The sequence below is a fragment of the Ovis canadensis genome, chromosome 7 (genome assembly GCF_042477335.2).
Source record: "Ovis canadensis isolate MfBH-ARS-UI-01 breed Bighorn chromosome 7, ARS-UI_OviCan_v2, whole genome shotgun sequence".
Taxonomy (NCBI): Eukaryota; Metazoa; Chordata; class Mammalia; order Artiodactyla; family Bovidae; genus Ovis; species Ovis canadensis.
The window spans coordinates 28089200-28233378 of record NC_091251.1 but is presented as its reverse complement, the minus strand read 5'-3'; the positions used below and the strand labels follow the sequence as shown (position 1 = coordinate 28233378).

General features: G+C 43.7%; 1 protein-coding gene, 2 long non-coding RNA genes and 1 pseudogene across 5 annotated transcripts; 1 reads left to right on the top strand and 3 right to left on the bottom strand.

Moving 5' to 3' along the window:
* Window positions 1-1536: 1536 nt before the first annotated feature.
* LOC138444038 (small ribosomal subunit protein uS11-like) lies at window positions 1537-2104 on the bottom strand (annotated as a pseudogene).
* Window positions 2105-54681: 52577 nt separating this feature from the next.
* Window positions 54682-106916, bottom strand: LOC138443339 (uncharacterized). Of its 2 annotated transcripts, none has more exons than XR_011258084.1 (3): window positions 106510-106916; window positions 57074-57245; window positions 54682-55252 (listed from the first exon to the last, which is right to left on the bottom strand). It is a non-coding gene; the product is annotated as an uncharacterized lncRNA (long non-coding RNA). The 2 variants fall into 2 exon arrangements; XR_011258083.1 differs by lacking the exon at window positions 106510-106916 and adding an exon at window positions 59006-59692.
* Window positions 98923-106061, bottom strand: LOC138443338 (uncharacterized). The gene is made up of 2 exons (XR_011258082.1): window positions 105598-106061; window positions 98923-103152 (listed from the first exon to the last, which is right to left on the bottom strand). It is a non-coding gene; the product is annotated as an uncharacterized lncRNA (long non-coding RNA).
* Window positions 102692-141210, top strand: ANP32A (acidic nuclear phosphoprotein 32 family member A). Of its 2 annotated transcripts, none has more exons than XM_069595520.1 (7): window positions 102692-103228; window positions 133165-133314; window positions 133547-133669; window positions 135962-136160; window positions 137551-137648; window positions 139731-139794; window positions 139994-141210. In XM_069595520.1, the coding sequence occupies exons 1-7, from the start codon at window positions 103175-103177 to the stop codon at window positions 140053-140055; spliced, it is 750 nt and encodes a 249-aa protein (XP_069451621.1). In that variant the 5' UTR covers window positions 102692-103174; the 3' UTR covers window positions 140056-141210. The 2 variants fall into 2 exon arrangements, with proteins under 2 accessions (XP_069451621.1, XP_069451622.1); XM_069595521.1 differs by lacking the exon at window positions 102692-103228 and adding an exon at window positions 105732-106568.
* Window positions 141211-144179: the final 2969 nt, after the last annotated feature.

Sequence of the window (144179 nt, the reverse complement as noted above, 5' to 3'; positions counted from 1 at the left end):
TTTTGACTGACCTTGCAGTTTAAGTCTCGCAGGTGTGGTACCTCACTGTGGTCTTGATTTGCATTTCTCTGATAATGAGTGATGTTGAGCATCTTTTCATGTGTTTGTTAGCCATCCGTATGTCTTCTTTGGAGAAATGCCTATTTAGTTATTTGGCCCATTTTTTGATTGGGTCATTTATTTTTCTAGAATTGAGCTGCATAAGTTGCTTGTATATTTTTGAGATTAGTTGTTTGTCAGTTGCTTCATTTGCTATTATTTTCTCCCATTCAGAAGGCTGTCTTTTCACCTTGCTTATATTTTCCTTTGTTGTGCAGAAGCTTTTAATTTTAATTAGATCCCATTTGTTTATTTTTGCTTTTATTTCCAGAATTCTGGGGGGTGGATCATAGAGGATCCTGCTGTGATTTATGTCGGAAGTGTTTTGCCTATGTTCTCCTCTAGGAGTTTTATAGTTTCTGGTCTTACATTTAGATCTTTAATCCATTTTGAGTTTATTTTTGTGTGTGGTGTTAGAAAGTGATCTAGTTTCATGCTTTTACAAGTGGTTGACCAGTTTTCCCAGCACCACCTGTTAAAGAGATTGTCTTTACTCCATTGCATATTCTTGCCTCCTTTGTCAAAGATAAGGTGTCCAAAACCACAATGAGGTACCACTTCACACCAGTCAGAATGTCTGCGATCCAAAAGTGTGCAAGCAATAAATGCTGGAGAGGGTGTGGAGAAAAGGGAACCCTCCTACACTGTTGGTGGGAATGCAAACTAGTACAGCCACTATGGAGAACAGTGTGGAGATTCCTTTAAAAATTGCAAATAGAACTGCCTGATGAACCAGCAATCCCACTGCTGGGCATACACACCGAGGAAACCAGAATTGAAAGAGACACGTGTACCCCAATGTTCATCACAGCACTGTTTATAATAGCCAGGACATGGAAACAACCTAGATGTCCATCAGCAGATGAATGGATAAGAAAGCTGTGGTACATATACACAATGGAGTATTACTCAGTCATTAAAAAGAATACATTTGAATCAGTTCTGATGAGATGGATGAAACTGGAGCTGATTATACAGAGTGAAGTAAGCCAGAAAGAAAAACACCAATACAGTATACTAACACATATATATGGAATTTAGAAAGATGGCAATGATGACCCTGTATGCGAGACAGCAAAAGAGACACAGATGTGTAGAGTGGACTTTTGGACTCTGAGGGAGAGGGAGAGGGTGGGATGATTTGGGAGAATGGCATTGAAACATGTATACTATCATGTAAGAAACGAATCGCCAGTCTATGTCCGATGCAGGATACAGCATGCTTGCGGCTGGTGCACGGGGATGACCCAGAGGGATGTTGTGGGGAGGGAGGTGGGAGGGGGGTTCATGTTTGGGAATGCATGTACACCCGTGGTGGATTCATGTCAATGTATGGCAAAACCAATACAGTATTATAAAGTAAAATAAAGTAAAAATTAAAATTAAAAAACAAACAAAAAAGTCTCGCAGGTGGGCAAAAGGCCAAATTTTAAGTGGTCAGTCGATGAAGTTTCTGTAACCTAGTTTTTTGTTTTTTTTTTTTGAGCTTACATCACAGCAATTTAACAGAAAACAATAATAATTTGAGGAGTCCTGTTCACAGATGGCAATCAAAGCAACCCCCTTCTGGTGAGTGCTGTCAGAGGGGATGGGTGTGACATCCTCAATCTGCCCAATCTTCGTTCCTGAGCAAACAGACTTCTGAGGGCTGATTGAGACCCCTGCCCAGGAGTCTTGGTCCTCTCTCCTCCTGTGGCCTGGAGTTTGATGTGGACAGCCATGATGCCCAGCTCTGTGTCCTCTGGGCTACATCCCAGGCAGCCAGCACAGCAGCATATGGAGATGGTTCATCTCAGCCAGTCTTCACCTTCATCCCACCAGTTACACAGGAGATGGCTTCCTTGCCAGAAGGGTCAGTGACATGGACAGACGTGTCACTGAAGGATGCACAGATGTGCAATACCACATACATGCTCTCTCCAGCCACCTGAGGGCCAAACCTGAAGGAGAAAATGGCCTGCTCTTCCTTCTTCCATTCCCCTTGTGAAGTATCATTTCTACACATCTTTTCCAGACTCTGCCACCAGAAAGCTGTAACCTATTCTTTAAACACTATCTTTCAGGCTTAGATGTCTTTTATTTTACTGTTTTGAAAATAAAAACAGGCAAAGGTGTTCATCAAACTTTCACAAATGACTTTATTTCAGTGCTTGAGTCCTGCCACAAATCAGTATTTATAGATCATGCTATTGGTTTGAGGGCAACGTATGATGCATGGAAAACACCATCATTCTCTTTTACAACTATCTGTTTCAGCACAGAATCACCAAAAGACAATAGCTTGGTTGTCAGTAACACTATGTATTGATTTTTTAGTTATTTTACTCACATGGGGTAAAGTTTTAGCAGGATAATATACTCTCCAAGCCTCTTGTTTCATTACATATTCAAGGGTTTGGATCCCCCAACTATCTTGGACACTTCAAATTTCAACTCTGGAACCTCAAATCTAGGGCTTTCTGATTTACATCACACAGGTGTGGCAGCAGCCTCGGGGATCTTCAGAAACCTAAGTCTCTGCTATGTTCTTTAAAAATTGCAAAATTTCTACATTCACCGTGTGTTTAGTTGTAAAACACTCTATGGTGACTTATATAAAGGACATTCCCTAATAGCATTTGCTGTTGTCATCAAATAAATGCTCTGTTTGAGTCAGAGAGAGGTGGTCAGTTTAGGGAGGAGAGGACATCGGTATAAAGAGGCAGCCATGCTTCTAGGCTGAAGCCTCCTAGTCTGAGAGCCTGTTTCAGCATCAAGAAGAAATGGCTGGCTTCTCCATCCCTCCAGAAAAGACTCGGCCAGTGAGAAACCAGTCTTCTATGAGATCGTGGTGTGCTGCTCTCCGAGGGGCTCAGGTAGGGTGGCTAACAATCTGGGCTTGCCTGAACTGTCCCAATTTTAGCACTGAAGGTCCTGTATCCTGGAAAGCCCCTTAGTCCCTGGAAAACTCATAGGATTGGTCACTTTAGCAGTGCTTACGGGCTCAATACACCTATTACTTTGTCATTTTGTAGAAATGACAAAACTTATTAAAAATTGTGGTATATTTTAATATTTACTTATATAACTTTTTTCAAAAGTTTTATTGGAGTATAGTTGATTTACAATGTGGTGTTACTTTCTGCTTTGGGTAGTACACCTATTTTAAATACCTCAAATGTACAATCCATTATGCTTGTGCTAATCACAAGAAATTTTCAGATTTTTAAACAAAATTAATGTACATGTAAATGTAATGCCACAGGACTGGAAAAGGTCAGTTTTCATTCCAATCCAAAAGAGAGGCAATGCCAAAGTATGCTCAAACTACCACACAATTGCACTCATCTCACACGCTAGTAAAGTAATGCTCAAAATTCTCCAGGCCAGACTTCAGCAATACGCGAACCATGAACTTCCAGATGTTCAAGCTGGTTTTACAAAAGGCAGAGGAACCAGAGATCGAATTGCCAACATCCGCTGAATTGTGGAAAAAGCAGAAGAGTTCCAGAAAAACATCTATTTCTGCTTTATTGACTATGCCAAAGCCTTTGACTGTGTGCATCACAATAAATTGTAGAAAATTCTGAAAGAGATGGGAATACCAGACCACCTGACCTGCCTCTTGAGAAATCTGTATGCAGGTCAGGAAGCAACAGTTAGAACTGGACATGGAACAACAGACTGGTTCCAAATAGGAAAAGGAGTATGTCAAGGCTGTATATTGTCACCCTGCTTATTTAACTTCTGTGCAGAGTACATCATGAGACACGCTGGGCTGGAAGAAGCACAAGCTGGAATCAAGATTGCTGGGAGAAATATCAATAACCTCAGATATGCAGAAGACACCACCCTTATGGCAGAAAGTGAAGAGGAATTAAAAAGCCTCTTGATGAAGTGAAAGAGGAGAGTGAAAAAGCTGGCTTAAAGCTCAACATTCAGAAAATGAAGATCATGGCATCTGGTCCCATCACTTCATGGCAAATAGATGGGGAAACAGTGGAAACAGTGTCAGACTTTATTTTGGGGGCTCCAAAATCACTGAAGATGGTGATTGCAGCCATGAAATTAAAAGACGCTTACTCCTTGGAAGAAAAGTTATGACCAACCTAGACAGCATATTCAAAAGCAGAGACATTACTTTGCCAACAAAGGTTCATCTAGTCAAGGCTATGGTTTTTCCAGGAGTCATGTATGGATGTGAGAGTTGGACTGTGAAGAAAGCTGAGAGGCAAAGAATTGATGCTTTTGAACTGTGGTGTCGGAGAAGACTCTTGAGAGTCCCTTGGACTGCAAAGAGATCCAACCAGTCCATTCTGAAGGAGACCAGCCCTGGGATTTCTTTGGAAGGACTGATGCTAAAGCTGAGGCTCCAGTACTTTGGCCACCTCATGCGAAGAGTTGACTCATTGGAAAAGACTCTGATGCTGGGAGGGATTGGGGGCAGGAGGAGAAGGGGAAGACAGAGGATGAGATGGCTGGATGGCATCACGGACTTGATGGACGTGAGTCTGAGTGAACTCCGGGAGATGGTGATGGACAGGGAGGCCTGGCGTGCTGAGATTCATGGGGTCGCAAAGAGTCGGACACGACTGAGCGACTAAACTGAACTGAATGTACATGTAGAGTCCAGGAATGAGACAAGTCAAAAATTGTAAGGTGAACATCTTCCTTCATTCTTGGTGGTCTGTCTCTGTGGCCTCAAGGGTAGCCTCATATGGATGGTACATCTAAATGTACAACTCTCTGTGAATATGAGGTCTGGGCCATGATAGGCTGGCTGAGGGGTGCGGGTGGGAATGAGTCAGTGGTTGTCTCATGTTTAAGTCACAAAATGCAAATAACTTGGGAGGGTGGATTACCAAGAGCAAAGGAAGCAGACAACAGAGAAACATTGAAGAGAATTTTAAAATAATAAAACTGACTAAAAGCTGATCTCCTTTTTGTTATCACTACTTCTGACAATTCTAAAAAATATCAATGATAAAATACTGTTCTCCAGGGGGAGAGAAGCATTGGGAGTTTAGGATTACCAGATTCAAACTATTATATTAATATCTAGGATGGATAAACAATAAGTTCCTACAGTGTAGCACAGGGAACTATATTTAGTATCCTGTGATAAACTAATGGAAAAGAATCTGATTTATATATATATAGTGGTGGTGATGGTGGTTTATTCACCAAGTCATTTCTGACTTGCAACCCCATGGACTGTAGCCCAACAGGCTCCTCTGTCCATGGGATTTCCCAGTCAAGAATACTGGAGTGGGTTGCCATTTCTTCTCCAGGGATCTTGCTGACCCAAGAAGACTCTGTGTGTGTGTGTGTGTGTGTGTGTGTGTGTGTGTGTGTGTATATGACTCAGATATATATATATATGACTCAGATAAATACTTCACTGTATAGCAGAAATGAATACAACATTGTAAATCAACTATACTTCAATAAAATTTAAAAAAAATACTCTTCCCTCCCCCCCCAAAAAAAAATGTTATTGGCCTACATTCTAAACAATAGTAGTTATTGTTGAATTTTAAGAACATACATGTAAGCTCTGAATTAGCACATTTGTTTATCTCATACTTTTCGTGGAGACTAATTTGAAGAACTCTCGGTTTTATAGCTGACCCCAACACTCACCTATGCACTTTTGTTTTGAGGTTCAGTTCAAACCACTCATGATTCTTCAAGTTCTCTTTGATGTTGTATGTGCCCACAAAGCTGTGATGTGATTTTAGGTGCATTTAGATGCATTTAGATGGTAAATTTTGCATAAGCAAAGATGACACAAGTTATAGAGATAAAGAAGCAGAGTCTGAGGTATTTCAGTTTCATCACTCTTCATGATCTCTTGGGAGTTTTTTCTTGTTGTTATTCAGTGGCTCCGTCATGTCTGACCCTTTGAGACCCCATGGACTGCAGTACTCCAGGCTTCCCTGTCCCTCACTATCTCCTGGAGTTCACTCAAACTCATGTCCATTGAGTCGGTGATGCCATCTAACCATCTCACCCTCTGTCATCGCCATGTCCTCCTGCCCTCAAACTTACCCAGCATCAGGGTCTTTTCCAAAGAGCTGGCTCTTCTCATCAGGTGGCTAAACTCATCAGGTGGAGATCTGGCTTCAGCATCAGTCCTTCCAATGAATGTTCAGGGTTGATTTCCTTTAGGATGGATTGGTTTGACTTGGAGTTTTCACTTGTGTTTAAAATTGAAAATTGAAATAGTGTGTCATTGAGAAATTTATTTTTTATTGTTAAGTGCAAATTTTACTTCACGTGTGAAATTCCTTTAAGATTTATATTGGCTGTTCTTTTTAAATAGTTGTTACAAAGCTAAAGAACAAATCAAGAAAATTATTATTACTGATTATTACAGAAAACAATCTTGTAAAGGTTATTTAGAGGATACAGGATGTTAAATACATTAGTGTATATCTGTTAATGTTTTCTTCTATTTTGTTTGTGTCTTTTATGGGTCAAGTGGCTTGCTCAAGATCACACAGTCAGAAATTAAACGAACAGAAATTTAAACTCTGTTCTTCTGACTCCGACGTCAGTACTTTCCACAACCTTGCAGACATCTTTCACCATCTGTTCTTGCTCGTTTTTCAAGCGTAATTCAAGGTCTAAAAAAATGTGGGTCTAGAAGTTCAGCAGCAAAAGAATCTATTGTTTACCAGGCAAAACATCTTTTTGTGCAGAATTTTATTTTGCACACGAGAGTAGCCATGGTTCTCCCAAATGTTTTCTCTTCCTTTTTTTCTAAATATAAATGACTCTCTGTGAGACCTTCCAGACAGCGTCTCTATAAACTGTGGGCCCCTCTGGAATGCTCTTCATTGAGTACATAGAGAGTTTGCTGGGAGCTAGACCAGAAGCAAGAATATTCAGGGGTTAGTGCCTCATCCCTGTCAGTTCATGGGCAAAGTGAGACCCACAAAGGGTCCCAGGAGTTAGTGGTTGAGGTTGGGGAGAGACCTATAGCATACACGTGAAGATGTTGCATTGTATCGCTCATCTGCATGGCCAATTCCACCTTGGTCCAATTTATAAACAGACCTTAGGCACTGTCACAGAGTGTTCCATTATGCTGTTAATGACATCAGGTAGAGATGTTTTACATGTCCAATGAAGGCAAAGGTTGTTCCAAAGCTTTCCGTTTTCTTCCCAGGCTACTCTTCAGTGATGAGTCACACAGATGTCTTTAATACTCTCTGCTTCTAAGGACAGACATTCATGGGTGTTTTTACCCCCTGTGGGGAGAGAACATAAAATACCATGTCAATACAAACACTTTATATTTATTATGGAAGCATGGTAAACCAAGGTGCATCTTTATTTAGACATTCTGGTCTAGCTGGGTGTGTGCCCTCAATGAACATTTTCTGCTTTTACCTTTGAAAAGTTTGTATAACTTAGCTTGAACAATTTGACTTGTTTGTTTACTAATGTGTAAAGGAATGCACTCAAAATGCCAGATTGTGAGGAGTGAAATATTTTAATAATGTATTAATAATTCAGGGGATAACACAGCTCCGCTATCTTCACTGGATGGTTTTTCTACTCGGTCCCTGTGCTCGACTCTGACACACAGGAATGGCTGTACAAGGTGTATGTAAACTTGGCACATGCTCCTTTTTTGGCATCATTTAGTGTATCTAAACCCAGTGGTATATCTGAGGCAGACAGCGTTTTCACCATGGGCTTTTAAATATATTAAAAGACGTCTTCCAGCAGCATACCAGAATGCAGCCCTGCTGGGTTCTCCCTGGATCTCCCAGCGACTCTGGAATGTCTGGGCAGCCTGCTCTGCTCTGGCACTGTCCCCAGACAGGCAGCCCTCTTCTCCCTTCCTCCCATGACAAAATTTACCTTCTCTTTATTTCATATGGTCCTTCAATTCAATAGACATGCTAGTGTTATTTATTCTCACTGTGAATTGATTTTTTTTTAAATGTCCCTTTAGGAGTATATTTTAAAGCCAGAATCAGTCAGGATTTCACCTTTAGAGATTTAAGAAACTGACTTTCCTAACTTTAGACTAGTGCATGCAAACAGAATCAAAATGTGATTGCTACCAGTAAAAGTTTAATGATATTAACTTAAAAAATGTGAAACAGGCAAAATATTCACTAAGATACAGTGCCAATGAGTTGATCTCCTTGTTTGTTACTCAGTAATATCAGTGAGGAAAAAGCTAGTCCCCATTTCCACCTTAAAGAAACAACAAAATAGAGCAAAATATATTCAGACAAAAGCCATTCAGATTTCGGCAAAACTGGTATTTCTAGATCTTATAACATTATAACTTCACTTACTAATAATTACATGAAAATAGGAATTATTCAATATAGTATTCAAGCCTCTGTTTTTTTATTTGGGGGGAAATAAGTTCTTTTCATACCTATTTCATACCTTATGGCAAAAAATGTGTAGGTAGATCAAGGAGTTAAATATATAAGCATCAAGCCATAAAGAGAAAAAAGAGTTGCATATCTAAAGAGCAATGTTAGAAATTCAAAGGAACGTAGCAACATATTTAACATTGAAATGTTTGAAATCTATATGAGACTATCAACAAAATTAAAAGACCAACTAGAAGCTAGAAAAAGATTGCAACAAATATGATGAATAACAAATGTCTTTACCAAATAAAGATCTCATGTAGAAATAAGAAAACCATCAAGGATCAAACAGATTAACAGGCAAAAAATGTAAATAGTTCAAAAAAAAAGAAAAAATAATTAATTAGCTAATTAATAGGTAAAAATATATTTCACCTCAACTGTATGCAAATTAATATAACAAATGCCATTTTGCTTAATTCAAATAGTATACATTATTAAAAATTAATTATAATAAGCAATTCTAGTCAAGGTGCAGTAAGATGAAGTCTTGTTGACTATGGTGAATTAACATGTTTTTTAATTTTCTGAAACTAGTTCAAATGTGTATACCAATTATCTGAAAGGTAGTGATATTCTTTAACATAAAAGTAGCTTTAGGCTGATTATGTCCTTGTGATGTTGTTTAGTGTTGTTGGAGCCACTGGTTGATTAGACTCAGGTTCAAGATTTTTTCTTTTTCAGGCAAGAGCACTGCTGATGTGCAGCTGTGCACTGCATTCTGCATCTCTTCAAGAGACACAGTACAACCGGCTGTCCCATTCTTAATAATGCCAAATGGCATAAACCACACAGCCTTAAATGTGGGATGTAACTCTATTTCTTTTTGATATATGAAAAATAATCAAAATCATATAAAAATTATCTTAGGAATTACAAATATAAGTTCTATATGTAAAATACGGAGGGGAGTGTTTTTTCTAATGTGCACTGTAAAAAATTGTTTTTTTAAATTTTATTTAAGTATAATTAATTTATAATGTTGTGTTAATTTCCACTGTACAGCAAAGCAATTCAGTTATACACATTCTTTTTCATTATAGCATAGATCCCTGTGCTGTACAGTAGGACCTTGTTATTCATCCATTCTATATGAGACAGTTTGTATCCGCTAATCCCAAACTCCCAACCCTTCCCTCCTCCTCCCTGCTCCCCCTTTGGCAACCACAAGTCTGTTCTCTATGTCTGAGTCTGTTTCCGTTTCGGAGATAGATTCACTTGTGTTTTAGATTTCACATATAAATGATATCATAAGGTATTTGCCTTTCTCTTTGTGACTTGCTTTGCTCAGTATGATAATCTCTAGGTCCATCCATGTTGCTGCAAATACATTATTTCATTCAGAAAAAATAAATTTTGATGTTAAGCATGTAGTTATATACCTTTTAAATAATTCAACTTATGAAGTGGTTAATTCAAATTTGGTACAATTAAAATGCCATCCAGAGAAGACTTTCAATGTTCTAGAACACATGGAACAATCATCACCAAGATGGGTGAAACCAGGACGCTTCTAAAAACAGAACTATACTGCATTGGATTCTGATCTGATGATCAGTCTAGGAATTTTCCAACACCAAATTCTACCACTCACACGAAGGAAGGACTCTGTGCATTTATTCCATTTATCTTCATTTACTCTCTATATTGGGAGTTCCAGCTCCTAGGTAACCCTCTCCAATCTTTTTTACTACATGAAATAAGCTGTTTGCCTCTGCTTAGAAGAGGGAACTGGTAGGGTTTTAATAGATTTCTCTTTTGGGAAAGGCACACTATCCTACATCACATTATAAGCTCCATGGTCCTAGGCATAATTTTAAAAGTGTTCTTAAAGATGTACATTCACCATCAAAGAGAGTACAATTATGAGACAATACCTTAAGGACTACCGGGCTACAAAAATTCCACATACCATATTGAATTAGAGCATTTGTGAGGGTCAACAAAACTCACCCTGCAGCGGGCTGGGATACAATGGATGGAATTTAGGGAGAATCAAACTATTTTATGGCACAAGATGGCTAAAATCTAGTTAGTAATGTTAGGTTGTCTGATACAAACCTATTTTGAAAATTTGAGGTTGTAATTTCACTCTTTAGTTTCCTCCCCAACACCTTCCATGCCCCCCTCCTCCCTCTTCCAACATCACACGTTTAAGGAGCAGAAAGTCTCATGAGCATCATCACTGACAATCCATGGGAAGAGTCTTAACCTTTTGTAAGGGTATAATGAAAACATCCTGAAAATATCCTTTCAGTTAATATTTTTCTTTTCCATTATGGTTTATTGCTTACAGTTAAATTTAAACAAAATATTTTTGACCTGAATAAAATTAACCTGAGTATAGGACTATTTATTTGAAAATAAAAGAACTTCTCTATTTGGTGTCATTAGGGTCTCATGGCTTTTTAAATAGACTTCAGTTCAGTTCAGTTCAGTTGCTCAGTTGTGCCCAACTCTTTGCGACCCCATGAGTAGCAGCATGCCAGGCCTCCTTGTCCATCACCATCTCCCGGAGCTTAATCAAACTAATGTCCATCGATCAGTAATGCCATCCAGCCATCTCATCCTCTGTTGTCCCCTTCTCCTCCTGCCCTCAATCCTTCCCAGCATCAGAGTCTTTTCCAATGAGTCAACTCTTCACATGAGGTGGCCAAAGTACTGGAGTTTCAGCTTTAGCATCATTCCTTCCAAAGAACAACCAGGACTGATCTCCTTTAGAATGGACTGGTTGGATCTCCTTGCAGTCCAAGGGACTCTCAAGAGTCTTCTCCAACACCACAGTTCAAAAGCATCAATTCTTTGGCGCTCAGCTTTCTTCATGGTCCAACTCTCACATCCATACATGACCACTGAAAAAACCGTAGCCTTGACTAGACGGACCTTTGTTGGCAAAGTAATGTCTCTGCTTTTTAATATGCTATCTGCTGCTTCTGCTGCTGCTGCTATGTCACTTTAGTCATGTCCAACTCTGTGCAACCCCATAGACAGCAGCCCACCAGGCTCCGCCATCCCTGGGATTCTCCAAACAAGAATACTGGAGTGGGTTGAGATTTCCTTCTCCAATGCATGAAATTGAAAATGAAAGTGAAGTCTTTCAGTCGTGTCCAACTCTTAGCAACCCCATGGACTGCAGCCTACCAGGCTCCTCCATCCATGGGATTTTCCAGGCAAGAGTAATGGAGTGGGGTGCCATTGCCTTCTCCGAATATGCTGTCTAGGTTGATCATAACTTTCCTTCCAAGGAGTAACCGTCTTTTAATTTCATGGCTGCAGTCACCATCTGCAGTGATTTTGGAGCCCCCAAAATAAAGTCTGACACTGTTTCCACTGTTTCCCCCTCTATTTCTCATGAGGTGATGGGACCAGATGCCATGATCTTCGTTTTCTGAATGTTGAGCTTTAAGCCAATTTTTTCACTCTCCTCTTTCACTTTCATCAAGAGGCTTTTTAGTTCCTCTTCACTTTCTGCCATAATGGTGGTGTCTTCTGCATATCTGAGGTTATTGATATTTCTCCCAGCAATTTGATTCCAGCTTGTGCTTCTTCCAGCCCAGCATTTCTCTTGAAGTACTCTGAATATATAAGTTAAATAAGCAGGGTGACAATATACAGTCTTGACGTATTCCTTTCCCTATCTGGAACCAGTCTGTTATTTCATGTCCAGTTCTAAATGTTGCTCCCTGACCTGCATATAGGTTTCTCAAGAGGCAGATCAGGTGGTCTGGTATTCCCATCTCTTTTAAAATTTTCGACAGTTTATTGTGATCCACTCAGTCAAAGGCTTTGGCATAGTCAAGAAAGCAGAAATAGATGTTTTTCTGGAACTCTCTTGCTTTTTCCATGATCCAGCGGATGTTGGCAATTTAACCTCTGGTTCCTCTGCCGTTTCTAAAACCAGCTTGAAATCTTGAAGTTCACAATTCACGTATTGCTGATGCTTGGCTTGCAGAATTTTGAGCATTACTTACTACCGTGTGAGATGAGTGCAATTGTGCGGTAGTTTGAGCATTCTTTGGCATTGCCTTTCTTTGGGATTGGAATGAAAACTGACCTTTTCCAGTCCTGTGGCCACTGCTGAGTTTTCCAAATTTGCTGGCATATGGAGTGCAGCACTTTCACAGCATTATCTTTCAGGATTTGAAATAGCTCAACTGGAATTCCATCACCTCCACTAGCTTTGTTCAGTGATGCTTTCTAAGGCCCACTTGACTTCACATTCCAGGATGTCTGGCTCTAGGTGAGTGATCACACCATCGTGATTATCTTGGTCATGAAGATCTTTTTTGTATAGTTCTTCTGTGTATTCTTGCCACCTCTTCTTAATATCTTCTGCCTCTGTTAGGTCCATGCCATTTCTGTCCTTTCAGTTCAGTTCAGTTCAGTTCCGTCACTCAGACGTGTCTGACTCTTTGCAACCCCATGAATCGCAGCACACCAGGCCTCCCTGTCTATCACCAACTTCCGGAGTTCACTCAAACTTACATCCATCGAGTCGGTGATGCCATCCAGCCATCTCATCCTCTGTCGTCCCTTTTCCCTACTGCCCCCAATCCCTCCCAGCATCAAAGTCTTTTCCAATGAGTCAACTCTTTGCATGACGTGGCCAAAGTACTGGAGTTTCAGCTTTAGCATCATTCCTTCCAAAGAACACCCAGGGGTGATCTCCTTTAGAATGAACTGGTTGGATCTCCTTGCAGTCCAAGGGACTCTCAAGAGTCTTCTCCAACACCATAGTTCAAAAGCATCAATTCTTCAGCGCTCAGCTTTCTTCACAGTCCAACTCTCACATCCATACGTGAGCCCTGGAAAAACCGTAGCCCTGACTAGATGGACCTTTATTGACAAAGTAATGTCTCTGCTTTTAAATATGCTATCTAGGTTGGTCATAACTTTCCTTCCAAAGAGTAAGCATCTTTTAATTTCATGGCTGCAGTCGAGCCCATCTTTGCATGAAATGTTCTCTTGGTATCTCTAATTTTCTTGAAGAGATCACTAGTCTTTCTCATCCTGTCATTTTCCTCTATTTCTTTGCACTGATCGCTGAGGAAGGCTTTCTTATCTCTCCTTGCTATTCTTTGGAACTCTGCATTCAGATGCTTATATCTTTCCTTTTCTCCTTTGCGTTTTGCTTCTCTTCTTTTCACAGCTATTTTTAAGTTCTCTGCAGACAGCCATTTTGCTTTTTTGCATTTCTCTCCCATGAAGAGAGTCTTGATCCCTGTCTCCTGTACAATGTCACGAACCTTAGCTTGTTTCAATAAATTACAATTTTTTCTGAAGCTTGAATTCTCACGTTAGAAATGGTGATTCAATGTGAGATCAAAAATCTTATTTGAATTGTTTATGAAACTTGATAAGCTCACTCAAAAACTCACCTGGAAAATCAAACGTACAAGAGTGTTCAGGGAATTTTTTTTAAGAGCAATGAGGAAAATTTTCACTTTCAACAGAGCAGAAGATACTATAAAGAGATCAAAACTCAAATCTCTGGGGTACCTTATTTTGTTTGTCTGTTTCTTCGTTTGTTCTGCTGTGTAGGGGCTTAGTTGTGGCACTCAGAATCTTTGTTGCATCATGCAGGATCTTTTGTTGTGGGGCAAAAACTCAAGTTTTGGTGAGTGGGCTCAGGAGTTACGGCATGCGGGCTTAGTTGCTCTGTGGCGTATGGGATCTTAGTTTCCCAAGCAGGGGTTGAACCCATGTTCCCTGCATTGCAAGGCAGAGTCTTAACCACTAGACCACCAGAGAAGCCCCTTTGGGTATGTTGGAGCAAATTCATAGAGACAGTAAGTAGAATGGTGGTTGCCAGGGGCTGGAGGAGTAGGCAATGGAAGTGATTATTGAAGGATACAGAGTTTTAGTTTTGCAAAATGAAAAAAAAAGTTTGGGGGCTGGATGGCTGCATAATGAGGTGAATGTAAATATAGCACTAAACTGTACACTTAAAATGGTTAATATGGTAAATTTCATGTCATCTATATTTTACATAATTAAAATTTTCTTAAAATATTAAGAATAACAACAAAAAACATGTCATAACAGCACAGAAAAGTTACAGTTATGGAAATATTCAGTTCAGTCAGTTCAGTCGTTCAGTCGTGTCCGACTCTTTGCGACCCCATGAATCACAGCACGCCAGGCCTCCCTGTCCATCACCAACTCCCAGAATTCACTCAGACTCACGTCCATCGAGTCAGTGATGCCATCCAGCCATCCTCATCTTCTGTCGTCCCCTTCTCCTCCTGCCCCCAATCCCTCCCAGCATCACAGTCTTTTCCAATGAGTCAACTCTTTGCATGACGTGGCCAAAGTACTGGAGTTTCAGCTTTAGCATCATTCCTTCCAAAGAAATCCCAGGGTTGATCTCCTTCAGAATGGACTGGTTGGATCTCCTTGCAGTCCAAGGGACTCTCAAGCGTCTTCTCCAACACCACAGTTCAAAAGCATCAATTCTTCGGCGCTCAGCCTTCTTCACAGTCCAACTCTCACATCCATACATGACCACTGGAAAAACCATAGCCTTGGCTAGATGGATCTTAGTCAGCAAAGTAATGTCTCTGCTTTTGAATATGCTATCTAGGTTGGTCATAACTTTCCTTCCAAGGAGTAAGCGTCTTTTAATTTCATGGCTGCAGTCACCATCTGCAGTGATTTTGGAGCCCCCAAAAATAAAGTCTGACACTGTTTCCACTGTTTCCCCATCTATTTCCTGTGAAGTGATGGAAATATTAGGCTATGTAAACAGTAGCCTTTATACTGCTCATCCTAAGCACCTCATAGCCCAGTTTTCCACAGACATTTGGAGCATCATTGAATATTCTGGGCCAGAAAGGCTGGGTGGCAGATTACTTTCCTTGCAGCCTGGTTAGCTTGAGAAGTGTTTCGTCTCTCTAGGCCTCTCTCAAAGTTGGCAAGCTTTTGCTTATCCAAAAACGCCCTATAAAGTATAGTATCTCAGCATGTACATGGCCATCCCAAACTCCCTAAGTATTCCTCATTGCTATTTTTTAAATGGATAACCAACAAGGTCAGACTTGGATAGCACAGGGAATTCTGTCCAATGTTATGTGGCAGCCTGGATGGGAAGGGACTTTGGGGGGAAAGGATACGTGTATATGTATGGCTTAATCCATTCGCTGTTCACCTGAAACTATCACAACATTGTTTAATTAGCTACATGTGAGTGCTCAGTTGCTCAGTCATGTCCCATTCTTTGTGACCTCATGGACTGTAGCCTGCAAGGCTCCTCTGTCCATGGAATTTTCCAGGCAAGAATACTGGAGTGGGTTTCCATTTCTTCCTCCAGGGGATCTTCCCAACCCAGGGATTGAACCCACATCTCCTGCATCTCCTGCACTGCAGGTGGATTCTTTACCGAGGAGCCACCTGGGAAGCCCCAGTTGGCTTTACCACAATACAAAGCAAAGTGTGTGTGGGTTTTTTTTGTGGTTGTTCGTTGGTTTGTTTTTAGAAGTATGGTATCTCTGTCAAGAGTGTAGAAGGGTACAAGATGAAGAGATTAGTCTTTCATTCTGGAGCAAGTATCCATCATGGCTTAGACTACTGGACTCCCTGAAACTTTACTGACATGGCAGCTTCCTGATTTTTCTTGGTATTTATCTGCCACCTTTGGCATGCCCGTGTCTTCCAAGGCAACCAGCAGACCTATTCCTTCCCACTCACCAGGCCCTCTTAGTGATGACATCTTTGTAGAGGACCAGGACTGTATCCTGTGGACTGGTGAGATGATCAAGGTTTGTAAATACAACCCTTTGCGACCCCATGGATTATACAGTCCATGGAATTCTCCAGGCCAGAATACTGGAGTGGGTGGCCTTTCCCTTCTCCAGGGGATCTTCCCAACCCAGGGATCAAACCCAGGTCTCCCGCATTGCAGGCGGATTCTTTACCAGCTGAGCCACAAGGGAAGCTCTCTAAATACAAAACTGAATCACAAAACCATGGAGCTGCTACAAGTCTAAGGCAAGATATTGAAAGTATTCTGTAGTCCCTGCCATGTGAAAGCAAGCTGCTTCTGGGATCACTGTTTTTTGAGATGGAGAAAGAAGCACTTGCCAAATTGATAATACATATCAGGGGCCATGAAAGAGACAGCAGCTATAAGAGCAGGTGCAGTCGAAGTCACTGTCATTACATTCTCCAAATTCTTCTAAACTGTGCATCAGCCACACTGTCAGGTAAATTGCAAGCTGGGAGAGAAATCATCATTTCTGCATCTTTCAAATTTTAGACAGTGGCACTAATTGCTACAGTTTTCCCAGGGATACCATATTACTCTTTGGCTTGGTGAAAAAAAAAGGGGGGGGGCAGTCTGGGTTTTCCAACTGTAATAGTTCTCACTCCATGGTTCAGGGATCCAGTGTGAAGATTCTGCTAATTTCTAAGTTTATCAATTTCAACTGTACACTCAGCAATTTAGGAAATAATTATTAAATAGGTTCAAAACATCTTACCTCAGAGGTTGTTTAATTCCAAGGTATAAGTAAAATAGATGTTTACCAGCTTCTTCCAGGTTCTTCTATGCATCAGTGAAGGTAATTCTAAGGGATAATTCCTAAAAGTGGGGATGCTGGGTCAAAGGGAAAATACCAATTTCCATCCCATAAACAATGTATTGAATTAACAATCAGCTTGGGGATCTTGTTTTAATCTTCATTTCCTTAATTTTTAGTGAGACAAAGAGCTCTATCTAGCTCTCCCTTCCCCAACCCAAACACTTAGAAATATCTTTGAAGTCAGCCTACTGTGAGATGGGATCAAATCAAGGCATCATTTATTCCCTTGCCCGCTAGGAGTCCCCATCCTCACTGGTGGACAACGATGGCAGATAAGCTCTTGGTGTTTCCCTTTCGTCAGTACTCTGTTACTTAGCCAATAGCCACTAGTCTCTTTGGAGATGGCTTGAAGTCAGATTCTCAGTTTACTCTCTTAGCGCCATCACTGGGTTCTTATTCAGGGGTCCCCAGCTTTCCCTCCTTCTTGGATCTGTGAATCAATTCAGATCTTGGGATCAACAATGACTCTCTAGAATGGTGGCATAAGACAAGGCTCCCTTTACTAAATCCAGACTAGGATTAGTTGTTGTTGTTGTATACATCAAGGAGAACCTGAATGGGTTGCTCACGTTATGGCTGATCAGATGGAAATACTTAAGTAACTAAGTCAGATGCGCCATACCACAGAGTACCAGTTTTAAAAAACAAGGTATATATAAATGGAACAACACGTAGAGTTCCCTAAATATATTGGAGTAAAAAAAACAGTTGATTAAAATGTTCAGAATATTGCCATTTCTATAAAACACAGAGACAAAAAAACTATATATATTTTTATATACACATAATTGTATGTAAATGCATAGATGGGAGGATCCACACCAAACTCAATGGTAGTTATATCTGCAGAGAGATGTGGCCTTGGAGGCAGTTGGAAATGATAAAGGGAGGTTCTGATTTTTTTTTGTTTTTTTTTTTTTTTACTTTTTATGCTTGAATTTTTTGCAAAAACGTTTTCAGATATAATTCATAAACATTAAGAAATAATGATACATTTTAACCCAAACCTGATGGTAACAATGTACTCTCATCTTGCCCTTTGCCCTCAGCAGGCTGTTTTCCACTATGCTGCAAATATTTAGGGCAATGGCTCTATCTCATTCCTGGGTCCTGCTGACAGTACAATTGTCACTGTGATTATACACTGTAATTTAACATCATACCTTTTTCTCCTTGTGATGTGTTTTGGCTCCTTTCATGGAGTCCTCCTACTTCTATATCCCACAGAGTATCTATACCATGTTCAGTATGAGCTCAGCAAACACTTACAAGTAAAAAAGGCCTCATGCAGTTCTTAAAGCAGAAGCTCCTTCCCCCCTCTACTACTCCTGTGGCAAATCTATCAAAATCCAATTAATTCTTCAAAATGTCATGTCTTCTGGGAATCATCCTCACTCACATTTCTTCAATTACAATTTATTGTGCTTTTCTTTTCATATAACACATGTAAACACACATTCTCATACCTAGGACTTCCCTGGTGGCTCAGACGGTAAAACGTCTGCCTACAACGTGGGAGAAATGGGTTCGATCCCTGGGTTGGGAAGATCCCCTGGAGAAGGATATGGCAACACACTCCTGTACTCTTGCCTGGAAAATCCCATGAACTGAGGAGCCTGGTAGGCTACAGTCCATGGGGTCTCAAAGAGTCAGACACAACTGGGCGACTAAACTTTGACTTTTCACTTTCTCATACCTATAATATACCAAGTGCTCTGTGCTCCGTCGTGTCCAGCTCTTTGCAACCCTTTGGACTGTAGCCTGCCAGGCTCCCATGTCCATGGGACTTTTCAGGTAAGAATACTGGAGTGGGTTGCCATTTCCCCCCTAGAGGATCTTCCCAATTCAGAGATCAAACCTGTGTCTCTTGCATCGCAGGCACTTATTAACCGCTGAGCCACCGGGAAAGCCCTGATTATTTTATTGTAATCACTGTATTGGATTTGTCACATGTCAGCCTTCCTTTGTAGACCATGTTTCTGGAGCACAGGAAGCCAGGTGTTACCCCTTCTCATTACAATACATTTCTTTATCCCTGCCAGAGCCTTGTATCAGCAGGTACTCAATAAGTGTGTTGAATTGAACTGAAACTAAAAGGATAGGAGAGATTGTTATATAGAAATGTTTCTGCACATGGATCTGCTTTTACATAATCCCACATGGAGCGATCAATGGTAATTCAGCCACTGAGACAACCTCCTACACAATACATACTTTTCCTCTCTCAAAAAGAAACCTCTCTCCCAGACCGGGCTACCATCCTATTATTTAAGCCCAGCCATGATCTCTTTCTCTGCTAGACTCTTCACATAGCGATGCCCATAATTCTGCAGGCTAATTTTCTGACAGTGAGTTTGCTGTGTCAGAGAGATTTTCCGTTCTCAGCGGCACTGTGCATTTATCTGCCTTTGCCAATGGGTTTCATGAAATACGGCATCTTTTTGTTTTAGGTTGCATTTCTTCATTTTCAGCGCTCCACCTTGTCTCCTTCCTGTACCTTCTTCGTCCACTTACTTATAGCTGTCCCTAGAGACAACGCTTTCCTACATTATTGTTTTCTTACGTTAACTCAATGAAATAAATATATAATTGTCTTCAACTATCCAGGGACATGATTGTCCACTTAGGGAGAGATCAGAGTCAGATCAAGAAAAGCCTGCCTCCTCCAACTTCATGGGCCATTTGCCCAAAAGGGCAAGGACACCTGAGGCAATTACCTAAGTAGTGCAGTTCATCACTCTTACCTGGTTAATTCCAACTCAACTTTCAGAACTCACTTCAAAAGTCAGTTTCTCAGGTAAACCTTTGCTAACCCCTAGATGAGTTCAGGCTGCCCTGTTCTTAAGATCTGTAATCTACGTGATGACAGGGGACTGGTCTTTTTTGGGCTCATCATCTCTTATCACAGTGCTTAGCACCTAGTGAGAGCTCAATAACAATATTTTGTGAAATAAATCAAAGAAAACTACCCATCAGTAATTAAAAATGAAATCCTCACACAGTGGTTCGCAGCCCTGGCTGCACATTAGAATCATCTGTGAAGTTTTTTTTAAACAAGATTAATGTCCCTCCCTACCAAGTTGTTCTTTAGCCACGAAGTCGTGTCTGACCCTTTTGTGATCCCATGGACTGTAGCCAGCCAGGCTCCTCTGTCCATGGGGTTCTCCAGGCAAGGATACTGGAATGGGTTGCCGTTTCCCTCTCCACGGGATCTTTTCGACCCAGGGGTTGAACCCATAACTCCTGCAATGTAGGCAGATTCTTTACCACTGAGCCATTTGGGAATGACCCACAAAGACTTTTAAAAAAATGACCATAGACTTAAAAAAAAAACAACTCTATATTTTCAAAATAGTTTCAGGTTTTCAGGGAAATTAAGAGGAAGGTACAGAGATTTTCCATAAACCATTTCACTTATATATAAGCATATATAAATTGAATATATATAAAATCATAATTGAATATATTTTGCCATTATTATTTTGAACAAACTATTAAACAATTAAGAAAAAGAAAATTATAATAGTATTATTTAATAAGTAATAAATGTTTAAAAATAAGGAAAATGATAGTTTTTGTTCTACCATTATTTAATCCTTCTTTGATGTTCTTCCTTTCTTAATGTCTATCATGTTTTCTGTCCTATATTATTTTCATTCTCTCTAAAGAATTTTTTAAACATTTTTTGAAGGAAAATCCACTGGCAGCAAATCCCCTCAGTTGTGTTGGTCCAAGAAAGCCTTTATCTATCCTTCACTTTTTTTTTTTTTAATATTTCTTTATTTGACTGAGCCAGGTCTTAGTTGCAGCATGTGGGATCTAGTTCCCTGACCAGGAACCGAACCCTGGTCCTCAGCATTAGGATCACGGAGTCTTAGCCACTGGACCACCAGGGAAGTCCCTATCCTTCACTTTTGAAGAATAATTTCACACGGTACAGAGTTCTAAGTTGGTGGGAGTTTTCACTCAACACTTTAAACGTTTCGCTCCACTCTCGTCTTGCTTTCCTGGGTTCTGAAGAGATAGTAGGCCTAATGCTTATCTTTCATCCTCTATAGATAAGATCACTCCCCCAGTTCCTTTGGGGATTTTTTCTTTATCTTTGATTTTTGTAATGAGAAAACCATGTGCCCAGGTGTAGGGTGTTTTGTTTACTAGTTACTTCTTTTTGTGTTTATTTTGCTGCTTCGACTCAGTCGCGGCACTCACGATCTTCCGTTGTGACGTGCTGGCTTCTCTCTAGATGTGGAGCGTGGGCTTAGCTGCCCTGCGGCATGTGGGATCTCAGCTCCCCAACTGGGGATGAAACCTGCAATCCTTCACTGGAAGGTGGATTCTTAACCCCTGGACCACCAGGGGAGGCCCTGTAGGGTGTTTTTTGGCATGTATCCTCTGTGGTTTGATGTCTGACATTAATTGGGGGAAATTCCCTGTCGCGGTTTGAAGTATTTCTTCTGTTCTTTGCTCCCTTTCCTCTCCTGCTGGTATTTCCATTAAGTGTGTTACATCTTTCAGAGTTGCCCCACGGCCTTTGAATATTCTGCTCTGTTTCTTAGTCTCTGTTTTCTTTGCTTTTCATCTCAGAGGATTCTACTGAGAGAGCCTCACACTCAGAGATCCTTTCCTCAGCTGTGTCCAGTCTACTAATGAGCCCATCAGAGACATTCTTCATCCCTGTAAAGTGTTTTCTTTCTCTAGCATTTCTTTTTGGTTCTTTCTTAGGATTTCCATCTCCCTGCTTACATTGCCCCTCTGTTTTTGCATGCTGATTACTTTATCCATTAGAGCCCCTAACATATTAATCATAGTTATTTTAAATTCCTGAACTGATAATGCCAACATTCCTGCCATGTCCAACTCTGATGCTTGGTCAGTCTCTTCAGATTTCTGCCTTTTGGGGTGGTTTGTAAGCTTTTTCTTGATAGCTGGAGATGATGCACCAGGTAGAAAGAACTGCTGGGCCTTCAGTGATATGAGGGGAAGTTGTGGGTATATGAGAACATTGCTTTAGTCCTGTAATTATGTCTCAGTCTCTTCGTGAGCCTCTGCCGCTGGAACTGTGAACTTCACAAGTGTTTCTCATTCCTGCTCCCCACCCTCTTAGGTGGAACAGGCTGCCTAGACTGGGCTGAAGTTGGGTTCTCCCATAACTGAGCAGGCTCAGCTATGCCCTGCTTAAGTAGTTTCTCCTGAGGACAGGTGTTAAGAAGCACAGAGTGTTCTGGTATATTTCAGAATGGTTCCTTTTCCTGTCCCTCTCCTGGAAGCCTGCGGGGATTTTTCTGTGCTATTTACTGTGGGAACCTGACCAAGCTCCTGGGGGCACATTTCAAAATACTGTTGCACTATGACTGGGTCCTCCATGCATCAGTTACAGTGCAGGGTCTCCTGAGCAGCACTGGTTCCTGTAGCTGTTTCGGCTGGTGAATGAATCTCTGCTCCATCAAGCTATTATTCTCTGTATTTGCCTGTTGGTCTCTGTAATCTGGGGAGCAGTGGTTTACTGTGTCCTCCCTCTCCTAGGGATCCCAAAAGCCTTGTTGGTTGTTCAATCTGTTCGGCTTTTTACATGTTGTCAGGACAGAGTAATGCTTATATGCAGAACTAGCAACTGGAAGTCCTGTGAGAATCTCAGGGCGATCCTTAACAGGTGGCCAGGCCTAGGAAAACTGATGACCAGTGCCAACAACCGCTCCAACAGGGAAGATCACTGGCCACCAGGGGGCACCCACACAACACCAATGGCTCCAAGAACATCGGGCTAGATTCTCCCAGATTAAGAAATTCATCTCTTTGGTGCAAAGTTTAGACACACACATTAGCGCTTTAAATGCAGATCCACCAAAGATCATGACAGTTATTTGAATAGTGATTCAAACATAAAAAATAATAAAGAATAGCTCTCACTCTGAGGTTTGCCTCAGTCCAGGATACCTAGAGTTTTTTCTGTTTGCCATTTTCTGATAAAGTTTCCTGCGCTAGGCTGAGGATGGGTCTTAGGCTTGAAACTGCTTTGTCATGTGGAAAAGCTGGAAGGGAGTCTTGGAGGCAGGATGTTCCCTTGTGGCTACTGCCTTGCCTGGATGAGGCAACATGAGGTTTTTTATTCTTCTCCAACAGACAGCAGAATGAGCTCTGTGGACTGCATTGTTTTGTCTGAACACAGTGGATGGTGGGAAATTTTTGGTTAGAAGCCTGTGGAATGGATAGGCCTGGGAGGCAATAGCCATCTTTCCTTTTGCCTACCACAAAATCAAGCCCATCCTTCAGTCTTAACTGCTTGGTCTCAAAGTTTGAGGCAAGCACTACTCAGTTTGTCACCTTCAAGACGTAGCTATATGCCCAAAGGTTTATGTCCCCAATACCAGCCATCATGTTGCTGGCAAAAGCATTATGCCAGAATGCCCAGCTTCATGCCTGATTATTTTACTATCGTATCTTCAGCGCCTTCAGTGGGCCAGGCCTATGTGAAAGATTTGAGTATGCCCACACATTAACTCCCTAGACTGTGAATACCAACCTGCAAAATAACTATTACTAGCCAATTTAACTGGAGAAGGCAATGGCAACCCACTCCAGTACTCTTGTCTGGAAAATCCCATGGGTGGAGGAGCCTGGTAGGCTGCAGTCCATGGGGTCGTGAAGAGTCGGACACGACTGAGCGACTTCACTTTCACTTTTCACTTTCATGCACTGGAGAAGGCAATGGCAACCCACTCCAGTGTTCTTGCCTGGAGAATCCCAGGGACAGGGGAGCCTGGTGGGCTGCTGTCTATGGGGTCGCACAGAGTCGGACACCACTGAAGCAACTTAGCAGCAGCAGCCCATTTTACAGATGAGGAAACTTAAGCATGCATCTTCTGATTCTGAGGCCATGGATATAACCAAGTCAGAGAGACCTGGGATCAAATCCCAGCCATGCTACTGACAGCCTGTATAAACCTGGCACACCTGTCATCTTCCTGAGGTTTCATTTCTTCATCTGTAGGATGGATTGTTATAGAAATCAAGACAACGTACAGGAAAGTAGCTAGTAAGGTACTCAAACATGGTAGGCACTTCATAAATTACCTGTTCATTTTCCCTTCCTCCCTTATTCTTTCCAGCTGGAATAAGGTAGGTGATCAGATGTGAGCTCAAAAAGGGAGTGAGGTCCACCATTCCAGCACCTTTGGCGTACTCTGAGCACTCAGTGCTACATGGTGACACTCCTTTCCTGACTGGACAATAAAGCCCTTTCTCACATGTGCCTTCTAGTAGATACAAAGGGAAGTGCCAGAATTTCCACATGGTGAACGTACTGAGCTACTGAAACAATTTTACCAAGGCAGGAAACTTCTTCCCAGGAAATCCATAGTTTTTCAAATGTCCGGCATGGTTTGAATGCCCAGAGGCAGGAGATGGACTAGGCCAGCGTGAGGTCAGGGTCTTCCATGGTGTTCTGCTTGCAAACCCCTAAAAGAACTGTACACTTTTAAAAAGTTGATCTCAAAAACTTTTGTTATTTCTTGCATATCACAGAAATTGACATTTTAACAAAAAACTTTCACATTCTTTTAAATACACACAATGGAAAATAAATACTATGCAATTTGATTCCCATTGTAGTGCATTTAAAACATGAATGAACTCATCTTTAACAGTCAAAAATTCCACATAATTTTTTTTCTTGAACTCAGAATTTTGCATAAAAATAGCTTTATATCTCAAAGTTTTAAAAACTGATTATCTTATCACCCTTATCTGCAACTAAGACATGGGAAAATTGATTTAAATTTTTTAGCTTCAAATGACCATGGAGCTCTAAATGTTAAAAAATAATTCTAGATTGAGTTATCATTGCCATTAATATTACTATGTGCTGTGCTGTGCTGTGCTTAGTTGCTCAATCATGTCTGACTCTTTGCAACCCCATGGACTGTAGCCTGCCAGGTTCTTTTGTCCATGGGGATTCTCTGCTGCTGCTGCTAAGTCGCTTCATTCGTGTCCGACTCTATGCAACCCCATAGACAGCAGCCCACCAGGCTCCCCCGTCCCTGGGATTCTCCAGGCAAGAACACTGGAGTGAGTTGCCATTTCCTTCTCCAGTGCATGAAAGTGAAAAGTGAAAGGGAAGTCGCTCAGTCGTGTCCAACTCTTGGCGACCCCATGGACTGCAGCCCACCAGGCTCCTCCGTCCATGGGATTTTCCAGGCAAGAGTACTGGAGTGGGGTGCCATTGCTCTAGGCAAGAATAATATTGGAGTGTGTTTCCTAAGCCCTCCTCAAGGGGAAATTCCCAACCCAGGAATCAAACTGGAGTCTCTCACATTGCAGGCAGATTCTTTACCAGCTGAGCCACCTGGGAAGCCCCTAATATTAGTAAGAGCCTGGCAGGCTATAGTCCATGGGGTTGCAAAGAGTCAGACATGACTGAGCAACTAAGCACAGCACAGCACATGCTAATAATAATGACAATGATAACTCAATCTAGAAATCAATCTCAAACTGTGGGAAAGAATCCCTTAGAAGAAATGGAGCAGCCTTCATAGTCAACAAAAGAGTCCAAAATGCAGTACTTGGGTGCAATCTCAAAAATGACAAAATGATCTCTGTTCATTTCCAAGGCAAACCATCCAATATCACAGTAATCCAAGTCTATGCCCCAGCTGGCTGGGGTATGTGCCAACCAGTAATGCCAAAGAAGCTGAAGCTGAATAGCTCTATGAAGATCTACAAGACCTTCTAGAACTAATGCCCCCAAAAGTTGTCCTTTTCATCATAGGGGACTGGAATTCCAAAGTAGGAAGTCAAGACATACCTGGAGTAACAGGCAAATTTGGCCTTGGAGTACAGAATGAAGCAGGACAAAGGCTAACAGAGTTTTGCCAAGAGAATGCACTGATTATAGCAAACACCCTCTTCCAACAACACAAGAGAAGACCCTACACATGGAGATCACCAGATGGTCAACACTGAAATCAGACTAACTATATCTTTGTAGCCAAAGATGGAGAAGCTCTATACAGTCAGCAAAAACAAGACCGGGAGCTGACCGTGGCTCAGATCATAAACTCCTTATTGCCAAATTCAGACTTAAATTGAGGAAACTGGGAAAAACCACTAGACCATTCAGGTATGACCTAAATAAAATCCGTTATGATTATACAGTGGAAATGACAAAGAGATTCAAGGGATTGGATCTGATAGAGTGCCTGAAGAACTATAGATGGAGGTTCATGACACTGTACAGGAGGCAGTGATCAAGACCATCACCAAGAAAAAGAAATGCAAAAAGGCAAATGGTTGTCTGAGGAGGCCTTACAAATAGCTGAGAAAAGAAGTGAGAGGCAAAGGAGAAAAGGAAAGATATACCCATTTGAATGTAGAGTTCCAAAGAATAGCAAGGAGAGATAAGAAAGCCTTCCTCAGTAATCAGTGCAAAGAAATAGAGGAAAAGAACAGAATGGGAAAGACTAGAGATCTCTTTAAGAAAATTAGAGATACCAAGGGAACATTTCATGCAAAAATGGGCACAATAAAGGACAGAAACGGTATGGACCTAACAAAAGCAGAAGATATTAAGAAGTGGCAAGAATACACAGAAGAACTATACAAAAAAGATCTTAATGACCCAGATGACGATGATGGTGTGATCACTCACCTAGAGCCAGACACCCTGGAATGCGAAGTCAAGCCTTAGGAAGCATCACTATGAACAAAGCTAGTAGAGGTGATGGAATTCCAGTTAAGCTATTTCAAATTCTAAAAGATGATGCTGTGAAAGTGCTGCACTCATTATGCGAGCAAATTTGGAAAACTCAGCAGTGGCCACAGGACTGGAAAAGGGCAGTTTTCATTCCAATCCCAAAGAAGGGCGATGCCAAAGAATGTTCATACTACCACACAATTGCATTCATCTCACACACTAGCAAAGTAATGCTCAAAATTCTCCAAGTCAGGCTTCAATAGTACATGAACCGTGAACTTTCAGATGTTCAAGCTGGATTTAGAAAAGGCAGAGGAACCAGACATCAAATTGCCAACATCTGTTGGATCACAGAAAAAGCAAGAGATTCTAGAAAAACATCTACTTCTGCTTTACTGATTACGCCAAAACTTTTGACTGTGTAGCTAACAACAAACTGGAAAATTCTTCAAGAGATGGGAATACCAGACCACCTGACCTGCCTTCTGCAAAAACTGTGTGCAGGTCAAGAAGTAACAGTTAGAACTGGACATGGAACAACAGACTGGTTCCAAATAGGGAAAGGAGTATGTCAAGGCTGTATATTGTCACCCTGCTTATTTAACTTAGATGCAGAGTACATCATGCGAAATGCCAGGCTGGATGAAACACAAGCTGGAATCAAGATTGCAGAGAGAAATATCAATAACCTCAGATATGCAGATGATACCACCCTTATGGAAGAAAGTGAAGAAGAACTAAAGAGCGTCTTGATGAAAGTGAAAGAGGAGTGTGAAAGAGTTGGCTTAAAACTCAACATTCAGAAAACTAAGATCATGGCAAATAGATGGGGAAACCATGGAAACAATGACAGATTTTCTTTTCTTGGGCTCCAAAATCACTGCATATGGTTGACTGCAGCCATGAAATAAAAGACATTTGCTTCTTGGAAGAAAAGTTATGACCAACCTAGACAGCATATTAAAAAGCAGAGACATTACTTTGCCAACAAAGGTCCATCTGATCAAAGCTGTGATTTTTCCAGTAGTTATGGATGGATGTGAGAGTTGGACTATAATGAAAGCTGAGCACCAAAGAATTGATGCTTTTGAACGGTGGTGTTGGAGAAGACTCTTGAGAGTCCCTGGGATAGCAAGGAGATCCAACCAGTCCATCCTAAAGGAGGTCAGTCCTGAATATTCATTGGAAGGACTGATGCTGAAGCTGAAACTCCAATCCTTTGGCCACCTGATGCAAAGAACAGACTAATTAGAAAAGACCCTGATGCTTGGAAAGATTGAAGGCAGGAGGAGAAGGGGACGACAGAGGATGAGATGGCTGGAGGGCATCACTGACTCGATGGACATGAATTTGAGCAAGCTCTGGGAGGTGGTGATGGACAGGGAAGCCTGGCATGCTGTAGTCCACAGGGTCACAAAGAGTTGGACATGACTGACAGACTGAATTGAACTGATTAGATTGAGACTAGGATCAACACAACTTCTGTTCCTCTTTCCATCTCTCTATATATAAATCATTAGAAAATATGTTTATATATATAACAGTGGGTGGAAATGGGAGAAATTTTACTACATAATGTCATGCAGCCTTTCAAACAGTCTTAAGTTATATATCAAAATCCCATCGTAATCTAATGCCATGGTGTGTCCCTAACACATATATGTCTAACTAATGAAAAACACAAAGCCTTGACTTCAATTTACGGGTTCTTGATTAATATTAATAACTAATACTTCAGAGCACCCTTTGGTGCTCTGGAGGCAAAGAACCATAGTAAGAAGGGAAAAGGGTGTATAAAGTCCCTTTCTTCTGTAAAGTGAGTGAGGCAGGATTATAAAGGAAGATGAAAGGAAAAGATTCATGATGCAGGGGCTGTGGCCACACTACAAGGCAGATATAGGGGCTCTGTTTTCCTGTTGACAATGAGCTGGACTAGGGACATGGACTTGTACTATGGAAAGTGAAACAGACTGAAACAGTCTTATGTCAAGCAAAAGTGGACAGAACTACAAGGATAAATAGACAAATCTTTTATTTCGATGGAATATTTTAGTATATTCATCTCAGTAATTAATAGGACAAGCAGACAAAAAAAAATCAACAAGGGATACAGATTTGAATAGCTCATGTAACACACTTGACATAATGCACATGTGTAGACCCACAACAACCATCTGAAAAATACACATTCTTCACATCACACCTGGAATATTTAGAAAAATTGCCTATACAGTAAGGCTATAAGTCAATTTCAAAAGGATTAGCTATAATGCCATTAAGATAGGAATCAGTAATAAAAACATAATGGAAAATCCATCCTCCCCTGTGACACATTGAGAGAAGAAGCACAGCTGGTGACCCCAGAGATGTCAAAGCTGTAACTTCTTCCCATGGGAACATATTAGAATGCATTTGAGTATCTGTCCACTCAGAGTCCCAGAATTCTTAAGTAATCCTCAATCCAAATCAAAAAGAAAACATAAACCCAGTAGGGAAGTGGGCAAGGCCTTGAGGAAGGAGTTGCTCAAATGAAGAAATCCAAAAGTCCAGTACACATAGGTTCAATGTGAGGAAAATGTAAAGTAACATCACAATTAGATATCACAGAACACTGGTCAGATTGGTAAAAATTCTAGTGACTATCAAGAAAACCCACTTCAGAATTCTTGCCTGGAAAATCCCATGGACAGAGGGGTCTGACGGGCTACAGTCCATGGGGTTGCAAGAGTCGGACATGACTTAGCAACTAAACCACCACCACCATCATCAAGCCAATGAGAGTAACTCCCTACAGTGCCGCTGTGGAGGAGAACTGGAGCTTAACTTCAAACACCAGTTTAGCATGATCTAGTAAACTTGAAGATGCCCACAGACAATGATTCAGCTGTTCCACTCCCTGAGAAACTTGTGCTCATGTGTCCTAGGAGACACACACAAGCATTGTTCACAAACGCCCCATACCAGAAAGAACCCAAAAGTCCATCACCAGGAGAAGAGACAAATAAATTGTATCGGAACATCCAATAAAATGCAATGCTACATTGAAATCTATGAATGCATATTACAAAGTCCAAATGAATCCAGTTTACTTTTCAGTAAACTCTACTGAACCTAACATACATACAGAAAGGTACACAAGTTATCATTGTACAGCTCAATGGATTTTCACAAAGTGAACATAGTCATGTAACCAACATCCCAGAAGCTATATATTACCCCATTAGATGATGAGTTTCTTCAGAGCAGAGATAACAGTCCCTTATATTTTCATTACCTTTTGACTTTACTAATACCTTTTGTATACTCTATCTCATTTAACCCTCATAATAATCCTAAATGTAGACCAAGCATGTATTATCAATACATATCTCTCTATTGTGGAAATTGACTCTCAAAAAAGCTCAAAGTCTTGGCCAGTCAGGTGGATACCAGATGGGCCAAGATGAGTATGCCCAGATCTCCTTGGCCTCAATACATGAGTCTTTCTCCTACATAATACTGATCTGGTCAACTGGAGTTATTAGCCTCCAAACAGCATCTTCCAGTTCCAAAAACCCATGATGTTTTGGGGTCATAGACTTCAAAAAGGAGTTAAATATGACCTATCTGGGACCAGAGTGAGGTAAATGCAACATGGTTTCCCTGCTGGCTCAGTAGTCAAGAATTCACCTTTCAATGCAGGAGATGCACATTTGACCCCTGGGTCAGGAAGATCCTCTGGAAAAGGAAATGGCAACTTACTCCAGTATTATTGCCTGGGAAACTCCATGAACAGGGAAGCCTGGCTGGCTGCAATCCATGGGGTTGCAGAGAGTTGAACAGAAGAAAACTGAGTACTGAAGAATTGATGCTTTTGAACTGTGGTGATGGAGAAGACTCTTGAGAGTCCCTTGGATGGCAAGGAGATCCAACCAGTCAATCCTAAAGCAAATCATTCCTGATTATTCATTGGAAGGATTGATGCTGAAGCTGAAGCTCCAATACTTTGGCCACCTGATGCAAAAAACTGACTCATTGGAAAAGACCCTGATGCTGGGAAAGAATGAGGGCAGGAGGAGAAGGGGATGACAGAGAACGAGATGGTTGGATGGCATCACTAACTCGATGAGTTTGCGTAAGCTCTGGGAGTTGGTGATGGACAGGGAAGCCTGGTGTGCTGCAGTCCAAAGAGTCACAAAGAATCGAACACAACTGAGCAACTGAACTGAACTGAACTAGCGACTAAACAACAACAACGCAGTGTACCAAGCAGTCCTTGATTAAACAATGTGCTCATGGGCTTGGGAAAAGCTCCTAGAATGCTCCGTTTTAGTGTCAATGTGCTATATTTTTTTCCCTTTTTAAAACTGAAATATAGTTGATGTACAATATTATGTTAGTTTTAGGTATATTACAGTGATCTTACATTTGCATATATTTACCACAACAAGTCTTGTAACCATCTATCCTCATACAATATTATTACATTATTGACCATATTGCTTATGCTATATATATTACATATTCATGACATTTATTTTATTACCAGAGATTTGTGCCTCTTAACCCTCTTCACATACTTTGCTCCCCCCCCACTTCCTCTCTTCTGGCAATCACCCATTTGTCCTCTGAGTCTGTTTTCATTTTGTTTCATTGGCTGGCTCATTTTGTTTTTTAGTTTCCACATATAAGTGAGCTCATATGATATTTATCTTCATCTGACTTGTTTCCTTAGCATAATACCCTCTAGGTTCATCCATGTGTCACAAATGGCAAGACCTGATTCTTTTCTATGGCTGAATAGTATTCCATTGTGTGTGTGTGTGTGTGTGTACATACTCATACACATCTTTTTATCTATTCATATGTTGATAGATACATAGGTTATTTCTGTATCTTGATTGTTGTGGATAATGCTGCAGTGAACATAAGGGAACATATGTCTTTTCAAATTAGTGTTTGGGGGAAGGGGGTTGAAAAATACCCAGAAGTGGAATTGCTGGACTGTATGGTACCTCTAATATTTTGAGGTATTTCCATACTGTTTTCCATAGCGGCTGTGCCAGTTTACATTCCCAACAGTGCATGAAGTTTCTCTTTTCTCCATATCCTTTCCAACATTTGTCATTTATTGTCTTTCTGATTATAGCCTTTCTGAAAGGTGTGGAATGATATCTCATTGTGGTGAACAAAATTCTTTTACATGTTATGTTTTGAGTAACAATTCATGAATAATATATAATTTATTATATATAAATTATACCTAAATTGATTTCCTAAAAAAAAATGATTCATACCACTGGTAGCCCCTTGGGTGGTTAGTGCAATCTGAACCTTTCTCCCTGGTTCAGTAGTGGCCACACGATGGTAGACTTGGAGTTCAGGGCAAGATCGATAACATGACAACTTTAACTGAGGCTCAAGAAAATACTTGAATAAATGTAAATTTACCACATGCATGAGAAGAATCAATCAATATGTCAAAGATGTCAATATTCTTTAATTAACATGGGTTTTTCATCTTGTATGTGTATAGACAGGCTAGTTCTAGTTTTTTTCATTTTATTTTTGTGGCTGCCCTAGTCTTCATTGCAGTTCACGGGCTTTCTCCGGCTGCAGCAAGCAGGGGCTGCTCTCTAGCTGCAGTGTGCAGTCCTCTCATTGCAGCGGCTTCCCTTGTTGCGGAGCATGGGCTGCGGGTGCGCAGTCTTCAGCAGCTGCGGCACAGGGGCTCGGCAGCTGTGGCTCACGGACTCTGGGGCATCGGGCTCAGCAGCTGCGGTGCACAAGTTTTGTTACCCAGCAGCATGTCGAGTCTTCACTGACCAGGGATCGAACCTGCGTCCCCTGCGCTGCAAGGTGGATTCTTAACCACTGGATCACCAGGGAAGCCCTTACTTTTTATCTTGAACAATAAGGCAATGAGTAAGCAATAATATTCAGAAGAATTCTGATAAAAATAACGAGGGACCAACATTCCTTTCCCTTATTTTAATATAGTAATTTAAAAGGTGGTACTGAAATCAATGGAAAATAATAGAAGATTCAGGAGATCTAAATAAAAACAAAAAATGTGGTAATAATTATAGTTTATAATTGTAAATATAAATATAAATAATTATAGATTATAGTTCTAATCAGTGGGGAAAAGATGAATTATTTAATAAATGGTATTGCAACATTGGGGTAGCCATGCAGCTCACACAACGACAAATGACAAATGGATCAAAATGTCTGCATAAAAATGGAAGAAACAATCAAAGTACTAGAATAAATAAAGATGAAAAAATTTCAGTGTCAGAGTGAGGAATCCTTTTCTAAAACACAAATCCAGAAGCCATGCAAAAAGTAGGGGGGATATATATACATGTACATACATATATGCATATATGATAAATTTGATTACACACTCAAAATACCATGAGAAAAATAAACATGCAAGTGCCAGAAGTACTCAAAGTACAACCCAAAGGAACATACAAAGCACTGGTAGACAAATAACTCAGTATAAAAATGGATAAAGGATTTGAACAGATAGTTCAGACATAAATAAAAATGCATTAATCTTAGACATATGAATCTATGCTTAACTTCACTCTTATTAAGGAAAAACAAATTAAAATTCCACCAAGATATCATTTTTAATCTAGCAGGCTGGCAAAAATAAAAAAAGATTGATAATACACTGGGATGGTAAAGGTTCAAAAAAACCAGTTCTTTCACACAGTCTTTGAGGGACTGAAAACTGGTATGGCATTTATGGTGGATAATTTGGGCGGGTCATGGTGGAGAGGACTGATAGAATGTGGTCCACTGGAGAAAGGAATGGCAAACCACTTCAGTATTCTTGCCTTGAGAACCCCATGAACAGTATGAAAAGGCAAAATGATAGGATACTGAAAGAGGAACTCCCCAGGTCAGTAGGTGCCCAATATGCTACTGGAGATTAGTGGAGAAATAATTCTAGAAAGAATGAAGGGATGGAGCCAAACCAAAAACAATACCCAGCTGTGGATGTGACTGGTGATAGAAGCAAGGTCCGATGCCATAAAGAGCAATATTGCATACAAACCTGGAATGTCAGGTCCATGAATCAAGGCAAATTGGAAGTGGTCAAACAAGAGATGGCAAGAGTGAACATCCACATTCTAGGAATCAGCGAACTAAAATGGACTGGAATGGGTGAATGTAACTTAGATGACCATTATATCTACTACCGTGGGCAGGAATCCCTCAGAAGAAATGGAGTAGCCATCATGGTCAACAAAAGGGTCTGAAATGCAGTACTTGGATGCAGTCTCAAAAAACAGAATGATCTCTGCTCGTCTCCAAAGCTAACCATTCAATATAACGGTAATCCAAGCCTATGCACCAACGAGTAATGCTGAAGAAGCTGAAGTTGAATGGTTCTATGAAGACCTAAAAGACCTTTTAGAACTAACACCCAAAAAAGATGTCCTATTCATTATAGGGGACTGGAATGCAAAAGTAGGAAGTCAAGAAACACCTGGAGTAACAGGCAAATTTGGCCTTGATTCCAGAATGAAGCAGGGCAAAGACTAACAGAGTTTTGCCAAGAAAATGCACTGGTCATAGCAAACACCCTCTTCCAACAACACAAGAGAAGACTCTACACATGGACATCACCAGATGGTCAACACTGAAATCAGACTGATTATATTCTTTGCAGCCAAAGATGGAGTAGCTCTATACAGTCAACAAAAACAAGACCAGGAGCTGACTGTGGCTCAGATCATGAACTCCTTATTACCAAATTCAGACTTAAATTGAAGAAAGTAGGGAAAACTGCTAGACCATTCAGGTATGACCTAAATCAAATCCCTTATGCTTATACAGTGGAAGTGAGAAATAGATTTAAGGGCCTAGATCTGATAGATAGAGTGCCTGATGAACTATGGACGAGGTTCGTGCCATTGTACAGGAGACAGGGATCAAAACCATCCCCATGGAAAAGAAATGCAAAAAAGCAAAATGGCTGTCTGGAGAGGCCTTACAAATAGCTGTGAAAAGAAGAGAAGCAAAAAGCAAAGGAGGAAAGGAAAGATATAAGCATCTGAATGCAGAGTTCCGAAGAATAGCAAGGAGATAAGAAAGCCTTCTTCAGCGATCAATGCAAAGGAATAGAGGAAAAGAACAGAATGGGAAAGACTAGAGATCTCTTCACGAAAATTAGAGATACCAAGGGAACATTTCATGCAAAGATGGGCTCGATAAAGGACAGAAATAGTATGGACCTAACAGAAGCAGAAGATATTAAGAAGAGGTGGCAAGAATACACAGAAGAACTGTACAAAAAAGATCTTCACAACCAGGATAATCACGATGCTGTGATCACTCATCTAGAGCCAGACATCCTGGAATGTGAAGGCAAGTGGGCCTTAGAAAGCATCACTACAAACAAAGCTAGTGGAGGTGACGGAATTCCAGTTGAGCTGTTTCAAATCCTGAAAGATGATGCTGTGAAAGTGCTGCACTCAATATGCCAGCAAGTTTGGAAAACTCAGCAGTGGCCACAGGACTGGAAAAGGGCAGTTTTCATTCCAATCCCAAAGAAAGGCAATGCCAAAGAATGCTCAAACTACCGCACAATTTCACTCATCTCACACGCTAGTAAAGTAATGCTCAAAATTGTCCAAGCCAGGCTTCAACAATACATGAACCGTGAACTTCCTGATGTTCAAGCTGGTTTTCAAAAAGGCAGAGTAACCAGAGATCAAATTGCCAGCATCTGCTGGATCATGGAAAAAGCAAGAGAGTTCCAGAAAAACATCTATTTCTGCTTTATTGACTATGCCAAAGCCTTTGACTGTGTGGATCACAGCAAACTGTGGAAAATTCTGAAAGAGATGGGAATACCAGACCACCTGACCTGCCTCTTGAGAAATCTGTATGCAGGTCAGGAAGCAACTGTTAGAACTGGACATGGAACAACAGACTGGTTTCAAATAGGAAAAGGAGTACATCAAGGCTGTATATTGTCACCCTGGTTATTTAGTTTATATGCAGAGTACATCATGAGAAATGCTGGACTGGAAGAAACACAAGCTGGAATCAAGATTGCCAGGAGAAATATCAATAACCTCAGATATGCAGATGACACCACCGTTATGGCAGAAAGTGAAGAGGAACTAAAAAGCCTCTTGATGAAAGTGAAAGAGGAGAGTGAAAAAGTTGGCTTAAAGCTCAACATTCAGAAAACAAAGATCATGGCATCCGGTCCCATCACTTCATGGGAAATAGATGGGGAAACAGTGGAAACAGTGTCAGACTTTATTTTTCTGGGCTCCAAATCACTGCAGATGGTGACTGCAGCCAAGAAATAAAAAGACGCTTATTCCTTGGAAGGAAAGTTATGACCAACCTGGACAGCATATTCAAAAGCAGAGACATTAGTGTGCCAACTAAGGTCCGTCTAGTCAAGGCTATGGTTTTTCCAGGAGTTATGTATGGATGTGAGAGTTGGACTGTGAAGAAGGCTGAGCACCGAAGAATTGATGTTTTTGAACTGTGGTGCTGGAGAAGACTCTTGAGAGTCCCTGGGACTGCAAGGAGATCCAACCAGTCCATTCTGAAGGAGATCAGCCCTAGGATTTCTTTGGAAGGAATGATGCTAAAGCTGAAACTCCAGTACTTTGGCCACCTCATGCGAAGAGTTGACTCACTGGAAGAGACTTTGATGCTGGGATTGGGGGCAGGAAGCGAAGGGGATGACAGAGGATGAGATGGCTGGATGGCATCACCGACTCGATGGACGTGAGTCTGAGTGAACTCCAGGAGATGGTGATGGACAGGGAGGCCTGGCGTGCTGCGATTCATGGGGTCACAAAGAGTCAGACATGACTGAGCGACTGAACTGAACTGAACTGATAAAAATCATGACTATTCGTACTTTTTGACTTAGGATTTTTCTTTTCTCAGAATTAATCCTTGTAAATATTTTCACACTTGGGAATTATACTGTACCAGGTCATTCTATACAATATAGTAATATCAAAAGAAAAGAAACCATCTAAATATCCATCAATAGGTGACTGGTTAGATAAATATGACAGATACATACAGCGGAAAATCACATAACTGTCAAACAACAACAAAGCTTTTAATGTACTAATATGAAAGCAAACCTGTCCGAGATAAATCAAGTGAAAATAGTGTAAGACTATGTACATGGTATTCTACCAGGAGGCTGCCAGGGATAGAAAATAGACACTTGTTGAGACACACATATATGTATGCATATAAAATCTCAGCTAGTCACAAGGACTTGACAGTAACAGTTGCCTCTGGAGAGAAGGATGGACTGGGTGGTGGGAGGGAAGCGTTTTCACTGTATATAACCATTTATTGCTGTTTAATTCTGGACTACGTCATTGTATCACTTATTCATAAACAGTTGTTGTCATCATTGTTTAGTTGTTAAGTCATGTTCGACTCTTTTGCAACCCTACAGACTGTAGCCCCTCCGGGGTCCTCTGTCCGTGGGATTTCTCCAGGCATGAATACTGGAGTAGTTGCCACTTCCTAGTCCAGAGGAACCTTCTCGATCCAGGGATTGAATCCGCATCTCCTGCATTGGCAGGAAGCTTCTTTACCCCAGAGCCACCTGGGAAGCCCTCATAAACATTTAAATATATGAAAATAAACATAAATCAAAGAGAACACAGAAGGCCAGTGAACAGAGCAGAGCCTACCAAATTCAACCAGCAGCCCCTGTGTAAGGCCGAGACCGAGCCAGCGGGTGAAGACAGTGAGGTTTGGTTGCATGTCAGAGAGGGTCCCCTGCCAGGCTCAAGTTGGAGGGGGCTCTCCTGGAGAGTGACTGAGTGTTCTTGATTTGCCACCAGACCCCTGGGCTGGAGAAGCCACCACTCACTCTCTGTACCCCCAGCCCCGAGCTGGACCCCGTGGGCCTGTGCAGGAGTGACAGGCTCTCGGGCAGGGCTCCTGACACCTGAAGTGGGCGCTCCCGCTCCAGCAGCTCCGGGCTTCTGTAGTATAACCACCCCTCCCCGAAGAGGACTGTGCACCCAAGGACTGCACTCCCGGACCTTACCAGCCTCTGACTGGTGCCACTGGATTCCTCCTTCTTGGCAAAGGTCACCTCACGAGAAGACCCGCTTCTTTGGTGTGGTGAGAGCATTTACTATCTAGTCTTTTTTATGTTTTAAATTTTTATTGGAATATAGTTGCTTTATAATGTTGTGCTAGTTTCTGCTGTACAGCAAAATGAATCAGCTACATGCGTGTGTGTGTGCTAAGTCACTTCAGTCGTGTCCCACTCTGTGTGACCCTATGGACTGTAGCCCACCAGGCTCCTCTGTCCATGGGATTCTCCAGGAAGCAATACTGGAGTGGGTTGCCATGCCCTCCTCCAGGGGATTTTCCCAACCCGGGGATCAAAGGCGCATCTCTTACGTCTCCTGCATGGGCAGGCGGGTTCTTTACCACTAGCGCCACCTCTTTTTTTTTTTACTTTCCTTCTTTTTTTACTTTCCTTCTTTTTTTACTTTCCTTACCATTTAGGTCACCACCAAGCAATGAGTAGAGTTCTCAGGCTATACAGTAGGTTCTCATTAGTAATCTATTTTATACACAGTATCAAGAGCGTATATATGTAAATCCCAATCTCCCAATGCATCCCAAACCACCTTACCCCCTCGGTAAGACCTAGTCTTTTACCTCCTTCCAACTGTACCCCTGCAGTGGTCTCCAAGGGGCTGACACTTGCGGGCTGGGGTGGGCGCGGGTCTGGCTCACCAAATCACGCAGCAGACTCCCCATTATCCAGCCTCAAAGGCTCACTCTTTCAGGATAGATGCAAAGCTGCCTTAGTTTTACCCCATACAGGGTACACAGAAAAATCTGACTGCCTCCTGGAATAGCCCTGGCCTAAACCACCCACCAGGGGAGCCGCAGCAGAGGGGATTGCCCAGCATCACAAGCTCTGTCACCTCTGCTAGAAGCAGTGGAGTCCATCTGTAGACACTGCTGGTGGACCTCTGTCCTCACCCACCAGGCTCCTCTGTCCATGGGATGGTCCAGGCAAGAATACTGGAGTGGGTTGCCATTTCCTTCTCTGGGGGATCTTCCCAACCCAGGGATCGAACCCAGGTCTCCTGCATTGCAGGCAGACGCTTTAACCTCTGAGCCACCAGGGAAGCCCTTTCACCTACCTCACTGGGCCCTAAATCCTTTTACTGTCAAATTTCAGAGACACAGAATTGGATTAGTGATAATATTCAGCTCCTATCACACCGATACCATGACATCCATGTGTTCTCCAGGGGACTCCCAGGAGGTGAGGGACGAGAGGCGACCCCATGACCTGGAGCAGCGACAACTGGGCCCCTGACAGTTTCCTTGCTCCCAGATCACGGCAATGCACTGAAGTTTACAGACACTGGGCTACACGGATCTATAGGCTATACTATCTCCTTTTAGCTTAAGTAACCTGCCCCAAATATGGTAAAATTGGGCCTACAAAAGGACCTGGGATCAAAGATAAAACTAACAAAGCAAGCACAACTCAACAACAACAACAAAAAGGGGCAAACCTGACATATCTCCTGTGAGTTTACAAGGTTTGAATCAGCAACCATCCAGTAATCAGGTCTGACAGTCAGCCAAAAAGGCTTGAATTCATCAGATGTATCTAATTTATACTATTAGAGGTATATTAATTTACACACATTATTACTAACTATCAACACCACCTCAAGTACACAAATGTAAAGCAAGACATTTCAATAGCTGCGTGCATGTGGGTTTAGGGGAAAAAAGACATCAGAAAATTTCCTTTTTAAAACCAATCTCAAAATAATCTTTCATGTTAATAGCAAGATATAAATTATTCAATCTTGATTACATTTGACTTAAGAGTATATGATATATTGTATATAGATTGTTGCTCCAAGTTGCTAAACATTTCCTGATTTTATTTCCAAAAAGACTTCCTAGTTAAAAAAGAAAAACTTTAGAAATAGTAAATGAGAATTAATGCCAGGGTGTTCTGAGTATCTTGCATCTGATTCATGAAACAAAAGAAAGGCTGTGTTCAACTCTTAAAATTTGGTGCCAATATTGCATATTCAACAATCTACTTAGAACATCCATTTAGCACATAATCTATAATTAAGTGTATAGTTTTTTAATTGTTGTTCAATGCCAGGCCATGAGCAGAAAATTAAAATAGTGAGAATTATACTGTTGTTTTGAAGAGAAGAAATTATCTTAATTATTTTTAAATTACCCCTTCACAAAATAGAAACAGAAATTCATTCTGTTGTATTTTTTAGGATCCAAACCCAGAAAACAAATTTATATGATAGGCGAATTATGTACTTAGAAACAGCTTAAATTTCAGAATCATTAAATTTAAATCATTAAATCTCATAAATCATATACATACCTTTACTATCTGGCTTCAGAGAAGTATCTTGTTCACTGAGCTGATCAGTCCACAGTTTAATATGACCGGATATCACCTCCTCCTCCTATTCAGCCTGCCAGGGTAGGAATGATGACTCTCTTCCTGCATGCTCATGACACTCCATACATAAATATGATACGGCACTGCCCACAAAGAGCCATCATCACGGCTCATTTTGCTTTGCAACTGACTAGATGTAATTCTTCTCAGGCTGAATCCACTTTTCACTTTTTCCCTACATCTCCCAGAGTGACTGATATACAGCAGACATCAGTGAGTATATGTAAAATTAATGTATCTTACTGAACTATCTGTACCATTTCTGAGGGTATAGATTCTGAACTTGGGTATGATGGTCCAACCTATCTACCAAGTGATCTGCAAGACTAAGTCTTCAAGTGGGGCTCGGAGTAAGAGCAAATTCTTTAGCGGGTACAGGCTGTCACTCAGGCTTATGACACAACAGATTGAGTGGTACTCAAAGCTTTATTTTTATTTATTTTTGGCTGTGCTAGGTCTTCATTGCTGCATGCAAGCTCCCTCTCTTTGCGGTGAGCAGAGGCTACTCTCTAGCTGGGAGCACAGGCTGACTGTGGTGGCTTTTCTTGTTGCGGGGCACAGACCCAGTAGTTCTGGTGCACGGGCTTCACTGCCCCACAGCATGCAGGATTTTCCCGGACCAGGGATTGAACCCATGTCTCCTGCATTGGTAGGTGGTTACTGAACCACTGGACTGCCAGAGAAGTCCTCAAAGTTGTGTGGAATAGGAAATTCCAGTAAGAGAATCACAGCGTAGTCCCATAGAGTTTTGAAGCAAAGCTGTGCCTTTCTGAGCTGATAACTATTCTTCCCCTGAGCAGACCCTGACATGCCTCAAGCACTTCACAGAGTTTAAACACTCGACTGTGTGTTTGGTTCCCCAAAAAGTCAACTCTGAGATGGAGACTGTCTGAGATGGAGATCTGAGACAGGAGGCATATTGGGGCCTGCACTTGGGTACAACAACTGTAAGAGACTAAAAGAGTCAGGATTGGGCAAGCGGAGAAGTTGAATGGTGATGCAGTTGCAACAGAAGCCTCAACTGATCCCACAGGGAGTTCTGGAGTTGAGCTGTCTCTATAGAGTTGTCTTGCCTTAAAGAGCAAAGGGAGCCAGATATTGCTACAACCACCATGTACTGGATATGGGCTTCCCCCAGAGAGGGGGGCAGAACTTTGAGCAAGTCTGCTTCCACAGGCTCTGGGAAATTTCCAGAGGAGGGGTCAACTATGATCATGTTCTTGCAGAAAGTGTTATTTCAGGAAGACAAGGACTGTCTCAGTCCTGACTGGGGCAGGGTGCCACAGCATCTACTATACCATGGACTCTGAGTGAATATGAGGCTTGAGCTTCCCATCATGAATTGAGTGCTTTCAAACCCACTAAGCCATAAGGGTTGGTGCAAGCAGAAACAATTTCTTTTCATTGGAAGTGCTGTCTGTGAGATTAGGTTCCAGGACATCTGGAAGAAACAAGCAAGTACGTCTATCACCATTTGCTACAGTGCGGATCCTCCTTCAATTCACACCGCCGTATGAGGACCTTCTATTGCCCAGCTGATGGACAAAGTCCGACATGACTTAGTGACTAAACAACAACAACAGCAACAACTCAGAGTTAGCACCTGCAAGGCTGAAGTGCTGCCCTGAAGGCTCTGGGAACTAAGGTGCAAAAAACTGGGAGGGGTCACTTTGACTGTTATACCCGATAAATCACTGGGCAAGCTCTTGTTCCCCATCCCCAAACCTTGGGTTCTACTACTTTTGTGAACTAGGTCCTCAGGAAAAGTGTTATTTCTTCAGGAGATAAAATAATGGTCCCACTAAACTTGAAGTGGATTAGGGGTTACTGACCATTCAGGGTTCCTCAGGTCAAACTGAGAAAGCAGGTCAGGGGTTATTGGTATTAATTATCACGGGAAAATTAAGTTGCTGCTACACATCTGGTGCAGGAATTACCATATTTGGACTTAGGATAGTCATTAGGGAGCCATTTAGAATCTGGAAATAGCTAAAGAACAGTAATTGCATGCCCAATATTAAAACTCAATTAAAGATGAAAGTAACCCAATAAAACCATAGAAAAAAATAAAGACTTGGACCATTTAGGTATGAAGATATTTTTCATCACGTAAATAATCCCAAATAACAAATGGACTGACTAACAGCCAAGGTAACATGGAATGGGTGATGGAATCTCAGTGAAAAAATTTTATTTTTTCAGTGAGAAAATATCAGTGATGACCTTTGTGACCAGTTAGAGAAATAAAAACTGAAGGGTCTGTACATATTTTTATGGACATATTATCTAGCGACCATTTTTTTCTGCTTTTCCTCTCCCCCTCATATTTTATGTGAAAAATGTTGATGCTTAATTTCACAATGAATTCACTAGGCCATGAGAAGCCACATCCAAACCAGATGGGGAGTGCTTAAATTTACCTGGAGATCTTGGATCCAAGATTAATATGATGACTGATGGGATTTGCAGCTCCTCTTGTCAGAGGGAAGATGGAGAAGGCTTTTGTAGGAGAGAGGTGTTTCACATCTGACGTTAAATATAGCTGGGAGCATAAGAATGAATGCTGGATATTGAAAGGGGTGGACTATGCTGGTCCTGAGTCTATTTCCATCAGATCCACTCCATTCAGAGTCTCTTCCTCTGCTCTGCTCTGTGTCTCAAGGCTGATCCCTGAAGACTCCATTTCCAGGTGCCTTGATGGGTCTGCAATGGGTCTTCATGTTAGATGGCATCTCCAGAAGTAGGTGAATTTCCTCCCTGGTTTGAGCTCCCATAGGAAAGGTCTGCCGTGACTGTAGCTTCTACCACTGACCCTGGCCCTGGGCTCTGGTTACTGCCTTTCCCTCTCTCCCACCTAACAGTAGTAGTGCCTTCTTGCCACTGGTAATCTTTGGGGTTTCTCATTTCCCCTATTTTATTTCTCAGCTTTCTTAACACCTTTGTAACCATTTCTCTGTGTTACGTTTCTTCTAAGTTCTCATGTGGTTTCCATTGCTTTCTTTTTTTTAATTGAACTCTAATTGATTGTTTATTTCTTAATTAGACCCTGACAGGTTAACTGCCCATGAAGAAGAAACTGATTAAAGAATGATAATGATAATCACAATAGTTTATATTTATTAAGAACTTACTGGGACGACTCTGGGGTCTACTGGCTAAGACTCTATGCTTCCAGTGGCCCGGGGTTCGATCCCTGACCAGGGAACTAGATCCCACACGCTACAGGTAAAGACCCTGCATGCTGCAACTAAGAACCTGTACAGTCAAATTAATGAATTAATTTTTTAAAAAGAAAACTTACTAAAATCTAGGCCTTGCGCTGGAGATTTTATATACATTAACTAATTTAATCTTCCCAATAACTAAAAGGCTGCTCCCATTTTGTTTCAAGAGGTGACACAAGTTGCCAAAGTTATACAGTCAGTGGCCCAAGTGAGTCTTGAACACAAGTCAGAGTGAATCAAATTCATACTCATCACAGTCATTTATCACCATAATGCATGTTGTACAAATATCAACCAATATTTTGATAAACAGTATTTTCAAAATAATAAATTTTCCAAACGGTATTTTCAAAAAATACATATATACAAAAGTGTCGATGATATAATATTAAGCTTTTTTAAGTAAAATGGAAAACTCCATGAACAGGATCATAAGAGGTTTTTTTTTTTTTTTTCAATTTAATATGTATGTGTTTATCTCATAAATGGTACTGGATTTCTACATGATAGAATTACAGGCCATTTTAATTTTCCTTCATATGTACCAATATTCTTTTTTGAATTTTTCCCTTTTAAAAAATGGATGTGTATGATCTTGTGTTAGTGAGGATTAGGTGTGATACCTCCAAGATGTCATCAGATTCAGACTAATGCCCTCTTGTGGCTCCATCCACCTCAGTGTGCCACCTCAGAGGCTTCCCATTCCCAAACCAGTAGCAGGAAAGAGGAAGGAAGCACCTAGCCCTTTGAAGAAGTTTTCCTAGAAATGTCATACCCTTCCTGTTTCCATGGCATTGACCAGAAGTTAGTCACAGGGTTACCCCAGCTACAAGGGAGGCAATAAATATAGCCATTCAGCTGAGTGCCAACATGGGTTCAGTTAGTTAAGAATCGATGTGCAGCCAATTGATTTTCTCTTGTATAGACCATTATAATCAGTATAAAATAAAAAATAAATGTTGTTGCTTTCATTGTTCAATTCTACTACATATTTTCTAACTAGGTTCCATTTATATCTAAACAGAGATGTTTAACCTTTCAGCCTATTACAGAGGGTGTAGTACATGGGGAGAGATTTTTTGAAATAAACTTTTAATTTTGGAAAATTTTAGATTTACAGAAAATTGCAAATGTAGTACAGAGAACTCCTCATTTACCCAGTTTTGGTTTCTCCAAATACTGTCATCTTAAATAACCGCAGTGCATTTGTCAGAACTAAAAAGACAACATTAGTACATGGTACATTCAGTTCAGTTCAGTTTAGTCACTCAGTCATATCCAACTCTGCACCCCCATGAACCACAGCCAGGCCTCCCTGTCCATCAACAACTCCCGGAGTCCACCCAAACCCATGTCCATCGAGTTGGTGATGCCATCCAACCATCTCATCCTCTGTCATCCCCTTCTCCTCCTGACCTCAATCTTTCCCAGCATCAGGGTCTTTTCCAATGAGTCATTTCTTTGCATCAGGTGGCCAAAGTATTGGAGTTTCAGCTTCAGCATCAGTCCTTCCAATGAACACCCAGGACTGATCTCCCTTAGGATGGACTGGCTGGATCTCCTTGCAGTCCAAGGGACTCTCAAGAGTCTTCTCCAACACCACAGTTCAAAAGCATTAATTCTTCAGTGCTCAGCTTTCTTTATAGTCCAACTTTCACATCCATACATGACTACTGGAAAAACCATAGCCTGACTAGACAGACCTTTGTTGGCAAAGTAATGTCTCTGCTTAATATGCTGTCTAGGTTGGTCATAACTTTCCTTCCAAGGAGCGTCTTTAAATTTCATGGCTGCAATCAGCATCTTCAGTGATTTTGGAGCCCAGAAAAATAAACTCAGCCACTGTTTCCACTGTTTCCCCATCTATCTGCCATGAAGTGATGGGACTGGATGCCATGATCTTAGTTTTCTGAATGTTGAGCTTTAAGCCAACTTTTTCACTCTCCTCTTTCACTTTCATCAAGAGGCTCTTTAGTTCCTCTTCACTTTCTGCCGTAAGGCTGGTGTCATCTGCATATCTGAGGTTATTGATATTTCTCCTGGCAATCATGATTCCAGCTTGCGCTTCCTTCAGCCCAGCGTTTCTCATGGTACATTACCATTAACTAAACTCCAGATTTTATCAGATTTCACCAGGTTGTCCTTTTTCTGTTCCAGGATCCAAATCAATATCCCACATTACATTTACTTATCATTTTTTCCTAGTTTTCTCTGGTCTGGTACAGTTTTTCAAGTCTTTCCTTTTAAAATGTGTGTTTCTAATAACATCGACAGTTTTGAGGAGTACAGACCAGGTATTTGTAGACTGTCCCCTGGTCTGGGTTTGTCAGGTGTTTCCTCAAGGTTAGACGAAGGTTACAGGTTTGGGGGAAGTGCAGTGCAGAGGTGAAGTGCCTTTCTCATCACACCCATCAGGGGTGCCTGCTATCTACAAGACATCTCACGGTACTCACTGACGATATTAACCTTTGTCACTTGATAAAGGTGGTCCTGGCAAGGTATCTCAACTGTAAAGTTATTATTTTTTCCTTTCCCTATATGCTACTCTTTGGAGTAGGAGGTGAAGGTATCTACAAAGATTTTTGGGGATTCCTCTGTAAAGAAATGTTGCCTCTTCTCAGTGAGGGAGTAAAATGGATTGCTTTTGCTTCAAGACAATTAACTAGTGATGAGAACATCTTTACAGGCATTGTGGTCAGTTCTGGGATATCCTGATGTATCCCTAGTTTCAAGGAATATGTGATCTTGTAAAGGACAAAATAATATAAGCAGAGAGTCATGGTCTAAAGTGAGAGGTGCTCTAAAAGGTATTTGTGCCATGGAGCCTGGATTACCCAGGTGAGGGAAGGTTTATTCTCTGGAGAGAGATGGTCAGGAAAAGCCTCCAGGAGAAAATGACATAAAAGGTTACGTACATTTATCTGGTTAAGTAAATTGGAGATCCCATTAATCATTATCCCCCAAAAAAAGGACAAAAAGCTGGCCTGCAGGCTGTGAAACTGGCGGTGTTTGGTTTGCTGAATTTGAGGTGGGAATGTCCAACAGACATTTAGAAATTATGACCTGGGGCCTGGGAAGAGGAAGGAGTTTAAGAGAGAGATTTGGAAATTTCCCCTGGGATGGGCAGAGGCTCAGGAGGGCCTCAAGAGGGGTCAAGTCTTATCAGACAGCATGAAGAATGAAAAGGGGGGTAAAGGAGAAAGTGAAAGGATACAAAGTTCCCTCCTACTTTTAAGGTTTCTCAAGGTACCCACTCTACTAGAGAGACTCAGGCAAAGGCTTGTACCTCCACTACACCGTGAAGCAAGACCACATTTACCGCCAGAATGAAGTGTGTATGGATGGAAATCAGTCAGCACCCAATCTCAAAGCAAATACAACACACGGGGATTTTTCAATGACTTAGTGATTGTGTGATGGATGATAAATACTGAGCATGACTTCTACCTCCCTGAACCCTTGCGATAAGATCTCCAGCAAGATTAAAACCAAGGAAAGATGTCTTTTTTTTTTACTTTAAAATGTTCAGGTATGTGTTTCTGCTGATTATTTTATCTGTTCAACATAGACAATAAATAAAATTAAGAAACAAGTAGTAAAAGTTACTCATGATCGTAGTTCACAAAATAACTAACTAGAATTTTTGTATATGAACATACAAACACATATACATACAACAAATAGATATCATAATATATTTACATTGTGGAAAAATTTTAAATGATAGTTATATGTAAAAATTAATGTATATAATCTTCTGGAAATTTTTAAATACCTATCTTTGCATATCTTATTTTTTAACCAAAATAAATGGAATCATACTGTGCACTTTGCTCTATAACTCTCTTTTAAAAATATTATCATTAAATTATCATTATTACTATCATGAACATTATTATTTATTGAAACATGTACTTTTAGGAAAGCATCACTATTCTCATTTTACAGATAAAGAAACTGAGGATAACAGACATTAAGTAAATTGTGACCCAGAGTCATTTTAACCCAGTCTTACAAGAGTCTAATCCATGGACTTCATATCAGTAAATACTCATTTAGAATATTGGTTTAAAATTAACTGTCCAACTTAGTAAAATTACAAATACACTGTATAGCACAGGGAATTCTATAATGACTTATATAGGAATAGAATCTTTAAAAAGAGAGGATATGTGTATAACTGATTCACTTTGCTGTACAGCAGAAACTAAAACAACATTGTAAATCAACTATACTCCAATAAAAATTAATTCTAAAAATAAATAAAATAAAATTACAAATACAATATTGAACTTATAATATTAATCACTATCTTATTTTCCTTGTAAATGTAGAAATTTTTAATAGTCTTTAATAAGGAATTAGTATTAATTCTGGTCCTATTTACAAATTTCATTAAATGCTTTAATCATTTCAAATTGAATTTTGAATCTAATATAGTCTATTACCTTTTTAAGTATTTCAATATCTGATTTACAGGGAGACCTCTCTCAAGTATTTAAGAATATTTGTATATCCAAAAGTTAAAAATAAACAAGAATCTAAAATGCCTTTCATTCTTCCCATATTGTTTATAAAATAAGTGAGATTTAAACATTAAACCACAAAATTAAACAAATTATTTAATTACACATTATAAGTTAGGACTGCAAACCTAGCATGTCAAATTCTTCTAAATATCACAAACACTCAAAATACCAAACAAAAATCTAATCCATTAAAATATAAATATCATTGCTGCTTGTTTCATTTACTTCTTCATCTTTATAGCGAATTCTAAATAACCTTGAATCAAAACACACCTATCCAGTTCTACTAACTGGAGGAGTAGCCTGTATTAGATTAACTCTCTTGCCAATAACAATTATAAATCTTGGATAAGATATAAAAAACTACTGTATGAAGACACTAGAGACCAACACAAAGTAGGGAGAAATGGAAAGGATATTATCCTTGAAGAAGAGAAGCTTACTGGATGAAAATGAAAGTCACTCAGTCATGTCTGACTCTTTGGGATCCCATGGACTGTAGTTTGCCAGGCTCCTCTGCCCTTGGAATTCTTCAGGCAAGAGCACTGGAGTGGGTAGCCATTCCCTTCTCCAGAGGATCTTCCCGACCCAGGGATCAAACCCTGATCTTCTGCATTGCAGGTGATTCTTTGCCATCTGAGCCACCATGAGGCCTACATTCAATAAGCTTTCCCCTGGGAGCATTTCATAGTTTATTGCAGTGTATGGGCAAATTGAGCTCAAGCAGAGAGTAGCACCACCTGACCTGCCTCCTGAGAAACCTGTGTGGAGGTCAAGAAGCAACAGTTAGAACCGGACAAGGAACAACAGACTGGTTCCAAATAGGGAAAGGAGTACGTCGAGGCTGTATATTGTCACCCTGCTTATTTAACTTATATGCAGAGTACATCATGAGAAACGCTGGGCTGGAGGAAGCACAGCTAGAATCAAGATTGCAGGGAGAGATATCAATAACCTCAGATATGCAGATGACACTACCCTTATGGCAGAAAGTGAAGAGGAACTAAAGAGCCTCTTGATGAAAGTGAAAGAGGAGAGTGAAAAAGCTGGCTTAAAACTTAGCATTCAAAAAACAAAGATCATGGCATCCAGTCCCATCACTTCATGGCAAATAGATAGGGAAACAGTGGAAACAGTGACAGACTTTCTTTTCTTGGGCTCCAAAATCACTGCAGATGGTGACTGCAGCCATGAAATTAAAAGACATTTGCCCCTTGAAAGAAAACCTATGACCAACCTAGACAGCATATTAAAAAGCAGAGACATTACTTTGCCAACAAAGGTCCATCTAGTCAAGGCTATGGTTTTTCCAGTAGTCATGTACGGATGTGAGAGTTGAACTATAAAGAAAGCCGAGCACCAAAGAATTGATGCTTTTGAACTGTGGTGTTGGAGAAGACTTGAGAGTCCCTGGGATAGCAAGGAGATCAAATCAGTCAATCCTAAAGGAGATCAGTACTGAATATTCATTGGAAGGACTGATGTTGAAGCTGAAGCTCCAATACTTTGGCCACCTGATGCAAAGAGTTGACTCACTGGAAAAGACTCTGATGCTGGGAGGGATTGGGGGCAGGAGGAGAAGGGGATGGCAGAGGATGAGATGGTTGGATGGCATCACCGACTTGATGGACATGAGTTTGGGTGGACTCCGGGAGTTGGTGATGGAGAGGGAAGCCTGGTGTGCTGCAGTCCATGGGGCCACAAAGAGTCAGACATGACTGAGCAACTGAACTAAACTGACTGAGAGAGTAGTTTTACTAGAATGATGAGACAGAAGCTGGAGTTTTAGAAATGATCCAGAAGTACTGGAAATTAGGGAGAAAGAAGTCAGCGGAGGCGGGGGGTGGGGCGTGGAGCTCAGAAAGGAAAAAGTCACAAAAGAAGGCAATCCAATCATTGTTTTACGGCAGAAACCAACACAACATTGTAAAGCAATTTTCCTCTGATTAAAAAATCAATAAATAAAAGAAGTAAATCCAAAATTTTCATAGATACCTCTTTGAGTGAAGTGAGTGAGGTCGCTCAGTCGTGTCTGACTCTTTGCGACCCCATGGACTGTAGCCTATCAGGCTCCTCTGCCCATGGGATTTTCCAGGCAAGAGTGCTGGAGTGGGTTGCCATTTCCTTCTCCAGGGGATCTTCCCAACCCAGGAATTGAACCAGGGCCTTCCGCATTGCAGGAAGACACTTTACCGTCTGAGCCACCAGGGAAGCTTCTTTAATACCTCTTTAACCCTTGACTAATTCCTAAATGGCATATGCACAGGACAAGACCTCTGTCCATGGAACTCTCCAGGCAAGAATACTGGAGTGGGTAGTCATTCCCTTCTCCAGGAGATCTTCCCAACCCAGGGATCAAACCCAGGTCTTCTGCATTGCATGCAGATTCTTTTTCTTTTCTTAAATTGATTTATTTATTTTAATTGGAGGCTAATTACTTTACAACATTGTACTGATTTTGCCACACATTGACATGAATCAGCCATGGGTGTACATGTGTCCCCCATCCTGACCCCCCTCCCACCTCCTTCCCCATCCCATCCCTCAGGGTTGTCTCAGTGTTCTGGCTTTGAGTGCCCTGTTTCATGCATCAAACTTGGACTGGTGATCTATTTCACATATGGTAATATACATATTTCAACGCTATTCTCTCAAATCATCCCACCCTCACCTTTTCCCACAGAATCCAAAGTCTGTTCTTTATATCTGTGTCTCTTTTGCTGTTTTGCATATAGGGTAATCGTTACCATCTTTCTAAATTCCATATATATGCATTAATATACTGTATTGGTGTTTTTCTTTATGACTTACTTCACTCTGTATGCTGCTACTGCTAAGTTGCGTCAGTCATGTCTGACTCTGTGTGACCCCATAGACAGCAGCCCACCAGGCTCCCCATCCCTGGGATCCTCCAGGTAAGAACACTGGAGTGGGTTGCCATTTCCTTCTCCAGTGCATGCAAGTGAAAAGTGAAAGTGAAGTCGCTCAGTCGTGTCCAACTCCTAGCGACCCCATAGACTGTAGGCCATCAGGCTCCTCCATTCATGGGATTTTTCAGGCAAGAGTACTGGAGTGGGTTGCCATTGCCTTCTCATAATAGGCTCCAGTTTCATTCACCTCATTAGAACTGATTCAAATGCATTCTTTTTAACAGCTGAGTAATATATCATTGTGTATATGTACCACAGCTTTCTTATCCATTTGTCTGCTGATGGACATCTAGGTTGCTTCCATGTCCTGGCTATTATAAACAGTACTGCAATGAACATTGGAGTACGCGTGTCTCTTTTGATTCTGGCTTCCTTGGTGTGTATGCCCAGCAGTGGGTTGCTGGGTCGTATGGCAGTTCTATTTCCAAATTTTTAAGGAATCTCCACACTGTTCTCCATAGTGGCTGCACTAGTTTGCATTCCCACCAACAGTGTAAGAGGGCTCCCTTTTCTCTGCACCCTCTCCAGCATTTATTGCTTGTAGACTTTTGGATAGCAGCCATTCTGACTGGTTTGAAATGGTACCTCATTGTGGTTTTGATTTGCATTTCTCTGATAATGAGTGATGTTGAGCATCTTTTTATGTGTTTGTTAGCCATCATATGTCTTTTTTGGAGAAGGCAATGGCACCTCACTCCAGTACTCTTGCCTGGAAAATCCCATGGATGGAGGAGCCTGGTAGGCTGTAGTCCATGGGGTCGCTAAGAGTTGGACACGACTGGGCAACTTCACCTTCACTTTTCACTTTCATGCATTGGAGAAGGAAATGGCAACCCACTCCAGTGTTCTTGCCTGGAGAATCCCAGGGACGGGGGAGCCTGGTGGGCTGCCATCTATGGGGTCGCACAGAGTCGGACACAACTGAAGTGACTTAGCAGCAGCAGCAGCAGCATATGTCTTCTTCGGAAAAATGTCTGTTTGGTTCTTTGGCCCATTTTTTGATTGGGTCTTTTTTTTTTTCTGGAATTGAGCTGCAGGAATTGCTTGTATATTTTTGAGATTAATTCTTCGTCAGTTGCTTCATTTGCTATTATTTTCTCCCATTCTGAAGGCTGTCTTTTCACCTTGCTTATAGTTTCCTTCATTGTGCGAAAGCTTTTAAGTTTAACTAGGTCCTATTTGTTTATTTTTGCTTTTAGTTCCATTACCCTGGAAGGTGGGTCATAGAGGATCCTGCAGGCAAATTCTTTACCATCTGAGCCACCAAGGAAGCCCAAACAAATAAATAAAAGAAGGCAATCCAAAAGTTTTATATAGATATCCCTTTAATTCTTGACTAATTACTAAACTGTGTAGGCACAGGACAAGACTTCAAGAAACCCAGCAAAAAGGAGGCTAAGGAACTGAACTGAGATTTTAGCAGCTGCTTAGGACACAGGATTTTAAGGCTGGCATTTAAGTCCATCCAAAATAGAGGAAGTTGCAAATAGCTAGAGCTTTCTTCTGACCTTCGTGAAGAACTACGCCTATGGAATAAAGACAACATCTGAGGAAAAAAATTGAATATGCTTTTCTTAATGAAGATTAAAACTAAGCACCCAAGGATCCAGATAATCTGCCAGTAAATTAACTGTTGCCACAACAAAATTCTTTAGAAGAAGATAACTTAATCCAGATTTTCTGCAACCTATTATCCTCAACAACTAATATATAATAATAATAAATTAGATATGCAAAGAAGCAAAAAAAATTGATCTATAATTAAGAGGTCAGTAGAAGCAGACCTGTAAGTGACTCACAAAATGGAATTACTTGAAACGGATATAATAAATATGATAGAGAACCTACAGGAAAATATGGCCAAGTGGATGAACAGACAGGGAATCTCAATGGACAAATGAGAAAAGTTGTTTTAAAGAACCATATAGAAATTCCAGAATTCTAGAAATTTTAGATGTATAACCTAAATCTAATCATGAGAAATTATCAGACAAACTCAAATTGACTGATATCCTGCAAAATACTTGTCCTATAGTCTTTAAAAATATCAAAGCCATCAAAGTCAAGGAAACACACACAAAAAACTGTTTTATAATGCTCAGCATGCAGATTCTATATATTATTCAACAGATTAATACTCATCATAGTCATTCTTCACTATAATTCATATTAAAAGCCACCAAACTATTTTGAAGAATATATACAGAAAAGTGTTTATAACACTAGTTTCTTAAAGGTACAATTAAAAACTCAATGTGCAGAATCATAAGAGTTTTATTTTTTAATCTAATAGCTATCTATCTAGCTATCTTATAAATATACTAGATATGATTATAAAGAACACCCTTCTTTACACAAGATTGCCAGCTAACAAACATAAAGTAATGATAAAAATTATCATTTTACCATAGCTGAAAAAAATTAATTCAGGCAGACTTGTCAATGGATGCCAAAGCCTTTGAATGAAAGGTTGGTGGGGAGCCAACTGTTCACATAGTTCAGGAGTCTTACACCACCGGTGTGATAACCACAAGAGGGAAAAATTGACATTGGAGGAATCAAGCTGTCAACACATTAACTCACTGATCAACCTTGTCATCCTTCATGATAAGACAAAGATATATATGCTTCCTGGTGTGATATAATATGAACAACACAGTAGTACCTGTGAATATTCTTGCCAAAAATATTTACCAGAGTTTAACTGATTATTTACATCTAATTTTCATTTAATGAGAAATCTGGGGATGGAGGAACAGGTTAAACTGACACCATGAGGGGTCAACCAAACAAATCCAGAAGGTAGAAGATATTGCCGGACAAATGCCCAATTCCCTTGAAAAAGCATCCTATAATGAGAAAAAAAAATGCAGTCTCCTGAAAATCCTTAATTTTAAAAAGACTGTAAGACACATAACCATGTTACATTGGTCCTTGATTGGATTTTGGTTTGAATAAATTAAGTTTTAAGTATACTTTTGGGATAATTGGGAAATTTTAAATGTAGACTATTAGATCGTATTACGGAATTGTTAATTTGGTTAGAAGTGACAATGGGTTGTGATTAAGTAAGAAAATGTCCTTACTCTTTGGAAATGCTTTGTAATATATTACTCTCTTCAGTTATTTGACCCTTCTTTTCTGGATAAGAATTATATATCCTCTCCTTCCCTCACCTCTCGCCATGTGATTTGCAGGCCTTCCTCTAGAAGGAGTATATTTTCCCAGCCACTGACATCATGCTGGTCTTTGGTCAGTGAAATATAAGCAGAAGTGACACTTGGCCAGTCTGACAGAAACTTAAAGTGGTACTGCAAATTTCTGTCTGTTCTCTTATTCTTTTCCTTCTTCCATGGGAATGGCATGACCTAACTAGGGGCTGCTCCTTCATCCTGGATCCCAGGACGAAGAAAAAGATGAAGTAGACTCATAGCCTGTTGATTCACTGCGTATAGCCACTGATGATTAATAGATTACATGTGATGCAAAGGAAGAGAAACTTTGTTGTATGCTGCTGAGATTTGGGGTTGCTCTGTATAGCAGCACCACTTAGTGGAAGCTGAGCTTCCACTCTGATACAGAAACATATTGGAGTATTCAGGGATGACATATTTTTAATTATTCAGTGTCACGCGAGTGTATGTTCCTCAGTTCTTTGCCTCATCACAACAAAGATTTGGAGCGACGGACATTAAAGCCCTCGGCGCATCACAGCTCTCGGGTCTTGGACAAACCGTGTTATAGCTCTTAGGCAAATCAGTGTTACAGCTCTATTTTATTTAGAAGATAGCAGGAGAGTCCATCCTCGAAGCATGAGGGCATGCCAACCCAAAGACTTGAAGGGAAGAGAGTGGAGGAGTGCATGGGGGAGGGAGAGAGGGAGAGAGAGAGAGAAAGAGCGAGAGAGAGCACTTTGGCTCCTCCTTTTATGTTTTTCCTCCACCTGGGCCTGCCCTGTGCAAATTGGGCTTAGCCAGGAGCGCTGTTTGTTCTACCTGAAGTCTTCACTCTGGTCCTCGGACCTTCCTTTGACCTTCCTTGTCTTTTAGCCACCACCATTTTGGACTCCGTTTCCCTATTCTATCTACCTAACATTCCCCTCTCAAGACATGGGAGGCCCAATTCTTTGGGAATAGGGGCGTCGAGGTCTTTCTGGCTACTTCCTGCTGAACTGGGGCGGCAAGGGGTATTGGGCCTCCCCCTCTTGCTAGTCTCAAGCCTCAGAGTCCTTATGGCGGTGTCCATCTAAGGGTGTGTGATATTTTTTGTGGTCGGCTGTAGTTTTACATCTTTGTTGAACTGGCACTGCATGTTGTAGCTTGTTGACCTGGGCAGAGACAAAACGGGTTAGACAAGTGACAGTTCATGGAATAATCATAAGCATCATCAATATAGCATAACAAGGACTAGTAGGGGCATTAGTCAATTTTAAATTCACATTGCCAGGATGGCTCAAGTCCCTCCTTTTTCAGGGATCAGAAGATCTATCTCCTGTCTGTTTTGGAGTACAATCTCTGTCAAGCTGTGTTGGCTGTTTAGAGCTATCCTGAGAAATCTTATCCCCAGAAACTAGATTTTGGGGGTGTTTATTAGAATGGCACTCATTGGTAGTCCTGAACAGGTATCTGAGATCTCCCAGGGGCTCACAGGTGTATTGAGTGTCCTCTTCTGTTTTCTTCCATGGCTTGACTCATGAGTAGTGAATCCAGGTGTCATGTCCTGGTACCTCGACTGCTGTGGGGGTAGAAAGTACTACAGGATAGGGCCCTTCCATGTGGGCTGGAGTTGAGCTTTTGGGGACCCATCTTTCCAGACTTTAATTAGGTCTTGAGTCCCTGGAGCATATAGTGGTGACTCCTTAGAATCTTTTGGGTCCTGGTTTATACCCCACAAGCGTATATCATGTTGGAATTGCCCAATGGCCATGGTATAAGACTGGAGGGTCTGAGCCTCTGGATCTAGGAAGAGGTCATTGACATAAACAAAAGGTCTCCCATAGAGCATCTCATAAGGACTAAGACCAAGCTGTTCCTTAGGGGCAACGCAGGTGCGGAGGAGAGCTATCAGTAAAGCCTCCTTCCACCCCAGGGAGGTCTCCTGGGTTATCTTTTTTATTGCTGATTTTAAGAATTGATTGGCTCTTTCTACTTTTCCCAAAGATTGAGGCCTCCAGGCACAATGGAGATAATAAGTAGTGCCCAGTGCTTTCGAGACCCCTTGGGTGACCTTAGAAGTAAATGATGTCCCACTGTCACTTTGTAATGACCTGGGCAGACCAAATCTTGGAATGATTTCATGAAGCAGTTTTTTTACCACCTCCTCAGCCTTCTCAGTCTGGGTGGGAAAGCCTTCAATCCATCCTGTGAATGTATCTATCATGACTAATAGGTATTTGTACCCTTGAGAAACTGGCATCTGGGTGAAGTCCATCTGCCAGTCCTCTCCTGGGTAGGCCCCACGTCGTTGGATGGGCTGGGCCAGCTGGGGTCTTCAAGCTCCTTGGGGGTTGTTTAATTGGCAAGTGGGACAAGAGGAGACCACTTGTCTTATAGTTGTTTGGAAGCCTGTTCCTCTGAAGGACCTTTCTAGTAATCTTTGGAGGGCCTTTTCTCCTAAATGAGTAGTGGCATGTAAGGAGTTAACCAACTTCCATTGGAGGTTCCCAGGCAGAAAAAGGAGTCTCTCCTTTTGGAACCACCCCATATGATCTTCTTGAAAGCCCTCACTCTTAGCTTTAAGTATATGAAGCTTAGCTTCAGTATATGAAGGAGTTTCTGGCAAATTAGTCTGTGGAACTAAGGTGGCAACCCCTATTAGGTCATGGTTCTGTAATGCTGCTCTCCTAGCTGCCTGGTCAGCTGCTTGGTTCCCTCATGCCACTTCTGTGTCCCTTTTTGGTGTCCTTTACAGTGGGAGACTGAAACCTCAGTGGGCAGATGGACTGCCTCCAAGAGTTGAAGAATCTGATCACCATATTTGATTGGGGACCCTAGGGTGGTCAAGCGGCCCCTTTCTTTCCAAATAGTTGCATGTGCATGTAGCACCAGAAAGGCATACTTGGAGTCAGTGTAAATGGCTACTCTTTTTCCTTTTCCCAGCTCTAAAGCTCGAGTCAGGGCTATGAGCTCAGCTAATCGGGCTGAAGTACCTGGTGGCAGAGGCTTAGCCTCTATGGTCTCAAAATTGGAGACTACTGCATACAGCTCTTCTTTTTCCATCCAAGACAAAGCTGCTTCCATCAGTGTACCAGATTTCCTCAGGATTGGTCAGAGGATCTTCTGAAAATCCTTCTCGAGGTTTTGTCCAGTGGTCCAAGGTTTCTAGACAAGAATGAAAGGGGAGAGAGCCCTCAGGGGTAGGCAGGAGGGTGGCTGGGTTAAGAACCTCACAAGGGGATATAGTGAGGCCTGGATTTTCCATCAACATTACTTGATATCTGAGGATTCTTTGATCAGACATCCATAAATGGCCTCTTCCATTTAGGAGCTGTTTTACTTGGTGGCTGGTAAAAATAGTTAGTTTGCCCTCAAAGGAGAGTTTTAAAGCATCTTCTATCATGATTGCAATAGCTGCAAGATTTCGAAGGCAAGGGGGCCAGCCTTGGGTAGTTGGATCGAGCTTTTTGGACAAGTAAGCTACAGGCTGGGGCTCAGATCCCAATCTTTGAGTTAACACTCCCAAAGCTATTCCCTCTCTTTCACGGACATAAAGCTGGAATGCTTTTTCTGGGTCTGGCAACCTCAAGGCAGGTGCCTGAGTTAAGGCCTGTTTTAGTGTAGCCTCTGCCTTCTTTTGAGGAGTTCCCCATATCAGTGGGACTGAATCATCTCGTCCCTTTAAGCTTTCATATAAGGGCTGGGCAATTAGACCATAGCTGGGTATCCAGATTCTACAATATCCAGTTAGCACCAGGAAAGCTTGCAATTGTTTTCGAGTCGTGGGGGAGGGCAACTGGAGGATTCTTTGTACCCGATCAGAGGACAGCCTCCTGGACCCAAGTGTAATCTGAACTCCCAGGTAAGTGACCTTTGTCTCGACCATCTGTGCCTTAGCACAGGAGACTTTATATCCCCTTTCTGCCAAGAAGTTTAGAACCTGAACTGCATGTCGTTGGGCACTTTTCTCATCTGGAGAGCAGATTAGTAGGTCATCTACATATTGTAATATTTTCCCATTAGGTCCCAGGTCCAGATCTAGGAGGTTCTGGCTAAGGGCCTGTCCAAACAGGTGGGGACTATCTCTGAACCCCTGAGGTAATACTGTCCAAGTCATCTGTTGGTGTTTTTCTCCTGGGGCCTCCCACTCAAAGGCAAAAAGACATTGGGATTCTTTAGCCAGTGGTATGCAAAAAATGCATCTTTGAGATCCAAGACTGTAAACCACGTGGCCCTGGGTGGGATTTCTCCCAAGATTACATAGGGATTGGGTACTGTGAGATGGAGGGGGACTACAGCTTCATTTATGATCCGGAGATCTTGAACCACTCGCCAGGTTCCGTCTTTTTCCTTTACTGGGAGGATTGGGGTGTTACATGGTGAACTGGTGGGGACCAATAGCCCACAAGCAAGGAATTTATTTATTAAAGGCTGTAGTCCCTCCCAAGCCTCTCTTTCGAGAGGGTATTGTTTCCGGTTAGGAAACCGAGTGGGATCTCGGAGGACAATGATGACCGGTTTGGCTTGGTAGGCTCATCCAGGAATCCCCTGGTCCCAAACCTGAGGGTTAATTTTGTCTTCCCATGGTTTTTGGTCCCTCTCTATTGAAGGAATAATGGGTTCCTCAGTAGTAACCAGGAGCTGTAGAGTTCTAGGGGCTGAAAAACTTCCCATCACAAGGGTGGTCCCCAGTTTAGTGCGTATATCTCTTCCCAATAAGGGAGTAGGACACTCGGGGACCACCAGAAACTGGTGGGAAAATATTTGTCCATTCCAGCAACAAAGAAGTGCTCAGGTGAATCTTTTAGTCGTTACTTTTCCTGTAGCATCCAAAATGGTACAGGTTTGGGAGGAGAAGGCTCCGGAGTAGGAGATCAAGACAGAGTAGGTAGCCCCTGTGTCAACCAAGAAATTCTCGGACCTACCTGCCACATCCAGTTGCACCCTTGGCTCCAGCCCCGTGATGGTTATCTGTGACAGGCGGGCTGGCTGGAGCAGGCCGCTTCAGTCCTCTTGAACCATCGTGAGGGTAGGCTTGGCGCTTGACCTTGAGGCTCTTGGGTCCCGAGGGCAGTTACTGCCCAATGTCCCAGTTGATGGCATTTGTGGCAAGCTGTTCTAGGAGACTTGTCCCAGTTTGGACACTCTTTGCCCCAATGCCCCTCCTGTCTACAGATCAGGCATTTGTCTCGTGCCTTGTCCTTCAAGGACTCGGAGTTTGCCATAGGGCTTTTCTGGAAGGCGGCCAGCATCTGGGCATGCCTTGTCTCTTTCTTTCTCTCCTTCTCCTGGGCCTTGGCCTCCTTCTCCTGTTCTCTGTTATAAAAGGTATTGGTGGCTGTCTGGACCATCTCATCTCAAGAGGCAGCAGGGTCCCGCTGTTGTAGCTGTTGTAACTTAATTCTGATATCTGATGCACATTGGGACAGGAATTTGTCCTTTAAAATCACCTGTCCCTCGTAAGAGTCTAAGTCCAGATTGGTAAACTTTTGCAGTGCCTCTCTTAGCCTTTCTAGAAAGGCAATGAGGTTCTCATTGAGCTCCTGCGTTATTGCTGAGAGCTGGGCATAGCTAATTACTTTTTGTTGGGCTACTTTCAGTCCTGCCTTCTCTGCTGCTTGAGACTAGCAAGAGGGGGAGGCCCAATACCCCTCACCACCCCAGTTCAGCAGGAAGTAGCCAGAAAGACTTCGACGACCCTACTCCCAAAGAATTGGGCCTCCCATCTCTTGACGGGGAATGTTAGGTAAGTAGAATAGGGAAATGGAGTCCAAAATGGCGGTGGCTAAAAAAACAAGGAAGGTCCGAGGACCAGAGTGAAGACTTCAAGTAGAACAAACAGCACTCCTGGCTAAGTCCAATTTGCATAGGGCAGGCCCAGGTGGAGGAAAAAGCATAAAAAAGGAGCCAAAGCGCTTGCTCACTCTTTCTCTCCCACATGTGTGCGCTCTTTCTCTCTCTCTCCCTCTCTCTCTCTCCCTCCCCTACGCGCTCCTCCACTCTCTTCTCTTCAAGTCTTTGGGTTGGCATGCCCTCACGCTTCGAGGATGGATTCTCCTGCTATCTTCTAAATAAAATAGAGCTGTAACACTGATTTGCCTGAGAGCTGTAACACGGTTTGTCCCGAGAGCTGTGACGTGCCGAGGGCTTTAATGTCTGTCACTCCAAATCTTTGTTGTGATGAGACAAAGAACCGAGGAACATACCCTCACGTGACATCTAGCAAATATTCAAAGAAATACAAGATATGAAAAGAATCAAATGAAAATTTTAGAATTTAAAAAGCAACAGGTGAAATTTAAAAAAAACAACGTACTGGATGGGCTCAAGCAAAGAGTGGAGGTGACAGAGGAGCAAACCTGATGCCAGAAGGAAAGCAATGGCCCAACCTGAGCAACAAAGAGAAAACAGACTGGAAACTAAACAGAAACACAGGGTCCTGCTGTACAGTGTTGTGCCTATAATTAACAACGCTCTATTACATATCTAGAATTTTGTTAAGAGGGTAGATCTCATGTTAATGTTCTTACCACAATAAAAACACAAAAAAATCTTTATTATCAACAATGACAAAGCTAGGTAAGAAGCTATTTCAAATCTTAAAAGATGATGCTGCAAAAATGCTGCACTCAATATGTCAGCAAATTTGGAAAACTCGGCAGTGGCCACAGGCCTGGAAAAGGTCAGTTTTCATTCCAATCCCAAAGAAAGGCAATACCCAAGAATGTTCAAACTACCACACAACTGCATTCATCTCACACGCTAGCAAAGTAATGCCCAAAATTCTCCAAGCCAGGCTTCAACAGTACGTGAACCATGAAGTTGCAGGTGTTCAAGCTGGATTTAGAAAAGGCAGAGGAACCAGAGATCAAATTGCCAACATCCGTTGGATCATCAAAAAAGCAAGATAATTCCAGAAAACCATCTACTTCTGCTTTATTGACTATGCCAAAGCCTTTGATTGTGTGCATCACAACAAACTGTGGAAAATTCTGAAAGAGATGGGAATACCAGACTGCCTTACCTGCCTCTTGAGAAATCTGTATGCAGGTCAGGAAGCAACAGTTAGAACTAGACATGGAACAACAGACTGGTTCCAAATTAGGAAAGGAGTACGTTAAGACTGTATATTGTCACCCTGCTTATTTAACTTATATGCAGAGTACATCATGAGAAATGCCAGGATGGATGAAACACAAGTTGGAGTCAAGATTTCAGGGAGAAATATCAATAACCTCAGATATGCAGATGACACTACCCTTACGGCAGAAAGTGAAGAACTAAAGAGCCTCTTGATGAAAGTGAAAGAGGAGAGTGAAAAAGCTGGCTTAAAACTCAACATTCAGAAAACGAAGATCATGGCATCCGGTCCCATCACTTTATGGCAAATAGATGGGGAAACAATGGAAACAGTGACAGACTTTCTTTTCTTGGGCTCCAAAATCACTGCAGATGGTGACCGCAGCCATGAAATTAAAAGACATTTGCTCCTTGGAAGAAAAGTTATGACCAACCTAGAGAGCATATTAAAAAGCAGAGACATTACTTTGCCAACAAAGGTCCGTCTAGTCAAGGCTATGGTTTTTCCAGTGGTCATGTATGGATGTGAGAGTTGGACCATAAAGAAAGCTGAGCACCAAAGAATTGATGCTTTTGAACTGTGGTGTTGGAGAAGACTCTTGAGAGTCCCTTGGACTGCAAGGAGATCAAACCAGTTAATCCGAAAGGAAATCAGCCTTAAATATTCATTGGAAGGACTGGTGGTGAAGCTCTAATACTTTGGCCACCTGATGCGAAGAACTGACTCATCAGAAAAGACCCTGATGCTGGGAAAGATTGAAAGCAGGAGGAGAAGGGGAATGACAGAGGATGAGATGGTTGGATGGTGTTACCGACTCGATGGATGTGAATTTGAGCAAGCTCTGGGAGTTGGTGATGGACAGGGAACCCTGGCATGCTGCAGTCCATGGGGCCACAAAGAGTCTGACACAACTGAGCAACTGAACTGACTGAAGCTAAGAAGTGGTACTGAGAAGCAAGAACTATTAAAAATAAATGAATCTACTACTCTGAAAAAAACTCACTATGTATAAAATAAATAAGCCATGGTGAAACAGCATAAGGAATAAGGTAAATAATATTGGTAAGTTTGTATGGAAACATATGGCTGCTAGACTTATCTTGTGATCCTTTCATCATCTATGCAAATATCAAATCTCTATGCAGCATACCTGAAACTAACATAAAATTGTATGCCAACTATATTTCATTTTTTAAAAAATTAGTGTAGAGAGGTCAAATGGGATTCTAAAGTATAATCAAGAAAAAGTCTGAGAGATAACACTTCAGCAGGGTTTCATGCTACAAAATCAATACACAAAACTCAAACATTCTTTGATATACCAACAACAAAGATGTGCAAAACAAGATTAAAAACACAAGAGCATTTATACCCAATTAAAAGTAAATGAAATACCAAGACATGAATCTAACAAAACACGTATAGGATCTGTAGGCTGAAAATTATAAAAAGAGTTTCTCATGCTTCCAGTGGTTTTCCTGGCTTTGACACTGTTTTTTCTTTGTGGCTTCACAATGCGGCATGTGGGATCTTAGTTCCCCAACCAGGGGTGAAACCTGTGACCCTTGCAATGGAAGCATGGCATCTTAACCACTGGCCCACCCAGGAGAAGACTGGCTTTGTTACCTCTAAAGATCACAGGGCAGGTATTCTGCTGAATGTGGGTCAGTTGGGATTAGTATGAGGATCCCTCATGATTAGATTCAGTTTATGCATCTTTAGAATGTGAGAGTGAACTGTCTGCGCCATCTGTCACCCCACTGATGGCCAGGGTCAATCTGATCTGGCTGGCTAGGCAGGTGTCCCCTTGCTCCATCATTGCTCCACATGCTTCCTCTCAAAGCTGCACACTGGGTCAAAGAGGATGAGCTTCCCTGAAGAAGGAGGATGATCTTCCATCAAGGATATAACTGTGTTCCCCTGCTAGAACCTCCAAACAAGGTCTTAGATTATGCACTGTCGACAGGAATAGCACAAAAGTGATGCTGCGTTCTTCTCATTGTGTCCCCTCAGGGATCACAGGGCTTCAAATCATCCCATTACTGATGATGCTCACTTTGACTGTTTGATTAAGGTGTTGTCTCTCAGGCTTTTCCACTGTAAAGTTACTTCATTAATTTTTTTAAAAAATTACATACAGTAAAATTTGCTCCTTTTGGTGCCCTGGTGGCTCAGAGGTTAAAGCATCTGCCTGCAATGCGGGAGACCTGGGTTCAATCCCTGGGTTGGGAAGATCCCCAGGAGAAGGAAATGGCAACCCACTCCAGTACTCTTGCCTGGAAAATTCCATGGACTGAGGAGCCTAGTAGGCTCCTAGAGTCGGACACGACTGAGCAACTTCACCTTCACTTTCTATGAGCTTAGACAAGTAGAATTACATAACCACTACCATAGACAAGATACAGAACAGTTTCATCATACTGTAAAATACATCACGTACATTCTCAGTCATGTCCAACTCTTTGCAACCCTATGGACTGTGGCTCACCAGGCTTCTCTCTCCATTTCTGCATCTCATTAGGGGCCATCCCAACTACTGCAGGACAGTGTGGTCTAGTGGGGACTTGCCTGGTGGCTCAGCAATAAAGAATCCTCCTGCAGTCCAGGAGACGTGAGTTGGATCCCTGGGTGGGGAAAATCCCCTGAAGGACAGCATGATAACCCACTGCAGTATTCTTGCCTGGAGAATCCCATGGACAGAGGAGTCTGGAGAGTTACAGTCCATGGAGTTGCCAAGAGTCAGACATGGCTGAAGCTTGACTTAGCAACACAAACACGGTCTAGTAGGGGAGGGCACCAACTCTGTTTAGGACCAATGTCTAAATCAGCTCCACCCACCATCCATCCACTAACTGTGTGACCTCAGGAGGCCGCTTAACCTACACAGGGTTGTATTTCCTGAAAGAAAGAGAAATCATCCATCTTACAGAGTTGTGAGCATTCAAGTATATACAAAAGAACCTGGCCAGTAGCAGTTGCTTTTTCAGTGATTATTTCCAAAGATGGTTTAAGATTTTATTAATGATTGCTAAGACTGTGTAGACACTGTCTCAATTATCTGTTGCATGTATAGGAGAGGACACTCCCATTTTCCACAATGGTTGGCAAAATTTTAATTTAGTAGTCTGGTTGGGTGAGAGCAGTTATATATAATATACATAAATTTATCATTTTCATGAATATGCAGTGATAAAGATCTAGGAGACTCTGTAGGATGATCTTAGTTAGAACCCTTTATTGCATAGATGAGAAAACAGAAGCCCAGAAAGTGAAGCATCTTTCTCTAGCATCCTCGTCAGTTGCTGGCAGAGCTGGACCAGAGTGTGGGGGCTCTCCTCTCTACTCCTATGTCCTCACTGAACATGTGTACCTGGAGGCCCTGGGTCATAACTGGTGCTCTTTCTCTTCTGCCTCATCCTCATGGCCAAAGCAAGCCACACAGCCAGGCCAGATTAAAGGCCAGGGAAGTGGGGTCCACCTCTTGGCAGGAGGAACTGCAAAACCACGTAACAACAGGCATGGATACAGGACAGGTGGAAGAACTGAGGATATTTTGGCAATCAATCTGCCACAAAATGCAGATGTCTCCCACGGCCCTGATCTTTTCTCCCCACGAAAACAGCCTCAGGTTTCACACATTTTTTTCAGGTACAAGCATTATGCATCTCTTTTGACTTTCTAGACATCTTGGAACTGTGGAGAAGCCTTGGGAAGGCAGTTCTGTGAGTAACTGCAAGAGCCTCTTGTGGGCTCAGCCCTGTACAGGGTCCTGAGTGGAGAACAAAGAGGCTGCAATCTGCTGGAGTCAGGGACCTGGCCCTGCAGGTGGGCGAGCCAGGTAAGGCACACATGGCGATACTCACAAGACAGTAAATGGCATGGAAGTCAGGTGACTCCCCGGGGCAGAAGAAGGGGAAAGCAGACTGCCAACAGTCTGTACAACAAAATTTCCTTAAAAGAAATGAAATGTACGCCAAGCAGGGGAATACTCAAATGTCTTTTAATCCATATTAGTCTTTCAGCTGTTGCTGATTTTTGTTTTTCTTCCTGGCATTGACTTTTCAAAGATTTTAGGTCACTGTCTTATGAAATATCCTACATGGTATCCTTTCACTTATCTCACTATCCTCTGAATTCCTGATCTAGACAAGCTTGATTATGTTCAGGCCACACATTTTAGTAAGAATACTTAATGTTGCGTACTTAGTATTGCATCATATTAGGAAGCACAAATATCAAACTTTTCTACAATTTGTAATGTTGAATTTGATCACTTATTTAAAGTTGTAATCACCAGATTCTTCCATTACAAAGGTATGTGATTCTATTTGCAATTAATATGTAATCTGGGGATGATGCCACGTGGATATTTGGTTTCCTAACATCCATTCAACTAATGGCTACAGCACCTATTACCAACCCTTGCTTGAACCAATTGTTTCATCAGGAGCTGCAAAAAATGGTGATTTTAAAATTCTATCATTATTTGCATTCTTCTATTAAAAATCACTTTTTTTCTCTCTCTCCTTTTTATCATCATGAATTCATAGATTGTTATTTATGCATATTAGAATCAATTACGTCATTCATTTTGATACTCAAATTGTTCCAAATTTGCCTGGTGTCCTTTAGACATACCCCATCATTATTTGAGGTCTTCCTTGCTTTTTGACACAATGAAATGTTCCAGGTTCACCTTCTACCTTCTCTGCCCCAAACTGGGGCTGCTTTAGTGAAGAAAGATTTGGAAGCCAAGGTCTGGACATTAGGCATCCTCAATTAGTATAGGGTCTAGTGGTGAACAGTTGTTTCAGTTTGAGATATAATTAATATATTATAAGAAGACTATCATTTAAAACACTTTTTTTTCTTTAAGCAGAAAATAATAAGTGTTGGGAAGAATGTGGAGAAACTGGAACCCATGTGCATTGCTACTGGGAATATAAAATAGTGCAGCAATTAAGAAAAACAGTGTGGAGGTTCCTCAAAACTTGAAAAAATAGGATTTCTCTATGACCCAGCAATTTCACTCCTAGGTATAGACCTATAAGTACTGAAAGCAGGGTTTAGAAAAGATATTTGAACACCTGTGTTCATAACAACATTATTCAAAATAGCCAAAAAGCAGAAGCAACCTGAGTGCCTATCAACAGATGAATGGATAAGCAAAGTGTTTTAGATATAATTTTAGAACACCTTTATCACCCCCCACAAAGAAACCTGGTATTAACAATTACAATTAATAATCACCCCTCAGTCCCCATTTTTCCCAGATCCTAACTGACTTTCTATTTCTATATATTTGCCTATTCTGGACATTTAGTAGAAATGAAATCACAAACTATGTGGCCTCTGTGTCTTTTACTTAGGATAATATTTTCAAGATTCATCCATGTTATATCAGTAATTCATTTCTTCTTGTGGCCAAATGATATTCCATTGTATAGATATACAATGTATGTTTATTCATTCATTAGTTGGTGGATGTTTGGATTGCTTCCATGTTTTGACTATTAATACTTAAAATGGACAACATAGAAGAAAGACAAATTCCTAGAAATGTACAATCTTCTAAGGCTGAGTCAGGAAGAGATGGAAAATATGAGCAGACCAATTGCCAGTCTGAAATTGAGAAAGTTAAAAAAAAAAAAACTCCCAACAAACAAAACTCCAGGACCAGATGGCTTTACAAATGAATTCTACCATACATTTAGAGAAGAGTTAACACTTATCCTTCTGAAAGTATTCCAAAAAATTGTGGAAAGAATGCTTCCAAACTCATTCTATGAAGCCACTACTACCCTCAATACCAAAATCAGACAAAGATATCACACAAAAAAGAAAATTACAAGCCAATATCACTGATGAACATAGATGCAAGAATCTTCAGCAAAATATTAGCAAACCAACTACAGTAATACATTAAAAGGATCATACACCATGATGACGTAGGAATCATCCCAGGGATGCAAGAATTTTTCAATATCTGCAAATCAATCAATGTGATACACTGCATTAACAAATTAAAGATTTTAAATATATATTGTCATTTCAACAGATGCAAAAAAAGCTTTTGATAAAATTCAACATCCATTTGTGATTAAAAAAAAAAAACAACTCTTCAGAAAGTGGGCAGAGAGGGGACATGCATGCATGTGAAGTTGCTTCAGTTGTGTCTGGCTCTGCAACCCTTATGGACTGGAGCCCACCAGGCTCCTCTGTCCATGGGACTCTCCAGGCAAGAATACTGCAGTGGATTACCATGCCATCCTCCAGGGGATCTTCCTGACTCAGGGATTGAAACCATGTTTCATGTCTCCTGCACTGGCAGGTGAATTCTTTACCACCAGCACCACTTGGGAAATCCATAGAGGGAACATACCTCAAAAAAATAAATGCTATATATGACAAATCCCTGGAGAAGGAAATGGAAACCCACTCCAGTATTCTTGCCTAGAGAATTCCATGGACAGAGGAGCCTGGTGGACTGTAGTCCATGGGTTCACAAAGAGTTAAAGACGACTGACTGGCTAACACACACAACAAATCCACAACTAACATTGTACTCAATAGAGAAAAGGTGAAAGCATTTCCTCCAAGATCAAGAACAAGACAAAAATGTCCATTCTCACCACTTTTATTCAATATAGTATTCAAAGTCCTAGTGACAGCAATCAGACAAGAAAAAGAAATAAGAGGAATCTAAACAGGTAAGAGAGAAGTAAAAGCATCACTGTTTGAAGATGACATAATACTATACATAGAAAATCCTAAAGATGCTACCAGAAAACTCCTAGAGCTCAGCAATGAATTATGTAAAGGTGCAAGATATAAAGTAAATATACAGAAATCTGTTGAATTTCTGTACACTAACAATAAACTGTGGAAAATTCTGAAAGAGATTGGAACAGCAGGCTACCTGACCTGCCTCTTGAGAAACCTATATGCAGGTCAGGAAGCAACAGTTAGAACTGGACATGGAACAACAGACTGGTTCCAAATAGGAAAAGGAGTACGTCAAGGCTGTATATTGTCACCCTGGTTATTTAACTTATATGCAGAGTACATCATGAGAAACGCTGGGCTGGAAGAAGCACAAGCTGGAATCCAGATTGCTTGGAGAAGGCAGTAGCACCCCACTCTAGCACTCTTGCCTGGAAAATCCCATGGACAGAGGAGCCTGGAGGGCTGCAGTCCATGGGGTCACTAAGAGTTGGACACGACTGAGCAACTTCACTTTCACTTTTCACTTTCATGCACTGGAGAAGGAAATGGCAACCCACTCCAGTGTTCTTGCCTGGAGTTTCCCAGGGATGGGGGAGCCTGGTGGGCTGCTGTCTATGGGGTCGCACAGAGTCGGACACGACTGAAGCGACTTAGCAGCAGCAGCAGTAGAAGAAATATCAATAACCTCAGATATGCAGATGACACCACCCTTATGGCAGAAAGTGAAGAGGAACTAAAAAGCCTCTTGATGAAAGTAAAAGAGGAGAGAAAAAAAAGTTGCCTTAAAGCTCAACACTCAGAAAACGAAGATCATGGCATCTGGTCCCATCACTTCATGGGAAATAGATGGGGAAACAGTGGAAACAGTGTCAGACTTTATTTTGGGGGGCTCCAAAATCACTGCAGATGGTGACTGCAGCCATGAAATTAAAAGACGCTTACTCCTTGGAAGGAAAGTTATGACCAACCTAGATAGTATATTCAAAAGCAGAGACATTACTTTGCCAACAAAGGTCCGTCTAGTCAAGGCTATGGTTTTTCCAGTGGTCATGTATGGATGTGAGAGCTGGACTGTGAAGAAAGCTAAGGACCAAAGAATTGATGCTTTTGAACTGTGGTGTTGGAGAAGACTCTTGAGAGTCCCTTGGACTGCAAGGAGATCCAACCAGTCCATTCTAAAGGAGATCAGTCCTGGATGTTCTTTGGAAGGAATGATGCTAAAGCTGAAACTCCAGTACTTTGGCCACCTCATGCGAAGAGTTGACTCATTGGAAAAGACTCTGATGCTGGGAGGGATCGGGGGCAGGAGGAGAAGGGGACAACAGAGGATGAGATGGCTAGATGGCACCACTGACTCGATGGACGTGAGTCTGAGTGAATTCGGGAGTTGGTGATGGATAGGGAGGCCTGGTGTGCTGCAATTCATGGGGTCAGAAAGAGTTGGACACGACTGAGTGACTGAACTGAACTGAACTGAACAGTAAACTACCAGAACGAGAAACTGAGGAAACAACCCATTTATATTCACTTCAAAAAAGAATAAAATACCTAGGAACAAATCTACCTACAGAGGCAAAAGACCTGTGCTTAGAAAACTATAAGATGCTGATGAAAGAATTTAAAGATGACACATACAGAGGAAAGATATACCACATTCATGTACTGGAAGAATTAATATTAGACTATACTACCAAAGGCAAGCTACAGATTCAATACAATCCTTATCACACTACTAAGGATATTTTTCACAAAATTAGAACAAATAATTTTAAAATTTGCACAAAAACAAAAAAGACCCTGAGTAGCCAAAATAATATTTAGAAAAAAGAACAGAGCTGGAGGTATCACGCTCCTTGACTTCAGAAAATACTACAAAGTCACAGTAACTAAAACAGTATGGTACTGGCACAAATACAGACACATAGACCAATGGAACGAAATCGAGAGCCCAGAAATAAATCCACACACTTAAGGTCAATTAATCTACAACAAAGGAGGCAAGAATAGATAATGGAGAAGAGACAGTCTCTTCAATAATTGGTGCCGGGAAAACTGGACAGCTACCTGGAAAAGAAGGGAATTAGAACATTTTCTAACACTAGATACAAAAATAAATGCAAACTGTAAGACCAGAAACCATAAAACTCCTTGAAGAAAACAGGTAGAACACTCTTTGACATAATCTGTAGCAATATTTTTTTTATGTGTCTCCTAAAGCAAGGGAAATAAAAGCAAAAATTTTAAAATGGAACCTAATTAAACATAAAAGCTTGCACAGCAAAGGAAACCATCAACAACATTAAAAGACAACCTACTGAATAGGAGAAAATATTTGTAAATAGTAAGACCAATAAGGGGTTAAAATCTGAAATATATAAACAGTTCATACAGCTCACCATCAAAAAATAACAACAACAACAAAAGTTTCAAAAATGGGCAGAAGACTTGAATAGACATTTTTTCAAATAAGATATACAGATAGCCAACAAGTATATGAAAAGGTGCTCAACATCACTAATAATCAGGGAAATTCAAGTTAAAATCACAAGGAGATTTTACCTCATACATGTCAGAATGGTTATCATCAAAAAGAACACAAACAACAAACGTTGGGAGGACATGGAGAAAAGGGAGCCCTTATACACTATCAGTAGGAATGTAAATTGATACAGCCACTGTGGGAAAAGAATAGGGAGTTTTCTCAAAAACTAAAAATAGAACTACCCTACTGTATGACCTAGGAAATCCACTCCCGGGTATACAGCCACAAACCCACTAATTTCAAAAGATGCATGCAGCCCAGTGTCCAAAACTGCCAAAATGTGGAAACAACCGAAGTGTCCACCGGCAAATGGGCAGATAAAGGAGATATATATGTATAAACTGAGCACTATTAAGCCATAAACAGAGTCAAACTTTGCCAGTTACAACACTGTGAATGGACTTGGAGGGCATTATGCTACGTGAAATAAGTCAAATCAGTTCAGTTCAGTTCAGTTGCTCAGTTGTGTCCGACTCTTTGCAACCCCATGAATTGCAGCACACCAGGCCTCCCTGTCTATCACCAACTCCCGGAGTTCACTCAGACTCATGTCCATCGAGTCCGTGATGCCATCCAGCCATCCCATCCTCGGTCGTCCCCTTCTCCTCCTGCCCTCAATCCCTCCCAGCATCACAGTCTTTTCCAATGAGTCAACTCTTCGCATGAGGTGGCCAAAGTACTGGAGTTTCAGCTTCAGCATCATTCCCTCCAAAGAAATCCCAGGGTTGATCTCCTTCAGAATGGACTGGTTCGATCTCCTTGCAGTCCAAGGGACTCTCAAGAGTCTTCTCCAACACCACAGTTCAAAAGCATCAATTCTTTGGCGCTCAGCCTTCTTCACAGTCCAACTCTCACATCCATACATGACCACAGGAAAAACCATAGCCTTGACTAGATGGACCTTTGTTGGCACAGTAATGTCTCTGCTTTTGAATATGCTATCTTGGTTGGTCATAACTTTTCTTCCAAGGAGTAAGCGTCTTTTAATTTCATGGCTGCAGTCACCATCTGCAGTGATTTTGGAGCTCAAAAAAATAAAGTCTGACACTGTTTCCACTGTTTCCCCATCTATTGCCCATGAAGTGATGGGACCGGATGCCATGATCTTCATTTTCTGAATGTTGAGCTTTAAGCCAACTTGTTCACTCTCCTCTTTCACTTTCATCAAGAGGCTTTTTAGTTCCTCTTCACTTTCTGCCATAACGGTGGTGTCATCTGCATATCTGAGGTTATTGATATTTCTCCTGGCAATCTTGATTCCAGCTTGTGTTTCTTCCAGTCCAGCATTTCTCATGATGTACTCTGCATATAAGTTAAATAAGCAGGGTGACAATATACAGCCTTGACGTACACCTTTTCCTATTTGGAACCAATCTGTTGTTCCATGTCCAGTTCTAACTGTTGCTTCCTGATCTGCATACAGATTTCTCAAGAGGCAGGTCAGGTGGTCTGGTATTCCCATCTCTTTCAGAATTTTCCAGTTTGTTTTGATCCACACAGTCAAAGGCTTTGGCATAGTCAATAAAGCAGAAATAGATGTTTTTCTGGAACTCTCTTGCTTTTTCCATGATCCAGCAGATGTTGGCAATTTGATCTCTGGTTCCTCTGCCTTTTTGAAAACCAGCTTGAACATCAGGAAGTTCAAGGTTCACGTACTGCTGAAGCCTGCTTGGAAAATTTTGAGCATTATTTTACTAGCATGTGAGATGAGTGCTATTGTGCAGTAGTTTGAGCATTCTTTGGCGTTGCCTTTTTATGGGATTGGAATGAAAACTGACCTTTTCCAGTCCTGTGGCCACTGCTGAGTTTTCCAAATTTGCTGGCATATTGAGTGGCAGCACTTTCACAGCATCATCTTTCAGGATTTGAAATAGCTCAACTGGAATGCCATCACCTCCACTAGCTTTGTTCGTAGTGATGCTTTCTAAGGCCCACTTGACTTCACATTCCAGGATGTCTGGCTCTAGATGAGTGATCACACCATCGTGATTATCTGGGTCGTGAAGATCTTTTTTGTACAGTTCTTCTGTGTATTCTTGCCACCTCTTCTTAATATCTTCTGCCTCTGTTAGGTCCATACCATTTCTGTCCTTTATCGAGCCCATCTTTGAATGAAATGTTCCCTTGGTATCTCTAATTTTCTTGAAGAGATTTCTAGTCTTTCCTATTCTGTTGTTTTCCTTGATTTCTTTGCATTGATCGCTGAAGAAGGCTTTCTTATCTCTTCTTGCTATTCTTTGGAACTCTGCATTCAGATGCCTATATCTTTCCTTTTCTCCTTTGCTTTTTGCCTCTCTCCTTTTCACAGCTATTTGTAAGGCCTCCCCAGACAGCCATTTTGCCTTTTTGCATTTCTTTTCCATGGGGATGGCCTTGATCCCTGTCTCCTGTACAATGTCATGAACCTCATTCCATAGTTCATCAGGCACTCTATCTATCAAATCTAGGCCCTTAAATCTATTTCTCACTTCCACTGTATAAGCATAAGGGATTTGATTTAGGTCATACCTGAATGGTCTAGCGGTTTTCCCTACTTTCTTCAATTTAAGTCTGAATTTGGTAATAAGGAGTTCATGATCTGAGCCACAGTCAGCTCCTGGTCTAAGTCAAATACAGAAAGATAAATGCCATATGATATCACTCATATGTGGAATCTAAAAAATAAAGCAAACCAGTGAATATAACAAAAAAGAAACAGACTCACAGATATAAAGAATAAACTAGTGGTGACTGATGGAGACAGAGAATCGGGGAGGGCAAGATACCAGTAGGGGATTAAGAGGAACAAACTACTAGGTATAAAATAAAAAAGCTAGCAAATTCCCTGGCAGTCCAATGGTTAGGACTTTCACCTAACCTAGGACTTTCAGGATTGATCCCTGGTCAGGGAATTAAGATCTCATAAGCTGCACAGTGTGCAGCTAAATAAATAAATAAAAATTTAAAAAGGGAATATAGCTAACATTTAGTAATAACTATAAGTGGAGTATAACTTTTAAAAATTGAGAATCATGTTGTACACCTGAAACATATAATATTGTACATCAACTATGCATACATGCATGCTTAGTCACTTCAGTAGTGACCCTTTGCGATCCCACGGACTGGAGCCCACCAGGCTCCTCTGTCCTTGGGATTTCCCAGGCAAGAGTACTGGAGTGGGTTGCCATTTCCTTATCCAACATCAACTATACCTCAATTAAAAAAAGAGAATAATGCTGCTATGAACGTTAGTGTACAAGGTTTTGTGTGAACACTAAACACACATTTAACATTTTTATTGAGTATATACCTGGGAGTGGAATTGATAAGTTATAAGGCAACTCTATTGTTTAACTTTTTGAGGAACTGTCAGATTTCCCACAGTGGATGCACCATTTTACATTCTTGCCAATGTGTGAAGGTTTCAGGTAAAGTTTTTTAATGTCATTTTTTAAACTTTCTAAAAGGGTTGTATAACTGGGTTTAGGTTATATACTTTATGTTTTGCTTTGCAGATTCGTAACAAAATAAGCTGGGAATGCCACACGTGAGAAAAAACTATTTCAATAATAAAAATGTAGTACTACCTCTGATATCTATGAACCAGATTGTTTTTCTATTCAACCCTAACACCTGTAGTCTCGACCAACAGGAAAACATGGGGATGATTCTCACACCTTGCGCGGCGCGGGCTAGACTGTTCCAGCAATCAGCATCACTCCCACCCGTCCTCCGCAATGCAGAGCAGCGGGGAACTACATTTCCCAGAATACCCCCTCCCCCAACTCTCCCCCACCTCCGCTTCCAGGTTGGAGTTTGCACGAAGGGAATTCGGGGGAAATTTGGAAAGCAGAAAGGAAAGGGAATCTATCATTCTGCAGAGGTGGCGAAAGCCAGATGCTGCACAGATGTGAGAGTGACCGAGGCTTCCCGGCAAGCTCTCAAGAGCTGACCACTTACTTCAGGCTGTGACACCTTCCACATCCACTTGCACCTTCGCAGCAGCGCCCCGAGTTCCGCTCCCTCCGCTCTGCCAGCAATCCTGTAAGCCCCTAAAGCTATATTAAGCCCCTTTTATCCAAAGACGTACGTAGAGTGGCTTATGTTTTCCTGAGCAAACCCTGAATAAGACACATGTATATTGGGACAGTGGTGCCATTTAACGTTAGAAATGTGTAAAATGTAACGAAGGCAGGGAAATGTGATGTGTCTAGAGAGACAGGGTTTTTTGTTTTTCACCAACGGGGAATTTCAGTTTCGGAGCCAAACCGGAGTCCTGGCTTGCTAGTCTTAATTTATCACGAACATTTTTTTAAAAGTGACATTAAAAACTCATCGTAAGCACCACTTAATGGTGGAATAATCATCAGACATCACGTGATTTAACGAATTAGTTCCATAATGTTTTACATAGTTATTATTTTGGCTATTATGGATAATCCTGAAAAGAGTGACTTCTTTGACTACCTCCTTTAGACAGATTCCAGAAAGAGAGATTTCTGATTCAAAGAACAAAAACATATTAAAGATTATGGATACACATTGCTAGAGTGGTTTCCAGAAATGAAATTTACACTCCTACAGGCAGTGACCAAGTATTCCTCTTGCCACTCTGTGACTGCCATCAGATACTATAATGTAACAAGAATGTGTGCTAATTTGAAGGGTAAAATTTCAGGTTTGTTTCTTACTACTTGTTGATTAGCCATTTCTGTTCTCTCCACCACCACCCCCCACTTCCTTTCTTTCTGTCCTGACTTCCGTCGCCTTCTCCCCTCTCTCCTCCCTTCAGCTCTCCTTTCCTTTCCTTCCTCCTTTTTATTCTCCCTCCCTCCTTCCTTCCCTGCATTCTTCCTTCCTTTCTAGAATTCATATACTTTGCCTATAAGTCTGTCAAATGTTTTTTTAATAAGTCCTCCCAATTTCTGTTGCATTTACTTTTGTTTATATTTTACTATATAGCCGTATTTTTATGCAGCAGAAATCTATTCCTTTAGAGTTCCCAACATTGTTTTTAATACTAAATAATTTATCTGCTAGTCAGAAGTCAAATAAGTATTAACTTCTATTTTCTATTATTTAGGCCTTGATTTAAAATTATGGCTTGGTTTTATACATTAACTCTTTGACTCACCTGAACTTTTTTGGGGGGGTTATATTTTAAAAGGAGAAAATCTAACTTAATTTTCCCCCATAACAACTAGTTGCTTGAGTACCCTTTGGACAAATCCTTACTTTTATATAATTATATATATTTATTTTTAGATTTTAGATGTGCCTCTTTTAGATAAGTAGAACAGACTTGTTGAGAAAAAGTCCAAATGTTTTAGAAATACATGATGTGTGAAAGACTCTTACCCTTTAGAGCTAACCATTGATAATGATTTAGTGAATATTTTAAAATTAGCCTTTTAAGTTGAAGTATACAGATAACACAGAGAAGGCAATGGCACCCCACTCCAGTACTCTTGCCTGGAAAATCCCATGGATGGAGGAGCCTGGAAGGCTACAGCCCATAAGGTCGCTAAGAGTTGGACACGACTGAGCAACTTCACTTTCACTTTTCACTTTCATGCATTGGAGAAAGGAATGGCAACCCACTCCAGTGTTCTTGCCTAGAGAATCCCAGGGACGGCGGAGCCTGGTGGGCTGCCGTCTGTGGGGTTGCACAGAGTCGGACATGACTGAAGCGACTTAGCAGCAGCAGCAGCATACAGATAACATGTGTATAGTGCATAGTTTGATGATTTTGATAAATACATACACTCAGATAACACTCATCCGATCAAGATATAAATTTCCACAAAGTTCCCTCGTATCCTTTTCCAGTCAATCCCTATTTCCCCAAAGCAACAACTATTCTAATTTCAATCTCTAGATTTTTTAAAATTTTAAATGGAGGATAATTGCTTTACAATGTTGTGTTAGTTATTGCTGTACAACAGTGTGAAACCTCTATGGTTTTGTTTCAGCTGTTCCTTAACTTCATATAAATGGAATCATAAGTATAAATTCATCTAGGTCTGGCTTTGACATAAGTTTTTGAGAATCAACCATTTGTTCTGTGTAATAGTAGTTCCTATATGTTACTGAATAGTACTCCATTGTGAGATAAACAACGGCTTATCCATTCACTTACTGATGGACATTTGGGTTATTTCCAGTTGGAGACTGTGTCAACTAAATCTGCTAAGAACATTCTAGTACAAGCTCTTTAGTGGATCTTTCTAGGAGTGAAATTACTAAGTCATAAAATAGATATAACTTTAATTTTATAAGAAACTGACATAATTTTCTGAAGTGGTTGTACCATTTAACCATCAACCAGGGCCAGCTGCTCTATATCCTCACCCTGGTATTATCTTTTTAGTGTCATTATAATTAAAAAAAAAATAGCACAATCACAAAAGTTACAAGTACAGTACAAAGAATATTCTTCTTTCACCATTTGAGTATAAGTGGCCCACCTGGTGCCCCAACTCCCCCTAATTCTTTAGTGTGCATTTAGTACAAATATGGACATCCTCCTAAACATCATAATTAGTAAGTTAACATTGGTGATATTGTCCTGTGATTTTCCTTTTTTGTGTATGATATCTTTGTCTGTTTTGGTATCAGGGTAATTGTCACTTCATAGAATAAGTCTGAAAGTGTTTCTTGCTCTGCAATTTTTTTGGAATAGTCTCTGAAGTATAGGTGTTAGCTCTTCTCTGAATGTATGGTAGAAGTCAACTGTGAAGCCATCTGGTTCTGAACTTTTGCTTTTGGGACATTTTAAAATTACTAATCCAATTTCAGTACTGGTAAACGGTCTTTTCATATCTTATATTTCTTCCTGGTTCAGCCCCAGAAGATTGTACTTGTCTAAGGATTTGTCCATTTCTTCTAGCTTGTCCATTTTATTGACATATAGTTGTTCATAGTAGACTCTTATGATCCTTTGTATTTCTGTGGTGTTGATTGTTCCGTTCAGTTGCTTAGTCGTGTCTGACTCTTTGGGACCCCATGAACTGTAGCACGCCAGGCCTCCCTGTTCATCACCAACTCCCAGAGTTTACCCAAACTCATGTCCATTGAGTTGGTGATGCCATCCAACCATCTCATCCTCTGTCATCCCCTTCTCTTCCTGCCTTCAATCTTTCCCAGCATCAGAGTCTTTTCTAATGAGTCAGCTCTTCGCTTCAGGTGCCCAGACTATTGGAGTTTCAGCTTCAACATCAATCCTTCCAATGAACACTCAGGACTGATCTCCTTTAGGATGGACTGGTTGGATCTCCTTGCAGTCCAAGGGACTCTCATGCGTCTTCTCCAACACCACCGTTCAAAAGCATCAATTCTTCGGCACTCAGCTTTCTGTATAGTCCAACTCTCACATCCATACATGACCACTGGAAAAACCATAGCCTTGACTAGATGGACCTTTGTTGGCAAAGTAATGTCTCTGCTTTTTAATATGCTGTCTAGGTTGGTCATAGCTTTTCTTTCAAGGAGTAAGCGTTTTTTAATTTCATGGCTGCAGTCACCTTCTGCAGTGATTTTGGAGCCCCGCCAAGAATAGTCAGCCACTCTTTCTACTGTTTCCCCATCTATTTTCCGTGTTGATCATAACTTCTTCTTTTTAACTTCCAATTTGATTCATTTGGGCCCTTTTCCTTTTTCTGTTGATGAGTCTGGCTAAAGGCTTATCAATTTCATTTATTTATTCTTTAAGTTTAGTTTGGAGAAGGAAATGGCAACCCACTCCAGTATTCTTGCCTGGAGAATCCCATGGACGGAGGAGCCTGGAGGGCTACAGTCCACGGGGTCGCAGAGTCAGACACGACTGAGTGACTTCACTTTTATTTTCACTTAGTTTAATTTTTTTTAATTGGAGGAAAACTACTTTACAATGTTATATTGGTGATTATACATTTATCATCTCCCTCTTGAGCCTCCCTCCCCTCCCCCAGCTCACCCCTCTAAGTCATCAAAGTGGGCCAGGCTGGACTCCCTGTTTCATATAGCAGCTTCTCACCAGCTATCTGTTTTACACATGGTATATATGTCAGTGCTACTTTCTCCATTCATCCCTCTCTCTCCTTCTGCCACTGTGCCCACAAGTCCCTTCTCTATATCTGCATCTCCATTTCTTTCCTGCAAATAGAACCAATACCATTTTTCTAGATTCCACATATATGCATTAGTATACTATATTTGTTTTTCTCTTTCTGGCTTACTTGACTCTGTATAGCAGGCTCTAGGTTCATCTACCACACTAGAACTGACTCAAATTCATTCTTTTTTATGGCTGAGTAATATTCCATTGCATATGTGTATATCTTCTTTATCCATTCACATGTTGATGAACAGCTACATTATCCTAGCTGTTGTAAATAGTGCTGCCGTGAACATTGGGGTACATGTGTCTTTTTCAATTATAGTTTCCTCAGGGTATACGCCTGGTCATGGGATTGCTGGTCACATGGTAGTTTTGGGCTTCCCTGGTGGCTCAGATGGTAAAGAATCTACCTGCAATACAGGAAACTTGGGTTTGATCCCTGGGTGAGGAATATCCCCTAGAAAAAGGAATGACTACCCACTCCAGTAGAGCTATTTCAGATCCTGAAAGATGATGCTGTGAAAGTGCTGCACTCAATATGCCAGCAAATTTGGAAAACTCAGCAGTGGCCACAGGACTGGAAAAGGTCACTTTTCATTCCAATCCAAAAGAGAGGCAATGCCAAAGAATGCTCAAACTACCACACAATTACACTCATCTCACACGCTAGTAAAGTAATGCTCAAAATTCTCCAAGCCAGGCTTCAGCAATACGTGAACCTTGAACTTCCTGATGTTCAAGCTGGTTTTCAAAAAGGCAGAGGAACCAGAGATCAAATTGCCAACATCTGCTGGATCATGGAAAAAGCAAGAGAGTTCCAGAAAAACATCTATTTCTGCTTTATTGGCTATGCCAAAGCCTTTGACTGTGTGGATCACAATAAACTGTGGAAAATTCTGAAAGAGATGGAAATACCAGACCACCTGACCTGCCTCTTGAGAAATCTGTATGCAGGTCAGGAAGCAACAGTTAGAGCTGGACATGGAACAACAGATTGGTTCCAAATAGGAAAAGGAGTACATCAAGGCTGTATATTGTCACCCTGGTTATTTAACTTATATGCAGAGTACATCATGAGAAATGCTGGACTGGAAGAAACACAAGCTGGAATCAAGACTGCCAGGAGAAATATCAATAACCTCAGATATGCAGATGATACCACCGTTATGGCAGAAAGTGAAGAGGAGCTAAAAAGCCTCTTGATGAAAGTGAAAGAGGAGAGTGAACAAGTTGGCTTAGAGCTCAACATTCAGAAAATGAAGATCATGGCATCCAGTCCCATCACTTCATGGGAAATAGATGGGCAAACAGTGGAAACAGTGTCAGACTTTATTTTTTTGAGCTCCAAAATCACTGCAGATGGTGACTGCAGCCATGAAATTAAAAGACACTTACACCTTGGAAGAAAAGTTATGACCAACCAAGATAGCATATTCAAAAGCAGAGACATTACATTGCCGACTAAGGTCCGTCTAGTCAAGGCTATGGTTTTTCCAGGAGTCATGTATGCATGTGAGAGTTGGACTGTGAAGAAAGCTGAGTGCCGAAGAATTGATGCTTTTGAACTGTGGTGTTGGAGAAGACTCTTGAGAGTCCCTTGGACTGCAAGGAGATCCAACCAGTCCATTCTGAAGGAGATCAGCCCTATTTCTTTGGAAGGATGATGCTGAAGCTGAAACTCCAGTACTTTGGCCACCTTATGCGAAGAGTAGACTCATTGGAAAAGACTGTGATGCTGGGAGGGATTGGGGGCAGGAGGAGAAGGGGACGACAGAGGATGAGATGGCTGGATGGCATCACGGACTCGATGGACGTGAGTCTGAGTGAACTCCAGGAGTTGGTGATGGACAGGGAGGCCTGGCGTGCTGCGATTCATGGGGTCACAAAGAGTTGGACACGACTGAGCATCTGAACTGAACTGAACTGAGCCCCTCCAGTATTCTTGCCTGGAGAATGCCACAGACAGAGCAGCCTGGAGGGCTACCATCCATGGGGTTGGAAGAAGTCAGACATGACTGAGCGACTAATGCACACGCATGGTAGTTTTATTCCTAGTCATTTATTTTTTCAAAGAACCAGCTTTTAGATTCATTGATCTTTTTTATTTTTTCGTGTCCATTCCATTTATTTCTGTTCTAATCTTTATGATTTGTTTTCTTTTATTAAATTTAGGTTTTGTTTCTTCTTTCTCTAGTTGCTTTAGGTATAAGTTTAGGTGGTTTATTTGAGACTTTTCTAATTTCTTAAGGTGAGCTTGTTTTGCTATAAGCTTCTCTCTTAGAATTGCTTTTGCTACATCCCCAAAGTTTTGGATCATTGTTTTCGTTTTCATGTGTTTCTAGGTAGTTTTTAATTTCCTCTTTGATTTCATCAGCGATCCATTGCTTGTTTAGTACCATATTGTTTGGTCACCACGTGTTTGTAGTTTTGGCAGTTTTTTCCCTTGTAGCCAGTGTTGTGGTTGAAAAGGATGCTTGATATCATTTCTGTTTTCTTAAATTCACTGAGACTTGCTTTGTAACCTAACATTTGATCTACCTGGGACATGTTCTATGTGCACGTGAAAAATGTGTATTCTGCTGCTTTCGGATGGAATGCTCGGATGGAAATATCAGTTAAGTCCATTTAATCTAATGTATCATTTAAGGCCTGTGTTTCCTTATTGATTTTCTGTCTGCATGATCCGTCCATTGTTGTAACTGGGGTATTAATGTCCCCCACTCTTACTGCGTTACTGTCAATTTTTCCATTTATGTCTGTTAACATTTGCCTTACATATTGAGGTGTTTCTATGTTCAGTGCATATGTATTTACAGTTGTTATATCTTTTTCTTGGATTTATCTTTTGATCATTATGTAGTGTTCTTCCTTGTCTCGTAATCTTTATTTTAAACTCTATTTTGTCTGATGTATTGCTACTCCAGCTTTCTTTTGACTTCCATTTGTGTGGAATACCTTTTTCCATTGTCTTCCTTTCAGTCTGTATATGTCTCTAGATCTGGAGTCTCTTGTAGGCAGCAAATATTTGGATCTTGTTTTTATATCCATTCAACCAGTCTGTGTCTTTTGGATGAAGCATTTAATACATTTACATTTAAGGTAATGATTGATACCTATGTATTATTGCCATTTTGTGAATTGTTTCTTCTTTTTGTAGGTCTTTTCCCCCTTCTTTTCTTTTGTGATTTGATGACTATCTTTACTGTTATATTTGGATTCCTTTTTCTTTTTTGTGTGTATATCTATTACATACATTTATTTTGCAGTTACCATGAAATATTTCTTTAGGGGTCTATATTTTTATGTGTTTAAGTTGCCAATCTCTTAATTTCAAATGCATTTTGGATACTCTGCGTTTGTACTCTTCTCCCCTATGATTACTGTTTTTGATACTATATTTTACATCTAATTATTCTTTGTGCATCCCTGAGCTGCTCACTGTGGATACAGATGATTTTACTACTTTTGTCTCTTACCCTCCCCACTAGCTTTGTGCGTGGATGATTTCCTACTTTTATTTGATGTTTGCCTTTACCAGTGAGCTTTTCCATTTTGAAATTTTCTTGTTTATAGTTGTGACCTTTTCTTCTTTGTTTCTTTCTTTCTTTATTTGTTGGTTACACTGGGTCTCTGTTACTGCATGAGGGCTTCCTCTAGTTGTGACACGTGGGGTGCACCTGTCACTCGCTGACCGCTGTCAGTGTGGTGCATGGGCTTCTCATTGGAGTGGCTTCTCTGGCGGAGCACAGGCTCTAGGTGCAGGGGCTTCAGGAGTGGCGGCATGTGGGCTCACCAGCTATGGCTCATGTTCTCTAGCGTGAGTGGTTATGGCACGTGGGCTTACTTGTTCCATAGCGTGTGGAATGCTCCCAGACCAGACACAAGCCCATGTCCTCTGCACTGGCAGGCCTGGGACCCCCGACCAAAACAACAGAAGGTGAAGGGATTGCATTAAAAAAAAAAAACCAAGATGGTAGAGTAGAAGGACCCTAAGCTCACCTCCTCTCATGAGAACACCAAAATCACAACAGTTTGCTGAACAACCATTGATAAAAAAGACTGAAAACTTACCATAAAGGATCCTCTACAACTGATGACATAAAAATAGAAACAAAACAGATGGGTAGAAGAGGCAGACTTGTGATCTAATCAAATCCCATACTCCCTGGGAAGGCCACCCACAGACTGGAGAATAATTATATTACAGAAGTTCTCCCACAGGAGTGAGGGTTCTGAGCCCCATGTCAGACCCCGCACCCCTGCCCCCGACCCAGCATGGAGGTCTAGAAATGGTTAGAGGAGCCCTCAAAGCATTTGATTGTGAAGGCTAGTAAGGCTTGACTGCAGGAGCTCCAGAGGATTAGAGAAAATAGACTTCAGTCTTAAAGGGTGCACACAAAATCTCACATGCACCAGGACCAAGGGAAAAGCCATCATTTGATAGGAACCTGGGCCAGACCTACACGTTGGTCTTGAAGAGTCTCCTGGGGAAGCAGGGAGTAGATCTGACCTACTTGGAGACATAGGCACTGGTGACAGACCTATCAGGGAGCATTCATCTGTATGAGCTCTCCTGGAGGCTGACATTTTGGCACCAAGCCCTGGTCCCACCCAACGGCCTATAGGCTTCAGTGCTGGGATTCCTCAGGCCAGACCACACTGGGCAGAGGCACAGCCCCATGCATCAGTAGACAGGCTGCCTAAAGACTTCCTAATACAGGCACCTCTAGACACACCCCTAGACAGCGCCTTGCCAGCCAGAGCACCAAGACTGGGCTCTATCCATCAGGGGCAGGCATCAGCCCCTCCTACCCGGAAGCCTGAACAAGCCTCTAGACCAGCTTCAGGCACCAGGGGGCAGACACCAGAAGCAAGAAAACTACGGTCCTGCACCCTGCACACCATATCTGCTAATGCAGGCCAATCATTACTGGGACAAGCTGGCCCCTGGCCCTTGGGTAACAAGAGGAGTGCACTCTTGGGACACACAGGACATCTCCTACTGAGAGCCACTTGTCCAAGATATGGAAACATAACGTGCCATATACATAAAAATACCAATAACAACTGAGATAAAATGAGGTGACAGAGGAATATGTTTCAGATGAAGAGAAGAGATGAAACCCCAGAAGAACCAAGTGATGTGGAGACATGCAGTCTACCTGAGAAGGAGTTCAGAGTCATGATTATAAAGATGATCAGAGGGGTCTTCCCTGACAGTCCAGTGGTTAAGACTACACTTCCACTGCAGGGTTCAATCCCTGGTCAGAGAACTAGATAACCGCTTGCCACTGCACCATGTGGTAAGGCCAGAAAAATTAAAAACAAAGAAATGGTAAAAAAGAAAAAAAGAAGAAAAGGATCAAAGTATTCAGAAGATTGGATGCACAGAATGAGAAATTGAGAAATGAGAGGTTTTTACCAAAGAATTCAAAAATATTAAGAATAACCAAACATAATTAAAGAATACAATAGCTGAAGTGAAAAATAAATTCAAAGGAATAAAGAGACTACATTAGACAGAAGAACAGATCAGTGAGCTGGAAGACAGAGTAGTGGAAATCACTGTCACCAAACAGATAAAAGGAAAAAGGAATGAAACGAAATGAAGAAAGTTTAAGAGAACTTTGGGACATCAGGCAAACTGATATTTGCATTGTAGGGGTCCCAGAAGGAGAAGAGAAAGAGAAAGGACCAGAGAAAATATTTTAAGAGATAATACTTCCCTAACCTGGGAAAGGAAACAATTGACCTCATCCAGGAACCACATATAGTCCTATACTGGATTAACCTACAGAGGACTATTATTTTATGACACATTGTAATCAAAATGACAAAAGTTAAAGAGAGAATATTAAAAGCAACAAGGGAAAAGCAATAAATATCATACAGTTCAGTTCAGTTCAGTTGCTCAGTCGTGTCCAACTTTTTGCGACTCCATGGACAGCAGCACACCAGGCTACCCAGTCCATCACCAATTCCTGGAGCTTGCTCCAACTTTCGTCCATTGAGTGGGTGATGCCTTCCAACCATTTCATCCTCTGTTGTTCCCTTCTCCTACCTTCAGTCTTTCCCAGCATCAGGGTCTTTTCAAATGAGTCAGCTCTTTGCATCAGGTGGCCAAAGTATTGGAGCTTCAGCTTCAACATCAGTTCTTCCAATGAATGTTCAGGACTGATTTCCTTTAGGATGGACTGGTTGGATCTCCTTGCTGTCCAGGGGACTCTCAAGAGTCTCCTCCAACACCACAGTTCAAAAGCATCAATTCTCTGGCATTCAGCTTTCTTTATGGTCTAACTCTCACATCTGTACATTACTACTAGAAAAACCATAGCGTTGGTTATGCGGACCTTTGTCAGTAAAGGGAACTCCTTTAAGGCTATCAGCTGATTTTTTAGCGGAAACTGCAGACGATAAGGGAGTGACATGATATACTGAAAGTGCTCAGTTGCTTCAGTCATAGCCGACTCTTTGCAACCCCATGGACCATAGCCCGCCAGGCTCCTCTGTCCATGGGATTCTCCAGGCAAGAATCCTGGAGTGGGTTGCCATGTCCTCCTCCAGGTATACTTAAAGTGATGAAAGTGAAAAAACCTATCACCAAGAATGTTCATAAAGAGAAGCCGCTCAGTCGTGTCCAACTCTTTGCAATCCCATGGACTGTAACCTACCAGGTTCCTCCGTCCATGGGATTTTCCAGGCAAGAGTACTGGAGTGGGTTGCCATGAATGTTCATACAATGTTCTTAAATACACACTTCAATTTTAGTTTTTTTTTTTTCAGATTGAAAAAGTTTTCAGTGTAAACTATCATATTTTCTGTAGTAAAGACAGTTTTACTTCAACCTTTTACAATCTGTATTCCTATGTCTTTTGCTACGACATCCAATACAATGTCAAACAGAAGTGGCAATAGTGAAAATACTTGCCTTTTTCTGACTTTAAGGCAATATTTTTTCAACATTTCACCATAATTGTATCATGTTAGCTCTGGGATTTTCTTAGATGCCCTTTATCAAGTTGAAGAAACTGCCATGCCAATTAAAGGTGCTTTAGTTGTGAACTGATGCTCCCTTTTATTGAATGCTTTTTCTGAATCTACTGAGAATACGACATGGGTTTTTACCTGTACCTTATTATTGTGACCAATTTCATTGACTGATTTTCTCATGGTAAACTATGCTTGCCACCATGGAATAGAGCTCATTGGCTGAATTTTGTTTAGGAATATGTACCTATGTTCCTGAAAGATGTTGATCTGTGATTTCCTTTTTTGTAATATCCTTATAAAGTTTTATATCCAGGATATGCTGAATTCATAAATGCATTAGAGAATATTCTCTTATCCTCTTTACTGAAAGAATTTATGTAAATTAGTATCTTTTCTTCACTAAATATGTGATAGATCATCTGTGCTTGGAGTTTACTTTGTGAAAATGTTATTAGAAAGGTTTGCTATCAATTTATTTAATAGATGTAAGACTATTCAGATTTTCTATTTCTTCTTGATTGTATTTTGGTAAGCTGTGTTTCAAGGAATTTGTCCATTCATCTAAATATTCATATTTGGTTGCATAAAGCTATTCATAATATTATCTTTCTCTTTTTTAAGGTTTATTTACTTGTTGGCTGTGCTGGGCCTTCATTGCTAAGCACAGGCTCTCTCTGGTTTCGGTGAGCCAGGCCTACCCTTCCTTGCGGCACACGGGCTTCGCACAGCCATGGCTTTCCTTGTTGCAGAGCGTGGGCTCTGGGTACATGGGCTTCAACAGCTGAGGCTCGCAAGCTCAAGGGTGTGGGCTCAATAGTTGTGGCACACAGGTTTAGTCACTCCGTGGCATGTGGGAATTGTATTGAATTCACCAAATATGATTGTGGATTTGTCTGTCCTTTTCCTCTGTCAACTGCTGCTTTATGCATTTTATAGCTATATTCTTAGGTGCATTGTTATTGCTTCCTGTTGAGTTAACTCTCATCAATTTGGAATTTCTCTTTATTACAAGTAATAGCTTCTTGGCTTAAATTTTACTTTCTATGATTATCTGAATACATATGATAATATTAATGTGATCATACTTGCTTTCTTTGATTAGTTGTTTAAATGACGTTTGGTTTGTCTTTTCACACAAAATTTATTTGTGTTTTCATACTTTTGTGCATTTTGGCATGTCTTGTGTAAGCAGCGTGTAATGGGTCTTTTTTTAAGATTTAATTTATTTATTTACTCATTCATTTTTGACAGTGCTGGGGCTTCCCTGCTGCATGCAGGCTTCCTCCAGTTGTGGTGAGCAGGGTTACTCTTCCTTTTGGTGCGCAGGCGCCTCATTGTGGTGGATTCTCTTGTTGCTGAGCATGGGCTCTAGGCATGCAGGCTTCAGTAGCAGCAGCTCGTGCATGGGCTTTGTAGTTGTGGCACTTGCCCTGTGCCATGTGGGATCTTCCCAGACCAGGGATCAAACCCATGTCCCCTGCATTGGCATGTGAACTCATAACAGCTGGACTACCAGGGAAGCCCCAGGTCTTTTTCTTTTTTTAATCTTCTGCCAGTCTGTTTTTTATTGGTTGTTTTGTTCCTTTACACTTACACTTACTCTCATTATGACATAATTAAATTGGGGTTAAGTCTGCCTGCCTGCCTAAGTCGCTTCAGTTGTGTCTGACTATGTGGCCCTAAGGACTGCAGCCAGGGTTAAGTGTAAAGTGAAGTGAAGTCGCTCAGTCGTGTCCGACTCTTTGTGACCCCATGGACTGTAGCCTATCAGGCTTCTCCGTCCATGGGATTTTCCAGGCAAGAATACTGGAGTGGGTTGCCAGGGGGATCTTAAGTGTACTATCTTGCTATTATTTTTCCCCAAATTTTCCCATCTGTTCTTTTCTTCTTCCCTTCATATCTTCTTTTTATTAATCACGTCTTTTGATACCCCATTTTATCTTCTTGTTTCCCTTTAACTGTCAATCTTTTAAGCAGTTAATCCTAGAATTTTTTTAAAAAGTGTTTTCTTATTGCAGTATACCTACTATTGTCACAAATAATCCAATAATCTTACAACAGTTTATCTTCATCTCCATGCACATATTTTTATTGATTTTATGTATTTTATTTCCTACCTATGTTATAAACCCGACAAATATTTGTCATTATTGTTACTAGTTGATAGTCTTATATTTACTCAGTATGATGATGTAGGACCTTTTCCTTTTAACCTGATTTTTTTTTTTTTTGTCATGGAAGCCTGCTAGGGATACAATTCTGCAGCTCTTATTTATCTGAGAACATTTTTGTAACTCTCATATTTGAAGCATTTTTTTCTTCATATGGAATTCTAGTTTGACAAGTTTTTTTGTGGTTTTTGTTTGTTTGACCTTTTAGCAGTTTGAAAGTGAAAGTGAAGTCGCTCAGTCGTGTTCAACTCTTTTCGACTCTATGGACTGTAGCCTACCATTCTCCATGGGATTTTCCAGGCAATACTGGAGTGGGTTGCCATGTCCTTCTCCAGGGGATCTTCCTGACCCAGGGACAGAACCCAGGTCTCCCGCATTGCAGCCAGACTCTTTACCATCTGAGCCACCAGGGAATCCCTTTTAGCAGTTTAAGGATGTTATTTCATTGTTTTTCAGTGTCCATAGATTTTTGTTAAGGTATCAACTATTATATTTATAATAGTTTCCCCAGGAGGTACTGTGGCTTTTCTTGACCACTTTAAAGATTTTCTTTGTAAGTTAACTTTTCAGAAGTTTGACTATTGTATTCTTAAGCATGGTTTTCTTTTATTATCCTGCTTGGTGTTTATGAAGCTTTCTGAATGTGTGAGCTTTATCATTCATTAAATTAGGAAAATCTCAGCCATCAATCTTCAAATGTCACATATGTCTTGTCTCTCTCCTCTCTCTTTGGGACTCCAATTACATGTATGTTAAACCTTTTGCCTGTGATCCAAATCTCTGTAATACTTTGTTCTTTTTCAATACTTTTTCTTTCTGTCTTCAGTTTAAATATTTTATATGACTATATTTGAATCCAGACTCATACTGTAACCATTCAATTAGCTCTTAATTGCAGATGTTTCAACTTGCATTTCTAAATGCCCATTTGATTCTTTTCCTAGATTTAAATTCTCTACTGAAGTGCTCTTTTTATCAGTTTTGTTCACCTTTTCCTCCAATTTATTTAACATACTAAGTATAGCTATTTTGAAGTTTTTGTCTGATAACTCTAATTTATGAATCATCTCTGGGTCTGCTTCTTTTATTGCTTTATCTCATGATGATTTGTGTGTGGTTTTTTTTTCCTCTGCACATTCAGGGATTGGGCATGTATCTCTGTGTGTCTGTATCCACTAGTTAATACAGTGGTTAACAAAATGAAGAGGTTCTAGATTATACTGTTTTCCTCTAAGGTTGAATCTTGTTCTGGAAACAAGTATCTATTTAAGTCTAGTCCTTACTCCTGTGGGTAACACTGCTAGTTCATGGTCCTTAATGCTAGGGTGTAGCCTTTCGGGGGTCTTCATCAGTGTGGAGGAATTTGTAAAGCTTTATGCATTCTACAGGGCTTCCCAGGTGGCACTAGTGGTAATGAATCCACCTGCCAGTGCAGGAGGTATAAGAGATGCAGATTCAATCCCTGGGTCAAGAAAACCTCCTGGAGTAGGAAACAGCACCCCTACTTCCAGTATTACTTCCAGTATTCTTGCCTGGAAAATTCGACACTAAAGCCTTTGGTTGTGTGGATCACAACAAACTGTGGAAAATTCTTAAAGAGATGAGAATAGCAGACTACCGTACCTGCCTCCGGAGAAACCTGTATGCAGGTCAAGAAGCAACAGTTAGAACTAGACATGGAACAACAGACTGGTTCAAAATTGGGAAAGGAGTACAACAAGGGTGTATATTGTCATCCTGCTTATTTAACTTATATACAGAGTTCAGTTCAGTTCAGATCAGTTGCTCAGTCATGGCCAACTCTTTGCAACCCCATGGACTGCAGCAGACCAGGATTCCCTGTCTATCACCAACTCCTGGAGCTTGCTCAAACTCATGTCCATTGAGTCGGTGATGCCATCCAACCATCTCATCCTCTGTCATCCCCTTTTCCTCCTGCCTTCAATCTTTCCCAGCATCAAGGTCTTTTCCAGTGAGTCAGTTCTTTGCATCAGGTGTCCAAAGTACTGGAGTTTCAGCTTTAGCATCAGTCCTTCCAATGAATATTCAAGACTGATTTCCTTTAGGATAGACTAATTGGATCTCCTTGCAGTCCAAGGGACTCTCAAGAGTCTTCTCCAACACCATAGTTCAAAAGCACCAATTCTTTGGCACTTAGCTTTCTTTATAGTCCAACTCTCACATCCATACATGACTACTGGAAAAACCATAGCTTTAACTAGATGGACCTTTGTCAGCAAAGTAATGTTTCTGCTTTTTAATATCCTGTCTAGGTTGGTCATAGCTTTTCTTCCAAGGAGCAAGCATCTGTTAATTTCATTCACCATCTGCAGTGATTTTGGAGCCCAGGAAAACAAAGTCTCTCACTGTTTCCATTGTTTCCCCATGTGTTTGCCATGAAGTGAGTACATCATGCAAAATGCAGGCGGGATGACTCACAAGCTGGAATTAAGATTACCGGGAGAAATATCAATGACCTCAGATGTGTAGGTGATACCATGGTAATGGCAGAAAGGAAAGAAGAACTAAAGAGCCTCTTGATGAAGGTGAAAGAGTAGAGGGAAAAAACTGTCTTTAAATTCAACATTCAAAAGACAAAGTTTATGGCATCTGGTCCCACAGCAAGTAGATAGGGAAAAAAATGGAAACAGTGACAGATTTTATTTTCTTAGGCTCCAAAATCACTGTGGATGATGACTGCAGCATGAAATTAAAAGACACTTGCTCCTTGAAAGAAAAGCTATGACCAACCTAGACAGCATATTAAAAAGCAGAGACATCACTTTGCTTTCAAAGGTCCATCTAGTCAAATCTATGTTTTTTTCAGTAGTCATGTACGAATGTGAGAGTTGGACCATAAAGAAGGCTGAGTGCCAAAGAATTGATGCTTTTGAACTTGGGAGTCCCTTGGACTGCAAGGAGATCAAACCAATCAATCCTAAAGGAAATTAGTCCTGAATATTTATTGAAAGGGCTGATGCTGAAGCTGAAGCTTCAGTACTTTGGCCACCTGATGGGAAGAGCCAACTCATGGGAAAAGACCCTGATGGTGGGAAAGGTTGAGGGCAAGAGGAGAAGGGGGGTCACAGAGGATGAGATGGTTGGATGGCATCACTGACTCAATGGACATGAATTTGAGCAAACTCTGGGAGATAGTGCAGGATAAGGAAGCCTGGCGTGCTGTAGTCCATAGGGTCGTAGAATTGGACATGACTACGTGACTGAACTGAACTAAACCTTTCATGTCTCCCCATATTGTGAAACCTCTGAAATCTCTGTTCAGCTCTCAGCCTCCCAGAAATTGTTCTCTGCTAGGTCTCCTAGAGTCTAGAGTATTGCTTGCTCTTCACATCTCAACAGTGAGCCAAGTAACTGAGGGAAATTTGTATGCAGTTTTGGAGGGCTTCTTCTCTGCAGCTCCCTTCTCTAAGGTACCTTGCCCTCCAAACCCATCTGGGTTAGCAGGTCTGAAGTTTGACCTCTTTTCCTGTGCCCCAAGACACTCCTGTTCTCTGCTTGGGCTCTCCATCCCTGGGGTAGGAAGGACATGAAGCTGACCTCAAGTGCTTCCTTCTTCTGCCTTGGCAGCTGTCGAGTGTCATCAATCATTGTTTTATACCATTCATCTAACTTTTACAGCAGGCAGGTGAGTCAGATACCAGGTACTCAATCACTACCAGAGCTGGAAATCAGGAGATTCATTTTTGTAAAGGGAATGAATTCAAGGAACATTTATATTTTTCTCATCTGTAACCACAGAGAAAGGCTAAGCATAAAGATCCTCTTATTAACTGCTGCCACTCAAATTCAAATTCCAAACTGAAAGTCTTACAAGTTTAGAGTTCTTGCCTTTATTTTCATCCCTCCCTTAAAATAATTAATAGCTTAATAAAATATATTCATTCTAATCTTTCCTAAATTTTCTATTCATAAAATTGGAGTGAAACAAAAACATTTGCATATTGATTTTCATATTTATAGAGCATTACAGACAAAAAGTTACATTTCTTAGGTCAAAGATAGAACACAATAGTACAAGTGCTAAAACAGATTCCCTTGGTTGTAGGTGCGGAACATGATGCTTTGATATGTGTATGTGTTGCTAAATGACTACCACAGTAAGTTCAGCTAACTAACATCCATCACCACAAATAGTTTTGTTTGTTTGCATGTTATGAGAACTTTTAAGACCTACTCTCTTAGCAGCTTTTAAACGTACAACACAGTATTGTCAACTTTGGTCATCATGCTGTACATTGCATCCCCAGGACTTATAACTGGAAGTTTGTACCCAAAGGTAAAAAACTGCCTTTTCCCATTTTCTCCACCTGCTATCCGCCATCTCTGGCAACATCAGTCTGTTCTCTGCACCTATGAGTTCAGTTTCTTAAGATTTCATTTAAAAGTGAGATTACACAGTGTGTCTATTGCTCTGACTTCTTTCATTTAGGATAATGCTCTCAAGGTCGAACCATGTTGCTGCAGTGCACTCATCCATCAGTGTACACTTGGGCTGGTTCTGTATCTTGGCTATTGTAAACAGTGCTGCAGTGGGCATGGAGGTGCAGATAGCTTTTCCAGGTAGCGATTGTTTCCCTTCAGCTGTATACCCAGAAGTAAAATTTCTGGATCATATGATATCCTATTTTTCATCTTTTGAGGAAACTCCATACTGTCTTCTGTAGCAGGTGCGCCAATGCACATCCTCACCAGCAGTACACGAGTGTTCCCTTTTCTCCAAATCCTTGACAACACTTGTTGTCTCTTGTATTTCTGATCAAAGACATTTTAATAAGTGTGAGATGATAGACCACTGAGGTTTTGATTTGTATTTCCCTGATAATTAGTGATGCTGAGCACCTTTTCAGGTACCTGTTGACCATTTGTATGTCGTCTTCAGAAAAAAAAAGTCTGTCAGTTTCTCTATACATTTTGTTCATTGGATTCTTTTTTTGTTATTATGGAATTATTGTTTATATATTTTGACTATTAACCCCTTACCAGATACATGAGGTGCAGAAAATTTCTCCCATACTATAGGCTGATTTTTCACTTCGTGATAGTATCTTTTGCTGTGCAGAAGTTTTTTAATTTGATGTAGGCTTACCCATTTATTTATAATTTTGTTGCCTGTGCTTTTGGTATCAAATCCAAAAAATCACGGTGAAAATTAGTGTCAAGGAGTTTACCCCTATTTTCTTCTAGAAATGTTGTGGTTTCAGGTATTTGAGCTTTGTTGTATCATGCTGTCTTGCTTTTTGATGAATGTAAAACCCAAAGGAACAAATATTGTATACCTTCATTAAAACTGGCAGAGACACAAAATTAGAGTTAGAGAGCTCTGTAATTCCCATCTCTCCTACAAACTGTCTTTTAAGACAGTTCAATCGCTGGGTAGGAGCCTAAAATAAAAGACAATTCCTGAGTAGGAATCTAAAATAAAAATTTTATAGTAGAAAAGCTTCTGTGTTATGGTCATAGAAACAAGAATTTATTTTTGTTTCCCTCATGTTGGAAAGAATAAAGAAGTTGCTTAGCCATCTTTGGTTCTCCAATACCCTATTGCTATTTATGTGACATTGAAGATCAAAGTTATTTAAATCAAGGGTCCCTGATCTCTGGGATCTAATGCCTGATGATCTGAAATGAAGCTGATGTAACAATAATAGAAATAAAGCATGCAATAAGTGTAATACCCTTGAATCATCCCAAAACCATCCTCCCCCCACCCCCATGGAAAAATAGTTTTATATTAAATCAGTCCCTGGTGCCAAAAAGATTGGGGACCACTGATTAAAATGTTTCAAAGAAACTTTTTAAAGTAGATTGCCAACTATGCTTGAAACATTATTTAGCCGTGTCTGTGTGTGTGTCTGTGTGTATGCTGTGCTAAGTTGCTTCAGTTGTGTCCAACTCTTTTTGACCCTTTGAACTGCAGCCCGCCAGGCTCCTCTGTCCATGGATTTCTCCAGGCAAGAATACTTCAGTGGGTTACCATGCCCTCCTCCAGGGCATCTTCTTGACCTAGGGATCAAACTTGTGTCTCATTATATCTCTTGCATTGGCAGACAGATTCTTTACCACTAGCACCACCTGGGAAGTTCCAGATACATGTAAATATATATAATGTTTGACACATTTTTGTTACCCCTCCATTATGTCAGATTCTCCAAATGTGTCAAACATTCTTACCTTCACAGAGTTACTGTGGGAGGGGTAATTGAACATAGTACATGGGAGTAGGTGGTCTCTTGGTAACCTTTGTAGTGTTAAAAAAGCTCAAGGAAGGAAAGATCTTATTTGTTTGGGGGGATCATAAAAGGTTTCATAATGCAGTGCTATCAAAATTGATCTTAAATTTTGGGTAGGACTTCGGTAAGGGTTAAAAGGAAAGGGCGCATCACATCAAACTGATACAAAGGGAGTCACATCAAAGGTAGAAAGGAGGGGAATAGCAGAGGATCTGATTTGTCTAGAAATTAGAGATAACAATGGGAAGGTAGTGTGGGGTCTTCTCATGGGGGGACTAAATGCTAGTTTATGGGGTGTAAGCCACCTGGAACCAAAGAGGCTACTGTTGATGGAAGGAACACTGTGACTAGAGCTCAGAAATACTCATCTGGTCATGGGAGGATATCAGGACCTCAGGGCCAGTGCTGGTCCACAGAAGTTTCTAACTACCTGAGTAGAAAATCTTGGAGAATGTCATGATTTGCATAAAATTTAATTTATTTAAGGTAAAAGACTTTCCTATATTTGGAAATTAGCCCTCTCTATTCTACTATTCAAAACATAGTCTATAGAAAATATATGATAAATCCTCATGTTCATTGCAGCATTATTTACAGTAAAGACATGGAAACAAACTGTCAGTATATGAATGGATAAATTACGATATATACTTATTTATAAATATTACTATATGTGATACACATAAATGTGATATATTTATATATGAATATTATCCAGCCATAAAAAGGAAGTTTTTAATGTTCTTATTTGGTGAAATTAAAAGTTGGCAATCATATATTGGTCCTTAAACATTTTTTTTTAATATTATTGGTCAGAAAACTAAAAGCCTGGGAGATACTGTCATATAGGGTCAATTGGAGCTGGTTTGAGTACTCTTGGACAGAATGGAGAAAGTGGGCTGAAAGGAGGAAAGATATTTGGGAAATAAAACTTAGAAGATGAAGCAACCATTTGGCTGTGTGAGTCAACAGAGGACAATTCGAAAGGTGCCCTAATAAAAACAGGAGAGTGAGGAACATGATAGTATTTTGGTAGAGGCAAAGCAGGCAGAATGGGGCTTCCCTGATAGCTCAGTTGGTAAAGAATCCACCTGCAGTGTGGGAGACCTAGGTTTGATCCCTGGGTTGGGAAGATCCCCTGGAGAAGGAAACAGCTACCCACTCCAGTATTCTGGCCTGGAGAATTCCATGGACTGTATGGTCCATACAGTTACAGTCAGACACAACTGAGCAACTTTCACTCACTCAAAGCAGGCAGAGGCTAACAGGGAAGATCATTTTAGTTATAGCAATGTTCTGTGGATGATCCTGTAGGAAACTTGAAAAATGTCCCTTGGGCAACTGAAATGTCAGTCTGGAGCTTGGAAGAGAGGTCATTGCTTGATGAAAGAACATATTTATTTTATACCTACTGTGAGCTAAGCACTAAATTTTGGGGGGAAAGATAAAATTGCATGTCATTTATACAGACTCCCTTACAATGATCTTTTCTTCATTAAGTACTTGTTTCTTTATACAGTCATCCTTGGAGATTCATGGGGGATTGGGTCTAGGACCCACTGCAGATACCAAAATCTGAGGATGCTTGAGTCCCAGTGTTGGCCTCTGAAGCTTTCCCTCTGCATCCATGGATTCAACCAATCTTGGTTGTGTTCTACTGCCTTTATTTTTTTAAATCTGCGTGTTAGTGGACCTACACAGTTCAAACTCATATTGTTCAAGAGTCAACAATATAGCTATTTTATTTCTCTTTTATGGTACTTTAGAACCTCTAATTCAAAGATATATCACAAATACAATAATAATATCTAAAATTTACAGCTGATCTACAAAATTATAAATGAATCAAAAACTAAGACTGAAAAAAAGTTTTATTCGTGTATTAGTTAGCCGAGGCTTCAGTAACAAATAAACAAACGTGGAACAGCACAGTACCATAAAGTCTCTAACTTGGTCACACTCTGTCTCTTGATGAGCAAGTGCATAGGTTGGTAGAATGGCTCTCCAAGGAGACCCAGGCAGATGAGAGGTTCCACCTTCATGAACAACACATGGCTTCTAGTCACTCTGTCACTTCCACCTCAGGCAGCATGCATTCAAGATTTCATCCCTCAAAGTGGCAAACATTGCTTCTACTCACTCTCTACTGGCTAGAACTCAGATATATGGCTCAATGTAACAAGGGCAGCTGGGAGGCACAGTCAAGCTTTATGTCCAGGAAGAAGAGGAAATGGATTTGCCTGAATAATTAGCTGTCTGCCATGGTTTGTATTATTAATAAAGTGTCTGAGAAAGAGTTAAGTTCTAATAAGTGAAGCACTTGATCATGAAGAGCATTTAGTCTGTCAATAAATAGAATCTTGAGCACTGCATCTCTGGAGAGAAGTTACTGCCATTTATAAGGAATGTCTATTCATGTAACAGTTAAACCATGCTTTAATAGTTGTAAAAATAAAACAGTTGAATTCCTATAAGGTTGTGCAGAGTCCTTGCCAGGGTATCATTTGCTTTTTCCAGCTGAAAAGCAATCTAAGCTAAGTGACCTGAGATGATGGGGGGCAAGAGGAAAAAGGACAGCATCCCAAGATTAATATGTTTTCTATAAGCAGATCCTTTCCGACCTTCCTTTTTGTTCCCAGGAACGTGGGCCTCTTTGATGTGTTTGTGGTTTTTGCATTTCTTTTACCATCAGCATTTTTTCTTCAAAATTGTCCTTAAAGTGACTGCATCCTATTGTGAACCCTTATTTAGCCTGTGACCACTTGCCTATTTCAAATAAATTTTTACTACAAATCTCATACTGATCAGCTTAGTTCTGCACCTGAGCCTGAACATACGTTCACAGTAGATAGAAATCCATCAGCAGTAAAAACATCACTACTCATGATCTTATATCACCTGATATCTAGAGATCTCTGCATTTACTCATGACGTATGACTTGTAGATTATGTCTATCTTTAGCATAGCCCTTAGGACTAAATTCTTTGTGACTTAAAATCAATTATCTCTACTGCAGATCCTTCTTCTCAAAGTCTTAGTTATTACCAGCTCAGCTTTGTTAAGTATTTCGTTGACATCACATTGTTTCTTGTGGCCTCAGGTTTGGAGAGGAAAGCATTTGAAAGAAAATTAGAGTTCAGCTATTAGCTCTGTTTTAGGTTAATCCTAGATAGGTGATGCAATCTTGTCTTGGTCTCTTTGGGTTGCTTTAACAAAATACTACAGGTTGGGTGGTTTATAAATTAAAAGAAATGTGTTTCTCTTTAACAGTTCTGGAGGCTAGGAGTACAAGGTCAGGTGCCAGCATGGTTGGGTGAAGTCTGTCTTCCAGGTTGCAGACTTCTCACTATGGGGCCTCTTTAATAAGGGCACAAATCTCAATCATGAGGGCTTATGATTTAGTCACCTCCTGTGAGAGGAGGCCCCACCTCTTAAGACCAACACTTTGGGGATTAGGATTTCAACATATGAATTGTAGGGGAAGGTGCACAAACAATCAGACCATAGCAAGTCTCTTCCTGGTAAATAGTAGTGAGCAGGGGAGGAGCTCAGACAAGGCTAATTTGGATCTTTAGGAAACCTTCACAGTATTATTTAATCAGAACATTTCAGTGGATTTTGCTGTTGGTCATCTAGCATCAGTATACTCTTTGGGCAGGATTCTTAAATAGATGGCAGGCAGCCCTGTAGAAGCTACAGGGGGCAGATCATCTTTTCCTCTGATAGCTGGGGCATCTGCAAATGGTCCTGCCCAGGGCTTTGGACCTTGAAGGTGTGACACAAAAATGAATGCTTGTGAAAAATCATTCACAGCAGTGGAGGGGTGTGGAGTCCACAGGCTAGAGCTGACTTCTGAGCTATGGGGGTCGTCTGAAGACTGTACCTAGAGTACCACGTTAAATGCTCCAGATACTGCTCTTTTCCTCTACCTCAGTCTTTGGCTACGTGATAGAAAAAATTGCCTACTGCTTGTTCAGTCAGGGAAAGTTTCTATTGTCTGCAACCAAGAATTCCTACCAGCACAAACATCCCCGAAATCTGCTATATTTCCTATTTAAAATGTTTTCTTCTTGCAAAATTCACTTATCAACTGAAAACCTTAGAAATTATATAGACAGGAACAAAAACCAATGTAACCTCATCACCCACAGAGAACCTCTGTAAAAAGTTTTAAACATGTTCTGGTGCATACTCTCCTAGACTTTTCCCTGGATATGTGAACATATTCTGTTTATTTAGCTATTATAAAAAAATGCTGCCACACCGTGATCAACATGGTTGTTATTTACCTGCTATTCTGCCTCATCTATAATTCTGCTTCTCCCCATGAACATGAATATAGACGTCATGAGTTGGTCCAGCCTTGTGAAAAGTATTTGTCACCCTTAGGCAAGTTATCTTTGAATAAACATATGTAGAAGTGACATAATTCTCCTACACAAGAAGGCATACAAAATGATTTCAGATGACAGTGTTCCTCTGCTGGGTAAAAATCCTCATATGACTCTTGGTGAGGTCCAGTGATATGTAATTTTTATATTCAAGTTGTTACAATTCAGAATTTCAGAATAAGTTCAGGTTATAGGTAGGTATACTCTTCTGAGGACCTAATGTTTCCATGAAATAACTTTAAAATTACTAATTTCTTGGAGTGCATTATATTGATCTCTAAGAAGATTTATCGAATATACATTTTTAAATAATTACTTTTATATAAAAATAACTGCCATTACAAAGTAGGTAAGCTGAGAGGACAACTTTACCAGGCAGGCTTAAACTTATAGACTATTTGCAGATAGTAAATATATTAAAAGTTCTTAAGAAAATCTGTTCTCTACTTCTTCCCTCTTAATAGACTTCAGTACTCTTCAGAGATAACTTCAACCCCATATAGATTAAGATGAATTAGTAGATTCTAAATGCATTTTCATTTTTTCAGCCTCTGCTGCCCTCAGCCTTGTTCTGTGGCTCTTCATTCTGTCATTTGCCTTTAAGGCATCTTTCTTTTTTCTTTTCTCACGGCATTGTTGTTGTTTAGTCAGTAAGCCCAGGCTGACTCTTTGCGACCCCATGGACTGTAGCCCACCAGGCTCCTCTGTCCATGGGATTCTCTAGGCCATTCCCTTCTCCAGGGATCTGCCCAACCCAGGGATCGAACCCAGGTCTCCTCCACTGGCAGGCAGATTCTTTACCTCTAAGCCACAGGGAAGCCCTTTTATAGCCATATTTAATACTAAAAATAAGAGCCTATAGCTATGGTTTTCTTCTCAGTGAATGGTAAACAAACTTTCCTTATTGCTACTCCCAAACTACCTTTAATAAGTATATTAAAGAAACAGACTCACAAAATTTCTAGTGAGTATCCTAGAATATCCTAACAAGTATATAGGTGATAGGTTTTTTTTTTCTTTTCAAAATAAACTACCTTTAAGCTGCTTTTGTGATTTTTACTATTTTAAAAATCACATATAATGACTATTTTCATTGTATATCGCATAATGACAGTGCTTTTTCTCCATAACCAACACAATGATTAGGTGTCAATAATTTAAAAAAATTCAGTAATTCTGAAATTCAATAATTTGAACGATAAAATCATCCAATGCTTTATTAAGCAAAAGAATTAAGAATGTTTACCTTTTTAGATCCTGAACCTCAACATGCCTTTGCTATTCAAATCAGAATGCAATAGCCTTCACATTTGTTACCATGAATTTCAAAAGAATAATTTACATTTCTAAAAAAAGGGGAAAAATAATCTGCATTTGTAAAAGCTATTTATATAGAAAGACAAAAGAGAACATAACTAAGCTGGAGTCTTTCCATATCATAGTCTTTTGGGGTCCAGGCAGCGAAACCATGATGTAGGTGAAAAAGTACTATGGCCAGGTTCCAGTGTATGTGATGCAGGCTGAAGAGCAAGAAGCTGAACTGTGAATACCTTAACTTGACTCCTAAAAGGATGCTAACCAGAGGGTCTTCATTTTTAGAGGCCAGGCAAGGGTAAATGAGTTAAAATGGCAGCAGCATCAACGCGGGTTACTTATAAAATAGTACTTTTCAAAATGTATCGAGGCTAAGGACACTCATTGCTCATACCTCTTAGAGAATAAGATTGCTCATTTGTTGGGAATGGTTCTTGAAGGAAAATATTCTTCCTGTTCTGGAAGGCAGGAAGTTATCTTTCCTTACTTGAAGGCCATCTTTCTCCCTAGGGGCTCAAACTTTTGAATTGTATATCATTTATTCTTCTCAATGTGAATCAAATCCAGTTCCAGAAGTTACAAACTCTGTATCTTTCATAACTCCCATTGTAGAATCATTCAAGAGTTAGGAACTCATTTTCTCACTCCAAAATTCAGCTACATTCCTTGATATGGGGCTTCTCTTCTCACTGTGTCTGATATTCAGAGCCATTAAGGGAACATTTATTTCCTATAATATGCAATGAAGTCCAATTTAAGAAACAACTCCGTAAAACAGGGACTATAAGGGCAGTGGTGGTGGTGTTTTGTTTTGATGTTTGGTTAAGTAGCCTGGGGCAAATGGCTCACCTTTGGCTGAGCTATATTATTTCTTTTTGGTAAAAAAAATCAAAATCACTAAAATTTTCTGAGAAATAAACTACAAACAAATCTATTTGTGAGTGAGAGAGAAATCTCTTCTTTCAAAGTATGTTGGAAGTATTCAATTGGCTAAATACACTTTTTGGATATTTTAACTTCTGTAATGACTGACATCCAGTAAAGCCTTCAATTTTCTAAAACCAGTACAAAAGCTGTTATAAGTTTAATATTTTGAGTAGTAATCAAGTCATAACTTTTTCAATTCTGATTTGGTACTGTACACTCTTTTTAACAGAGGTTTGGGCTCCCAAGTCATCTTCTCCAGTCTTTGTATGTTAGAGTGAGCTATTTGTTTGTTTAGCAGAGCTGGATGGTGGGTAGCTCTGCATTTGATTGGTTGACTTTTAAAGGATTACTTCTCTGGAAAGATACAGTCTCATTCATATCACATTGGTAGTGGGGTGGACTTAGCTGCAGTTAAAATTTTAAATTGAAGATGAGCATTTACCACCAGAGAGAACAAACTTCAGGACTCTTGTGTTACATAGATTCTGTGTATCATGTCAGCATAATGTGTTTGTGATGAAGAGCTCTGTATTCAAGCAACCTTAAATACCATATCCAGAAATAACAACTGACTCTGGCAAACAGAGGTAATTTGGGGTCCCTCTATGTTTTATAATGAAACCAATATATTTTAAAACGATAAATCCCAACTACACAAATGGATGTCAATAAGATTAACAAAACTGATGACTGACATCTGCCAACGAGTCAAGTAAAACATCCCATAATACTTATACCCAGATGAAATAAGACAATGGCTTCCCAGTTTTATTTTGCATCTCCCAGTTACTCAAAAAGTAAACATGACCCCTTTTCAAATTTCACTTAATATTTTACCTGAAAGAACTTACTGAGTAAAATGCCTAGTTGCAGGATTTCACATTTGCAATCCATCAGGTTACAATTTCAAAGTTACAGTACCTTCCCTGGTGTAGGCATTCTATATGTGCCTTTTATTTACATTCTGTCACTTTTTATTTCCTCCTAAATTTTATATGTTCAAGAATATAACTATATAAGAGTTACGTAAAAATATTTCAAACTTGCAACACACATACATATTGGTTTATCTATCCCTTGAACCCATGTCTCTGAAAAATAAATACAATGTATCCAAAAGAACTACCTTGGAGTACATGAGGAAGAGTGTAGACGTGTAGAAATAAAAGAATCGAAAAATAATTGTGTGGAGATGTATTTGTCCTGTTGACAGCAGTCCCTGTGATCTGTTAACAGACATAGGCAGCCAACTTAGTACACAATAAAAGTTCTAGAACTGGCCACAGTAAGTTGGTAACCAGATGGGAATTAAGGCTTTAAGATCTCTTACAACAACTGTGATTCAAAAACCCCAAAGCAAGCAAACCGTAAAACCTGGAGAAAATGCTCCAAATAGAGCCTCCTTGGCAGTCCAAATTGAACCAAATGACTCAGGTGGACAATGAAAAACTGCGCCGTTTTCTTTCACTAGGTCAATAAAGCCCATAAATAATGTTTGGTCCAGAAAACCAGACTTACTAGCACCTTTCTTTTCCATTTTTAAAATACTCAGAATATTCAGCATCAATTCTTAGTCCATGGTCTTCACTCATTTATTGACTAAACAAGACTGCCGGTGCCTCCAGATCACTCCTTCCAAGCTGACCTTATATGACAACAAACTGAAATGCCCCTTTAAGTAGAGGGTCTAGACCGCGAGTTAAGTCATCCAAAGGTGGACGCATCTTGCTTATTTACTTTTGTATTCAAGAGGCTGCGATGGTCACGGCTGGACTACGACGAGGAGGGAGGCGAAGGGTCGCGCGGATTGTGAGCCGCAGACCCGGGGTGGGAACCCGCGGAAGAGATGGGGGGTAGCAGCCTCGCTCCGCTAGCTCGGCCCTCTGGACCCAGAAAATGACCAGCCCCTCCCCCAACTGCACCCTTGACCCCTCCCCCCTTTTTCCAGGCCTTTCATCGGCCCGCCCGCCGAGCAGTCCGCGGCCCCCAGACCTCTCGCCGCCTGCCTCTTTCCACAGCCCAGTCGTGCGGCGCGGACAGACCCGGGGCGAAGCCCACGGCCCGGCTAGGACCCCTACCCCCGGCCCCTCCGGCCGCACCCCGCCCTTTCGTGTAACGCACCTGCGGCCCCGCCCCCGGCCAAAAGCTGAGGCGGCGGCGGGCTGGCGAGGCCGGGCGGCTCGGCCCTCCAGGCACAGTCGCCTTCCCTTCCCCCGCCATTCCGCCCACCCCCCTCGCTCAGCGACCGAGCTGCCGCCGCGCTCCTCAGCCGCCCCGAAATCTAAAGGGGTCCGTCTCCGGCACCACAACCAAATGGCTGAGCCTCCCTGGCCGGCTGCGCAGCCCGCCCATTGGTCCCTTCCCCCCCCGCCTCCACCACCATTCGCTGTTGCCCGGAGATCGGCGGCGGCGATTGGCTAACGCTGCTGCTACTCATTCGCGAGGCCGCCGATCCCGCCTCCACGGTGATCAGGTTAGTGTGCGCCGCGGGTGCTGGGGGCTCGAGAACCGAGCGGAGCTGGTTGAGCCTTCAAAGTCCTAAAACGCGCGGCCGTGGGTTCGGGGTTTATTGATTGAATTCCGCCGGCGCGGGAGCCTCTGCAGAGAGAGAGCGCGAGAGATGGACATGGACAAACGGATTCATTTAGAGCTGCGGAACAGGACGCCCTCTGATGTGAGCATTTGCCAAAAATATCTCTGTCGGTCCATTCTCCTACTTTGTGTGTGTGCGCGTTAGGGGGAGGCACTTTTTTTTTGAGGGGGGGCGCCCGGGAGATGTGGGTTTGGGGGTCGGACTGCAAATGAATTGCAAGGTTGGGGGGTTGCAATGCCATCCAAGCATGTTCCGGCTGCCGCCGCCGCTGCCCTTGGTGTGTGACTACCTGTGCGTGTGCTCCCGCGTGTGCGAATGTGGGTGCGAGAGTGTGCGTGCGAGTGTGCACCCATCGGGGGCCAGCGGGCGCACGCGTTTGGGTCGGAGAGAATGAGGCAAAATAACCCTCTGAGCTCTCTGCTCCCGTGACTCCGTCTGGGGGAAAGATTAACGAGGGAGGAGGAGGAGAGGGGCTGCCTCCTGGATTTAACAACAAAAAAAGGGGGTTTTATATTTTATAAATGAATCCCCCCTTCCGCCCCCCTCCCGCGCCTTCCCCCTCCCTTTCTCTCTCTCTCTCTCTCGCACACACACAATAAGTTTTGGGCTTCGCGAGTCCGGTTTAGTTTCTGATAAATGTGGGCCGAGGCCCCTGGGGAGAGCGCGTGGGGAGGGGGCTGCAGCGGAGTTGGGAATGGCTCGAGTTTAAAGTGCGTCTTCATTTCTTTGCAGTGATGAGGCGAGAGACGGGGGAGCCATATTTGTAACTTTGTAGTGTTCGTGAACGCGCCCTTTCTCTCCCTCCCTCCCTTTCTCTGCCTCCCTTCCTCTCCTCCTCTGTCTCCCTCACTCTTTCCACCCCACCTTCGGGCCAGATGCTGATGTTTCTTCCTTTCCTTCCGAAGGGAGGATAAATGGAAAGAAGGGGGGGAGGGATTTTCGAACGTGCAAAGGCACAGATAATCCCCGCGCCTCCCCACCTCGCGCGATCGCTACTGCAAGTTACCCAAAGGCTACGTCCCGGTCCCCCCTCGCCTCTGCTCCTTCCGGCCTCCCTAAGATGCCAGCCTTTGAGCCTTGACGCCCCCCGGCCCGTCTTTCTCTAGGGTGGGCTCCTTGGCAGCCATTCGGCGCCCGATTAATAAATGGGCCCGGGAAACTTTGTCAGGACGCGAGCTGCCCAGAGCTGGTGCCCGTGGTGGGTATTGGCTGGGTCCAGATTTATGCGGGCATAGCAGACACGCAGCTCGGGGATGGGAGTTTGCCTTCCCGTCGCCGTTATTGATTGGGCAGCAGCGGGAGTACAGCCGGAGGAAACTTACACGGATGGGAACTGGGAGGCTCGGGCGAAAGCTCACCCCCAAGGAGGGGAAAGGTGACGGTGGGTTACTCGGACGCCCGTTTTTATTTCTGTCTCCCTCTCGCTTTCAAACACTGTTTTATGTGAGTTGGAGGCTCAGCGGAGGAGACCCCGGGTCTGGGGCGGAGACGCTGGCTGACTCCTCTGGTGGCCCCTCCGGGACAGCGGAGCGCGGGCGGGTGGACACCCTCACCCCAGCCCCGGTGGCCAGGGTTCCACAGAGTTGGGAGTTTGGGGAGCACTGTGCGCTGACCTGTCGCCCCTCCAACCCGTTAAAACCCAAATCCCTGGCGGAGGCAGGCCTTGCTTCCTCTTTTCTCTAGTTCCTCCCCCAAACCTGAGTGAGACTTTTGAAAACAAGATCCTTTTTGTGCGCCCCCCCACCCCCCCCGCATCATAACGCAGCTGTGGACTGTAGACGTGCAGTGCCTTATGGCGCGCAGGGCGGGGAGGGGGTGGCGGAGGGAGGGGAGGGGTTGCCCGCCGGAGGACGCTGGAGTTTCCACGAACAATTTGCCGGCGGTTTGCGTTTCTCTGGCCAGTTTCATCCCAGCCTGGACCCCGAGCCAGAGGATTGGGGGGCTGGGTGTGGTGATGGGGGAGGGGGCCGGAGCCGCGGGCTTCCCGCGTACTTTCCGGAAGCCCCCCGTGTGGAGGGGGAAGGGCGCCAAGTAGGGGGCCGGGGTCGCGGCGGGAGGGTGTGGAGGCGCGGTTCAGGCGGCCAACCCTACCCCCCGCTGCTGGCCAACTGGGAGCGAGATCGAAAGCGGGTCGAACCGGCTCTTTAAACTTCCCGAGTGTGTGCTGGGGGAGGGGAACGCGCCGCGCCGATCTGGGAGCGATTTCTCACGCTTCGCCCCCTCGCCTCCCGGCCCACTCGCCTGCCCCCTGCCTTGAGGCGGGGGTGGGGGTGGAGGGGGCACTTTCTGCCCGTTTGGGGAGGAGGGGGAGAAAGCTAGCTAATGAGGGACAAAAGGGGTGGGGGAGGAGGGGCTCGTTTTTTTAAACATTCTTAAAATAAATAGCTCCCGGAGAGCGCCCCCTGCACCCCTCCCCGCCCTGCTCCCCCCGGGACCCTCATCACACCCACCTTGGGAGCCTCTCCCAACTCTGATCCGGGGGCTGGTGGCCACGCCGCGACGCCGAAATAGGACGAGCAGCCATGTTTCCCGGGTCTCGCGCGGCCCGCCCCGCCCCTCCCCCATGGCGCGGCTGGCGCCGAGCGCGGGGCTCCGAATGCGGGCGCCGGGCTCCATGCGGCGCGGGGCGCGGGCCGGCGGCCGGGCGACGGGGCGGCCGGGCCTCGTGCGCGCGAGCCGGGCCGCGGGCGCGCCGGGCTGGCCCTCGGGCGGGCCTTTTAGCTTCCCGAGCTGGTTTGGAGCTCGAGGTGTTTTCTTATTATTGTATTTTTAACGGCCAGGCCCGCCGGAGACCGAACCCGAAGGGCGCCGAGGCGTTCCTGGGGGCCAGGGGCGGCCGCCAGGGCCCTGCGCGCCTGTGGCAGGGCTGCCGGGCGCCGGGCTGCCATTTTGTCACCGTGGCTGTTGTCGCTGTGGGGCGGGGGGGGGGGGGCGCAGACTTGCGCCATCGCCCCGACGGCCCGGGACGTGGAAGCAGCAAGGGGAACGGGCTGCGGGGACCCCCAGTTGTGCTCTGGGCCCCGATGTGGGGTCTTCCCTCCCGTTGCCAACGGCCTGAGGCTCTTCTGGAGCGTCGCGGCGGCCGTTGCTCTGGGAGGGCGACGATCCTCCTTGCGAGTGCTCCCCCCACCCCCCAGCGCGCTCCCTGCCTCCCCCGCCCCCCTTCTCTCCAGTATTTCGTCCTTCCTCCGGCAGGCGTTTTAGAGGTAGTTCAGTGTGGCCCTAAAGACGAACGGCGGAACTGATAGGAGGGTAGGGGGAGAAATTAAATACGAGGTTTGTTTGGAGGGTTGTGGGGGCGGGCGGCGATGCGGACGCGACTCTAGCGGCCCTGACTGGAGCCAAGGACAGCAGCCGCTTACCCGGGAGGGACGAGTTGATGCGTTGGGGAAACGCCCTCGGGGCTGGGCTCTCCGGGAAGGTAGGTCGCGCTCCGTGTTCAGGTGGGTGTTGCAGCGCCCTGCTGGCTGCTAGGGGAGGCCCTTGCTCTTCCTCGGCTTCTCCCCCTTTTATTTTTGCCCGCGGGAGGGCGGCTACAGTAGTAAATGTAATCCTAAACCGAGAAGAGTAGGGAATGAGGCTTGGTTTTTAAAAAGTCAGTGTTATCTGTTTCCAACTGCCTTTCTTCGGCTGTTGACTGCGGAGCCAGGCAAGTCATCCGCGTCGCCAGCATCTCTCTGAGACTTTAAAGCTGATACCCATGCTGGTTAAGCACCTCCCTGGTTAAACTCTGGTACACGTCTGCATGGAGACTAGCTTTCATGGCAGTGGCCGGCCAAGGCTGCCCAGGAAGCCGGGTTTAACTTTGACCTTTGGAATACATCGCATGATGTTTTCCAGACTGACTTACTGCCTAATTGGGTTCAAGTAGCCTGATATTAACTCCAGTTTGTGCAAGCCTACCAGGGATCCAGGAGCAGAAAATTGAGCATGAGTTCTGTATGGTCATGCTCAGTTACGTTTTGTTACGGGATTGTTGCTGCTGATGGCAGTTTTGAGCCTAAGGGCTTCACTGGGAAGGTGGGTAGTAGAACCACACAGGCCTGAGTTTAAATTCCTCCTGCCACAGAAGGAAGATAAATTTACCTGCCCCTGGGATCTCAGGCAGGTTAACTTAACCTACCTCTTTGATTCTTGGTTTCCTCACCTGTAAAATGGGACTAATCCTATTTAATAAGTCAGTGACAAAACTGGCCTGATCTGGCCCTCAGGTGCTCAGTATGTGATAGTTTTATTTCTCAGATATTGGGGTACAGTGAGGTACAACTTTGTGCTTCTATAGAGTTTACAGAACAATAATAATTAATGTTTATATAGCACCCATCTATGCCTGGTATAGTTCTGAGTGGATTACACAAATCGATTAATTTAGTACCCCCACAGCAGCATTGTGAGGCAGGTACTATTATTAACCTTATATAAACATAGGAAATCCAGGCATAAAGATGTTATCACAGCCAAACTTCAAACTCCATCCTTAATCTCTACTGCCTCCCCTGAAGAACCCTTACTTGTAAGGTACAGTGAGGAAAAGCTTTTTCTTCCCTGGTTTTGAAATGGTGCTACCCTATGTGAAAGTTTGAAGACTGGACAGCTTCCTAGTTGAAGATACTGAGGTGGGTGGGCAGGATCAGAGGCTCTCTGGATTTTCATGGGGATGGGGTGGAGAAGGGAGGGGAGGAGTCAAACATCTACTTCCCTAGATTGGGTTAGCACATCACATCTGGCAAGGCTGAAAGAAATCTGGGCTTTTAGGTGTTGGGGACACATTTTGAGTAATGAGAGGATAAGCAGGAGCCAGTCAGGCAGTGGTGTGTTGGGGATCATGCATGTAATGTGTTCCCCACTTTTATTAGTCTCCTCCTGCAGACACAAAGCTAAACAGAATTGGCACGTCCTTGGTTTCCAAGACCTAGTTTACCAATAACACTTCTTGGATCATCTCATTTAATCCTCCAACAACTCCTTAAGGGTAAGCCAAGGAGGGTGACATCCTCCTATTGAGGGTGAATCATTCAGATTGGAAGAGAAAGTCAAACAGCTTGTACATAGCAGAATTGGGTTCTCCTCCTACCATAAAACCAGAGATCCTTTAGTTTTAGACAGGAAGAACTTTGGATATTGTTTAATTGTTGAGACCCATCACCAGAATCATCTGGGGAGCATGTAGAATGCAGATTCCTGGCCCCACCCCTAGACTCTGATTTAAGCACATGCGTGCATCCTCAGTCATGTCTCGCTCTTTGGGAGCCTGTGGACTGTAACTTGCCAGGCTCATCTGTCCATAGGATTTTCCAGGCAAGAATACTGGAGTGGGTTGCCATGCCCTCCTCCAGGGGACCTTCCTAACCCAGGGATTGAACCTGGGTCTCCTGCATTGGTTTAGCACAGGCATTGCCAAGTTTGGGGTGAGCTGCCTGTTTTTGTATTGTGAGCTAAGAATACTTCGTACATGTAAACACTGCAATCAGTTTGATAATGCGGAACACTGAATCCCAATTAAGTGAAATGTTATCCCCGTTTCCCCCTTGCAAAAAATTCCACTTGTCTCCTTGGACCTTTATTACCAAAAGAATTGTACTCATTATTTATTTTGAATTTTATCAATAAAAGAATTGTGGAAATTTGTTTTCTTTCATTAGAAAAAACTGCCTGTAGTATTGTCAGTTTTGCCTTTAGGTGACGTTTACTATCTGGCCCCTTACAGAAAAGATTTGGTAATCCCTCGTTTAACAGATTGTTGGTAAGGACCTTTTGATCTGGGTGTTTACAAAATTTTTTTTAATTCATAAGTTTTTAAAGTTCATGTGAGTGGTACTTTAGGGGTTTTTCCAAGTCCTTTTACATATGTTGTTGATATCTGGTAGAAATTGGCCTCGATCCATGAACATCCAAGAGAAGAGAAATCCTACTTGTTGCTGATGTAAAATTGAGCATCCCTTCTATCCAGAAGTTGTTCAGTGTAACTAACCGAAATTCTTTATCTTGCCTATTCAGGATATTTCAAAAGGCTTTTGCATATCTTATAGTTAAATAGTTACTCTTAAGTTTTAGATGTCTTAGAGGTAGAAGGAAGGAACTTTGAAATGCAGTGGTTTGAGTTTTGAGGCCTGGTAGGTACCACAGCTGTGTACGTGGTGGCTGACACTCAGACCCTCAGAGCATAGTTTACTGAAAGCACAGATCATCCTGGAATCTCTAGTTTGGGCCTGCTGCTCTTCGATAGTGCGTGTTGCCTGGGGACGGACCAGCAGCAAAGTGGCTTTGAGTTCCAGAACTCTTCTTTGTACCGGTAGCCTCTTGTGCCTGAGCTGATGAAGGTATGGATAGATTGACCAGACCTCTGGAGGAGGTGATCAATCTAAGAGCGCCAATCCCAGTCCCCATATCTGTGGCCTGTACTTTAAGGACAGCAGACCCAGTTCCCTCTCTGGGCCACTGCTGCACCACCAGCCTCTCAAGATGACTTGTTTGGACTTGTACAATCCTTTAGGCACCTGATTGAGCTCTGGAAGCTGGTCATCCAGAGTTTTATTTCATATTAATTTTACCACTTCGAAGTAAAAAACCTCAGGACTGTTGGTATCCTTCATGGAGATTGTATAGGACGTTCATCAGATGTGTCCTTTCCACGTGCCTGCCCTCTACTCTAGTGTATCACTTAGGAAAACGGCAGAGAGCTTGTTGCTGAGTGGTCACGAGCCCTGGTTGAATGATTTTGACCCAGTTGTTTAGTCTGCGTTCTGACTTGGTGAAGAGAAAGCCCATTTACTCTTGGTGTCCAGACAGGGTCCTCCCTTCAAGATGTTCACTGCCACGCCCTCGCTGGCAACACACACATTTTGACCTGTCCGCCCTCTATTCTAGCTAGTACTCTAGTCTCCTGGAAAGTACCCTCCTCTGGTACCCCATCACACTGCCTTCCTCCTACAAGCAAGTAAAGAAATAGTGGCCTGAGTCTGAATCTTATATTACATATATTGAAATATATGACAGATGATAAATACCCAGCAGTGATGTTTTCATTAAAGAAATGGAGTCTGCCAGAGATGGAGAATTGTGAAGGCATCTGTTATTCCAAACTTCTCATTTAATAAAATGGGTTGAAGGTAGATGAGCAAAGTGGCCCTGGGCCCCTTTCCCAGACATGGAAGCAGCCTGCATAGAACCAGTTGTCCTGGTGACATTTGTTATGGTGAAGCCTGTGAAGTCAGATAAGATGTATCTGTTCACCGGCCCTGGGCCCCATCCAGTGTCTATTGACCACACCCTGCAACCTTTGTGTTTTCACACAAATTTATTTTGTTTTGACTCGGCAGATGCCCTGGTGCAACCATCTGTTGCTTTCTTTACTGAAACTTTTTCTTCTGCAGCAGATTTAAGAGATCAGTTTACTTATCCCACTATATGAGTCTAATGTGGATTAAAGTCTGGGCTTTTTTTCCCAGAGAAATTTGCCTTTGGAGATTCCGGTTTGGTGAGGAAATTACCAGAGAACGATTAGAGACTTGGGTGCTGTCCTCAGCTTTGGTATTAACTAACTTGAACAAGTTGTTTGTCCTCTATGGGCCTCTGTTTTCTCCACTCTAAAATGGGAATTTCGAGTGAGATCAGTGACTTTCAAGCTTTTCATTCCTATAGTAAGAAATGTTTCACAGTATATGTGTACATACTCAGGCTATCTAAAAAGCTGACAATATACTCCTTTACTATTGATAAAACACTTCTCTAGTCATTAAAAATAAAAGTACTGGCTTTAACCCATAAATTGATTTCATTACCTGTTAATGTTTGAAAGACAGTTAAAGATGAGTATTAAGTTTCCTTCACACAAATATTTTGTGGTTTGATTTTGGGGGAACGTGATGGGAATGCCGTTTGGAGTTTTGTGAAATCTCTCCACCAAGAGTCAGTAGTGATTCCTCCGCTTTTAAGCCAGCTCATCTTGGGTCCCATGTTCTCGAGCTGCTCTCCTTAACTCGTTCCCAACCCTCAGCTTCTCCCAGCATTATGGAGTCACTATCCTAAATTGACTCAGTGGTAAAGAACCCACCTACCAATGCAGGAGACATGGGTTTGATCCCTGGGTCAGGAAGATCCCGTGGAGAAGGAAATGGCTACCCGCTCCACACTTCTTGCCTGGGAGATTCCACGTGAGGAGCCTAGCTAGCTACAGTCCATGGGGTCACAAAAAGTAGAAAACAACTGAGCGACTAGACAACAGTCCTAAGTTCCTGCCTGGATGGATGCCTCCAAGTGTCCTGAGTGTGCCAACGACCCTCTGCCAAGCATGTTCCTCCACCCCATTCTCTCTGCCTTACCTGCTGCTGCCCCCCACCATATCTCAGTGTGCAGCACTGGGTGCCTGGGGGCTCGAACATTTCCAGGCTTGGGGGGATGCACTTGGCCCCTGCTTTCCCCAAGACTGCCTGGGTGTGTACTCTAGCCCCCACTTCCAGCCCTTGGGCAAGCCCTCCACTTCACAGTACCTTCCTTATTTGTCTCTGTAAATAGCACCTACCACCCAGTCTGGCACACAGTAAGCACGCAATAAATGTTAGATGTCGTTGTTATGGTCTGTTCTGCTGGAACACCACAGTTGGTGTTCACTTAAAAAAAATAGCTTACATTATCAACAGACATATCAAAGGGTAACATTTATTTCAGTGGGAAAAGAGGTTAGACGCTAGAGATTCAAACTTGCCAGAAGTTGTTTTTCCCCACAAGTAGTTCAACAGTGAATGTGTTGTTTCTCTGTGTAGTTATAGCATCTACATGTCAAGGAAAAGCCCCAGCACTGAATTCCAAGTAGTTTCAACTTGTCCTTTTCTTGGACATGCCTGGTCATTACCTCCAGCAACTGTTTCAGACTCTACTCCTCAAACTGCCCACCAACCCTCCACTCTGCCTCCCAGCCAGCAGAGAAGTATGTCTACTTTCCTCTCACAGAGAAAGTGCAAACCTCCAGATTTCCCAAGAAATTTCTAGACCAAACCTGTGCCCAGCTCAGCTGTCCTTTGGGTCTTACCTGGGCCTGCCCTTCAGTTATCTTTTTCCTTCTGGGTGCCTAGCTACTCCTTTGGATCCTTCTCAAGCTTGGAATGTTTCTCCCGTCTTAGACAGCAAACATCCCGTCATCGTATGTCTCACTCTTGATACTGGCCATCTCTTCCCGTTGACATTGAAACTTCCTGAATGGTCTCTCCCTTCTCTCACCTTTCTCACACCTCAGCCTCCTCAGTTTGGTTCGCTTTCTAAACAGCTCCCCTGATCCTGGAAGCCTTCACTGTCATCTTTTCTGTGGTTCCTCAGCACCAGTGTTCCCACCCTTGACCTTCAGGAGATGTGGTCCCCGTTATCTCTCCCTTTCTCCAGTGTCTCTCCTATAGCTTTGGCCACTCCTCAGCTGCTGGGGCCCTTTCGCTCTCCTCTGCAGATGTGAGCTATTGGACCCAGTCAGGCCCAGGCCCTGTGCGCTCTCCTGTTTTCTATTCCCTGTCCTCACTTGTTCTTCCTCACTGACAGCTACAGGTACTTTGTCCATCTGGGGTCTGATGTTTGTTTACTGTTACCATCTCTGATCCGACCTCTTGGCCGAGCTCAGGATGCACCTAGTGTCTCCTTCAAGTGTCCCCACCGCACCCCACACTCAGCATGTCCAGTGGGAACCCATGACCTCTGCAGCCTCCTCCATTCCCCCACATGCACACATGTGATCTTTATATCCATCACAGAGCCTGTCAATTCAAAATAGCACTCTCTACTTCTGGCCAGCAGATTGCCCCTGCACACAGCCCTCTTGAAGGCAGGCTTCAAATTTGTCAGCATGATCTTAGCAAAATGCAGCTGTAATCATGTTGCCCTGTACTTAACAGTACACCGTTCTCTTTAGGATAAAGCTCAGAAGCTTTAGTAAGATCGGTGAGGATACTGCGTGGTCTGCCTCTTGCTTTCATCTTTTGCCTCACCCCGCCTTCCCCCCTCCCCTTTGCACTGCACTGGCCCCACTTGCCACCGTTTATGCCCTCAAATCTACTCATGGGAACTGCCACCATGACTTCCTCAGCATCTAATCATCTCTCCCACCCTCTTCAGCTGTCGGTCTCATTCTTTTGTTCTAAAACTCTTACAGAAATTGCCTTCAAAGAGCTTCAGTTTGTGATTAGGCATTCCTGCATGTGAGTGTTTGAAATAGCATCTCTGTCCCCTGTAGCCGGTAGACTGCCTGTTTGGGCTCAACACTGCACTGGGCACGTGTCGGGCATTGTAGAAATATTGGCTGGAAGAAGGAGCCACGGTCCTTGGATGGTCTTGTCGTTTTCATCACCCACGGTCTGGTGAGTCACGCACGGAGCCACTGAAACAAAGCATCTGGAACTGTCACCAGGTTCAGTGTCCTCAGTTTTTCTTGGGTCGCTGTGAGCTCCTGCCTCTCGACGGCTGATTCACACTTTCTCAGCCCAGGGGTCCTCACATTTTTCTGGGTTTTATATCCTGTGTCTGTAAAATCTGAACCTGAGTCCCGGCCCCGGTATGTCTACCTTTTAGTTTAGAGTTATTCACATACACTGGACTACCCCGGTGGCTCAGCAGTGAAGAGTCCACCTGCAGTGCAGGAGACGCAAGTTCAATCCCTGGGTCTGGACGATCCCCTGGAGAAGGAAATGGCAACCCACTGGAGTATTCTTGTCTGCAGAACTCTGTGGACAGAGGAGCCTTGTGGGCTACAGTCCATAGGGTTGCAAAGAGTCAAATATCACTGAAGCAACTGAGCACGCATTCACTACACTACCTATAAATATGTACATTATAAAACACCAAAAAATTAAAAGGTTAAGTTAAAAAATATTAAAAGCCCAAGTGCCCCAGTGGAATATCTGAGGATGGTCCACTTAGGAGACCACTCCTCCAATCAGTTGCTTACTTTATTCTTAATTTTGGTTGCCAAGGTTCACACCATACAAGAAATGCATGTGTGTTGTATGCTCAGGGATCCATTGCTACATGTAAACTGGGTTCTGCCTGGTCAGACAGTGTACACAGACCCATCCAGGCTCCCTCGGGTCTTCTTTGGTTCAATAAAGCTGACCCCTGGGCTGCTCCTGCAGATGCTTAGAAAAGCCCGCAAGTGTCTGAGGTAAGAGGATTTTATCAGCCATAGATTTCAGTCGGTCAGTGCAGGGGAAGGAGGCTTTCTCCTGCCTACCCGCGGGCTGGAAGTAAGTCAAAGACAGAATCTCTGCAGGCAGGAAGAGCAGGCTTGGAGGACCAAGGGAAGCCTGGAGGAGAGAGGTCTGCTGGTGTTCCTGTGTGTTTCTGGGGAACACTTCAGTAGGGTTGGGTGGGACTCTATAGTCAGACGTGCCCTGAAGGTCTACATCTGTGGATTCTAATGTCTCTTGCAGAAGGTGCAAGAGATGCCTGAGAGAGAGAGGGCCGGTGGGGAGCGCAACTCTTAAGCTAAATTTAAAGGGATTACTTGTAGATTTCTTTCGGGGCATGCAACCTTGGGAGATACTCATCCCTGTAATGTAACCAGCTTCCACCTGAGCTACTGTCTCACCCACAGGTGTAAATGGTGTGGCTGTGGAGGGGAGGAGGAGGGGAGCCCACTGGCATGGGCTGTGTCCACAGCATCCAGAATGATGCAGGGGTAGAGTTGGGAGGTGTATGTAACACAGCATATTAGGCAGGAGGAAGGGTGTGTGGTTGGTAAGGCTGATTTCAACCCCAGCTGTGTATCAGAACCACCAGGGGAGTATTTTGAGAAATTCCCAGAGTCTACCCCATTACAGAATCAGGCTCTGAGGGTGGTGCCCAGTTTGTGTATTTTTAGAATCCTCTAAAGGGGCTTTGAAACAGGATTGGGAGCTACCACACTGAGGCAGGGTGTGGAACTTCACAGCAGGTGGGAAGAGGTAAACTAAGTGGTTGAAAGAGAGAAAAATGGAGCACGGAAAACAGGAAATAGGAAAGGGTGCAGGTTTTAAGCTACTGGGGTGTTGGTACCCAGTCCTTGGCCTGCTAACCTTCCTCCTGCTCCCAGGTCCCACACTTCGCCACCGACCATGGCCACACAAAGCTCACACGTGCCCACATTCCTGCTCATCACACTTGTGAGTTTTCATTTACTTGTACTCATGAGGCTGCTGAGTGCTAAGTGGAATTTATTGTGCAAGACTGGACTTGGCCCATCCTTGATCTCCAGGGACTAAGGCCAGTGGGTGTTTTGTAAAGAGAGAGCCAGAAGCCCAAGCAGTCAGATGCTCTGAGCCATGCGGGGATTGCTGAGCCCAGTGGCTGGAGGATCAATAGCAGGCTACCTTTCTGAGCCTCAGTTGCCTCATCTGTAAATGGGACTAACGCTTTCTTCCCAGGGGCTGTTGTCAGGACCGAAAGAAATAAGATTTATGCCAGGTGTGTATTGTGGGCAGCCCCTAAAGGTTTGTAGATTCTAACCAGCCCGGGCTTGGTTGAGCTGTTGGAACGAGGAGGGGCCAGCCCCCCTTGCTTGGTGTCTGAGCTTGTGTGTGGTGGGAGTACTTGGGAGTGCTGTCTTTGCCTGCCTCAAAAGGAGGCCTTACTTGGAGCTGCTCAGGCAGTGGGCGAGGGCAGGAGGGGCTCCAGGCAAGGGGCCAAGCCCCCAGTCTTGCTGAGGTGGGGCTGGAGTGGCATCCCCTGCTCCAGGCTCTCCTTGCCATCTCGGGGTTGGGGTTAGGGGCTCTCTACACAGAGTGCTGTGTGTCAGCAGCCTCTCGCCTTCCGTCCTGGCTACAGACCTCTTGGTCTGCCCCTCTTAGGCCTTCATCTTTCAAACAGCTCCTGAGAAGTCTCCTCCAGGAAGTCTTCCTTGGCTCACTGGAAGCAGGGGAGGAAATTGTGCCCGTCCCAGGTGCTGTCGAGATGTACAAGTCCCCAAGATTTCTAGGTCACGCAGCAGTGTCTGGCTGTCTGCTGAGTCTGGGATCGCCTCCCTGGGGTGCGCGTGGTGGCCCTTGTCTCCTTGGACTGGTCCTTGTCTTAGTCGCCCTGTTGGAGGGCCACACTGAGGGTCTGCAGAGCCCAGCACAGCTCCCCTGCAGCTGCTGCATCAGGAAGGCACTGTGATGATGTCATGGCCTCCAGCCTCCCGCCTGGCAGCTGGTGGGAGGATCTGTCTGTTCTGGCACAGGGGCCTGTTCCACATGGAGGGCCAGGAACAGGCCATCACAGTCACCGGCGCGTTCCTTGCCTTGCCGCGCGTCTCCCCTTCCCTGTGGAGATTCGAGTGTACCCTAGTGCCCAGAGAGAGTGGGCAGGCGTGGACTTGAGTGGAGCTCCTCCGCTGTCTGGGAGGCCTGATTCTTCAGCCTCTGCAGAGGCTGGCCTGCTGCCATAATGAGTGGTTCTCCTCTGAGCCCCCATCTAGTTTGTGGCTCTGTTGCAGACACGCCTTTGTGTGTCTTGGAGAAGAGTGCTGGTGTGTCTGTACATTGAGGTGTGGTCTAGGAGCCTGGGGAGGCTTCTCAGGTAGGACCCTCCAGGGTTGCAGTGTTGGGGGAAAAGCAACCAATCCAGGAACAGAAGTGGCATTCTGGCTTCTTAAAACCGAGGGAGTACTTGGTTCAGAGCAGACAGTTGGCCTCTGTAGCACTCGGCAATCTCCTCTCAGTTCCTTTGGCCAGTGTGGTCATTGTCAGGAGTGGCCACCCAGGAGAGCTGGATGTGGAAGTGAAAAAGCACCTCTGAGCCTGACCCTCAGCCTTAAACTCCAGTGGGATCTGGATCCTGGTTTAAGGTGTCCACTGTGCTGGAAACCAGACTTGTATCGGGCACATGGCTTGCTAGCCCCTGGAGGCTCATTGTGGCCACAGATTTCTCTGATGATGAGCAGCGCTGGCTGGCTAGTCCCTGTTAGCCAGAGTTGTGAGAGAGAGAGATCTGCAAATGGAAAACACTGCAGGGTCGTTCATTCTCACCTACAGTATTGACGGCATGCCTACCGTGTGCTGGGTTCTGTCCTGAGCATTCTGGATACAGCAGTGAACAGGAGAAGGACGTTATCTGGGCTGCCCATGTCAGGCCTCCATTCCATAAAGGGAGACCATCAATAAGCCAGGCAAAGGTGTGACTGCTCATGTGACAGGTCCGATGGAGACAGATAAAGCTGTATTAAAGGAGATAAGTAATCCAGGAAGGCTTCCTTGAGGAGGTGGCATTTGACAGAGATTCCTCATGTAACCTACACTAGACTTCTGGCCCCCAGGAGCTGGAACCTTAGAATGTTCCATCTGAAAGTACCTACGAATCATCTTGCTAGAAGCAAGCTGAGACCTAGTGAGGTTAAGATGCCAATTCACGAGCTAATGACATGATACAAAAGATTGACAACCTTAGGCCTTCCCCCAAGCCACCTGACCCTCATACTTTGAAAAATTGGTACTTCCAAATCATGTTTGTTAACAGGAGTAGATTTGTTTCCTCATTCGTGGCTGGGGTGGGGAGTGGGAAACAGAAGCGTCTGTAAGCGCCAGTCAGCCTCCCAGGCGCGGGCTCACCACCTGGAACTGGTCTTATTCCTGTCCCGGAAGAGGTGTGGCCCTGTTTGGGTAGCCACAAGCTCTCCTGCCTAGCACACCTTCTCTCCGTGCTTCTGAAGTAGTTTCTTGAGGGGCCCTATTGCCACTTTTTGGATTCCATCTGGACTTCTCAGGCCCTCCCACTTGATTTGGGGGGCCAGATGCCTTTGGGTGGGAGAATGAGACCCTGCCAAACCCTCTGATGAAGGGTGGCGAGGCAGGACTCATAGGTCCCAGGGCTTATTTTAGAGCGCGAAACCCACAGTTAGGTCACAAATCCAGCTGTGACCCACCTCTCCCAAGGACTGTGATGAGCTTTAATTGGCTGATAGTTTTCATCTGGAAGCAGGCGTCTTGCATGAATATGAAAGGAGCTTCTGGTGAAGTAAGATTTCATTAATCAGCCTGTTAGGAGCCTGGCGTCCCAGGATTATGGGGGCTGGATAATTTGATGCCTACTGTTCTGCTTTAAGCTTCCAAATTAAAGGCACTAGATCTTCATCTTTTTTTTTTTTTTCCTAAGTATTGAAAGCAGTATCTTTTCTATGTGTTTTGTTTGCTTTTAACTGTTACGGTGTCTGGTACGTAGATACTCATTTATTCTTATTTAATCTGTAAAGAAACACTGCAAAATGAGGTTATTCCCACTTTAGCAGATGAGGGAAGTGAGGCTCAAAAAGCTAGTGAACTAGCTCAAGGTCACATAGTACTGAGGAGCTGTGCTGGGTGCAAAGCCAAGTCAGTGGCTTAAGTAGTGCATGAAACCTTGCATCTTAACTTTGACCTCTTGCCTCCTCTTAACTGCTGCTAACATGGAAATACTCTCGACTCCTGACTTCCATTTATTTTTCTGTTATAAAGTCTGTGCATTTGTTCCCTCAGGAAAGCAAAACAGATGATGCCAGAATTTCTGATTTTTTTAAAGTGTGTTATTGTGAAAGGGAACACATTTCAGAGCAAACAAAACAAATGTGAGTGTCAGTGGTTTTTCTCCTTTATATTTTTTTCCCTTTAAATGATTGTTTTAAATCACTGTCAGTGAAATCCCAGGAAAATCAACTTTGCACGTGCCTGTCCTTACCTTTCTGTGCCAGGGCCTTAACAAAAATGTGTCTGGCCACTCTGATGTACTTCAAACAGGAGAGCTTGTGCACACAAATGAGAGCCGCACCCAGGAGACCTCAAACTATGAAAGAGGGTCTGGAAAGTGGGAGAAAGCCAAACCATTTTCCAAGAAAAGTAGGCTAAGACATAATTAGGGGCTTGAGTGCTGCCTCAGAAACTAATATTGCCTTCCAGCCTTCTGTAAGGCACGTGTGGCAAACGGCGTGGCAGTGCTGTGTATTTTGCCTAGAACACCTTGCTGTCCTTGCCATCAGCAAGACTCCTCCTGTGACAGGAGTTAGACTTATCCTTTGCTGAGCACCTGCTCCAAGCCTTGCTTCATATCAGATACTTGGCAGATACTGTGTTTTGATCCTTTAAATGTCCCCTGAGGTGCAGATGTGGCCACCCCGATAGCAGATAGCGAGATAAGCCCACAGAGGTCAGATGGCCTTCAAGGCGCACTGAGCTTGCTTCTGGGCGCTGTAGTGGTCCCTTCTGCCTGTCCATCCAACACTGGACACTGGGGGCAAAAGGGAAGGATACCTTTATCACTGGAGCCCGGTGCAGCTAGTAGCGTTGGCAGGTGCTGAGCAGCAGCACTGAATGGCTGGAGGCGAGATAACTCGTCCACACAGGTACAGTGGTGAGCCCATTAGTCTAGAACTCCCAAGTCTCCATGACTGCCGCCCTGCAAATCAGAAGTGGGGTCGTGATTCCATCTCATTGGTTAATAAGCTGGATCAATGCAAAATGACATGTGCCAGCTTATCGATATTGCAACATTCCAGCAAAAGATATATAACACAAACTTCATGGAAAAGGGCAAGGCAAAGATCAATATGTAATATGTGAATTTGGGATAAAAGAGAGAAAAATAAGATTCTGAATTTGTATATGTGTAAACAAACTCTGGAAGGATACTTAATTGGACAGGATGGAAGGGAGAATGAACTGTGTATCTTATGTTGTTTGGTTTTGAGACCTTGAGAATGAATGTGTTACTTACTGGAAAAGAAAAAAGAATGGAAATGACTTCAGCTGTTCTGTGTATCTGGGCTTCTCTCCCGACCTGCATCGAGGCAGTCTGATTAGCTCAAGGCTTCATCTGGATGGCATGTTGTATATGTTGTATATCTCTGGTTTTCGTGGGCTTTTCCAAGAGCTGCTGACCCTATCCTAGTCTGCAGTCCCTTCTTCCGTTGGTGGCCTGGACCGATCAGCTCAGGCTGTTGGAGAAAGCCTGGGGTGACACAGGAGAGCCAGCAACCTTCTGCAGAGGAGTCAGACCTGTTCCTGTCCCCTTCCTGGGACTTTATCCTCTGAACACTCTGCCCTGATGTGACTTAGTTGGTTCTTCCCCCAAAGTGAAGGATCTCCGAGAAGAGAGACTGTTCTGAGCATTCTGGCAAAGTGCTACCGTTTAATAGGAAGGAAAAAAATGGCAGAATGTTTTCCCAGGTTATTTTTATGCTTTTCAGTTCAGCAAACATTTATTGCTAGCTAAGTGCAAGGCAGTGTGGGGAAATCAGAGCTACATAACACCTCCTCTCAGCTCCCTGGGGTGCCAAGTTCTGGGTACAAAACTTGCTTGTAAAATTCCTCCCTGTACCCTCCAGGACAGCACGGTTTACCTCATCTGGTCTCCCAGAGACCTGTGGGATTTTTAGGGATATTCTTCTCCCCATTTTACAGATGAGGAAATGAAGCCACACCATTCCAAATGGTAAAGCCTGGGATGAAACCATATTTTCTAACTACTACTTATGCACCCACACACTCATAAGCAAACCCTTCTGCCATAGGATATTTCCCAGGGGTGTAACCAAGGTGCGTGTATACCTGGAAACACTGGGTGAGCACAATCCTGACTAACACTCTTTTTTTTTTCTCTAAGGAAGAGCAAGAGAAATCTCTGGCTTATGGTCAGCTCTTGGGTCTTACTGCCTTTGCTGTGGTTCAGACAGTTCTGCCTTCTGCTGCTTGTGAAATCCATCTTCCTTCACCAGTTAGGTGTAGAATGTCCATGGGTGTGCACGAGTGCGTGTGCCAGTGGCTTTCTTCCCACCACTTTCCTTCTCTTCCACACACTCTGTTACCACCACCTGTTGTCCTAGCTGTTCCTCAAAAGGGCCAAGCATGCCCCCTGCTCGGGTCTTTTCCCAGGCTTTTCCCTCTGCCCTCTCTTCACTTGGCTTCAAGTCCCCAGTGAAAGCTCAGCTCGGATAGGCCTTCCATGGCAGACTTTGTAAAGTTCTGTCTCATCACGATTGTGATTCTTTCTTTTCTTCCCCCTTTGTAGCATTTATATATGTTGTATATGGACATATGGGCTTCCCAAGTGGCTCAGTGGTAAAGAATCCGCCTGCCAATGCAGGAGACCTGGGTTTGATCCCTAGTCCAGGAAGATCCCGTGGAGAAGGAAATGGCACCCCACTCCAGTATTCTTGCCTGGGAAATCCCATGGACAGAGGAACCTGGAGGGCTGCAGTCCATGGAGTCCCAAAAGAGTCTGACACGACTTAGCGACTGAGCAACAACAGCGAATATAGACATATACACATACTGGCTTATCATCTCACTCCCCGCTAGGTTGTAGATCCACGTGCTAGGCACCCAGGTTTGGCCACTGCTGTCTGGACACTGCCTACGACGCGTGCCCAGCATGTGACAGATACTCTGTGAATATTGTTGAATAAGTGAATCAGGCCTAAACATTAAGTAATGACATTTTAAGCGGTGAAAAGACCCGAGGCTCATCTCTTTGCAAAGCTTCGTTACACAATATTATTAATTCATTTAATAATTGTTTAGTGCTGTTTATGTGTACAGTTCTTTGCAGACAGTCACCGAGCAGCCTCCAGTGTGTACGCGTACAGGGACAGGGGACTCACTGATTTTTTTTTTTTTTTCTAGAGCAGCCCTTTCTTTTGTGGGACAGCTGTAAAGATTTAAATACCCTCTTGTGTTTTACATTGGGCTTGAAAACTGCCTGTTTGTAATTCCTGCACACTGATCTTGGCTCTTGAGCCACTGGAGAACACAGAGTAAATGTACTTGTATTTGCATAGGACTCTCCTTCAAGCAGTTGGAGAGAGGCAGCTATCATGAGTCTACCTCGGCTCTGGCCTAAACATCACTGGTTCCTTCCATTGTTCTTCCAGTGTCATGCTTTTCAGAAGCCTCTCCACCCTTGTTGCCTTCCTCAGATTTGTTCCGCTTCAGGCGTTGGCACTTAAGGTTTGGTCCCGTCAGAGCAGAGTGTTCTGGGACCCTGACCCGAGGACCCTCCGTCACCAGCCTTGCTTCTGTCCGCACAACCTGGGATGGCGTTGTCTGTGTTGACCACCTTGGCAGGGACCTTCTTTAGGAGCTTCTGGTGAAGAGTAAGATCACTAGGCTCTTTTTTTTTTTTTTTTTTTTTGGTTAACTGTTATTCTGTTTGTTTATTTGGGGCTACATCAAGTCTTAGTTGCCGCATATGTGCTCTCTGTTGCAGCGGCCAGACTCTCTCGCCGTGGCACTCAGGCTCAGTAATGGCGGCACGCAGGCTTAGTTGCCTTACAGCAAATGGGATCTTAGTTCCCCTACCAGAGATTAAACCCAGGTCCACTGTATTGAAAGGCAGATTCTTAGCCCCTGAACCACTATGGAAGTCCTTAGACTTTTTTTTTCTTCTTTTTACATCGGTCTCTTTGTCCAGCCCCTCCCTAACTCTTCAAGAATAATCGGAAAGGTTTTTAGGGTTTGTCTTTGTTTTTGGCATTTCAAGATTAAAGCAGCTGTAAATCTGTGAACAGCAGTGAATTCAACCTGTACTGTATTTTTCTTTTAAAAAGTAGTCAATCCAGGCAAAGTTCTACCACCAAGATCGAGGTGAAGAGGATGGAACTCTGGAAGTAAAGAAAAACCCACAGAGCCCTTGACTTTCTCCTCTCTGCTCTTTTTGGCTGCCCGTGTCCTTTTCCCCGTGTCTGTCTGTCTCCTCCTCCCCCTCCATGTTCCAGCCCTCTCGCCGCCTCCTATCAGCCCCTTGGCTCCCATTCCATCCTTGCTCTTCCATGTTCCCCCTTCCAGCTAAGTGGCATATGGAACTAACATTACTCCTTAGCATTTCCTGCACTTCCATCACCAATACTTTTACCATAAGCCCTTAATTTCCAGCCTAAGGCGAGCTGCACATGTCTCATTTCTCTAAGGGAGAAAGAGATCAGATCGCTTCTTATGTGTGACCCCTGGCTAATTTGCTTTGCAGTCTTGGAGAGAGAAAACTTCTGGTCCTCAGCCTCAGGTTTCTTTGCATGATTGGCTCCCATTTTTGCCCAAATCAGCGGTCTCCGATCGGTGGCTGGACACGAGGGCTCCGTGTCTCGGTGTTTGCCCAGCTCCTGTCATTGCCAGTGCTGCTGTCGTTTTGAAAGAGGTGGCAGGGAAGGAGGCCAAGGTCGAGGGCTTCTTCTCCGAGTCTGCTGAGCCTCCCCCGCCTCTTCTGCCCTGCCAGCCCTCCTGGGCCACGTGGGGAGGCAGGCCAGGCACAAGAGGGTCAAGTTCAGGCCTGGGGCTCTTTTCCTAACAGCTGTTCTCTTTCTCCTCCTCTGTTTCCTCTCGCTTCCAGGAGATCACCATGGAGAAATGTGCGACTTTGGGGTGTGGGCCCTAAGTTAGGAGGATAAGGATGGTCCAGGATTCAGTTCACAGTGGGCTCTGTGACCCTGGGTGAGTCACAGGGTTGGTTTCCACCTGGCTTTGTCAGTTGCCCGAGGAGCTGGATTAGATCCAGTGGTTCCCCAGAGGTGTGGTGATGGGCCCTTTGGTTCCCTGAAGCACTTTTCTAAAGCCAGCTGAAGTTAGGCAGAGGCCCATAAAAGGGCTGTGGGAGGTGTCCAGGCCTGTGTCTGAAGATGTGGTGTCGTCTTAGGTGGGCTGTGCCGCTTGCCTGGGCTGGGTAGGCCAGGGGCTGTGAACTGCCGGCCTATGGATCACCGCGTGATGAAGCTGAGGAAATGAACTAACTTCTGTTTTGCAGACCATTCATCCACTTGGTACTTGTGGGGTGGGTAGCTGTCACTGTCCACACCAGACCCATGGCAGAGACCCTGAGCTGTGTTCTCTTTTTGGACCCTGCTGACTGAGGACTCGGTGGAATTTCTATAAGTGGTCCCAGCCCAGCTGGGCTCCAATCCCTGGAAACTGGTTTCAGGGGCCCAGGAAGCCATTTTTGTACCTTTGGTTGACTTGCCCCATTGGAGTTAACCGGGTGCTTTGCTTTCAAAAGTGAATGAAGGGTCAGAACTCTTGCCCTCCCCTGCTCCATCCTTTCCTCTCAAGCGACCCAGTCCAGTTTGACTAGTTAGCCAGCCCCTCTGGGCAGGGCACCAGCAGGGGACACCGAGACCTCAGACCTTAGCAAGACTGTTCGGAGGAGAGACCACAGGAGGAAAGATAGCCAGGCATCCTGTGGCCGAGCTGCGGATCCCTGAGGACCCGGGTGGGCGGATGGGGCAGCTTCCCTGGGGTGGGATCCAGTTGCCTGCAGGTTCAACGAAGTGTAGTACCTGGGAAAGCCCTTTGTAAAGTGTAGCATGGGAAAGGAACACCAGGTGGTGTCACCGTACTTGCAGCAAGTCAGGGAGGCTGGCAGAGGGTGAGGCAGGGATGCACCTGAAAAGAGGCACAGCATCTAGTCGGAGGCATTGATGGGTGGGGGGCTGGGGATCCTCCTCTGGATTTGACACTTGACTCCCGTGACCATTAGAGGCTTTGGACAAGGAGTGACAGGACTTGACGTGATCGGAACAGCGCTGGGAGGTCGTGTCAGCTGTGCCCCCTGCCCTCTGGGCCTTGCTCTTCAGCCTCCTCGGGGCCTTCGGTTGCACAGGGCCAGTGCTGCGGCTCATGGATAATCGCAGATGTCGTGGTTGTTTCATGAACCACAGGACTGTAGTGCAGCCCGAACAACTCCATGAGTGGAGATGCCTGCTCCCAGCTGTCCTGTAAGGTGGCAGGCATCAGACAGGTGGTGCCAGTCTCCCATGTTGGAAGCCCAACACCTTGAGCCCTGGGGGCTGTTTTTATGATCCTGGTGTGTTTTAAGAGACAACATGATTGATTTTTGAATTTCAGTAATTATCCAGATAATTGCCTGGCGGCCCAGATTTCCTTTTTGGCATCTCAACGATGAATACTGGGCTTCTCTGGCCCATAAAATCTCCCATCTCCTTTTGGGGACCGGTGACTGAGTTTGGATGTGGGCTAAGACTAGAAGTGGACGGACCCTCAAAATTTTGTAATTAGAGGGGATCTTCTATCTGTCTGTCCAGTATGTGAATTAGGGTACCGCAGAAGCCCAGAGAGTTGGACGTGACTCCCCTCAGGGCACACAGCAAGTAGTGGTAAAGGGGGCCCAGAGTCCCGGTCATGAGACTTCCTGACCAGCGTCCTTGGCACTATGCCTCTGTGCTGCCTGCCCCTCTCCCTGCTCCTGGTCTCCATTCAGACACAGCCCGGCAGGGCCAAGCCTCACTGGGGCCTGCTTCCACCTCCTCCTTCCCACACCTTCCAGCACCCCCTGAAGGCAGCGAGGGACGGCTACTTAAAAGAGCAGCCTGCTAAACTTTCGCTGAGGATGGCCATTACCAGTTCTAAAACCTTCAGCTCCTACTGTGCCCCCACCACATACACATACACACCCACACACATGCAGTCAGACCCAGCTTGACTCCTCCCCACTTCCTCTCCCAGACAGCCTTCTGGGCCTTTATTTTTTCCCCCTGTTCTGGGAATTGTCCACCTGTTCTTAAATTAAGCATGGCTAGGTCAAGGGGTGGGCAGTCAGGGAAGGCTTCCTGTAGGAAGGAAAGAGTGAGACTTGGGGGAGGAAAGCAAAGGCTTAACACAAGAGAGGGGCCGCTGCCCAGCCAGGCCCCTTCAATGAGCCCGAAGCCCAGGTCCTGCACCAACTGCTCCAGTCCTCCCTTTACCGCCCGGAGTCTGTTCTTCTGACCGGGAAGCATCTGCAGTGGCACCAGCTCCTCTGTCTTTGCCTCGCCGAGGCAGAAGCCGAGTCCTCAGCCGAGTCCTCCGCACGCTTGGGGGAGGAGGTAGGAAGCCGGTTCCAGGCGGCGAGGGAGCCAGTCACAGGGTTTATGTTAATACAGGCCCTCCCCCAGCCAGCGCTTAGCCTATTACCCAGGCCCTGCCGACAGCTTCATTAGTGGCGCAGCAGCCTTAGCCTGCCTTCCACGGTTCCCTAAAATAATAAGGATGGCGTCACCGACTTCCCGCGGCCATGTGCTCCCACCCAGTGCTTTCAGAGCTCTATTGTAGGAAACAAACAAAATCCAGACACCTAGATGCTTTTTTCTTAGAGAGGTTTTTTTTGTGTTAAAGTAAGGTAGGACCCTGCCCCTTAGTTAAGAATTTAAAAGATCTTTATGCCCATGTGGAGATCCCAGTCTTAGCTACCATTGAGGCTGCAGAATAACCTCCTGTTAGCAGAAATGAGAGAACTTCATGGTTGGTTCCAGGGTCTTCCACTGGGGACTGTGATTTCTGATCACAGCAGTGGTGTGCTGTGGCAGGAGAATCACTCAGCTTGGGGTTCCTCAGCTCTCAGCCAACTCTGGACCTTACTGCTTCCTCTAGAAAAAGAGGGCTAAACTAGAGCAACATTTTGAAAACTGTGGGTCACGTTAATTTTTTTTAATGTAATAAAAAAGAAAAATTGTAAACAGGGTAAGTTTTGTTTATGTGTGTGTGCATGTAAACACACAAAAATATATGTGTCCTGAGCCAAGGTGTCAATGTCTTTTTTACTGTGGGTTGTGGTCAGAAAGCCACTGACCTAGATGATCCTGGAAGGCCTTTCTAAGCTTTTGAAATCAATGTCCAACTTTTCCCCCAGAGCCTGACGGTTCCCCCATGGAACATGACTGATTTTTGCAGGTTTTGCCACACTGATTGTTAAGCAAAACTAGAGATTCTATGGTTAAAAGGAGAAAACCCCATGATCATCTATCATTCCTATGGAACACCTCTGGGAAGAAGCCCCTTTCCCTGCTGCCTTGGTGTCTTAGGTTGGCCTTCGAGCTAGAAATGGGATCTGCAACAGGGGATGGCCCATTTAAAAGCTGACCTATTTAAAACCCACGAGCACCAAAAAACACAGGGTCAATCTGATTTAAGTCTTCTTCTGTTGCAAGGCTGAGACCTGAAAACTAGATTGGTCAGGGACTGACAAGGTTGATACCAAAGCTACAAATAATTTGTTGCATGCCCATTTGGAGAAAGGAAAGATCAGACTTGGAGGTCAGTGGGAAAAACTAAAGAAAACAAGGTGTAGCTGTAAAACCCAGAGGTGTGTCTTTGGGGCACACCATTCTCAGCTCTCTAGAACATGGAGAGGCCTTCATTCCATGAAAGGGCCCTGCGGGCAGCAGAGGTGACTCAGAGCTGCGGGCCTGCCTTGACGCCCATTCTTGTGCCTTGACCGTGGACACAGCAGTGAAGGTGGCTGTGGGTCAAGGAGAAGGCAGGTGGCTTTTTCCAAGCTGGGGGTGCTTTCTGTGCATTATTTCATCTAATCCAACCCCAGGTGATGGCACTATTGTCGTTGGAGGAAACAGAAGCTCAGGAGAAGTGAGGTGATGAGCTTGCGATGGGAAATTTGGACTTGAGCCAGGTCGGTCTGCCTCCAGAACCTGCCTTCTGTCCACCTCTCTATGTTGCCTCGGGAAGTGCTGGAAAAATAAAGAGCAGTCCTCTCTTGAGCTTCCTGCTCTCTGGTTCTAGCCTTCAGAGGGCTTTGCTTTAGGCCCAAGCTGTCCATTTAAATCCGGGGCAGCTTCATGGGCATGTGGCCTGTGTGACCACCCAGGCCCCATGCTTAGAAGATCCTTTCCCGCTCTTGGGTTTAATGCGCTGCTGTCAATGTCTGGGGATTCTTAACAGTTTTTGAGCAAGGGGGTCTTCCAGTTTCATTTTGCACTGGGCCCTGCAGATTATCTGGCCAGCCCTGGCGTTGCTAGAATGCATCCTGATTGTTGGTCTTGCTGGGTCCCTCCTGCCTCTGCTTAGCGTGCCCGTCCTCTCCGGGCAGAGGCATGTGAAGCATGCACCCTGTTCCAGCCTCGGCCCTGCTACCTGGCACACTGGACTGGAGTTGTTTACCGGCCGTCTGTCTCGTAGCCTGCCACCACACCTCCCGCTGGCAGGGACCCCAGCTGTGGATCGTTACTGGCTCCGCGTCCCCTGCGCTGCTTAGATGGACAGTGTCACAGGAGCTTGCTGGGTGGAGAGAGGGGGTTTCTTACGGGCAGGAGAACCTGCATGCAGAGCACTGGGTCAGGTCAAGAGGAGGGTGTACTGCTGACCGAGCTCCTCACAGGGCTTGCCTGGCGGATACAAGACACACCAGAGCACGCTGTTATTGTTTATAAAAGGGAGGGCTTGTTCAACCTGTGTCAGACCAGTTGCACTGTTAATTTCACTATGGTTTGTCTCGCTTTGCATGCCCAGCGCCTAGTGCTGTGGCCGGCACGATAAACAGGACATTTGTTAAGCAGTTGCTTGGCTGTCCGCTCCCCGCTAGGCTGATTACAGAGAAGGACAGTCCCTGACCTCTAGGAGGATCGGATGCTTAATACACGATTAAATGATTCATGCAGCAGCTGCCCTCGGTGCCCTGGGATGCTCAGAGCCGGGCGATGAAGGTTTCCTGGGGAGAGGGGCTTAACTGGGTTTGTAGGCAAGGGTGAGAGGTGGGGTTGGGGGCAATGAGATTGGAGGAAGTTGGCCGAGGTTGAGAGTAGAAGTCCTCCTTGGGTCAGTTTAGGACCTTGATTTTTTTCCCCGGAGGCGGCGGGAAGCCAAGAGTGTTTTCTAGGCCAGAGTTTGTGCTTTGTAGGCTAAACAGATATCATTGTCCCTTTTCTGCAAGGCAGAACCTGAGACCTCGGGGATAGAGTCAGGGTCGTTCAGCCAGCTGGGCCGGGCCTCCAGGTGGAGGTCTGTTCCCAGCAGTCCAGCATTCCTGCTGTCACAGAGACCCCATTTGGAAGCAGAATCAGACCTGGAGGGACTTAGACTACCGCGAACAGAGCCACGTCGCTGGCAGTAGAGAGGAATGGTCAAATTTGAGAGATCTGTAAAGACAAGATTTCACAGTTTTGAAACAAGCAATGGGTTCTTCCTTAGAGTAATAATGTCTTCGTGTTTATCACGGATGGTTCAGCTCCCCTTGGTGAGAAATGACTGCCGCGTCTTGCTTTGGGGACGCGTTTTTCAGAAAATGCCGGAGCCGGGCAGTCTGATTTCTTAGGAACCTTCAGTGCCTCCCTACTGGCATCTCCAGGGGGGCCCAAGTATGAATATGCAGACACTTCTTAGGTGTTAACACTTGAGGAGTGAGCCAAAGGCTCCTGTGGAGGGTTGTCATTGGGGTGACTGAAAAGCTCCCGATAGAAGCAGAGTAAGTCCAGTCGTTGGTTCTAGAGAGAATAACCACATTTTGATATTTTTAAACGGCCAGTAGGATTGGGAGAGAGTTTAAACCCAAAGTACAAATTTTCAGTTTAATTTTAACTTTGCGCTTAGCTCACACCCAGGGTTTGGCAGGGGGGAATGGACCTTACTTTTTTTTTTCTGTTTTAAGCAGAACACACCCTGGATGTAACAAGGATGTTCTCTTCACATGGAGGAAGGGTTTGCAGCAGCAGCAGCACTAGGAGAAATGGGAGGAAGTGGGTTGGAATTGCGGCAGGATTTCTAAGAGTCAATTTAAGGAAGCTTGGGGTGGGTTGGACGTTTTGAAACACGCCCTGGAGCTGTAAGAAAGCGCAGCCCTGCATGGAGGCAGGTGGAACAGGGCTGGGTGCCATGCCTTCGACAGGTCAGCTGTTGGACTAGACCTTTTGTGTTTTCCTGTTTGGTCCATTGCAGACACATCACAGTCTGCTTACCTGCCATCCCCGATGGGACTCATCACCCTACAAAGAAACTGTGGGTTTCCCTTGTGGTTTGGGCTTTCTGGTAATATCAGCAACCTCATGGTGTAAGCCTCAGCCCACCTACCCCACCCGCTTTGATCTCTCCCCAAACCCCACCAGGAAGGAAATGCAGAAACCGTGGGGATCCCTAAGTCCCCACAGACCTGGAGCAGCCACCTGGCCTTCCAGACACCGCAGGCTCTCTCTCCCGAGTGACAGGAAGCAGCCTTTTGCTCCTTGGGGAGGAGCGGGGTTTCAGGCCCCTGGCCTTTGTCCAGATCCTTGCTCCTGACTGCAGTGTCATTGGAATGGGGGCTGGGTTAGGTTTCGCGCTTTGGTTACCAAGGAAGTGTAACCAGGGTGGGGACAGCTGGGAGTAGCCCCCATCCTGCCAGTGGAACAGCTAGAAAAGGGGCTGAAGGGGGTTTAGTGCAGTCAGGGTAGTTCGTAGGATTGAATTTGGGGGTCTGGGAGAACCTGTGCCCTGCTTGGGAACAGCAAGGAAACCCTCCTCGTCTGTGGCAACACTAACCATCAGGGCCTGTTCCTGCAGCTTTGGGATCAGTGGTTCTGATGTGGCTGCACAATAGGACAGCACCCCAGGAGCACCCCATGGGGCGATTGTGAGGATCAAATGAGACAGTGCCTGCAAAGAGAGTGCCTGCTGAGGGCTCAGGAAAGAGCCCTTGATTGTTGTTAATAAAGAAACAATCATTGTGGTTAGTAGTGGTGTCTTGCATATTGTCCCCAAGAGGAATGGCCACCCATTTGGGTGTGGTGCTGGGACTGGAACCTTGGGTCTATCTGGAGAATTCCCAGGCAGCACTGAGCCATTCTGGGAAAGAGGCAGACTTCCAGGAGGAATCCCCTTGACTCTGCAGCACCGCCTCCTGCACGCCACCCCCCTTACTGAGGCCTCCTCCTTGGCTGATGGCCGCAAGAATAGAAGCCCTGACCCATCTAGAGAACCACATGTCTGAAATCTTTGAAGGTGGACTGGAAGCCCTCCTCATATTTGTCTTTCTGTAATGGAACTTAAAGAATTCCCAGGGCCTTCCAAGGAAAGGAGTGACTGAAGGAGCCTAGCTGTGTGACCTCAGATGGAACTGCCCATGTAGGAAGTGGCGCTCCCTCCCCAGGACAGTTGATCCCCCTCCACTGCTCCCCAAAGGCCTGGCTTCCTGGCTTTGCACTGACCTCCTGCCCTAGGGCAGAAGGCCTCACAGGGTCTACTCCCAGTCTCTTGCCAGTGACCTTGAGAAGGGGGCTTGACCTGGACATCTGTCCTCCCCTGAAGAGTGGGAAAGGACTTGACTTCCCTCGTCTCAGATCCAAGGGAAAGGTGAGCCTTGGCGCTGGTGCTTGGCTGAGGGCTTGCTGGCTCTGGATAGGAGCTGCTGCACCTGGCTTCACCTCTCTTGCCAAGTTGTTGCTGTCCTGAGCTGAGCAGGCCACCCCTTTCCACTAGGGAAGAAGACAGCAGGGCACCTGCAGGGCGCCGTGGCCCAAACAGGCCCTGAGCTCTCCTAGTCTGACCTCTTTCAAGGGCAGGCTGAGGGAGGGGCGCAGCAGCCTGCTGTGGATTCTCTTCTCCCATGTGGACATATGTCCCAGTGATGCCCGAGGAAGAGGACCACTGTGGTGGACAGTCACCCTGGGCAAATGGACCTGCTCAGAGGTGGGAAGCAGCCCTGGACAGTGACTGGTTAGGACAGGCCTTGTTCACTTATCCAGGAGGAAAAAAGGCTGTAAGGGGCAGGAATGATAATGCAGGACTGCTGTCAACAGGACAGGCCTGGTCCGAGTGACCCATTGGTGAGAAATCCAAACCTAGGGATGGAAGTCCTAGGGAGCATCAGATCCAGGCCACATCAGTACACGTTTCCTGGAGGCTGCAGAGATCAGGCTGGAGAAGACAATGGCAACCCACTCCAGTACTCTTGCCGGAAAATCCCGTGGACGGAGGAGCCTGGTAGGCTGCAGTCCATGGGGTCGCTAAGAGTTGGACATGACTGAAGCAACTTAGCAGCAGCACACATCAGGCAAGTGGGGGCGCAGTGTCAAGCACCAGATGCAGCCAGGAGGGATCACCTTTAAGGCGCCCGCCATCCGTGGAAGGCTGGGGAGCGGCCCCCTGTCAGCTCAGGACAGGAGTGGAAAGGCAGGCCAGGCACCCTGGCATCCCTTGCTGACACCCCTGGGTCATGGCAGGCCTGAGAGCTGATGACTCTTACTCAGCCTGTCTCCCTACCATCTGTGCTGGAGCCTGGACCCTCTCTTGTAGCCAAATCTGCCTTTTAACAACCCAGGGAGAAGTTCTTTCTCTGTCATTTGAAATAAAGGGCTTACGGCTGAGAGAGGGGATCTAAGGTCTCTTAATAGGGCAGAACCACCTCCAGAGAGGCAGGAAGCCTGCAGGGCCACGGAGGTATCTCCAAAGACCAACTTCTGGACATTGCCACGCCCAGCATTTCTGTGTGGGTTCATCCTGGGCTTGTGGGTGTCCATTTTCCTTCCGCATCGGCTTTCAGGACCTGAAGAGCAAAGTCTAGAGCTGTGGTATTCTGTATGGTAACTTTCATATATCTCTCTGCATTGTGATTGATTAAAGCTGAATAAAATTTAAAGCTTAGCTCCTCAGTCTCACCTTACTGGCCACATGTGACTGGTGGCTCCTCTCCTGGATGGGTTTCCATCGCCACGGGAAGTTCTGTCGTACAGCACTGGTCTCCATTCTACAGAATGGAGAGTTGGAGGGGTCCCCGGTCTGCAGCCCTTACTGTGGGGCAGGCCAGGCTGGTGACCAGGTGATGACTGCCTGGGTGGGTGGGTTGGCTCTGACTGTGGTGGCAGGATTGGGTTCAGGTACACCCCGGGACCCATCCGCATGCAGAGGGTCACAGACTCAGAGGTGAAAGGACGGTGGAGACTGAGGAGGGGGAGTAGTAGGTGGGGGGCCTCAGGAAGGCGGTCAGGCTGGGACCATGGTGGACCCTGGGGTGAGGGGCTCAGAAGGAACGGCCAGGCCCGGAGGTTCCTCAGCAGCATTGTGGGTGGTGCACTGGGGAGCCTAGGGGCTGAGGTGCGGCAGCAGGGTTGGAAAGAAACTCCCAACCTTGCTGTCAACAGTGGGGTTATTGGATTTGTCTTCTCCAGTCCAGCCAAGACGCCTGTCCAGAAGGGCCCTCTGGTTCTGCAGCTCCAGTCACCCCAGCACCTCTCCCCCCACTCTCAGTGTCGCTAACAGCAGAGAAAGACCAGCGTGGACGCCGCACTGCAAGGCTTCCCGTCTGCCTCCTGTCCTCCTCCCGCCCCGGCCTCAACCCCCATCCCTCACCCGGGTTGATTCACAGGCTCCTTCCCTTCCCAGGTGAAAGAGCTCGTCCTGGACAACTGTCGGTCGAATGAAGGCAAAATCGAAGGCCTCACAGATGAATTTGAAGAACTGGAGTTCTTGAGTACAATCAACGTCGGCCTCACCTCAGTTGCAAACTTACCAAAGTTAAACAAACTTAAGAAGGTAAATAGAGCAGAGGCGCAGGTGTGCTTGGGAACTGGGCTGGGGAGGAGGACCCAGTCATTTCTCCAAGTTGAGGGAGCATAAAGGCAGGGGGGCCAGGGCGAGCCCCAGCACACCTGCCCCTTCCCTGAGCCGACTCCTTTCCTGGCCTGTCTGCGAGGAACTGAACACCTGAGCCCAGAGCCTTCATTTTAAGAGTTGTTTCTGCTTTTTCTCTCCCTGCCTCGTTTAGCTTGAACTAAGTGATAACAGAATCTCAGGGGGCCTGGAAGTATTGGCAGAAAAGTGTCCAAACCTCACGCATCTAAATTTAAGTGGCAACAAAATTAAAGACCTCAGCACAATAGAGCCACTGGTGAGTCATGGGGCCTCCCCTCTCCTCTGGGATGGGAGGGGTTGATACCAGGGAATACTACTTTCGCATTTGTATGACATGCTTTTTGTGTTTAATTATGTGCTGTGGGATAGAATTCTGCTTCGTCTATAGAGAAACTGAGGCCTCGAGAAGTTAAGAGAGCTTGACCGAGAGGCTGAAGGATGCTGTAGGACCCAGGTCTCTATTTCTGGTCCTGGTGGTTTCCTCTTAGAGTTTCCACTCAGCTTTGGAAACCCGAGCTGTCATTTCTTTAGGCTTAGAGCCTGGCTTGTGCCTTTCACTGGGGAGAGAGGAGCCATCCAGGAACTCAGCTGACCCTGAAGGTAGCTGCCTGTTTTCTCCTTGGGTCACTGCCCAGAGGCTGGTGCCTCTGGAGGTGGGTCGGTCCTGATGTAGGTCCCCTGGGATGACAGAAAGCTATGTGGTACGGGAGCCCCATGCACTTCTCCAAAGGGTGTCGAGAAGAGTGACCCTGGTCAGCAGTCCTGGCTATGATGGTGACCACAGGCTCAAAGACCTGGGCAGCATGTCTGCCTTTGTTTGTCCACATAGAGCTGAGCACACCCAGACTTCACGATACACTCACTAGAAAAGGGCAGGTCATGGTCAAAATAGCGATTTCTGTGTTACCCGTATCCGAATGACTGTATTCACTTGACTTTAACGAAATCAGCTGTAAGATGTACCACTGATTAATTTTTTATTGATTGATTAATTTTTGATTAATCATGGATTTCTATTTTTTGAAGTATAGAAATACTACTGCATTAAACTGACACTCAGCATAAATATATACATAAGAATTACTTCATAAGTTGGTCACCTTAGAATCAGGAAAGGGCCATAAGGTTATTTGGACAAGTTTGCACCTTTCCCTTTTCTGGGTATAGAAGGTAGCAGTTGGGACATCTCTCAGTTTGGGTTCTTGTCCAAAAAGCATTCCTTGTACTTTGTGGATACTTGAGGGGCTGGTTGATGTGCCTGTGTGGCAGAATGGGAGGCTGGCATTTCTCCTCCAGACTCAGGCTTTACCTGCCCCTCTGTGGCATGGGGTCAACTACTAGAATAGATTTCCCATAGAACTTCTTTTAGGACTTCTTCTGATCTCCTAGGAGAAAGCAATTCTATTTATCTAGCTAGAAACCTCGATTTCATGATTTTATTATAAACTGGAAAAAAATCTTTGAAGTTCTGTGTAGTGTGTTTTGGGAGGCAGTTATGGAGATTGTGTTACACACGCATGCACACACACACAGTGTTCCTTTGGCCTAGAATACGTGTGTGTGTGTAATTTCTTCCCTGGTTTTCGGTGTGATTATTGTGTTTCTCTCATCCCTGAGAGTGGGGAACCGCCTTTGGTTGGGAGAGGTGGGCCTCACCCACCCAGCCCACAGCCCAGACTCCCTCTCTACCCTTGACCTTCTGCTAAAAATGACCAGGTCTCAAATTACGAAATCTCAAGAGAATGACCTTGTTCCTGACATTGACCTTGAGGGACAATAGCTTTAATCACCAGTTAGGCCTGGCCCCACTGGAACAGGGACTTGGCCTGAGGTGGGATACCTCCTCCTTGAAGATGAGGGAACTGTAAAGATGTAGCAATTTCTTGCTAGCTGTGTGACCCTTTCACTTCCTGGGCCTCAGAATCCAGCTGCCAATAAGTGTAACATGGACTAGAACCCGTCAGTTAAACCCATTGGTATTAAGTACTGTGGACAGAATCTGGATTCTTCATTGGTTGTTCACTTGTCCTTTTTGACAGGCAGTATTGCAGTGTAAGAACACAGGTCTGAAGTGGGACTGCCTGATCAAAACTCAGTTCTCTGCCCTCTGCCTCCTCTTCTGTAAAATGAACTAATAATTATTTCTGCTTTATCAGTCTGTTGAGGAGAAACTGAGTTAATACACAAAGTGCAGTATTAATTGCCGTTATCATTATTCCCAAAAGGAGATGGTTTGCGTTCCTGTGGCCTTTTCAGTTCCTCTCTGGCTGCTTAGACACAGGGCAGGCTCCAGAGCTCTTGGCTTATGCACCAGGAAAGCCCTGGGTTAATTTCAGACTTGTCAGTGTTATGGCAAAGGCTGTAATTGCAGAATAAAAGTGTTGGCATTGGGTGAGACCTTGAAGATCCTCGGGTCCAACCCCCACCCACCCCATGTTTCATATGGATGAACAGGAGGCTCCTCACCTGTGAGTTCTGCATGCTGCCTCACGTTGCCTCCACCTGTCTCCTCATCCCGCTCACTATCTGACTTCGCTGTTTCCTGCAGAAAAAGTTAGAAAACCTCAAGAGCTTAGACCTTTTCAATTGTGAGGTGACCAACCTGAACGACTACCGAGAAAACGTGTTCAAGCTCCTTCCGCAGCTCACGTATCTTGATGGCTACGACCGGGACGACAAGGAGGCCCCCGACTCAGATGCCGAGGGCTACGTGGAGGGCCTGGACGACGACGAAGAGGACGAGGATGGTGGGTGGCGCCAGGGAGAGGCCAGGCCGGGTTTTACAGCGGGCAGATGGGGCATCGCTGGTCCCTGAGAGCTGCCAACCTCTTTCTAGAGCTGTGAGGGGAGCAGGCCGTCTGCTTTGTTTACTGCTGGCGCGGTCTGTCTTGTTGGTCGACACCCCTGTAACAAAAGGACCTGAGCCCAGAGAGACATCCGAGGTTCTCCAACTGCGTGGTAACTCCTTAGAAACCATCTGAGGGACATCCCTGGTCATGGAGCTGAGATCCCACATGCCTGGCAGCCAGAAAGCCAAAACAGAAAAGATGTGGCAGACGAAAAGACTTTAAAATTGGTCCACATCAAAAAAAAATCTGAGTCCTCCTTTCAGTTTTTTTCCCTTTTCCAAAGTCCTCCCCAAAATGACATCCTACGGTGTCTCTTGCTTGGATTTGCTTCTGGGGAGGAGATGAGCGATGGCGGGAGGTGGGGCAAGGCCTGAAGGTCCCCTCTTCTCATCTAGGGTCCAGTGGTGGAGATGAAGTCATGGCTGGAGAGATTGTGGGGCCCCCTGGTGGCTGCTGCCCATAGGACCACATGGCAGGACCTGGGGGGTGAGGACTCAGGAGCCCCAGGGATCTTGGAAGCAGAGGAGGTTGTAGGCAGCACACTGGGCTCCCTAGTGCCACAGTGAGGAGTCAGGGACTTACAGGAAGGAGAGAAGGAAAAGGAAGGAGGACCTCCCGTCTCATCTCCTCTCCACGCTGACAGCTCAGTGCCACTTCCGTGCAGGGCTTTGTGGCCGAAGTTGGGGGTTGACTTGGGCTGAATATTTCACAGATGAGAGTGTTTATCCCTTCTTAGGTGGGAGTACTTTACTAGGTATTCAGACATCCAGTTTGCCTTAGTTTGTTCCATCTTGTGCTGGGACAGAAAAGTCTCAGGACTAGAATCCTGAGACCAGGCTTCTGAGCCCAGCTCTGCAACTGACTCCTTGTATGATCTTGAACAAGTCACTTCTCCCCTCTGGGATTCGGCTTCCTCACCTGTAGATTTTGGCTCTATGCTCTCTCTGAATAAATTGACTTCTTGGCTTTCCTGGGCCCTGTAACTTGGCTCCCCGATTTGGCATTTTCTCTGCCATCTTAGCCTCCATGTGGGATCTTTCCTTTTCAGAATCCTTGGGAAGAGGGCTTACCTTTGAGGTCATTCTAGGATGCTAATTTTTTGGATGACTTCAGGGTGTGTTCAGTCACATTAAAGCATCCAGGCTGTGAACTGGGTGGGTGTGGGAGTTATGGCCCCTACATCAAGGAGTGCATCTCTTGTGCCAGGCCCAGCGACCTGGGTCCTGTACTGTGGGAAAGAGGGGTCAGCTCACCATGCCTTTGTCCTTGTCCCCATTTCCACTCGCAGAGGAAGAGTACGATGAAGACGCTCAGGTAGTGGAAGACGAGGAGGACGAGGAGGAGGAGGAGGAAGGGGAAGAAGAGGACGTGAGTGGAGAGGAAGAGGTAAGAGGCTGGGCTGGGCTGGGGGCCCATCTCTTGGAGTCCCCCTTACTTGCTTTGCTGTGTCTGAATCAGTCCCACTAACTGCCTGACTGATGGGCCTTAGCAGCCAGGAGCCCTGAGTGTGTATTGAATCACTTTAGGGCCTGTTACTGGGCTGATTTGGAAGAGGCAAGCCTTGCAGTCAGCCCTAGAAAAGAAAGAAGGGGGTTCTAGAGGCCAGTAAGGAGGGGACTCTTCTTCTGGGACAGCCTGGTATTTGTTTCCATGTAAGACCTTTTTGCATTTGTGTGTTAATTCAGATACTCAGCACTTAGAGTATGCTGGGGAAAAATCAAGGACTGCCTTGGACTGATGGGTAATAGGATAAGACACTGCTGGATTCCACATCAGAGGGTGGCAAGGGTCCCCCACACACAGCGGATAAAGTGCCATTATCCTGACACACTGGCCGGCATTCTTCTTTAGCGAGGTCTGGGGTGTGTCTGTGACCGGGTACAGCCCATTTCTACCACTTGCTAGCTGTGTGTCCCTGGGCAAGTTGCTTGACCTTCTGAGCCCGTTTCTTCATAGGTGTCATTTTACAGCTGGGTTGTAAATAGGGAGCAACTCACTGGATTGTTAAGAGGATAAAATAATTTGTAAGTAAAATCCCTAAGGACAGGGAGTGTTTGACCACTTACTATTTTAGGCTTTCACACCCTTCAAGGTCCTGGCTCTGTGTGCCTGGTTTTGTACTTGGATGGATGTTCTGAGTCTTTCTAGAGCAGAGTCATTTCCCCTGACTTCAGCTTTCTAAATCTGACTGCAAAAGTTAGATGGAGAGAGGTTTAAAATGGTGACAGCACGGACAAAGTACCTGCCTTCTCCCGTAACTTCCTGTCTCTCCCCATCAAGGGCATGAACACCTGTCTGCCACACAGGCCCTCTCAGGTGGGACCTCCTGGCTGGCCCCTCGTGCTGGGGAGAGGCAGCTCAGGGTCAGAGGAGAAGCTGGTGGCGCAGGCTTGGTTCCCCCCGAGTGGTGCTGCCGAGTATCTCTCCTGCTCAGGTGCAGGCTGCTAAGTTCACCAGTAAAGAATATTATGTATTTTAAAAATAGAGACAGCAAAACAGCACGCCACCCCCCGGAACAGGGCAATAAGGCATTTTGGCCAATGGACTTGCTCTTCCTGTCACAGGAGCCTCCAGAATGCAGAGGGTTTTTGTTTTGGGATTGGGTGGTGGTGGTGTTTTTTTTTCTTCCTCTTCTTCTGTAATCTCATTAACCATCTACAGATTTCACACACACACACACACACACACACAGTCTTAGCAAACAGACTGATTAAGGAACTATTTGGTGACATTATGAAAGGATATTTCCCTTGACAAAAAGAAGTCTATTGCCAAGTTCTTTTTAAACAATGGGTTGCCTGGTGCTTCAGGAACAGTATCATGCAGATTCAACTAGCCTGGACCTCCAGGAGCAGCGTAAAGTGTGGTCCTAGGTTGAGGGTGAATTCACACCCCTTGCTGAATCTCAAGTTGCTGGAAGTGATTTTCTTTGAGGCGGGGAAGAGGGGAGGACATTGCATTTTCCCTGTCCTCCAAGTGATCCAAGTTTGCAAGAAAGTGAAGGGGCTGGGTAGGGTGAGGCTGGACTCACCCAGGGAATCTGGATTGGGGTTTTCCCTTGAACCAAAACTAGATTGAGGGCAGATGAAAGTTCGGCCTACTTCATGTGATGGAGAGTCACTGGGGGAACTCATTCCCCTGGGAGGGCACACTGCAGAGCTGCCTGAGTTATGAGGACTTCAGGTCAGGAATTCTTAACCTGGGCGTAGAATCCACCCCCACTCCCCATTCTTGCAGGTATTGTATGTGATGTGGGTGTTTCCTGGAAAAGAGGTTCAAAGCTTTCTACAGGTGCATAAAGGTGGTCCTTAATGTAAAAGAACCTCTGCTTTAGATTCACCTGACCAAGCCTTGGGGCTGCTGAGAGGCTGGCCCTCACCTTTCTGAGCTCAGCATCAGGGAAAGTGGCTTCTTCCCATGTCCCAAGGCCAGGGCGTTCCTAAAATCCAATGTCATCTTCTCTTCTAGGAGGATGAGGAAGGTTATAACGATGGGGAAGTAGACGATGAGGAAGATGAAGAGGAGCTTGGTGGTATGCAGCCTTTTTATTCTCCGAGGGTAGCAGGCTGACCCCTTCGGTCATGGTAGATTGCTGGGCCCTGAGGACCAGGCCTCAGTTTGCCAGGGACAACAAAGCATTCTAGACTTAGGCTCCCTGCTTTCCTGGCGGGTGGACGGAGTCAGAGGCGAGATCCATGTCTAACCTGAATGCCTTTTCCTTACTCTTCCAGAAGAAGAAAGGGGTCAGAAGCGAAAACGAGAACCTGAAGATGAGGGAGAAGACGATGACTAAGCGGAATAACCTATTTTGAAAAATTCCTATTGTGATTTGACTGTTTTTACCCGTACCCCCCCAAATCCCGCCCCCTGAAACTTATTTTTTTCTGATTGTAACGTTGCTGTGGGAACGAGAGGGGAAAAGTGTACTGGGGGTTGTGGGGGGAGGGAGGGTGGGAGGGGGTGGAATAAAATACTATTTTTACGGCCACTCTTTATTTTTTTCCCCTAATTTTTCTTTGTGTCTGGTTCTGTCCCTGTAAACGCAATAGCTGAGTACACACAAGTGAACGTTTGTTCCTTACCCTCAAAGAGAACGATTTGGAGATCTCTGACATTTCCTGATACTTCCCAAGTCTCAAGTTGATTGGAAGGCCAGGGCTGGCCTCAGTTTGGTTTCTCAAAGCCCAGGAGGGCTGAGCACCAGCCGCGTCTTACCTCTTATTCCGGATCCCTTGATTTTCACGTTTCTTGGGCCGGCTAGAGGCAGCAAGCGCCTTGATTGTAAATAGCAACCTAAAGGCGAATCTTGGCACTGGTCTGGGGACCTTCCCCGTCTTCCATCCCCTTTCTCTCTTCCCAGACGGTGGTGGGCTTTGCTCTCCTGAGAAGACTCTGATGTCACTCTTGAGTGATGAGCCAGAGAGCTGGAAACAGCAGGCTTCAGAGTTTAGGAGTAAAATGGATTCAGTAATTCTAATTAAAAGAGAAGAAGCAAACCCTCAAACTTCAACCTCTTTCAAAGATACGAAAAAACAAAACTGTCCCTATCTTGTGTAAAATATTAGAACGCTTTGTTTTACAAAATGACAGGAGAATTCTGCGTGTCCTGCTCGGCCTAGACCATTTTTACAGACCTAGGCACGGGACACACTGCTGCATGTCGGCTGGGTTTTTTTTTCATACACCCGAGCACGGAAAAACTTAACGCAAAATTGTATTTTCTTACCTAGTGGAAATCTGAAATGACTGCAAATCCCTAGTGAATGTACAGGTTTGCTTTTCTGTCCCTCTTCTGATTGCTTTCCAAGTGGCGTGTGACTTTGTAGCCCATGTTTCATCTGGATAAAAGAACATCTGCACCGGCTTTCCTCCCCCTCAGAAGAGCCAAACTTTTGAGTTTTATGTCTGTTTGTCATTGATAAATTTCAATAAATCTTTTTATACAATTTTTTGGGGGGTGGCTTCTTTTGAGTCCAACCGGCGACCATTGGTCTATGATGCCATCTGGATAACCTGCCGGGGGGTGGGGGTGGGGGGCAGGAAGCTTCACGTTGGTTACCTGATAAAATAGTTTTTCTTACAAGATCTGTAACCTGTTTAAGTTTGGCTACTCTGGGTCTCAACTCAGGACTTGGTGTGCAGTCTTCAATAAAGACTGGATTTGGGCAGGGAAGCGGTGGGGGATGGGGGTTTAAAAAGATAAAGATATAAAAGGGTTTATTAAACACCAAAAAGCTGGCCTTGGGACCTTATTTTTAGTATATTTTATTGTTTTGTTGTTTAGACTGTAAAAAGAATACAGGAAAACCAAAGGAATGTACAAAACAAATTTGTTCCTTTTTCATTTAAGTATGATAGCTTCTCCCTCTAAAGAGGCTTCAAAAGCATATACCTGAAAAGGCTATGTAGTAGTCCATTAATTTACTTAATTCAAACCAAATGGCAAGATACTCAGGTTATTTTCAACTTAACCACGAGGCATTGTGTTATATTCTTTTATGGATTTGATAGTCCAAAGATCATACCACATACTGTGGTAGTTGATACATATACACAGAAATTCATTCTCAGCCATAAGAGCTTGAACCTCACAGCAAGCCCTAGATCCTATGTGATTCCCCCAGAAAGGGTGGTGCCTGGATACCTACTGCCCCCTTTGGAGCAGATGGACATTTTCTGGCTCCAGGTGTAGGTTGGGGAGGTTGCCTCCCAGAGGCCAGGTGCTATGCCTGGCATCAGGACTGTGAGAATGGCCAGGTGTGCCCTGCCTCCCAGAGCTGGGAAAGGAACGTGGGAGTGGAATGAAATGCAGAGACACTGGTCTCAGGTTTTCTGATACTGACTCTTGTGAGGGCTTTTAAGAATCAGTTAATTTCACATAGATTGGAAATAAATTGTAAAATGGATGATGGTGGGTGAGTTAGTGCTGATGAGACCCAGAGAGGAAAAACCTGTCTGTGTCAGTCATATTAAGCAGTCACATCAGCCCTTGAGATAAGGTCTTACTGTGCCCATTTTACTAACGAGGAAGACGGGTCCAGTGACTTGGAGGTATGAAAAGCAGGAGGCAGGTAGGTCTCTTTGGGCTATTTCCATTTCATCAAACTTAGTCATGTATGGCAAGTAGGAAGAGGAAGCTCAGCCAGAGGGAGGGAAGCAGTAAGCTCCTCATTGAGCTCTTGCTGAATACCTGGTATTGCATCTCATTGACCTGATTGAATCCTCACAGCAATCTTAGGTGCCATAATCCTTGTTATATGGGTGGTTCAGAGAGTGACAGGCCCAAGGTCATGCAGTCAGATAAAAGCAGCATTGAAAATAAACCAGCGATGTGTGGTTCCAGCACCAGCCCTCTTAGCAGATGGTGGTGGTTTAGTCGCTGGGTCGTGTCCAACTCTCAGAACCCCCATGGACTATAGCCCTCCAGTTTCCTATGTCCATGGAATTCTCCAGGCAAGAATACTGGAGTGGGTTGCCATTTCCTTTTCCAGAGGATCTTTCCCATCCAGGAATCGAACCCGTCTCCTACATTGCAGGCATTCTTTACTACTGAGCTACAATGGAATCCCTCTTAACAGGTGGCTCGGTGGTAAAGAATCCTGCCAGTGCAGAAGATCCCTGGGTCAGGAAGAAATGGAAATTTATTTCCTTGAAGGAGGAAATGGCAACTTTACCTTGAAGGAGGAAATGGTATACTTTCCCAGCTGTGGACAGAAAACCCTGGCTGGCTACAGTCCAGGGATTCATAGTTGGACCCAACTTAGCACGCACACACACACCAGAGTACCTCCAGCCTCCTCCTCCTCCCCCAAGCTGCAACCAGCTGTGTTGAAGCAGTTACCCCTGCTCACCCTTGGTGCCAGGTTTCCCCACCAGGTCTAGCAAATGCCACAGGATGGACCCTTGAGACAGAAGGGCCCTTAGAAATCACCTAGTCCTCAACCAACCCTCTCATTTGATGAAGCAGGAAACCAAACCCAGGGAAGGTAAGTGATGTGCCCAAGGTCATCCTGCAAGACAGTGGCAGAGCCCAAACTCCCATTCCTGGGCTTCTGAAGAGCCACGTCTCACAGATACATCCTGTGGTTGCAGGGAAGCCAGCTGTCATGAGATGTAGGATGTACTCAGTGTAATGTCTTTCAGAACACAGCCAAGTCTTGGGGGGGGAGGATGTGGTGAGTGCATGACACACCTGTTTTATGTGACTTTGGGGTTCACCTATGTGTTTAAATATTCACGGCGGGTTTGCCTTCCTGGTAGTGTCTGAGAAGTTGATCATCCTAGAAAAGGGTGTGAATTTGTTGATGGAGAGAGTCATGTGACGATTCTTGATCATGAGTTCCTTCTTTGTGTAATGTGCTGTCTCTACTGCCTCCTTCAAACCTCATACAGATTTCAGAGACAAAACCAAGGCTTAGAGAGGTGAAACAGCTAGCCTCAAACTTGTCTTTCTGATACAAGAGAACTTGTTCTTATGCACTACATTGAAAGAGCCAGGCAGATGAGGGAAGAGGGGATAAGCAGTTCAGTTTGTCTCATTTGCTGACTTGCAAAGGCTGTTTTTATCCTCATTCAGAAACTCATTGTTCTTGGTTGGAAAGATTCCCACAGTGGGTCCCTAATAAGCAGCTTTGGACAATGGCAGCCCTGAGTCCCAGGACCAGCCCTTAAACAGGCCCCTGTGGCCCGCTGGACCAGGGGTGAGCGGGGCCAAGGACTGGAGATGGTGAGACAGATGAGGGCAGGTCTGAGGCTTCATCTGCCTGACTGAGGCCCTCAAGGTAGCCACAAATATGCCAGCAAATGGAAAGACCAGAGACAGATTCAAACCTGATAGGGCTTCCGTGGACTGCCAATGGTCTGTGATTGTAGGGGCTGATACAGGGGACATCAGTGGAGTTGCCCACCAAGCATCAG

Coding starts and splice junctions, on each gene's coding strand:
- ANP32A (XM_069595520.1), top strand. CDS start 103,175: ATGGACATGGACAAACGGATTCATTTAGAGCTGCGGAACAGGACGCCC. Junction 136,161..137,550: donor CGACGAAGAGGACGAGGATG/GTGGGTGGCGCC, acceptor TTCCACTCGCAG/AGGAAGAGTACGATGAAGAC. Junction 137,649..139,730: donor ACGTGAGTGGAGAGGAAGAG/GTAAGAGGCTGG, acceptor CTTCTCTTCTAG/GAGGATGAGGAAGGTTATAA.